General features: G+C 40.0%; 4 protein-coding genes across 4 annotated transcripts in view; 2 read left to right on the top strand and 2 right to left on the bottom strand.

Annotated features, from left to right (window-relative positions):
* The first annotated feature begins 13,423 nt into the window (after window positions 1–13,423).
* On the top strand, window positions 13,424–45,555 carry tmc3 (transmembrane channel like 3). The gene is made up of 22 exons (XM_030047645.1): window positions 13,424–13,545; window positions 14,498–14,644; window positions 17,416–17,491; window positions 19,221–19,302; window positions 22,109–22,215; window positions 23,787–23,885; window positions 24,829–24,971; window positions 26,524–26,671; window positions 26,974–27,017; window positions 28,719–28,866; window positions 29,199–29,308; window positions 31,310–31,388; window positions 32,243–32,497; window positions 33,306–33,434; window positions 34,073–34,140; window positions 34,508–34,636; window positions 40,936–41,046; window positions 41,371–41,496; window positions 41,606–41,684; window positions 43,167–43,209; window positions 43,295–43,568; window positions 44,538–45,555. Exons 1-22 carry the CDS (start codon window positions 13,424–13,426, stop codon window positions 45,553–45,555), a joined length of 3,537 nt encoding a protein of 1,178 aa, XP_029903505.1.
* An 877-nt stretch (window positions 45,556–46,432) lies between these two features.
* stard5 (StAR related lipid transfer domain containing 5) lies at window positions 46,433–54,132 on the top strand. The gene is made up of 6 exons (XM_030048186.1): window positions 46,433–46,956; window positions 47,572–47,621; window positions 48,091–48,223; window positions 48,928–49,045; window positions 49,769–49,862; window positions 50,110–54,132. Exons 1-6 carry the CDS (start codon window positions 46,867–46,869, stop codon window positions 50,258–50,260), a joined length of 636 nt encoding a protein of 211 aa, XP_029904046.1. The 5' UTR covers window positions 46,433–46,866; the 3' UTR covers window positions 50,261–54,132.
* Window positions 54,133–56,839: 2,707 nt separating this feature from the next.
* il16 (interleukin 16) lies at window positions 56,840–97,947 on the bottom strand. The gene is made up of 25 exons (XM_030081644.1): window positions 97,733–97,947; window positions 97,022–97,307; window positions 91,810–91,949; window positions 88,180–88,297; window positions 85,450–85,593; window positions 84,628–84,733; window positions 82,630–82,778; window positions 78,727–78,837; window positions 77,888–78,002; window positions 77,329–77,402; window positions 76,742–76,991; window positions 76,138–76,255; window positions 70,818–70,950; window positions 70,206–70,293; window positions 69,868–70,106; window positions 69,182–69,319; window positions 67,313–67,465; window positions 65,589–65,700; window positions 63,417–64,588; window positions 62,897–63,051; window positions 62,314–62,479; window positions 59,655–59,756; window positions 59,242–59,473; window positions 58,020–58,148; window positions 56,840–57,087 (listed from the first exon to the last, which is right to left on the bottom strand). Exons 1-25 carry the CDS (start codon window positions 97,945–97,947, stop codon window positions 56,921–56,923), a joined length of 4,812 nt encoding a protein of 1,603 aa, XP_029937504.1. The 3' UTR covers window positions 56,840–56,920.
* A 44,683-nt stretch (window positions 97,948–142,630) lies between these two features.
* The window catches only part of tlnrd1 (talin rod domain containing 1), a 3,394-nt gene continuing 1,845 nt past the window's right edge, over window positions 142,631–144,179 (bottom strand). Inside the window, exon 1 of the mRNA XM_030048496.1 lies at window positions 142,631–144,179. This exon is cut by the window's right edge and continues 1,845 nt beyond it. Coding sequence (XP_029904356.1) covers window positions 143,213–144,179 — 967 coding nt within the window. The 3' untranslated portion in view covers window positions 142,631–143,212.

The following is a 144,179-nucleotide window of genomic DNA, read 5'->3' on the forward strand; positions in this document are numbered from 1 at the left end:
AGTTCTACTCACAAAAAGACAAGCAATATCTGCTGAGGTTCGATGATGTTTGATTTTAAATTCAGAAACAAAAATGATCTTAAAAGCTGTAGCTTCAAGATGTCATCCACATTGTAGCAAAGAGGCATCACCCTGTTCCTCCTTTTCCTCCAATATAACATCAACATGCTATAAATGTTCTTGTTCTTAGTGTGTGTGTGTGGAGTGTAGGAGGCAAAGAGGCCCAGCCCTCTGGTGAGTCCAGCTCTCTCCGGATGGAACGCTCACTCACTTAGGAGACAGTTTTGTATTTCACTCTCAAGTTTCAAATTGTCACTTCCTGTGTGAGGACAATTTCCCACAACTGGAATTTGATTTTGGCAAACTGAGCACATCTACAGCATATGTTAGGATTGATGAGACACTTCCAAATTAGGCTGATGAGACAGATGTTTTTTTCCCGTTTTATTTTTTTCATTTATTTTTCCACAAAAATGAATGCAAATTAAAAAATAAAAGAAGCATAAGCCAGGAACAAAGTCCATTCTGCTTTCCACTAAATTCCTACATTTACCCAGGACTCTCCGTCATCTCCAGTTTATTATTAATCTGCAATGGACTGCTGCCATTGGCAAAGATGTAGGTGCTGCCCACAGAGCTTTCACCAACAATGGAAGGCTCTGTCACACACCATCTCTGACACAATCCAAATGTACGAGAATGATTTGCATTGAACTGCAACGTTTTGCACGGACAGCACAAGCAGTAGTTAACACTGTATGCTTTTTTTTTTGTTGTTGTTGTATGGTCAGAATAGTAGAATGGGAAGTACTGAATCACTGGTGAAAGGGAAGATCAGGGTGTGGTGAACAACAGGGATTGGAAGGCAGTTTGGTTATCCACATGGCCAAATCAATATTTTTTTATGAGCAGAGATGTGTCAAATGGGGGGGGGGGGCACCAAGTGAGGGAGTGCTGGAACAGGCCTTCTGTCAATAGAGCTGGAAAACAAATGCCACCATTCCCTTTCATCTGATCAAATCACATGCAGTGTTTAAAGCAAAAAAAAAAAAAAATAACACAACAACAAATCTGCGGGGAATTGATAATATTCAGTGTTTGCTTTGAGGTGTCTAATGAGATTAGGCAGCATTAATCATTGAGCCGATACTTCACTCATCACCCTAATTTAGTAAGATCGTCATTTTAAAAGGATGAACCTTCTGCTTGAACAGATATATTTGGGCTTCGGGGGTTTGACTTTAAGCTTGTCATGTTAGAACAGCAGGGCCTTGGCGGCTGGCACACACTCTTTCAGGGCCTTAATCCGCATTACAGTTGGCTGGCATTCTCCTTCCCACCCCGCATCTTCTGCTACATGATCTGACTGCACTACACAGGGAGAGATAGAAGAGCCGAGAGACAGGAAGAGAGGGATGACAGGAGAGAGAGAGAGGAGGTGAGGAGACCTTCTTTTATCCTTGCATGTCTCTATCTGTTGAGTGGCAGTCTGAGAGGAGAGGTAAAGTGCTGTTTATTAGATTTACAGACAAAACAGAAAAAAAGCAGACACACACACACACACACGCGCTCAGACACACAGATGGAGCTCCAGCCTGGTGTGCGGCGATGAAAGTGAATCAATCAGTCACAAAAGCGGTGTTAAAATGCGCACATTTACCTCAGACCTCTCCTTCTCCTTTCTGTCCTCCTCCTCCTCCTTCTCTTCCCATTCTCTCGCTTCTGTCTCCTTCCTTCAAAAAGCTCGGGGAGGACGAGGAGAAAGGGAGTTCACGGCGAGTTCACTGGCACTCGCCTCTCTCTCCTACAACAGTCTTTCATGTCGTCATGGCGAGGCGGCTGCAGCAAATGCAATCTGTTTGAAGATGCCAGGCTAGTCAGTCTGCATAATGAGCTTTTTTTTTTTTTTTTTTGACTCTGACTTTCTCTCCCTGCTTATCAACTCTCACTCCCTCTCTTGCTGCTCATGATAAATATGCAATTCCAAAATTTCCATCAATGGTCGATTAGCACATCCTATAGTATCTCTTTATCAGTCAGCTATTGCTCATCCATATTTAGGAGGCTTCCTGCTCCTAGACAGTAGAGATGCACTGTATTGTTGCTGGGTTTGCCCTCAATGAATAGAGTTTGCTCAAAGGTGGCAGACCAAGAGGGATGAAACAGAGAAGGGTGAAAGGACTGAATGTGTATGGGAATGTAAGATGAGGCATTCATCAGACACGCCGCTCTGAGGCATACCAAGCTCTCTCCTGTCATCTAGTGATGCTATCGGACATAACACTTGCAAAGAAGAAGTGCTGTGCACAGGGAGGTGGTGGAGGGACTAATGACGGGCGAATTGTTCAATCACACCATCAAAGGAGGGAAGAAACCCCCCTTTGATGGTGTGTTTGATTTTTTTTTCAATCTCGCACAGAGAAAAAAGTGTTGAAAAAGTGACAGCAAAGAAGAGCGAGGCAAACATTTCAGCATGTCAAGATATCATTAATGATAATTAAGACTGTAATTAAAACTAGACAGGGGATAAACACAGCATGGGGCCTGATTTTTTTTTTTTTTTTTTTTTTTTTTTTCTTTTTTCAGAAGATGAAGTCATGGATATCAGCCAGGCATGGCAAGGTGTGGTGCTGTCCATATCTTTGCCCATGTGAGTCCAGATTTAATCTTGTAGTTTTTATTATTATAAAGGACACGATGTCTAGGGCCAGGGGTTCTCAACCTTTTTGGCTCTTGACATACTCAGTATGTCACAAGAAAATAGGAGAAAATGTCTGAAATAAGTCTGAAATAAAATAACCATGATAATTATGGGTGCTAATTTTGTTTTCAATGTATCTGATGTCTTAATAATCTTGTGACCAGGCCTCTTTGATGTTACCCTTTGAAACCTCAACAAATTCACTTGATTTCATCCAAAAACATTGGGGAAAAGGTGATGAGCAAATTAACTAGAAATAACCTGAAATTAGAAAAAAAAAAAAAAAAAACAACAACAACAACAAAGAAAAAAACAAAGAAAAAAAAAAGAAAAAGAAAAAGAAAAAAGGAAAAAAGAAACAGTGAAAAGTTATAAGAATATAGCCTTAAAATGTAAATTCACATCTGGACAATTTTGATAGGTGGAGGAATGCAAGCCTGATCATCCCTTATTTTATTAATTAATTAATTAATTAATTTATTTATTTATTTAGAGAAAATGTTAAATTTTACTCTGAGCTCACTTTCTAGTACATATGACCAAAGTTGAAACTTTTGTATTAAATGACAGAAATGACAGAAGTGTTACACTATTGCACTTTTCATACATTTTGAAATAGCTTTTTAAAACACAATAAGAAGAGTTTTACCACAGACCACAAAGATCTAAGGGCATTTCCATGATGTTGGGTCTGCGGGCCACTGTGAGGGCTGCTGCCCAGTCTACACAACATGAGTGTCTGACATATGGATCAACATGCAAATAACGGCCTGGAAGTAGTCTCAAGACGAAATATTAGATTGCATTTAAAGAAATGGGGAATGCATTGTTTTTGTTTAAACATAATGGTGCAGTGGTTAGCACTGTTACCTCACAGCAAGAAGGCCCTGGGTCTAATCCTGGCCGACTGGTCAGGGTCCTTTCTGCAAGACAGGTGAACTGGACATACTGTTCAGTTGCCCCTAGATGTGAATTGTTTGTCTGTCTGCCCTGTGATGGACTGGCCACCTGTCCAGCGTGTCCCCCTGCCTTCCACCCAATGAGAGCTGGGACAGGAAAAGAGGTATGGAAAATGAAGGAATAAATGGAATCTGTGCTCAAAGTCGGTTACATGCTGAGAGTAAAAGTGAGCAAACATGCACATGTGAATGGAAGAAGCAGTATGGGTTCACTGTGTTAAAGTTTTGCTAGTTTACTGGTCCAGGCTCACAGACTAACTGTAGTATAGGTGATATATTACATTAGATGAAACTTTAATGATCCCCATGAAGAAACAGGGTAATTAGTAGGCTAATTAGTGGGCTGCATCATTTCATACAGGAAACCACAGTGACCAACTGGAGTGTTTATTTTTTATTAAAAAAATTGTACCCACTTGGTTTAAAGGATGTGTGTGTGCGAGCTGGCAGATACAAATGCAGACCACAGCAAAGCAGTCATAGAAAAATGCAAATAGACAGACAGGCTAATTAAAGCCTCATCAGTCATCAGTCATGTTAGCAGTGGAGCAGCGTGTCTCTTGCATAGAAATATGGGACAGCAGCGCTCCGCTCACAGAGAGCAGGAGCAAGTCTAGACTACGTTGCACTTCCCCGCTGTTCTGTCTCTACTGTGTTTGGTTAAATCTTTTACAACCAATTTGTCTTCATTTCAGCTGGCTTTCAGCGGAGGCCCCTTGCCTGAGGCCAAGCCTAATTGGACTACAGTCTGTATAATGAAGCCTTCCCAACAGGATGCCAGCAGAGAGCCTGCAGACTGGGACGGAGATTTGTTCCTGTTCCTCCACAGCAGTTACACAAGAGGCCGGCTCCACTTACGACAGGTCCCACTGTCACCATCTGCTGTTAGAGGACCAGTGAAATATAAAACATACACACACACACACACTTGAACACACCCCAAACCAGCTGGGAAAATGTACAGTGTGTAGAAAAGGTGAATGGGCAACACTTCACCATCCCTCAGCAATTATTGCTGCAGTGCCCTTGAGCAAGGCTTTGAAGCCGCTGCTGCTCAGTGGCCAACAGCAGTAGACTGAATGCTCCCAGTGCAGATGGTTTTAAATGACCTACTGATGATTCTGCATGTTTAGCGTAATATCTACAAAATGTATTTTCTTCATGTTTCTGCTAATCTTTTCCCAAAGCAAGCAGTCATAATTTGGAACTCTGATATAATTTTTTCCTCCCTTTTACCCAGCCATTGGTTTCCATTCATTCCACTATGAAAATGATCTTTCAGAAACTGATGGAATACACACCAGTATTCCATCACCATAACAAAGTTTCCTAAAAGCAGCAGCTCTGTTGTGTTTTGATGACTTGAAATTTGTTTGCTTTCCACAGACAATTATCAGTTCCATGATTTATGGATGGTGATAACTTTGTTAGCTGCAGAAGCAGAACATTTGAAGGTGAAGATGATTTTGAATTGGTAAATTGAGGGATTTTGATTAGATCTTGTGAAATCTTTTTGCATGACTTGCAAATTGTTTTGTCACAATGTAAAATATGGGTAATAAATGGGCCATTCAAAATCAGTGGTATGATCCTTTAACAGCAGGAACATGGAGCAGGCTGATGCTGGAACAGAGCATCGTCAGTCAACTTTCCATGGTGAAAATATAACCACTCACACCACTGCCAGCTCCATTAGTCGCTGCTAGGTTTCCTAATCACCTTGTCACAAATGTGCCACTCTCAGAATCTGTGCTGGAAAACACACATCATTACTGTCAGGGCAAAGTCTCATGCTGTGAGCAAATTCGCTTGATTTTTTCCCCAAAGCATGAGTGTAAAGGCAATGAGCAAATTAGTACATAAAAGAACTGAAAAATTGCAGGAACTTAGTCAGAAATGACTGGAAAATCATTCGAAAATTACCAGACTATTACACCCAAAGGTGTTTAAATTTATTTTAAATTTAATGATCACTCTATAGTCCAAAAGTAACTAATCTGAAGTTAAGATGTGTTTTGGAAAGTCGCTTTTAGGCCATGACTAAAGTAATTGAAGTAACTGAGGTAAATTTTGTGATTCAATGGATTCACTGAAAAATTAACGATTAATAATAAGTAAATAAATCAATTCATTTATACATTTAATCTGAGAATTCGGGATTTTTTTTCTCAGCTTTCTGAGATTAGTCTTTTTTTTATTATTATTTTTGTGTGGTCCTAATGGCAAAGGGCCTGAGGTCAGATTTGAACCCAGGATGCTATGATCAGGTCTTCACACATGGTGCGGGCTCTTATCCGGTGAGCCACCAGGGGCCCCCGGTGTAGCAGAGGCACCTCAGCACTCTCTGCTGCTCAGGTGATTTGCAAAAATGAAGTTGAAGATGCAACTGAGCCGCTTAGCAGTGGTCTTCGCAGTGTTCGGGTTGTTACACACACACACAAAAAAGAATGTATTACACATTATTACTCATTACTCTTTTTTAAAAGCACAACACTACTTTACTTAGTTACTCCCTGTGGAAAGTAATTGGTTACACTACTTGTTACATTACTCATGTGTTACTCCACAACATGGCCTGAGATGCATTGTTACATAACTGACAGTTAACAGCAAAACATTAAACATCACATCTGCCCACGTATCAGCACAAATCCCCATCCTAATATGAAGGACATACACAAGATATTGCTCTTTAATAAAGTAATAGCACAGAGCTGGTGAAAAGCAGCCCATATGGTGTTGTGTTCACAGCAGTGGAGAGCTGTTTGTGGCCTGGGCACAGTTTGCACTTTACCAGCACATTCTTGTCCTTCACGCAACAAATTGTCATATGTACAGATCTGTGCCCCTCAAAAGCTGACTGCTCTGCCGTGTTGTCCTCTCTCCCACACAAACTCTATGCATGCATGAAGACATGTTAGACTATTTATTTTTTTCCATCCGCCCCTTATGCAGAGAATTGGAGAACTTATGTAACGCAAGTAATGCCACAATTGCTTGATGTGCATCTGTAATGTGATTACTGAATGTAGGAACAGCAATGCATCACTGTGCTGCACACAAACAAAATGTGATTACAGTTGCACATGACTTTGTAACATGTTACCCCAAACAATGGCTCTTAGAGACTTTATCTTTTATCCAACTAAGTCGAAATAAGCACATTGATGCCTTCAGGAGCAGCTGTTGTCTTCTAGTGGTTCCCAGGAATAAACTCAAATGTGTAAATTAAAGCACTCAGTTCATGTTGTGTGTGTGTGTGTGTGTTCAAACCCTCCAGCTCTGTCTCATGTTGTTATCTGTGCTTGTCATACATCTCATCCCATGCAGTGCTTTTGCGGCGTATTTTCTCATTAAGTGCACTGACGGTGGCTGGAGACCTGCCCTGCTTTCGCTTGTCACCTTTTTCCCCATCTTTTTCAGCAAAATCAAGCTCAGATTTCGACGAGCTGATTGAGCTTTGAAAAATAAATGAAAAAAGAAAACAAATCTGACAGGTTGTTGGGGGCCCTGTATTTTGAGGAAGGTGGGGCCCTGATCTGCCTGGTGGGCCTGTCAGCGACCAGCAGAGGCTGTCGCAGTACCAGTGACTAACCACTAGAGGGCGCCCTACAGCTGCACTACATCCCATTTGCTCCTCATCAGCTGCCTTGCTGGAAGAGGGGTTTTGCTCATTTGTTTACTCAAGGCACACCAGGCAGATGAAATTTAGTGCCATTTATTGCAAACAGGCAACGCTTTAATGCTTTGTTTTAATGCCTCATTGATTTATACTTCCTGCAAAATGACATGCATACATAAGAATGCTCACTAGTGCGTTTTATTGATTTGCTTTTATTACCTGATGTGTTTTCACAAATGCCTCCTCACAGCTAGACGATAATGTGCCCCCAGTAATCCGGCAGCTGGGGTTTATTTAAATGGAGGCCCGTTGCTTAAACGCAGCAAGTTGGGCTTTTACATAAATGATGCATCTGCTGGAAGAGCCTGGCTAATGAATATGGAGATTTGTTCCAATATTTTAGTTTTTTATTTACAGATCTGGGTTTGTTGCTTTGACCATAAAAGTGAACACTCTTGGCAAATTGATTCAAATTGTTCCAAGGCTGATATAAATAAATGTTAAATAAATGTTTGGTGAAACGTGTATGCAGTCAGATCTGTGCGAACGACTCTGTTGTGTCATCAAAACACCGGCTTGGTCTGAGGGAGATGCTGAGTGACGCTGTATTAATAAGACACTTCACTCTTACATGAGTGAAAAGCAGCCAAAGCAGAAAGTGTTTGATGGAGGAATGTTTTCCCTTTTCAAGAATGAGTCAGCCTCCAGTTTTAGCGCCTGTGGTGTCTTCCTGGCTTTCTTCTCAGCTTTAAATATCAGAGACAAAGCTGCTCTTTGAGGTGTGATTCAGAAGGATTCTGAGCAAAATAGTAACACCTCAACCTTCTTTTCCTTTTCTGCAGCTGTTAAAAGAACAGTGTTCAACTAGTGAACTACAAATGAACTAAATCTAAAAATCCCCAGAATAAGAAATAATGGGCACACTCTGGTAGAGATATGAAGAATGTTTAAGAAATATTTTCAAATCTTCAGTGGATGATTGATGTTTTAGCATGTTATTTTAATAGGCTGTGTCTATGTAACTATATGCCTATGCCTATGAAATTTGAAAATATAAATATGAAATGTATGAAGCATAAAAATGCATAAAAATGTACACAAGTATGATATATGCAATATATAAGAAAATGCTAACTACACACACACACACACACACACACACACAGGAGGACTGTGGAAAGCTATGTATATACAGATTCTCTCTCTCTCTCTCTCTCTCTCTCTCTCTCTCTCTATATATATATATATATATATGTGTGTGTGTGTGTGTGTGTGTGTGTGTGTGTGTATTCCACCATTTATTACATTTACACATATCCCTCCACCTCACATAAGAGTTGGCTAAATAAAGAGTGGCACCAGGTACAATCACATTGTAACCAGTCAATATGATGCCATCATTCTATTTCAGAAAGTCAAAGTGGCCTAACAACCTTTGTCCTGGAAGTGGCGCTGTGAGTGATGCTTTCCCGATATCACATTTGCAAGGAAAATGCATTTTGAAATAGATTCTTCTCCTCTGAGTGATAATGGCTTCCACTTGCCCTGATTGAGGTAAGACAATTCAGTGATCTATGGCAAGGCGGTAAATGATCCATTTTTACCTACTGATCATGGATGGCTGATGATCTGTTCTCGACACAGATGGATCCACAGATAGCTCCATCGCTGCAGAAAACATTAGATAATATGGAATAAAGGTGTAAAGGCAAGCTCATCTCATGTTTTTATGTACACTATTGAATCTAGGTTCAATTCAGCTCCTCTCTTTGACCTGACTCTCCATAGAATAGGATGTCACTTTAAAACATGCAGACGATGGTGCTTGAAATGAAAGTACAATAAGCCTGACCAAGGCCCCACATATCCTACAGCGGACATGACTCAAGGGTGTGATTGGCTGGACAACCTCAAACTCTTTGCAAGGTCAGAGATGCGAGTCCCCTCCCTCCATTACCACAGGTCGGTCCTCAAAGCTTCACAAAGTAAGATGCGGTCATCTGTGCCCGAGAGGCTCGGCTTACAGGCTCGGCACTTGGTAAAGGGCAATAACTCTGAGAGACTATCAAGCGAGGCAAAATTGAATCATGAAGTCGTGATCAACGAAGCAGCGGCACCTGAGTGATAGTGCCTCCTTCTGTAAATTCAATACACGGTTTATCTACTTTTCAATAAAGCAGATCCCCAATTACAGGACACTGGGGACATAATGTTACAAGGGAAAGAACAGTGATGTAGGTGTAGGCTGAAAGACTCCGTATAACACCATTACACCATTACTTGAGTGAGATTTTGTCTATCATTGTGGATTAATCTGAAAACCATATGCGCCTATGTGAATGTGCTCAAAGTAGCTTCATAAGTCTTTACAAACTCTGGGGTGAATTCACAAAGAATGGACTGCAGCCACTGATAGCTTCAACTGCGACCGCTATCTGCCCCGTCTCACAAAAGATATTGTGCTAATGATATTACAACGCAAACATGCCCAGAAAGTTTTTACAGTTTAATGCAATAATCCATGTAGAAATATAACTGTTGCCTTTGCACCAAGAACACAGTAGGCAGGCTTAATGCCATCCTTGACCTGGCAGCCTGTATCTATGAACAGTGTCAATCTCAGTTAAATCAAAATGTAATATTCTCCTTCAAAATTAATGCTCTGCACGTCTGGCATGATGATGCTTACTCCTGGCTACAATTACTGCTGCCATGATCACTGGAAAATCTGGGCATGACAACCCCTATAAATGTGTTTCAATTACAACCAACTCTCTGAAGACGCTAATTCAATCTAACTGCATGTGGCTATTAGTGCTGGTCTTTGTTAACTGGTCTGTTTTTGCAGTTAGGTTCATTTGCATAGAAATGGGCCAATTTTGCACCAAATATGTTACCTAATTTAAGTATGCGCAAATATCAAAGGCACACTGTGGCATTATTTGCTTGGCAGTGCAGTTTGAGATGCATTTCACCCTTTACACATTTATTTTTTTTTTTTATCTTATTTGTGCAGGTTTAGCCACCACAAAAGCTGTACAATCCTCTTGTGACTTCACACCTCTGTGCTGCACTAATTGTGTACTATGTCAGGTCCAGGTTTCTGATGTTGAAACCAAGCCTCCTCTAGCAGTTCAAATACAATCCCATGAGCTCCTAAGCACTTTTCACCTAATTATTTTTTTTAAAGATTATTTTTTTTTAGCATTTCTGCTTTATTTGATAGTCAGAGTAGAGCGAGACAGGAAAGGCAGGGGGGAGAGAGGAGATGACATGCAGCAAATTACAATTTGCATGGCCTGAGGTTGAATTTGAACCCAGGATACTGCAGTATGAATAAATGTGTTGAAAAATGTAGAAAGGTTGAGGACCTATGAAAGGTGTTTTTACTAGCAGCGATGCACTCCATGCCTGTCAAAGTCTTCCATGTTGATGACAGCATGAGGCATAAGTAAGAGCAATTGTGCAGTAGGAATCCAGTTTCCTAAGTATGTAGGATGTTAAGTACTTGTACGGATACGGATACAGATACGAACAGAGCCTTCCGTCCGTTTATTTTGTCCATATTTTTGCACTTGCACTGATAATAACAGAGAAAAGAATTGTCCATCTTCCTGTGGTGATGCGTTTAACGACCTTGCAGACCACCACCGTCTACAACACCCCTTCCACTTTTGCCTTTTTGTAGCAGGTCCATTATCATGACCTCCTCCACCGTCACCATGTCTGTTGTAGCCAGAAACTTTGGAAGCTGAGCTGCCCTCTAGTGGATTTGTTGCTTAACATCCATGCCAATGGAAAGGACGCATTGGAGACATGTGGACAGAGACAGTTGTAGCGTCTGAAATGGACATATTTATTTTTGCATGTGTTTAAAATCAGTGGAATAAACATTTCCACAGAAATGAATACACAATTTTAATTTCAACGCATGTGAATATGAGAATATGTGGTCACAGAATATGTGGTCAGCTAACCATTGCTGTCTGGTAACTGATTTGCACTTTATAGCAAACATGTCTAGTCAAAGCCAGATAGCAGTGCTCACATGTTTGACTTTGAATGCTTTGCTAAATGATCCGATTGGCTGTTAGCTTGCTGACAAAAACAAAACACAACTGTAATGAGATAGATTTAAATCTACTTTATTAGAGTTAGATTATATGACTCAAGCTCAGTTGTTCAATATTCAGACTTGATTAGTGCACAGCCAGTTCTCCATGACGACATCAACTGTGGTGGCTCAAGATTCATGATCCAACTGCAAAGCCTTTATTCTGTCAAGGTATTTAAAATGACTAATGACAATTATTCAGAAATGGTGTGATAGGTAGTGATTACTTGACACTCCTTTGTGGATGAGGTCAGTGATCCCAGAACCCAGGTTTGTTGATGATGCTGTATTGTTTTTGCTGAATCGTGTTTTCTATTAATTACATGTAATTGTAATGTGATTAATTTGATGGTCTTAAAGTGCTGGTCCAGACTTTTTCAGAGCAATATAGGACTATTTTCAATCATGGGTGTTCACTGATACAGTTTGATGATAGAAAATAATGTTGCAATGTTGCAATGTGTAAGTTGCTATCACCAGCTGTCGAGACTTGTATCAGCAGTTCAGCTGATACAAGTTCAGCAGTTCAGTTGGTTGAAGAAAGAAAAAAAGAGTTTTGCTTCCAGCACAGTATACAGTCCTATAGTTTTTGTCCAGATTTTCTGATTAAGTATTCAGGGGGGCACTGTCAGAGTTGAATCTCCAGGTTTCCCATTTCAAATGTACTCCATGGAGAGAGTGACACTGGTCAGAAGTGCCCCGCCGAGTCCAATCAAACAGAGACCAATTAAACAAGTGACGTCTGTCAGAGCCTTCAAGGTCTCATTTCAGCTCTATGATCCTTCTGCCCCTCAGCTTAAACGACGGCTGAGTGAAGCCAGGAGCCAAGTGAACATATGGCACATTACACTGTAACAAAAAAAGGTGCTGTTTAGACCCCTGATAGGTTCCTCAACTTGTCTTGATGACAGAATCTTTTTTCTTGAAAAAATCCACATTTGAATTTCCTCTTTCCAAAAAAAATTCAAGTGAAAATGCAGGAAATTACTTATTCGGTTTTAAAAGGTGTTCTAAGCTTGCCTATACAATGCTATATATGATATTATAAATACCAAAATTTAAGAGGCTGACTTTAACTGTTTAATCAATAGCATGATGTAAAAGTGATTATAGTTTTCAGATTTAAAATTTTCTGGTGATTGCATTGCAGGAAAAGTATACATAATCTTCTAAATGCAGCTGCTGGACTTATTCTAAGAGACAAAATCATATCATATCCTTGCCTCTCTACACTGGCTACTAGATATGTATAGGATCATTTGAAGAGTTTAATGATTACATTTGAAGCTTTGCATGGCCTTGCTCCCACCAATATAATAGATACATTAGCTTTATGTAAGTGCCTTTTTACTGAAGGATATTGACATTTGTGGCTGCTGAACTCCCTGCCTTTTATTTCATTTGTTTTAATTATCTAATTTGTTTTATTTATGTTTTATTTTATTTTTTTTATCTTGTATCTTGAGTATGTTGTATTCTTTTATCTTATGTAACTCACTTTGTAACTCTGTTTTGACAAATGCTAGAGTAAATGATTTCAGTTCTAGATTTCAATAAATAAATAAATGAATTCAGTTTTTGGTTTCAATCAAAAACTAAAATCAAAACTTGTCAAAATGAGTGCCTATGCATTCTACATTTACCACAACACATATCCCTCTACTTCTGTGCATGAAGAAGGTAAGGCAGCTTTCAGGACAGGGTGGAAGCTGTTTGGATCTCTTTCATGCTGGCCCTTTAAGTGGTCAGTATGGTTGTGATTGGATTGATGAGGGAGTGTGTCTCAGCCTGTATTGCTGGGGTGTGTGATGCTCCAATAAGGGTCCAGAGGAGCAGGTAGGGCCAACCACAACACATGCAGTCACCCTGGAGCATCACAGTCAGGCCAGTCAGTCCAGCTGCTGGCAGAGGGGAGCACACAGGGGAGTGGATGCACACAAACACACTCCTGCTCACCTGCACACACAGGTTGGACACGTTGATTTGTTGGTGACAGTCACGCACACACATGCTGAGGGACGGTCAGCATGAACGCAGCATCTGAGCCTTTGGTGGCCAGCAGCAGGTCCCTGTCTGCAGCCAAGAGACACAAGAGCATCAGGAAGAACTCCAGGAGGATTTATTCACCCTACCAGGACCACCAGCACGGGTGAGTCTGCTCATATTGCCTGGACTTTAAAGGAATTTCTAAGATGTTTCATTTTCTCCGTTAACTTTGTTGTCTTTGCACCTAAGTCCCACTCTTTCACTCTTTGGCTGCATGCCTGTCCTCTTGCTTGTTGCATCAAGTCCTCAAAGAGAGAAAATTATGTCCTGCAAGCCATTCAGTTAAGCATTCACAAAATTTAATAGTTGGGGAATTGCTATAATTTCTGCTGCATTGCTACGACTAGTGCTCATAGATCACAAATAATATCATAAAAAGATTGAGACTGTGTGAAGCAGCGTAAATGTAAGTATGATCTTTGTATGAATTTTTTTTTAGAAAAAATACATAACATAGCAGTGCTGGAGTACCTCCCTAGCATTTTTTTTTCTGTGGCATTCAGACATGGCAAATGTCTGAATTAATATTAATTAATATGTCTGGTTAAATATTTGAATATGCATAAACTCCATGAGAGAAGTGAAAATATTTTCTTCGACAACTTTGTGACAGTGGGGCTTATTTATTAACAAACTGAATTACAAAATAGTACAAAAAGATTTTTTATTTTTTATTTTTATCATGGACATACATTTCAGCTGTAGAGTGTGCCCAGCATTTCAAACGGAGCCCTTGACAGGAGTACAAACAGCTACAACCTACATGTGACATTTACATTGGTGCAAAGTGAGGCATCAAAGTAGAAATGCAGACTGAACTTATGTAGAATTCAGGAGTAAAAGTTGCAACTGTGACCATTGATTTCATCAGCAAATCTTCTCCATTATGTGAATTTATCAGATGCCTTGGACTGTGCAGCATTTTAAGTCCATTATGTATTTTCAAAAATATTTGTCTTACATAGAAGTCATATGCAGGATTCTTTAAGCAACCTTTCATTATAATGTTGCAAACCAAGGCATTTTTCAGTGCACCATTGTGTCTTGTCCTGTAGCTTCTCAGATGATGAAGATAAAGATGATGAGCGGCTGGACAGCAATGACCCAGAGGAGATGTTTCAAAATATTCAGTACCAGAAGGAGATTATTGCCAACATCCGGACCAGACCCTGGCCCATGAGACGAAAGCTCAAAGTCTTAAAGTACCCACTTCTTTCTTTCTCTGTCTATTTGTGGTTGACAACTCTTTTCTTGTCGCCTCTCGCTTTCCCTCCCACTTGCGCTCTCTTATACACAGACATAAACACACACTCACACTCAATACATTTGAGAAAAGCTGCTTTGCATAATGAAAGTGCTCTGGAAATAAAAGTGTGATTGAATTGAAACAAATGATGCCAACCCCTCACCAGCACGGCCACCAAAAGCCTCAGCTCTCAAGGCTGAGGTGAATACAGCTGCATTGGGCTGTGTTATTGAAATATTTACATTGGCGAATAATGTGATTTAATTGTTGAGGAGGAATACATGAATTAGAATCATGGAGAAACACCACCACTGTTCTCACTATCACAGTTGTACCTGAACGGCAATTGTATGAATAAAATTTAGTTTTTCCTTGTATCCTTTCAACTTCTCGGGTCTTTGAGAGTTTCAGACAGGGAGCAGGGTGTTCCAAACACTACCTCTTCATTAACAGCAGCATTGTTAAATAGCTAGAGAGGGCTAACTATTTGTAGTTAATGTTTGGAGAAACCAGCAGAGTGTGTAATGCATAGAGGTAATAACGATTAAATGTTCTCAACTGCAGGGCTCTTGGCGTTAATGGTCCCTTCCTACTGAAATCAGAGAAAGTTAGCTTGTTAATTATTCCACCGGGGTCAGGCTCAGATCCCAGCCTCCCCCTTTAACAATACTCAACCCTCTCTTCCAGTTAATCAGTCTTAATCAGTTAATCAATTACTCATAAATCACTGATGAATGAGTAATTCACAGTGCAACACCAGTGATCCCACCAATAGTTGCTGTGCAGTTAATCTTGTAACAATTGCTGGTGCCATCATGAGGACCATCAGAGAAGTGACAGTGAAGTGCCAGCTCAGTTAACCGCAGCTACCCAGCTAATGCCGGGTGCCTCCCACACAGGTCAGAAAGTCACAGTTTACAACTTCCTTTCCTCTTCCAGGCTCTTCAAGTCAGAATTCCAAGTAGGAAACTCAGGCAAGAAGGCATCCTCACGTTCTCTGAGGAGCACTTACCTGATGCCACATCAACATGGCGTAACGACACTAAGCTACACTGCATTAATTGTGGTATACTTATAAAATTCCCTTAAGTTGGATTTTAAGCATTTCTCAATCTTAAAATTGATCCAAATCTGTGGTGTAAATGGTTAAACATAAATTTGAAATAATGTCATAAATTTTGCACCTAGCCCACAGATGTTTAATGTGTAGCAGCAAAGAAAACCTTCAGATGTATATGAAGTATCTTTACAAATGTTCGTATTACACAGCCTTATCATATGAACAAGTGGTGCATGTGAAAGCCGAATTCCTAGCTTAGCAACAAGCTTGTTGCTTGTTGCTAAGTGTATTATGATGAGCCAACCACTACTCTCATCTGTGATGGTGAGAAATCGTGTGGCTATGTGGCCTGAGATGTCTGGGTAAAGGCAAGTGGGCCGCTAGCGAGAGACAGTCTAGATCGAGTAAGAGAGAGGAAGATAGGGCGCTTGTAAGATGTGCTGAGTACGTCTAACAGGTTTTATATGGGTGGCTTGTTATTGCCGCAGAGGCTTTATTGCTATCATCGGAATGGGAAGCAAGTCTGCGTTTTTACACTCTCTGTAATCCCTGGCTGAACGCCTGTGATTACTCCGACCGCAATAACAGCTCATATTTCACACCACAAATCAGAGACCCCCACTCTCCCCACCCCCATTTTAAATGAAATGTTATCGTAAACATTTTATTTTTTTATTTTTTTATTTATTTTTTTGCTTTTCTGAAAGTTGGCTCGATCACTAACTAGCAACGTGGCCTTACAAAAATAGTCACCCACCTAGAACTCCAGGATTATAAAAATGATAGAAAAGCGTTTTTTCCAGGGATATTGATTGTTTAGAGTCCTTATTGATGAATATATGCAGGCTCATAGCTCCCTTGGCTCCAGTACCGGAATGACATGAGCTGGTTTCGCTATATTTTGCACCCTAAAGCTAACAGTCACTATATCAAATTTGTTTTAATGGCTCCAGTCTTCATCTGAATTATGGTGATGAAATCCAGTTTGCACTATGACTTAAAAATACTGAAACCAAGATACAATGAAGAGCATACACAGGTGAATTACACCCATATTTTTCCACTGGATTTAACAGAACCACCCACCTACCTGCTGTATCAACATTAATGCCATAAGTATTGGATGGTGGAGTAAAATTGAATTCATCCTCTGCTCACACTATGCTATGCAAATTGTCCTAAAATAGAAAATAGCTTTTCACATTATTTACCCAGATTCCTACATCAGTGAGTTTTATTTAAGACAGAGGGCTAGTGACTGTAAAATCTGGCATTTACATTAATCATCACACATCACATCTTTGACCACAACACTACTGAATTATCTATAGAATAGGTTTTTCATAATAATAATGAAAGTAATTATAAGAAAAAATGCCAAAGAAGCACATAATGATCATTTATAGAGCACATCAAAACAGTCAAAGTGCTTTACAAGATTAATAAAAATGCAAACAAAAAAAGAAAAATGTACAAAATAATCAATAAGAGACAGATAACAATACAAATGTAAAAGCAGACAATACCAGCCAAAACCGAATGCAGACCATAGTTCAGGTAAGTGTGTGCGTTAAAAGTGTTAAAGGAGGACACTAAGTCGGCTAGGCTGTTTAACTTTTAAATACTACGTGGTCGTGAATATGTTGTGCTGCTTCTGTGTTCCCCAGGCAGGCCAGAGAGATTGTCTTGAAGTACGAAGGCCGGCTGACCAGGACCAGAGGTTACCAGGCTGCAGGAGCTGATGTATGTACACAAACACCCCCTGTACCGCCACAGCAGCTGTCCTCACTCCAACACATAGTGCCGCAGAGGCCAGCTGCTTTCAGACACAGCATTGGAGAGAACGAAAATCCCAGCTAGAAACCCTCAGTGTACTTTTTTGATCTTCAAGAGTTCTTTGGTTAGGGTAGTCGTTCTCTGTGGAACCAAAGTGACCCCAGGAACGCTCTGATTTACTAAATAAAGAGCAGTGATATGTTGGAATGCTGCTGATTTTGAGCAATTCATGAGTCCTTGAGGGTAGTTTATTCCTTATAAGACAAATGTATGTTACACAACCACAAATCCTATTATATTACTTAAAACTGATAATATTTCTAGATATTTGTGTCGCCCCACAGTGGTGCTGGCTGACCACCACGCAAACAAGAAATCGCATTTGTGAACATTCACGATTCAGCAATTCACAGATCCAGAACCAGGCAACTGTTCTCCAGTTAATCTAGAATGGGGCAACTTCAGTGAAAAACTGTCTCATTGCAGTCATTCTATCAGACTATATGCTGAGAAGAGCTTCTTCTGCCGCACTGCAGCAACCTGATGCCTGGTGGTTGAATTATAAACATGCTTGATTTCTCTGTTGTCCAGGCTGTAGATTCTGCTTTTAGCAATGTTTTCTCCTCCTGTGAGTTTATTAGGCAGCCAGGTCACCTTGTGTATGTTTTTATTCTATCTTTGTCTTTTTACATCTCTTGCACTTCCCTATACACCACAGAGAGGGAGGGAGAGAGAGAGAGAGAGAGAGAGAGAGAGAGAGAGAGAGAGAGAGAGAGAGCTCTATGCAGTGATAGCACAGCACCATGACCAAATTTATAGCCTGTTGTTATGGCCCAGTTTAATTAAAATGTTCCGGAGACATTGGGCAAGACTGTTGAAGCTCCATTAGAATTAATTGACTTTTAGCAAGCGGTCCGATGATGAATTATTAATCCTAAAGATTGGCCCCCAGTTAATTGAAATTAGAAATCACTGGCCCAGCCGAGCTCATCCTGATTGATAATTATCATGAATCTTGAATGATGTAGTAATGCGCTGGTACACACTGAGTGAAATTCTGTAATCACAAACATTTTTCATAGCAACTCCGTGGTTTCCAAGTTGGAAAAACCAATCTCTGCTACACAGGCTTGATGTTCAGAGTGAAGTTTTAAAAATACAAACATACCTCAGAGGCAGAGCTGCTCTGCAAGCAGAAATAATACTATTGGTTGAATTAAATCTTAATGGACAGAGCCAAAGAGCCACATTTTTTTCTAGCTAAGTAAAAATTAGACGGAAGCAAGGTAAAAAATGCAAGAGGTAAAGAATGGATGAGTTTTATGAAGCCTATTGTTCTTGCTACTTCTGGGTACATTAATACTAATTTGTGATGACTCTCAATACTTTGAGAGGGACATGATATACAAGATACATTAAGATATACTGAATATGTGATATATTGCTTGAAATTTGTGAGATGTGTGAAACAAACGTAATCCACAAGAATGTATGGGAGTTTAATTTTTTGGAGATAGGATTGCCTTAAAAATAAAGGTGCTGGCAGAGAGGTCTGAAATGTTGCTACCATGAAGTTGTTTATCACTTGTATTGTAAATCAACCAACATGATTTCTGCAGCAAAAAGCCATTTCATAAAAGCAGCTCATCAGTCATCTCATAATGTGATTCTCCAAATCCTGCATCTCCTCCCACAGCTGCTGAAGAAACTTTCCCGGCTCCTCTACAACATTGTGGTCCTGTTCATTCCCTGGGAGATGAGGATCAAGAAAATTGAAAGTGAGACTACCATCCATTTGCTTTAGAGAATGAGTATAGTTATTGTTATTGTGGCTATTGCGTCTGTTATATGATACACGTCTGATTCTCTCAGTAAGTTGGCCAGAATTTTTAATGTGTGGAATAACTTATTCACCTTTTTATAGCTGACATAAAACTTTATGACCAAAATCCATAGTATTCTAAACAGGTGGTGGTATCCAATAGATGGAAAGCAATCATTATAACTTAGGGGGAAAAATCCTAAATGAATGCTTATCTTAAGAGGCAATACTATTGATTTTGCATATTTAGTGTAATATCTACAAATTTATATACTTCACATTTCTCCTAATGTTTTTCGGGTAAATTGTATCAAATGGGCCAAACATTCAAAAAAACTGAAATGATCCTTTACAATATAATTGATTTCGGGACTATGGATGCTGCAAAGCTGAGAAGACGTGAATGAACCAAGCTCTCTAATACGTCCTCTTATCTTATTTAAAACAACACTAAATTAAACTTTCAAGCTGGGCCAATCTGAGTGTTTAGCCACCTGATGAGTGTCGACTGAAAACTAGAGACAAAAAAGATGGTCAAAGTGACAAGGAATCTCTAGCTAATGATGCTACAGCTGACATTAGCCTCTGGGAGGCCACTGACATCATGGACAATACTAATGCAACACTCTCCGAACCAGAGAATTCCACTGACATGTTTACTGTTTTTATCAAAGAAATTCAAGAAGGAGACAAGACTCTCTCACAAAAAATTGATGTGAACTCTAAACTTCAATTGATGGAGTGAAATCTACCCTGGAGAGCTTGCTAGCAAGAGTAACGGAGGCTGAGCAACGCATCAGCAGCACAGAAGACACTGTTAATGGGTTTGATTACTTCAAAAAGACAATGAATTTCTCAAAAACAAAGTTGATCAACTGCAGAAACACAGCAAGCGGAGCAATATACGGGTGCTGGGACTGAAGGAAGACAGTGAGGGATGGGACCTCTTACTGAATGGATACCCAATGACCTTGGCGCAGACCTCACTGGATCAGAGGAAACCGAATGAGCCCACCAAACCCTGAATCCCAAGCCCAAACCAGCCACGCCTCCCAGACTTGTCTTGACTCATCTGCTTCAATTTAAGGACCAAGAAAAAATCCTGGGACTTGCAATCGCAAAAAGACACATCTCCAGTGATGGCAGGAGAGTCAGCTTCTTCGCCGATATGAGCCCAGAGCTAGCCAGGCGCCGCCAACAGCTCATCCCAGCCTTGACAGCCATGAAGGAACAGGACATCACCCGTTACCTCATTTATCCTGCATGACTGAAGGTCCAGTGTGAAGACGGACAAATGCGCCAATTTGACACAGCGGGAGAAACGTTTAAGTTCCTTAACGACATGGACCGGGCTTGAATGAAGAAGGACCATTCATGGGAATGTTACATCAGCTCAAGTTACTGGACTGGTGTGTAAAGATACTAAGAGAACTAAACGTATGTGCTTAGCCTACCTGTTACCTATATCTGAAACAGGAGTATTCTATACCCTGGCACCTAGAGTGAACTGGACTTCCACATCTTTTATTCTCCAACAGTGGGTCAGTGAGTGTGCCAATCTGTTTTACCCCCTTCTGAGCATGACTGATTTGCGGGAGAGTGATTGACTGATGACTCAGAGTGATAGAAACAGACTAGACTAGTCTAGAGTAGACTCGACTAGTAGTCTACCAGTCTAGACTACAAGTCTAGTCTAGTGAACAGCATGAACTGATGAAGCCACTTGGATAGGGGGTGAAATGTCTTCTAGACATATAACTAAGTCCAGCTGACTTGATTCAGTTTCCTTGAGATCAACATTTTTGCTGTGTAAATGGGATGAAAAGTCAATTAAAACTGTAACAGATTATTTAATCATTCAGTCAGTTCAAATGGGTTCAAACTGTGTGAACTGTTCAAACAAGAAGGATTCCTCTCCCTTGAAACCCCTCGATGGAGAAATAGAGTGCTACCAATGATCTGTCAGAATAGTAACTTCAGATGATGGTGTGAGAAAGGCATTAGCCACCTAAAGCATTGCTATGATGAAGGAATATTTATGTCCTTTGAACAGTATAAACAGAAATACTGCTTGACAAATAAAGATTTCCTCAGTGATCTGCAGTTACATGACTTTGTTAGAGTCAACAACAAAGGCCGGTGGAATTTGCTTACCATAACACCCATGGAACAATTGTGTCATGCTGACCAACCATTACTGAAAACTATCTCTAGAGTGTATGAAGCTCTTATGTCGAGTTTATTAATACCTCTCTCACTGTCTCTCAACGTTTTGCTTGGTTACATTGTTTTGTTATTGTGGATGGTGTCTCTTTGATTTTAATCTTGATTTGTTTATTGTTTTGCTGCAAAATAAAAAAAATTCCAAAAAACCCCCCCAAAACAATACAATTGATTTTTCCTGATTACCATCATAGTAGATTGTATATGGGACTTTATGTCACCCAGGCGGCATCTGTCGGTCTGCAGATACATTTTTGTGAACACAATAGCCAAGATCAGTAGATCAGTTTTTTTATTCTTTTTTTCAGCTGCTATAAATCCATATAGCTTCAAGATATACAGTTAATATTAATACCACCCAAGTGTTATGTGAAGCATGTTAACATGGAAACGTGCTGTGTAATGTATAATGGGCATCATGGCATGACATAAGGCAGGACATGTGCCTCTTGTTCATACTGGAGGTTCTTTTTCTTACGATGACCACATCATAGTTCATGTATCACTGTATCGCTGTAACTTTTCTCTGTCTTTTTGAGGTCACTTTGGATCGGGTGTAGCTTCCTACTTCATTTTCCTCCGCTGGCTTTTTGGGATCAACATCGTCCTCACTATCATGACTGGAGCCTTCATCGTCCTACCAGAGGTCAGTAGGCAAAAGTGTTCCAATGTATTTTTAACAGTTCTCTTTCTTATATGTGGATAATATGGATAATAATCACAAATGAGTCTCACTTTTTCAATTGGTGAATTAATCTATATACTATTTTTTTAATGCTCTTAAGACAATATATTTTAAACCATTTGCATACTACTACTATAACTACTATTAACAACAGCAACAAAAACAAAAACAGTAAAATATAAATCTAAATGTTTCTCCCCCATTTTGTAATACATTATTTCATACGTGTACTCTGGGAAAGTTGTAAAGCTTGGTGATGGTGACACAGTCACCTCTGGCTGAAGCAGCACAAATAATATATAGAGGACCAGAGAGGACAGCAGAAAAAGGCCATTGTATTTATGCCAGTCTCTGACATGCAGACACAGGCAATTTTCCCAGCCATGAGTTGTCCCATCACTCATCCCCAATCCTCTCATCTTATTGCTCCTTTTATTTATTCTCCACTGCTCCCTCCCTTGATTTCTTGTAGCTAAAATTACACCTTGTGTTTCACCCTTTTCGCACCTCTTCTTATTGAGAAATACCATCATCAAACATTGTGTCGCTTTTGTCAGATTTGATATCCTTGTTTCCGTGCACTTCCTTTTAAAGCTAACTTAATCTTCACAAGGTAAATCCGTTGTATAAATAATATTAGGTGGTACCAAAGTGATCTATGTTATGTGAACTGACTCGTAATACCGTTCAGAAGGACAATGTTGAGCAGCGGTGTTGTTTCAAGGACCTACTATGCTTTATTGAAAACATGAATATGCGCTAACTTCAAGCAGGTAACCAAGGCTGTTCCGAATGCAGTAAAAAAAAAAAAAAAAACACAAATTTGGCCAGGCAAATTTATTGTAGCTTCAAAGCACTGAGGTCCAACCATGCAGGCTGATTTCAGTCATCAAGAAGCTTTATGAATTATGAATTATTTTGTTAGATGCACAGCAAAAAACACCTACAATTACAGTTGTCATTTTTACAGGATGTTGGGCAATTACCTAAAGAAAGATGGGAAGGGAAGGGAAGGGAAAGATACAGTGGTCCCTCGTTTATCGCGGGGGTTACGTTCTAAAAATAACCCGCAATAGGCAAAATCCGCGAAGTAGTCAGCTTTATTTTTTACAATTATTCTAGATGTTTTAAGGCTGTAAAACCCCTCACTACACACTTTATACACTTTTCTCAGACAGGCATTAACATTTTCTCACTTTTCTTTCTTGTTTAAACACTCTCAAAGTTCAAACCTTCGTAGAAAAATAATCCGCGAAACTGCGCGGCCGCGAAAGGTGAACCGCGTTATAGTGAGGGACCACTGTACTTCCATAACACAAAAATCATGGAGAAACAAAAAAGTTCCCTCACTCATATTCACTGACGGGCATTTTATGGGCCAATCAGAAGTTTATTTTCCTGTCTTAGACAAGTAAGCCTGAATGATTCAAAGATAAGGGGGCTGCCACACCGTACCATACCTAACTGACACCTCTGATGTTGAGCAACAGTGAATGGATGAGTTGATTATTCCTCTGTGTTTGCTGTGCTAGCTGCTGGCTGGAGCTCCTTTTGGGACAACGAGGAGTAAAACCATCCCCAAGGAGCATCTGGCTTCGGCCCAGGACCTGGACACCATCTGGTCTCTCGGGGCAAGCCTCTCTCCTTTTTTACTGCTCTATCAATAGCACATTACACACAAACAGATACAATGGACCATTATTTAATCATTACTTTACTGCCTCCCTGACCTCTCCTACAGGGCCAATTTCATTCCCAGTCCTCCTCCTCCTCCCCAAGTTACATAAGCAATATGCCAGGGCAAATACATCACTTTGTCAATACTGGTCTTTTATTAAATATCAGATATCAACCAGTCAGTGTTGCCCACCTCTGGTGTATGACGGAGGTTCCTCCTTGACCACAGCTATATGAAAACACCTCTTTTAAACCTCTGATGTATTTAAATTGAATTTTCATTTTGCATTTTTAAAAGAAATTTCATTGTGCAGTTTTATTTCCTGTCATTTAATTCTTCATTTAAAGGTGTACTGCATCCCAGAGTTTACCCTGCCATTTAGGAGGAGGGTGTCATTGGACCGCTTTAATGTCTCATGATGTCCAGATGTTTCACAGCTGACAAGAATAGAATTATGTAGGAAACTCTTGATAATTAAAATAAGTCAGCAAAAAATGAAATTGAAATGAAATGATATTCAAATGTACTGATTTTCAGCACGCAGTATTAGCTAACAGTAGGTAGCAATGGTATTAGCCTGTAAAAACAAAACCAAACCCTGCAATATGCAGTGTAACAGATGAGTGAAATAGATTTAACATTAATGGGGATTTGTAATGCGTTTCCATTTCGTTTACTGCGTGCTTCACTGCTGTGCCTGATCTGCTTAGATGCTGCAGACTGAGGAGCCTTAAAGATGCTAGAGTTAGTTTTCTTGTCATGTCAGTTTCTGTGCCCGTGTGCAAGTTCATGCATGCACCCATGTTGCATGTTCATCCACGTTTGTATGTGAACCTGTATCCATGCATGGATGTGTGTGTGTGTGTGTGTGTGTGTGTGTGTTTGACTCTCCACAGGGCTATCTCCAGTACTCAGTGTTATTCTACGGTTACTACGGCAGGGTGAGGAAAATCGGCAGTGCTGGCTATCGGTTGCCCCTGGCCTACTTTCTGGTTGGGATGGCTGTTTTTGCCTACAGTTTCATCATTCTGTTAAGAAAGTAATCCTTTGACTCTTTATAACTCCTACTGATGTGATAATAGTGTGACGTGATTTAGAGTTATAGCCTGATTCTGGTCTTACTCTTGTTAGTCCAGTAATTTTAAGCCAAATAAGGGGTCAACGTCAAACAAATTGCAACAGAAGCAAACTCAACTGATTTTGTATCCTCAACATGTCCTGAGTGAGGGAAAAAAAGCCCCGAAGAATCCCACTGGGGGAAAGTTTCAAAAAAGACCAAAATATAGCCCACTCAAACGCCTATTAACTTTTTTTTATCATGTGAATAGGATAAAAATTTTAACCTTTAGGTATCACCATGAAAATTGCTGAGTTGATTACTTACATATAGACAAATAAAAAATGTACTGCAAGTTTTTTGAAATTGTTTAGTAACATGAGCTAATTTGCATAAACTCCACAGTTTTACTACAGAGGGCATATAAAGTGGTCTTCTTATGATACTAGCATGAAAATTGGGATGAGCTGTCTCCATGGGTCACCTGACAAGTAACCACTTAGAAATTTCAAAATGGCTGCCATTTTTTAAGATTGCTACCGCCTTAGTGGAGCAGTTATGACATGCTCCTTTCTTCAGGAAGTGACTGCTGCTGAGATCAGGGAGCGCCACAATATACCTTTTTTGATCAAACAGTCATTTTGCTGTGGGTAGCACTTGGTCGAACAATGCTAATGCTGTACTGTGGCTGCACCACTAGAGTCTAGAGACACTAGAGACTTATCTCCCAGAAACAGCCTCACGGACCCAACTCCAAACCTCATCTCTACAATGATAATCACTAAAGACTGGTTTGAAGTTCCTTCTTCCTTAATGTTCCTTGGCAGCCTAAATGGGTTCCATTCAGACCTTAATGTTTAGTATTTGACTGTTATATGTCAACAGGATTGATTATGAGATTTTCACCTGGCTATACCCAAGGTTTATATCTGTTGTAGCATTTATGCAAATTAGTGTGTACAGAATTCAAATATGCACCATTTGCTCATGTCAATAAACAATTTCAAAAACCTTGCAATACATTTTTTTATTTGTCTATATGTAAGTAATCAACTCAGCAATTTTCATGGTGATACCTGAAGGTTAAAATTTTTACCCTATTCACATGAGAAAAAAAGGTAATAGGCGTTTGAATGGGATATATTTTGGTATTTTATGAAACTTTCCCCCAGTGGGATTCTTCGGGGCTTTTTTCCCCTCACTCAGGACATACTGAGGATACAAAATCAGTTGAGTTTGTTTCTGTTGCAATTTGTTTGACCTTGAGTCATAAAATGACTTTGAGCCCCAAAATCTAATTAGCTGCAATTTAACTCTGTTTGCTGTAAGATACAATGCATTTCATTGTCGTTCAAATTCATCCACACATCATTCTACCACACAATGATCCACTAGTGTAAAATGAATCACATAGACTTTATATTGAAAGACGGCAGTCATAGTCGATCATCAGTGATTCATAAAATAATAAACGTGTTGCTATGAAAGATAACGTGTGTGTCTCATGTGATAATACGTAAAAATACTCCTCCAGAATGGCCAAGAACTCTCGTCTGAGTCTGGCCAGCGCCTCCGATGAGAACTTCACGTTCTGCTGGCGGGTTTTCTGTGCCTGGGATTACCTGATAGGAAACCCAGAGGCTGCGGAGAGCAAAGGAGCTGCCATCGTCAACAACATCAGGGTCAGATGTGCACACACACACACACACACACACACACACACACACACACACACACAGACTTAAGTCAAAAGAAATTTTCCGGACATGAAAATTACATCCTACCACCTTGAAAGAATGAAAGCACAAATTACAAAAGTCACTCCCAAGTATTCACTGCAGGAAAAGTAATAATATGTATGTGTCACCCAATTTCACAAGCTCAGAATACATTAAAACTTTACATAAACTTTACATAACTTTACATTAAAGCTTTATATGTTTGTTTGTTTTTGTTTTCTTTTTTTTTTTTTCTTTTTTTATAGGAAGCCATTGTTGAAGAGCAGGAGAAGAAGAAGGACACAAGTCTGTAAGTATTTTGTTTGTGAGTCTGGCTTTCTGCTGATGGTACCTGGTTAGCGCTCTCCAATGTAAAAACCCCAAAAGTGGCTCCGTCAGCTTGTGCTCTGTTACACTGTACCTCTTTGCTTGTTCCCTGATGTGCAGCATCCGGCATGTGGAATCCCAGTAGCTCATCCCCACCAGTGATCCTCTTCCTGGTATAACTCATACAAATGGCCCTTTACTGCCTTTAAATCACTAACAGGACAACATTGGAGCTGCGGAGGATATTAAAATTGGATTAGTCCATCAGTGACTGCTCTGACACAGCAGCCCAAAGCCTCTTCATCATCCTCCACACCTCAGGCATCAAGGCTAAATGGCGCTGAGCCACAGATGAATGCATATTCGCACATGGGAGTATGAAAGGAGACACAATTTCAGATGCAAATATATGGCACTTATAGGAGTTAAAACCATATATTTGTCATCCAGTGCTGTAGGAGAATATTTTACTTTTATTAAAAATCAGATGTTGTCCAGTCAGTGTCGTCCACCCCTGACATGATGGACATGATGCAGTCGGTTTGCTTTAATATTTACTGCAGATTTCAATAATATTACACTGTTTCAGTGTCTCTCCAGAAAGCTTAGATTTGGTCATCTTTTTATTTTTAGTTGTTTTGCTATTATACTTTTGTATGTTCATAGAATCATTCTAGCTATATTTTTAATATTGTAATTATTCTGTGATTTTTCTATCACTATTTGGTGGATGGGGAAATGACTACATTTAATAATTGAATAATTAAATAATTGAAGCACCTCCCCTTCCTTCACTTCTGGTTCTATCAAGAAGAGGTTATACATATTGAAGCCATTTCCTTGTAGTTCAGATATCGATGATGCCAAAACATTAGTCTTTGGCATATTTGCGCTAAATAAAATATATTGTAGATGATCCTTGCATTTCAGTCTCTTCCTACTGCACAAAATATCAGATATTGGCAACTTCGGTTCATATTGTTAACAGTTTTTAAGAATTTTGGGGCAAACCCTACATTATACGTACACCTGTTTTCCCTACACACTCCAATAGGGTTGTAACTGGACTAATGAATGTGTTCATTGTCAATTAATCTGTTGATTACTTTTTGATTATTTTATTAATCATTTCCACTATAAATTGTTTAAAAAATAATGGCAAATGCTGATCACAAGTTCCCAGAACCCAAAGTGATGTCTGCAAATAGCATCCAAGCAACAACTAGGAAATCTTTGGTACGTTTACTTGATAAATGACTAAAGCGATTGATGGATTATCAAAATCATAATTAATTAATTTTCTGTCAATCAACTAATCAGTTCATTGACTAACTGTTTTAGCCCTATACTTTAGCCAGATATACAATAAAACGGTAGGAATAGGAAATAAAATAGGGATAGGAATAGGACACGAAAGAGCTACATACATGTGCAGTGTCTGTGTGAATATAGTGTATTCACACATACATGTGCAAGAGCCATGTATGTACTGTATGTATACGCCCAACAAGCTGTGATACAGCCATTGCATACTCCAGAAATATTGCCATCAGGCCTGAAAGTATCCATATCCCTCTCTACTCAAAAACTCTGCAGGAAACGCTGTGCATTTGCAGATGAAATTCAGCACGCTCTAAACAGATGCATGGATTCCTGTGTTCCTGTCCTGTTCCTCTCTCTTCAGGGCAGTTTTAATCAGCCTTCGTATCTTAGCCAACATCCTGGTGCTGCTGTCACTGGCTGGCAGCATCTACATCATTTACTTTGTGGTGGATCGTTCTCAGAAACTGGAGCAGGAGAAGCCCGAGCTGACTCTGTGGGAGAAGAACGAGGTAGCCAGAACATCATCGTCATTACACTCATTCGATTATTCACCGTACAATACAATTACAAGGAATCGCTGAAACTGGAGACTTGAGACTAATTCAGTGAAGGGAGTCTGTTTATTGTAGGCTTCGTTTATGTCCATCTGTCAATGACAGCTGCTAATTCAATTCACCTCCTAGCAGACTATGGTGCTTCATAAGTCAAACATTGCTGTTACTGGTTACTGGCTAAGCCCTATCCTTTTTTTTTTTTTTTTTTTTTTTGGAATGTATATTTTATACATGTATAAAAACCCTCAACAGTTTGGAATGCAAATTCATGTCATTTCTCCCTCCAGGTGAGCGTGGTGGTTTCTCTGATCACCATGATCGCCCCATCTGCCTTTGAGCTGGTGGCTCAGCTGGAGATGTACCATCCACGAACCTCCCTCCGATTTCAGCTCGGCAGGTAAACCCTCATACGCAAACACTGCATATAACCAAATATAACTGAAGTAAACTTGTTTAAAGTGGGGGTGGGTCGTATTTAAAGGTTCACCAAGATATATTTTAATGTAAAAATATGTGAAAATATCTTTGTACCCTAAATCATTGAGAATGGCTGCAACGGCAGGATCCTCAATTGACACCCTATCAATTTACCCACATCAAATTATGTTTTTGGTTAAAAAACGTCTTGCTAACTAGGCAGATATCGGCTCTGTGAGATAACGAGTCAGTATTTGCTCCTGTTCTGAACATTGTTTTTGATGCAACAAGTCCAATTACCATTCGCTAATAATTTGGGTGGCTGAAAACAAAATCCCTCAACACTACACCACAGTGTCATTATTTACAGCACCACTAGAGGTCACTTAACTCTAAAACTTTAAAAGGGAACTGTAGGCCATAAAAAGTTGCTGTAGCGTGGGGTAACAGCCCCTCATCAGACAACTTGATCAAAAGAGCCTTTGTAGAATCTAGAGTTGACATCTAGAGTCTAGAGGACTCAGATGTTCACTGTCAAGAAACAATCAATTTGATGACTTTTGAAGGAGGCTATCTGAGCTACAGATAAAACAATAATGATCATGATTTTTTTCTTGTCAACACAGCAGCAACAGTGTTGTCCCAGTCACCCAGAGATATTTTAGCTTGTTTAGCCTTTCAAATTGAACCTGGGGTAGTCAATAGCAAGCAAATATGAGCAAATATGAATGTAACTCAGGTTAGGTAGCTGGCTGTTGTTAAAGGTGCCCTATAAGTAAAAAATGTAAATCACTGAAGAGATGCACAAAGTGGATTTATTCATGATAAAACAAGTTCAGTGTTTATTTTATACATGGAAGTCTGTCACACAACACTGTTTGCATTTGTCCTTAACATTTCCAACAAAAGTGCAATATTTTGTAGAATAATGCTACTGTTCTGGGTGATTTTTTTCTGGGACGGAAAAGCAGAACACTGAGGCGAGCTAGTAGGTTTGCTGTTGATAATTTATTGTAGAGCCGTGGAGTGATGGTTGGAGATAATTAGAGTCAATGCCGCAGCCATGACAACTACACACCACGTGTGTGTACTACCATTGTAGGGTCATATTTGTGTAACTGTATAATGTAGAACATGCATATATCATGTCAATATATCTCTGTGCAATTACCTGAATTTACAGTGCAATTTAAAATGCTACTGTCATGCAATATTTGTGCAGTGTAATGCTTCAGCATGCTGTATTAACATTGTAAGGTCATATTTGATCATTCTGGCATATTTGTATAATATGAAAGGTACATATGATGCATAACATATATAGCATACATAGGTGTTTTATGTTATCTTCTATCATTTATCAATCTTTTTCCTCTATTCTCTATTTCTTGTGAGCTGCTGTCACCCCAGTGGTTGGTTGGGTGGGTGAGGGGCCTGGGGGTGTTGGGTTGAAATTTGCATTGTATATTGTGATGGATATCACAATGGAAAATGGATATTTCGATTTAGTTTAGATTTGTCTTGCTCATGTGTCATATAGAGGGTCTCACTCCACTCCAGCCCCTACTCTACTGGAACCCTGCTTCTCTTCCTAAAGGAAGTGATGATTTGAAACATAAAGTAAGAGCAAAATCCAACCTATCTTCCTAAACAACAGCAAGCGAGGCTCCCCCCAGAGAAAATTACATTTATTGGTGTTGGATCTTTTGCCTTTCATGTCTCTTTTGGGACAAAAGATGCAAAAGATCAAAAGAGGCTTTGTTATGAAGTATCCCAGGGTGTCCCAGTTGGTGAACATGAAAAAGCTGTGTGCATTTTACTGGTATCACATTATTTCTAATGAATGAAGTCCTCCAATTTCAAACAATGGATTTGTCATTGTCATTTGGGACCATGAACGTGCCACATTTGCCATGACAGCTTCAGTTACAAATGATGTTTGCTCCAATGTAGTATTGCTTATATGGGCTTTGCCTTGCAGGGTGCTTGTTTTGTACCTGGGGAATCTCTACAGCCTCATTATTGCTCTTCTTGATAAGGTCAACAGTATGAGCTCTGCTGTGAGTATAGACGTTCTCACACTTTTTTCTTACATCAACTCTGTTTGGCTGTTTGCTTGAATAACTACTCATGCTGTCTGTCACAAAGTATTGGTTTCTCACGCCATCGCCATAAAAAGCTGTTTGTCATATAATTCATAGTATAGAATCTTCGCAGTTTGCAGTGATTCTGCTTTCCCCCCATGCAGTCTGCCTACACCTCACTGTATACTCCTGCCATTTATTCAGTGTAGTTTCTCACATAGTCATAAACTGCTGTAAAAGTCCATTTTATGATCTGACGGTTTACAATATGTGTCCCCAGCTCCTGGTAATGCAGTAACTGCTAAATAATGTCATAACATGTAAAAATGTAATAAAATGTTCCTTGAAATGGGTTTGGCAAAAAACTCACAACACCTCCAAGGTGCATGAATGGGAAAAAAAGGAATGAAATAGTTCAGCACCTCTGGGAGCACCTCTGTATCTATTGGACTATATCTATTTAGACGATGCGACTGAATTAATTTTGAATATTAGCACTTTGTCATCTATTCTCCAAGAGCTAGCTGTTTTTTTCCTCTCTTAATGGGATGAAAATCAAAGAAACCTGTAATTCTCCAGGGTAAACTGATAGTGTATTAAGATGTTTGGACTCCTAATGTTCAAAGTTATACGCCCATACACCCTCAAATGTATTAATTTCTGGTTGATGCGATGTATTGCATTAATCACATCAGCTTTTCTTGCATTTGTGACTCATTTAGGACATTTTGGTACATTTTAGCAAACTCTTATGTCATCCAACATTCATTGCTTTAGTCCCATATCACAGTACAGTGTTCACTTGGAAATGGTTACAATTTTTTTTTCAGATCCCTGTGAGTCCAGGGAACTGGTCTGACAGCTCCTTCCTGGCCACCATCTCCCAGCCAGAGGAGGAGAGCCTCTCCACCTTGGTGTCCGACGTCTCCGAACATCGCAACAGCACCATAGCGACCATCGCCATGGTGCTAGATGTTAGTAACAGCACCAAGAGCAGCACAGTGACCATCTCTAACCAGACAGCACTGTTTGAGAAGAACACTCGCTCTCAGCAGGACCAGTGCTGGGAGACCTACGTTGGACAGGTTCTCTGCCTTACAGCTGATTCCTTTATATTTTATGTTCACATGCCAGAAAACGTAGTATGGGAGGATTTTACAGCATCACAAGTGTGTAAAACCTCCAATGAAACCTCCTTCACTCTGCCCCTAGGAGCTACAAACATACCTAATTTTTATGAATCAGTCTTGCAATAGAGTGTTTTTGTGTCCCATTATGATATGAGTGCTGTTTCAGAAACTTTTCCACCCTGACAAGGATATTATTTGAGAGAGTGAAAGACAGTCTACTGCTATCCTGCTTATTAATGCATGTTTCTATCAGGAAAGAGGAGAGCCTAGCTGAATTCATATTTCTCCCAACAGATATTTTTTGCTGATTGTGATTGAAAAGAACAATTTTCTTTTACATTCTCAAAATTAAGATATGATGGTTACACAGCATTGGAAATGTACCAAACACGTGGCTCGGGAAATCATTTTAAAGGGTAAATGACCTAACTGCCTCCTTTCCATGTTCACACCACTAAGCATTATTGTTCCCTGCACCATTCTCTCTTTACAGACTGGATGATCACTGAAGACATTACTCACATCCTTATCTTTAATAGTCTCTATCCACAATACACTGACAAGAAAAATGAAAATGTCCCTGTGAAATTGTTTTCCTCATGTGAGACCCTGAGCTACAGATTGAGCATAGAATAAAACGTGCAGCTAGAGACGTTTCAGTAACTTAATGAGACTGGCACCACCAAGGCATACAGGCACCAGTCCAGGGTTTCATGGTGAAGAATAAAATGTATGTGTGTATGTGTGTGTACTATGTATTCAGGAGATGCTGAAGCTGTCGATCATTGACATGATCTTCACTGTGGCCAGCATTCTGCTTATTGACTTCATCAGAGGTTTGGTGGTGCGCTACCTGAGCGACTGCTGCTGCTGGGATCTGGAGAGCAAGTTTGTAAGTTCATTTTACCATTTTCTGCCCCAATACCCCTACTTTGCTAAGGTTATAACAAAGCCTACAGAGAGAGAAAGCTGAACCACCACGACTGGCTGCTGTGTGACAAAAAAAAGAAAACAGTGCAGTACAGACTTTTGTCCATCAGGGGCAGTGCTGAGCACCTGCTAAAAAGAGAATATAATGGGGGTCAGTGGGGCTAAATGCTATAAAATGATCTCTACATTTGATTCAAAATATTCAGAAGTAACTGGACTGACTGCTATACTAGATAACTGTCATTATTTCACAGCGCCAATATTTATAATGCAGTCATAACTATAATCTGGGAGTTTTAGAGTCCTATAATGGTCAAAATGCAGCTGCAGAGTTTTTTTTTTTTTTTTTTTTTTTTTTTGAAGAAATATGGGAGAACTCTGAATACATGTACATTTTTGGAATGAAAATAATTATATTTAACGACACTGAATATTGGCTCAAAATAGCTGCTATTGCCGACTTTATTCAAAAAATAAAAAGTATCAGTTTCAGTCTTCTTGATTTTCCTAATATATGAAAAACTGATTTTCTTTTCTTTTCCTTTTTCAAGGGACAATGCAACAGCTTAACAATCACCATGCTTTCTCTCTTTCCCTCAGCCTGAATATGGAGAATTCAAAATAGCTGAGAACGTCCTGCACCTGATATATAACCAAGGGATGATCTGGTAAGTGGGATAAATGATCTAAAACACTTGACAAGAAAATTCAATCCTGAAGACACTGTAATTGCACTGTATCACCTCTGTACAGGATCCCATTCAGCTGTAATAGGCTGGTTGGTCCCTGTGACCCTGGCTAAAAGACTTGAGCCTGCTATCATCTCTCCATTACATCTCTATGGCTGGTTGGACTGTATTTCCCCAACTCATTTCAGAAATGTCATCTTGTGGCAATGAACATAATGAAGCGAAACCATGAGCTGCTGAATGTAATGTCTTTTATATGGGGTGTGAGCTGACCCCACTGTGTGTGTGTGTGTGTGTGTGTGTGTGTGTGTGTGTGTGTGTGTGTGCATGTGTATTGTCCCTCCAGGATGGGGGCGTTTTTCTCTCCCTGTCTTCCTGCCTTCAATGTGTTGAAGCTGATTGGTCTGATGTATCTGAGGAGCTGGGCAGTCCTCACCTGTAATGTTCCTCATCAGCAGGTGTTTAGGGCCTCCAGGTGACACACACACACACAAACACATGCACACACACTCACACACACACACACACACACACACACAAGTCCTTTTCACACAACACTTCGCTCTGGGCTGAGTCCCCTGTTATCTCTGGGCTGTCTTTTCACACTTGTAACTTCTAATAAGCCCATTTCAACCACAGGAACCTTTCCCACACTGCAAAAACTCAAAATCTTACCAAGATTATTTGTCTTATTTCAAGTCAAAAATGTCTTATTACTAGTCAAAATATCTCATTACACTTAAAATAAGACATGATCACCTCAGAAGTAACTTGTTTTTAGACAATTGTCTCTTGTTTCAAGTGAAAATTTGCTTGAAACAAGTGAAAATTTGCTTGATTCATTGGCAAAATTTGTTTCTTGTTTCAAGCTAATTTTACTTTATTTCAAGTGAATTTTCACTTTTTCCACTGGCAAATTCTGCCAATGAAACAAGCAAATTTTCACTTGAAACAAGTGAATTTTCACTTGAAACAAGTGAAAATTGTCTAAAAACAAGTTTCTTCTGAGGTGATCATGTCTTATTTTAAGTGTAATGAGATATTTTGACTAGAAATAAGACATTTTTGACTTGAAATAAGACAAATAATCTTGGTAAGATTTTGCGTTTTTGCAGTGCAGGGACTAGAAACCTTTTGAGGAACTGCGTTTTGACCGCAGGGATCAAGATCAAAATGTTGTTCTGATATTATGGGATATCTTTTAAACCAAGAAAAAGTCTCTACTCAGGGTTAGGGAATTTCAGATCGGCCAGGAACCCTTGGGGGAGGGATTGCGGGGCAACATTTCTGATTGGTCAACCACACACAGTACAACTACATCAACTTGTGTATCATTCATTCATAAAACAAGGAAGTACTCTAGCATCACTGTAACCAATTGTAACAACTGTAACCCTGGGCTACAGTTAGCCTTGGGCTTAGTTAGCACAGAGCTAAGGAATGCAAGTGTTAAAATGGCTATAGAGTCAGAAAGTACACAAATGTCTCCCACGCTAGATTTGCCATTACATCACAGCGCTTCCAGACTCTCTCTCTTCAGCGCTGCCTCGGTGTCTGGACAGGATTCTCTCTCTGGTACAACTGAAACAGTGCCCACAGTCCCGGTGCTCCCCGTCCTGAGGGCTACTGGTGTTCCCCCTGGACGGGGAGAGAGTTTCATTACATATCATACATTATCAGCCATGTTTTCTAGCTAGATTTCTCATTTCATTTTCCAGCTCCCTGGTGATGGCGACAAATCAGCGAGCAGTCTCTCTACACAGACACACAAGTGCACACACAAGGGCACACACACACACTCGCACATACAAAGGCACACACACACACACACTCACACACACACACACAGTCTCTCTCGCCCTCAGCCCACTCTGATTTATATAACGAGGCTGTCGGTGCCTCTTTTAGGCCTTATCAGTCATTCCCAGATGTGGTGGAAAATACAGCATCCATCCACACATTCTTTCCCTCTCTACCTCTCTTTCTCTCTCTCTCACTCACACACACACACATACACACACACACACTCACACTCACACACACAAACACAGTGCATGGTACTACTGCGAGACCCTTCATGGAAGCCATTAAATCCAGCTCAGCTGAAGGGGAAAGAGATTGATACTGACACTTTGCTGATAATTAAAAAGCCATTTTAACATCCCCTACTTGCGATTATGGAGTGTTCAAGCACTTCAAAGTGTTTAACACCAGCAATATTGTATTTCTACTGGTGATGATATGGATTTTGTTTCAGCACTGTAGCAGTCATCACAGGCCCGCAACACAAAATGCAGCAGCTAAAACTCTAGGCATGTGTTCAAAACATTTAGTCAGTACTGCGTGGTGGAGGGCGGATAATCTTAGATGACAGTTATGGCAGCTGCTGTGCTATGTGTGAATGACAAATCAACTTAATGTCAACTAACGTGATGACTAAATACATTTTCATAGGTGCTTTAAACATGGTTTCATCATAGCTTCTTGTTCGCCAAACTGCCAAATCCCTCCTATAAATGTAGGCTGCAAGTCACCCTTTCTGTCTAATCAGGCTTTATGCTCAGTTGAATGGGCCAGAGCATGTGTAATAACAGTGATGTAAATGCAGCCAAACAACTGGCAGTGTTAGACCCATTTAAAGTTACAAATGGCATTTTGATGATGTCTTGTTTCAATAATTTTTGAGGAAGTTAGGAGGAGCCGTAACTAGGGAACCACTCTGAGGTGTGTCAGTTGGACCATAAAAAACACAGAAAATTAGCTAGAAAATCCGTAACACAGCTCAACAACACAAAGGGTTTGATCAGTATTTATCTCTATAAGCCTACAAATGTTGCTGCAACTGCACTGTTGTGTGAAAGATTGTCCTCAGATTGATGACATCAAGTTTAAACCATCTCCTGAAACGTGAAGTCACCCGAAAAAGTGAAAAAGAAAATACTGGTAGACAAACTATGTGTGCAGTAGGCTATAAATCCATGTTTGGGTGCTATGGATGTATAGTGATATAGGCCTATTCTGCATGGACAGCCCATTCTCATTCCCAGATCGTACCACAGCTTGGTCACGCCCTTCGGTGTCTGATACCGACGCAGAAGGGGGATGGTGACACAGGTGCTGGGATGGGTGGCGGGCATGTAAACCACGGACCTTCACACATGAGATGCAAGCCTGATTTCCATTTTCAATGAGACTTCTTGTATATAACCAAAATCATGTCCAGTTTCCATTTTTATGCCTAAACCTAACCTTTCCCTAACCTAAACCAGTGCTTTTTATGCCTAAACCTAACCTAACCCTAACCTAACCAAGTGGTTTTTATGCCTAAACCTAACCTAACCCTAACCTAACCAAGTTGTTTTATGCCTAAACCTAACCTTTCCCTAACCTTAACCAAGTGGTTTTATGCCTAAACCTAACCTTTCCCTAACCTTAACCAAGTGGTTTTATGCCTAAACCTAACCTAACCAAGTGGTTTTATGCCTAAACCTAACCTTTCCCTAACCTTAACCAAGTGGTTTTATGCCTAAACCTAACCTAACCCTAACCTAACCAAGTGGTTTTATGCCTAAACCTTACCTTTCCCTGAGCTTAACCATGTGGTTTCGTTGCTTAACCCTAACCATCTGACACTGGCACGCAAAAGAGGTGTGACCAATCAGTATTGCAGTATTTGACAACCTGGGAAAGTAATGTGTTAGCATGGACTGTGCATGCAGAGAAAAACAGAGGACCAGAGAAGCCAGTCTAATCTTTTCCATTAGAAAATGTCAGTGTGCAGGGAGGCAGGGAGTGCACTGTTTTTCAACAGAATAAGAGAAGCTGATTTGAGTTACCCCTCCCTATAACCTCTGCATGCTGGTGAAATACCCTCATTAGTTGCTCCGTGTTCCCCTGGCCGGGTTTTAACATCTAACCCCTCGCCATGAAAATAGAGGCCAAAATCTTGAGCTGTCATAAATTGCATATTCTACATAATGAATCAGCTCCAGCCAATGTTACACAATCTGGAGGTCATAGGGAAAAGGAACACAGTTATGGGGCAAAGATTCAAGACCAACATACAGTCCACTGTACAATCTTGCCACTTTTGTAACTTTGAAAATTGTCAGCTTTTACAATATATGATGAGATGAGTTGAGAGGGGATTTTTCAAAAATGGGTTAGTGGTTGGAAGGTTTATGTTGGCATACTGTTGTAGCAACAATGAAAAAAGCATTTTCCAGGAAGTAATTTTGATATAGAAATGCATGCCAGGTATTTAGTCATTTTTCATTATTTTTCATTTCATGGTGACTCATGAGGTCAGTCACCACATGAAATTTGAAACAACATGGATGGCAACTCAGTTATGTAGACACACCTCTGCCCAGGACCGGTTGAACAAAGGTCTTTAGTTCCACATTTGCAGTGTGTGTGTGTGTGTGTGTGTGTGTGTGTGTGTGTGTGTGTGTGTGTGTGTGTGTGGAAACAAAATGGAAAATTTTGCTAAAGACTATCAGAGGAGGTCAGAAAATAGTCATCCTCTCTTAGCTCTTTAGCTCTTCCTCAAAGAACTCTGAAGTCACCCAAAATGGTAATGAAAGGCGTGGTGAAAGGAAAATGACATTTCTCAAAAGAGAATGTGTTGCATCAGCCTTCACACATTAACCTGAGCATTCAGTGCTGGAGTTGTCAAGTGTGTTTTCATCATGAAAGTGCCAGAGGCACAAAAGCCAAGGCAGACTGTAGTTCATATGGAGTTTGTGTGTGTCAAGGCTCACAAAAAGAAAGATGACGGCATTAGCTGGCACTCAAATTCACCCGGCATTTGGCAGTTGTGACTATTACTGTACCCAATTTAGGCCAAATAGACAATCAGAAATAGACAACAGTGATATTGTCTTATTGCTGCACATGAAGGCTTTGAGCATGGAAAGGGATAGACAAAAAGCCAAACATTTTGTATGGAAACAGACTTAAGAGTTTTTAGTACTAGAGCCATAACATGATTAGTTTTGTTGTCATCCTAAAGTGAAGTTCATGTTCTAGAATCTCCAACAGATATGAGCCATAATGTAAACCTCATTTGGGTGCACACAAAAATCCCTTGATCCAACAAAGTCACGGCCTCATTCATTGTCTATGTGACTGTGCCAGATTTTACATCCCAGTTACATCACAAATTGCATGGCCCAGGGGACATTTCAGTGATTCCCGAGCCAAACGTCCCACCTGTAAGGCTCAGATAAAACAGGAATTTCCAGTGTCTTAAAGTAACTACAGAAGCCCTCCTAAGCTGGCTTTCCACTGTCTCCGCAAATGCAGGCGTGCTAGTGCTTGCCTAGGCCAGTTGCATTTCTTTTTCACTTCTCCATGGGCCAGGAGAGGTCCATAACTGAGGTCTGAGGTGGAGTTAAGGGCTTACATGGCTGTGGGGGTAGAGGCGAGAGCAGCTGGTAGGTACTAGAGTACGGATTGGGCCACATATTTTTGTCCAAACCTGACCCGAGCCTGAGAGCATAGTAACCGAGCCTGACACAGACCCAACAGGCATTATTGTGTTGCCCAAAACAGACAAGCGGCTCTCGATTTCTATAGAAATCAACCAGCTGTAGATTTCTACTAAATTAAGAAAGTCAAATCTAGCCAAGCCTTTGAGTTAAAATGGCTGTAAAAACTATTCATCAGCTCTGTATTTCTTATCAAACTTGTTCTTATTGATATTGTCTGGCTAAGAAGTCTTCACCTGGTAACATGTGGGGTTGTGTAGGTACTGGGCGTGATACGAGCACACATGGTGGTGAAATATCCTCATTAGCCGTCTTTCCACTGCCATGCCACTGGGGGCCAGGGCTATCTTCAAACCTGGCAGGGTTATTGGTATGACAGTGGGAAGGCAGCTATTAGCTCCCCTAGACTGCTAACCCACAATAGTGTATTTGTATCTCTCCATTCACTTCAACAGAGCAGCAAATCAAGTCCCATAATAACAGAGTGTGTCATGCCAAATAAAAAACAATGAGTCCCTGTACCCATTTTGGGAGGAAAGTGAACAGCTCTTTTCTTGTTATTTTCCGATTTGAACTGGAAACTGGATCCGGTAGGTAATGTCTATAGGTAACATCTGCATAGTAACCGTGCACCAGGAAGAAACAACCTGATAGTACTTCCAAAAATTAATTGCAATTACATGGAAAAACATGGGTACAGGGAATTGCTTTCTATTTTGGCATAATCCGCTTTGTTAGTGTTTTTGTGAGATTTTTTTTTCTATGGAAGTGGATGGAGAGATGCAAACACAGTATTCTGGATTAGCAGCCCAGGGAAGCATGGAGAAACTACTAAGAATGTTTCTTTTTTTATTATTTGATTTTTTGATCAAAGGTGAAGAATGAATAATTATTTTTATGTGATTTTGCTCGAAACAATAAAACCCAAGTGGATTTTTTATTACTGTGCTTTTATATTTTTGCAAAATTTTCTTGACCTTCCTCTCCACCCTGATTGTTGATGTTTAAGACCAAATATACCAAAAAAAAAAAAAAAAAAAAAAAATAATAATAATAATTTTGAACAAAGTTTTCTGCTTGGGAAATGAGAAAAATGTCAAGGTTGTAGAAGGTTGTTGGAATGTAGAAAAAATGTGATTAAAAAACAACACAGCAAATTTGTGAAAGTGAATTAATTAGTTATTTTTTTCATACCTAGTTACATTTAGAAAATTTTGTTCCACTCTACAAAATAAAATATGTCAGCAATCTCTGCATTATAATATTTTTTTTCTTCTTTCAGATCAAACAATTTCTACCTGGCTATGCTGCTGTTCATGCTGTTTCTGTGTATGCTGCCCACCATCTTTGCCATAGTAAGATACAGGCCGTCCCAGCACTGTGGCCCCTTCAGGTGACAGTTGATTCAGGTTTTTTTTTGTTTGAAAAGAGATACTTGTTTAAGGTTATCTGATGTAAGCTACACTTTTAATACACAGATTACATTAGTGAGTGATGACACCAGGAAGAGGAAATAACAAGCTATTATTCATCATAAATAATATTTGGCAAAGGGAAACAGTAAAATGTTGTAATGGAATAGGATGTGTGGATTTCATTATATGCAACAGTGCATTTTGCACCTTTGGTTCCACCTCCTTTGTACTGCAGTTGTCAGAGGATTTATTTGTGCTTGTGTGCCCATGTGTGTGTGTGTGTGTGTGTGTGTGTGTTACAGTGGTCAGGAGAAGATTTATGATATCATCTCTGAGACAATCACCAGTGACTTCCCCCTGTGGTTCAGTAAAGTGATGAGTTACGTCACCAGCCCTGTTGTTGTGCTGCCAGCACTGCTGCTGCTGTTGTAAGGCTACACACACACACACACACACACATTGTATGCAGAGACACTAACTGGAAACTTTAATATAAGCAGCTCTGATGTAGTGTTAAAGCACTCATGTCTTTTTCAGCATGCTGATATACTACCTGCAGGCCATTGCCAGATCTCTCAAATTCACCAACAACCAGCTGAGGATGCAACTGCAGACTGTGAGTCTCAAAATGGATCAAGCAATATTATGTATTGTTATGCATTGAATTACTAGGCTGGAGTTAAGTAATGGTTTTCACTGACGCTTCACTACACATCTCTAGTGGTGGCCCCAAATGGCAGTGAGAGGTAAATATTTGAATTTTGAGGACTTCATTACCCAATAATAAGGTGATGTCAGTAGTCAGTAGTGTGCGGTGGAATGGAGGTGGTTTGTTGGCCTTGTTTTATTCTGGATTGGATGCTCCCTTGCTGCTATTTTTTGTAATTCACTCGTACGTTTTGATTCATCAGTTCCTGATTGAAGATTTCCTGCCAGCAACAGTCCTGACACTCTGAATTAATCAGGGCAAACAGGCTGGTTCTACAAGATCTCAGTCAGAGGGGACTGGACTCTCTTATCAAGTTTCATAAGAGAGATGTATAGTAGTTTCATATGTTCAGGCAACATAAAAAGGAAGAGCATATATATATATATATATATATATAATTACTGTGGTTGAAGCAGAGATACAGCTGGAAACAAGGAGAAAGAAATGAAAATGAAGCAAAAACAAAAGCACAACAAACAAAATATCAGTATCAGGCTGTTGTTTCAGACACTGATGGAACTGGATTGTACCTCTTAATAAAGTCTTTTTTCTGGCTTTTTTTTTTTTTTTTGTTTTGTTTTGTTTTTTTGTTTGTTTTGTTTTGTTTTGGCACCGCTCAGGGGGTACTTGGCTGAAAAAATATTTCAAACCACTGCTCTAGTTGGATGGCAAAGTGATGCCACTATGATGAATACATTATAGCATTTAATATTACAATTACTTTAATCATTTTCTGCTTGATTAGGCGTAATGCAGATGGATTTTATAGTTTTGTAGCTTTGGATGCGATGGTAATCAATCTCAAACACAAAACCCTTAATATGTCAGTTTCCCCTGAACACACACTACACTCCCTAATGAGATCCTCATGTCAAGTTCTGATCTCTTAATTCTACTTAAAATTAAGTCGATGCGCCTCAAAATTTCTTCAATTAATGTACAAGTCCTCTTACATTTTTCAGTAGCTGACCCTTTTAAAACTCAAATGCATGTATCCTAACCTTAGGGTTAAGAAAAGGTGATGGCTAAAGTTAACATTTCCAAACTCAAATTGAGGAGTATTGAAAGAGAACAAATTCAGGTACTAATTTTGATAATTAAGTTGAAAATAGTGTTCAGCACCTCATATATATTTTTTAATTCATACACAGAGCACCTTCATTTTTTCAGGGTCCAGTTAAGTTAAGGGATTCTAGTGAGTGGGGATGACCTTAAACGGATGTGTTAAAACGTAAATAAGTATAATATTTAAGTCAAAACATATTTGAGTCAAAGTCAAAGAAACGATTTTAAAAAAAAATCTGAATCACAAAATAAATCGTGGAATGTATTCCACATTATATCACTGACTCATGACATCTAACAGAAGTTTTCCTGAAATCCCCTCAGGAGCGGACAGAGGATAAGAAGAAAGTCTTCCAGATGGCTGCAGGTAACCGTCTTTGCTGCTTTTTCCCTCTAATGTGTTCCATTACTTCTCATCATGCCGTGACCCCTGACCTTTAACCCCCTCTCAGCACGACTCCAGGCTCCAGACACAGCAGCCGATAAGAAGTCGGATCAACAGGAGAGCGACATCACTAGCCACGAGTCCTCCATCCACACGCCATCTCCACGACGCAACGGCAGCGTCACCAACTTTCAGTCCCCTGTTCACCGTGGCAACAGCATCCGCACCATCACCCAATCAGCATCAAGGGCCGACCTAAACAGAGGAAGTGTTGCTGGATCCTCCAGAAGTCCAACAGTGTCGATACTGCACAAACACAGGTTGCAGCACATCTCCAACAGGTCTTCTACACAGCACTGGTTTGTTAGTTGGGTAGAAACCGGCCTTTTGTTGAAAATCAGGTATCAGACAGAAAGTGCGGTCCATCTCTGACATGATGCTTTTATTAATCACTTATTTATTATAGGACTGATTTACTGTAGAATTGATCAGAATGAAACTGATTGTCTAAGGGAAGCCCATAACCTAAATTGATTCCCAGATAGCAACATGTGATTGAAAGAGTGATGAAATGTGGTCAGGCAGAAATACTGAATTCATGTTGAAACCCGACATTGAAATTATACAGAGTGTCCCCTAGGTTTTATGTTGAATCAATGTCAACTGACTCTGAATCAATGTTGCATCAACCATCATCTAAATGGGAATTGACATTTAAATTTTAGTTGATTATACATTGAAACAATGTTACTGAATAAATAGGATTCGACCGTTTGACTAAAATGTACATTTTAGCTGATCAAAATGTAAATGGACTGCATTTCTATCACGCTTTTCTAGTCTACTGACCACTCAAAGCGTTTTACAGCGTTTGCCTCAAATCAACCCATTCACACACTGATGGCAGAGGCTGCCATGCAAGGAGCCTAGCTGTCCATCAGGAGTGGTGAGGGGTTCAGTATCTTGCTCAAGGACACTTCAACACACTCTGGAGGAGCCGGGGATCGAACCGTGAACCCTCCAGTTACCAGACGACTGCTCCACCTCCTGAGCCACGCCTCACCCAGCGTCAAATTTAAATACTGAATATCAGCCATCAAGCATACTTGAATTTTTACTCGAATACCACATACACATGTGGAAAATTGTAATACTCTTGTAGAATTACATTGTCATTTTCAAGTTTAAATTTTCATTTTAGTAGACTCCCATGATCGCTTCCAGACATATCTGTGCTTGAAACTCTTAAGTCTCTGGCTGTCCGCCTTCAATACATGTTAATTATTTTGTGTTCTCTTTGCTCATAACAGGCACCCACCATTTCTTGGTGGCCCCAGTGGCACCAGCAGGTCCAAGTCCTACCACCACGTGGCGTACAATCCCCCAGGTCGCTACTCTGACAGCATCCACTCTGACCCCCTGTACAGGAAGACCATCCGGCCCATGCACGCTGCTGAGGCTGCCGGGATCATCACTGCACAGAGCTACATGGGGCGGCGCGCTCACGCCACCCGCTACGTCATCCTCAACGAGCACGACGCCAGGAAGAAGCTGCTGCGCTCGGCCACGCGCATCCCACGCCACTACTGTGTGGAGGAGCCCGGAGAGATCCTGGAGCTGTACCCGCGCAACATCAAGCGCTATGCACCTCGCACCCCCCACCCTCACCGCGCCCACCCATCACAGCCACATCTGAGCGAAGAGGAAGAGGAGGAGGAAGAGGGGAAGGGGAAGGGAAAGGGGAAGGGGAAGGGAAAGGGTATGAGGAGGGGGTCATTCGGGCAGGCTCATCGGCCTCGCTCTCTCTCTGACCTCCACCAGCCGGCACGCTTTTACATTGGTGAGCGTGTAGAGAGCCAGCTGTCCATGGCAAAAGACGCTCCCTCTGCTCGGGGAAGGTATGGCGCCCAAGAGGAGGATGAAGAGGAGGATGCTGAAGGAGAAATGGACTGGGAAGATTTAGAAGCCCACTCACAGACCAATGCAAGAGGAGCAGAGCCTCTCCTGGTCCAAACCAGACGTCACACACATTCCCCAGGACGGCACAGTCAGTCCCCGGCCAGGACCAGGAACATGGAGCCACAGGTGAAGCCCAAGACCAGGCGGAAGCAGCTGGAGCCCTCTCTGACCGAGTCGGACTCGGCCTCGCTGGCCTCCAGCAGTGACCAGCAGAACAGCAGCACCGACCAGTACATTCAGGTCATCCACAACAAGGAGCGTTACCTTAAGTCTGACACCAGGCAAGGAAAGCTGACCAAGAAGAAGTCCAAAGCCAGCTTTGATCTCAATGTCTCAGGGTCAAATGACCTAGTTTGCTCCAACGTCTGACAGCCTTGCTATAACGGTGTCTTTTGCTAATGTGTTTATCAAAGGATCATAGATATAGCCCATCTATCAGCGGCAAATAACCTGCATCAAAAGCACAGATATGTTGTTATAATATACCATTGTGATTTTTTTCCCTCCTCTGTGTAGTATTGTGTCATTTGTCAAAGACCTATGTAGAGCAATTATTTGTTGCATTTTCATAACACTGTGTATCAATAAAATGAAGCATTAAGACTATTTCAGTGCACAAGTGTAATAAAACAAACATATAAAAACACTTAAAATATCACCAACAATATCAGACTTACGATCGCTTCCCCATAAAATACCACAAAGTAGTCTACCACCTGAAAGGTAGAGTTAGATGTATTTTCAAAGGGCAGGGCACACCACTGTGTTATGATATGTTTAAAAAAAATGAATGCCAATTTATTCTTGACAAATCTCATGTTTAGCACATCTCTTACGCCCTACCATAACCTAAAATATAAGGGGATTAGTCCCCAATTTTATGTTTTTGTGGGTCGTGATATTAAAACATTAGGTTAAAGTGGCATTTAAAAGTGTTCCATCAGTGCTATGGGTTATCAGAACCTGAGGGCTTTTATTCTTCCTAAACTCATCTGTTACATTAAACAAAGTGCCCTTGCCTTTCAAACTGCATAGTCTACCTTTAAATGAAACCATATATATACACACACATCCCCTCAGACTGTATGTAATAATACGACGATCACTTAGTGGACAGATAAATATACAGTAATACAATCACGTTATGTATTGTATTATAGTGAGTAGTATTTCCTGATGACAGGTCACACGTTTGACTTTATTTTAAAAGGGGACCGGAAGTTATTTGATTCTGGCTGATTTGACACCTGTGCCAGCATCATCATCATCATCATCCACATCATCATCCTTTTTTCAAGGGACTTCAGGTTTGGGTGACTCAGGGAGATGGATTATAAGACAGACGCCAAGGCTAAATCTGATTTGCTCAGAGTTGTGATTAATGTAAACTAGCTTGCTCGGTGAATAGTCGAGGATGCAGCGATTGCATTTCACAAGTCATTCATTTTGGCTAACGCTAGCGGTGTTAGCTAGCTAGTGGGGGGTGACCTCACCTCAGCTGGGTTTAGCTGACTTGCTAGGTACTCTAAGCTGCTACCCCTTTGCTGCTGGGCAGTTCGGCTAAATTTCAGCTGAGATTTCGCGATAAATTAATCGACAGGCACCAGCATCAGCCACTTAGGCCCTTTGGCTAGTGTGCAAAGTGAGACGGAAACAGCTGCGGCCAACAGCAGGCACACTATGGATTATGAACATAAAGCGAAGGCAGTGGCTGACTGTCTGCAGAGCTACAGGAAGGACGAGAGCGGCTGGAAAGTCTGCAAGAAATCGGTAAATGTTTCCCTTTTTAACACCTTAACAGTTTCAATATCTTAACAGTTATACATGTTAACCACTTGCCCTGATACGCGCGTGCTGTTCTCCGTAAGCAGAGACTGTGTCGCCAAACTCCATTGAAAAAAACATTTTATTGTGGCCTTTTCTACCTGCAGAGGTATTTACCGTGTAGAATACGATGTAAGACCCAGAATTGAAAACGTTAGGATCCTGTTTTCAATTCGGCGTCCATCAAAAGTCTCAAGCCATACATTTTTAATACGTTTTGAACTTTGAATAGGCCCTCCCACGGTCGTGTAACGTTAGAGTGGCAATGCACTGGTGGGCCGCAGTGAGCAGTGGGAAGCCCGGGCTGGAATGGAGACGTTATTGACATGATGTGCTTCTTGGTGATTTATTTATATGCCGAATTCACCAGAAGATTCACACATTTTTAACAATGTCTTTAGTCATATTCTACCAGTGTGTATTTTTATTTGTACGAGAGGCAGCATGGAATTGCAGGAGTTTTGACAATGAAGTTTGGCGTGACTGAAATAGAAAGGATGTCTATTTCTTAACCAAAAGACAAAGTTGCTCACTGTAAATCTCTGCTGGTTTCATTGACAGAACGACGTGGTTGTGTCTTGGCGTCCCTCCACTGAGTTCCCAGGGAATGTGTGAGAAGCTTAAATTTCTGTCTCTTTTCTCCCTTGTTTTCATTTCAGCAGCAAGTAGGAATAGTGCAGAATGAAGGCTGGTAGTTGCAAAATAAAAACTTCAGAATAATCTTTTGATGCCATAATGTGAGTGTAATAGGTTGGACAAAGATAACACCCGTCTGGTCTATTGATATAGATATTTTTAATCAATAAATTTTTTAAATTATAAATTTGTAATAGATTTGCAGTGTTGCATAGTACTGTAAAATTAATATATAGCATTCGTATGCTCATATTTGTAAGGGACCCACTTTACTGATTTGGTGTAAATGGGACCTTTTAAGAAAAATGTTGAATATTATTTGAGGGCACGTGTTCCGTGTCATTTAACATCAAGTGCATGTTTTAGGATTTACAAGAATGTCACCTGCAACAGATGATTACCAATCTACTGTATCTTCCTGACAGTGTTATCTCTCTTGTGCAGTTACAAAGGTGAGGGGATTGTCAGTGGCAGCCCAGAGAAAGTGTGGGAGTGTCTGAAGCCAGTGCCCAGTGGGCTGAGAGTCAAATGGGACAACAACGTCAAAAAGTTTGAGCTTCTGGAACAAATCACAGAGGTTCGTTCCAGCCTTCTCTTTTCTAACGGGAAGTTGTTTCAGTTGGGTTATCATTATATGTGTTAGGTTTCACAGCAGTTGCTAGCTCAGTTTTCTTCCACATACAATAGTCATATTTCCTTTACTTTCCTTCATGTACAGTGTGTAAATTATATTTAAAGTTGGCCTAGGCAGCAGCACATACCAGTGGTGAGGTAACTATTGCAAAACTGAAATTTCTACTAAAATTCCCAGAAATCCTGTTAATTGACAAACGCAAACTACACACAGTACACACATATTTTCCAAATCCAGCCAATCATTGGTGTTTTATACCAAAGAATAGCAAAGGGATATAAGGCTGGTGAGTCCAGCTTTCTTTGGATGGAACCTCACTCACTGCTGTTTAGCTTCAGATCTTCACATCCTGTATAAAGTATAATAAAGTTAATTGTGAATCTTGTATGTGGAGACAAGTTTCCTGCCAGTGGGGTCATTATGACACTCATTTCATGATTTGGGCCAAAATGAGGGGAGTGTGTTTCTATTTTAAAAAAAAAAAAAAAAAAAAAAAAAAAAAAAAAGTTGTCTAGCACAGCTTTAAATGCCCTCAGCTTTGCAGTGCAAACACATGACACCATGTAGTGCAAAGGTGACATCTATCTTTTGTGATTTCTGTTAACTGTGACTTCAAGTGCATTGCCTTGTTTGCCCCTTTTTCACAGGACATCTCTGTCTGCCGAACAGTCACGCCTTCAGCGGCCATGGGCATCATAGCTCCACGAGACTTTGTAGATGTTATTTTAATTAAGCAATACGAAGATGGCACCATTACGTCAAATGGTGCGTAATCACTCATTCTTGTCCCTTCTTTTTTTTTTCCTTTTCTGTTTTTTATTTTCCTTTTGTACTACTGAGGTTCTTAGAGTGTGGCCTGTGACCTCTGCCTTCACACAGCAGGGGGGCAGGGCTATTTTTTCTTGCAGGAAACTTTCAGTGCATGGTTGTTTTAGATCTCACAAGCCTGGAGACACAGTGTTGTGTCTATTCAGATTTGAGTGATTTACCAGCTCATGTCAGTGGAGGACATCAAACCATGTCCAAATTTGACTCAGAAAAATCCAAAAGGTTTTGGAAAAATTGTCATGGATGTCCAGAACCCACACAAGCAGCCAGATGATCAGTACAACTGCCACAGACTAGCATCAGTTTCCTTCCATCTTGACAATCAGCCATGATGCCAAATCATAGTTGTAATCAGCCAGTACACTACATATGTATGTAGCGTGTTTTCAGTCCAGGTTGAAGAGCTGGTTGTCCTCCTCCTGGTTTGGGTTATCAAGGTTGACGTGGCAGCTGGAAATCTCTGCTTTTGTTTGCTGAGTGAAAAGTAGCCTCTGGTGCTTCTCTCTTGCTTGCCTTTTCCCAGCTTCACTGAATCTGATTTCACTAATTAGCATACCTTTAGTCAGAGAGGAGAAAAGAATCAGTGGATTCAGTGTTGCAGTTTATAGAATAAAGGCATAGCCCTTCACAAGTACAAAGAACGTGTGTTGTGTTCCACAGCCACCCATGTGGGTCACCCTGGCTGTCCTCCCCAGTCAGGCTACGTCAGGGGATTCAACCATCCATGTGGCTGCATCTGTGTCCCCATCTCAGGGTGAGTACAGTGGAAATGTACTGGCTGTTCTGAGAAAGTGTGTGTTTGTATGATACAGTCTGGCCAGAGTTCAAGCCGTGATGTGGAGTAGGAACATGTAAGGTTTTGCAACGGGGATGTATGTTGGGATGTGTAGAGGCAGCGTTCAGTCACAGCGGGGCAGCATTGAGTTAAGCATGACCGCAGCAGCTCTGATGTGTGGCTTCTCTCTCTACCCCCACCCCCCTTTCTTCCCTCCCACTTTCAGAGAGCCCAACAAAACGCAGGTTTTCAGTTTCTTCCAGACAGACTTGGGTGGTTTCCTCCCTCGCTCTGTGGTCGACTCCTTCTTCCCCTCCAGCATGGCCGAGTTCTACAGCAACCTGGCCAAAGCTGTCAAGTCCCTCAAGGACCATTGATGCCATGAGTGTCGGAGCTGCATGGTGAGACCTAACGTCTAGTCATCGGCTCATCTCATTTTGATCAATCTGAACTGCACACAAATCAGCAGAGATTTTGGGAAAGTAGAGGGTTAAAATTATAATCAAAATGGAAGAGCCCTACGATTGATGTCATAGGTGCATTCTGTAAGTTTTTAAGTTTAATAACAGGTGTCGGTATACTTTAACTAACGAGATATCCTCCGAAATTAAATGACACTTGTAGATTTTCCTGTATTCCTCTGCCATTGCAGGCAGATCCATCAGTAAATCAGTCAGTCCCCTAAGTGGAAAGCAAGCTTACAGATTGCCCCTAAGAAGAATGAGGACTAGCACTTGCCAAAACTCAATTCAAAGGAGAAAAATCCCTTTACATTCCCTTCAGCACTTCCCGCCGAAGGGAATGTAAATGGATCTTTTAAAAATTTCCTCCCAATGTAAAAAATGAAATAGCTGTAAAATCTATATTTTGTACATGTGCTAAAGGTACAGAACATCTGGAGATCTTTCCTTTTGTACCATAAATATGACTCCAGACCATTCCTCTTCTACTGACTGCATACTCATGTGTGTACAGTAAACATGCATGTTGCATGGACCTTACCTACCCTACCATGGAATCACATTCCTGGGCCAGGGCAGTGACGGATACCTCATATTGTCATTTGTGTCGTACTTGAAATGCCACAGTTTTGCTCGTCTCAACTCACCTTTAACCATAGATACCTGCCTCATATCTAGCACACTAAAACACAAAAGCACAGGAACTAGCACAGTAGTTTGCAGTAAGGGAAAATTGCAGTATTACGCACATACCGCTATATCACTGATAAGGGAAACGTCATGATAAGGGGTCTTTGTAAACGGAAGCAGATTTCTGTTTTAAACATGTCAGCCTTTTTTAATGGCACTAGTTCCCAGAGTAATTTGCCCATTCATTTTCAAAGACATTTCAGGAAATCTGTTTTCACTTTTAAGAGTTTTAAGATTTGACTTAAACCAGCCAGATTCCTGATGAATCATGAGTAGATAGATAGGAAGATAGAGTCGCAATTGCTAATTTGTAGTAGTTTTCTTCTCTTTGTCCCTAAACAGACATTATGTCCAACTATAAAATCTTGTAGTAGCACAAGTCACTAACTGATAGCTAGCTGTAATAAAGGTATAGTAATAAGCCTCTGATTGTTGGGAAATCACTTAAAGGACAGTTCCACCCAAATTCAACCTTGGCCTCATTTTACCGTATTTTCCAACTGTAGCGATCACTTGTGACCAAAATGTAATCAAATGCGTCATTGTACTGTAGAATGCTGACAATCTGTAGTCCACAATGTATGACTGTCAGTAACGTCAAGGCTGCTAATCACACTTGTTTTGGGAAAAATGAATGGGAACCTTAATATGAGCTGTCTTCTCGTCACGGTAGTCTGTCCATGTTTTCTTAACACCTTAGGACACATTTAACAACTGGACCGCAATTTATCCTCTCAGCTGTATTTTATACATCACAACCCAAATTCAGGAATCACGACATTCAGTCAGGTTGAGACGTATCACTCATCTATACTTGCACACTACCAAACTACATTACAGTTTACAGCACTGGAAAAAATGACTTCTAAATCTAAAAATTATCTGTTTGTTGAGCAGTACTCAATAAAATTCAGTGTTCAGTTGTTGCAAAATTGCAACCTCAAGAATGAATATTCACCTCTTTTAACTGTCAATTTCCACACAGCTTACACAGTCGTCTTCAGGTACTCAAAAAGAACTTGACCTCAGCACGAGCGTACTGTGGAACTGTACAGAATCTGTACTTCCTTTAATACTGTAACTTAAGACACTATGGCACGTCGTGGTTGAAAAGAAACAATGCTGTATCTTGGTGGTTTAGACACTTTGTAAGCCTTCGTTTGCCTCCCCCATCACCTGTCAGGACACTAAAATTTCATTATATGGAATGCATAGATTTCTAACAATCACAACCAGACAGGGTTCCCATGCAACCTGGGAAAATTAGAAAACTGACTTAAAACTGATTTTAAAAATGTCCTGGAAGTATTCATAAAATGCTGGAAAATTGTAAAGTTTGGCTGAAATGATATTTAATTGTTTTCTTTAGCTCACATTGTATATTTTTAGTGGCAGATACCCACATTTTAGCGACCATTCACACCCACTTTGGTGTAGTGCAGTGTCATCAGTTGATGGAAGACCAAACAGGTGATGCTGTGATCAGCACAGTGTTTGTGTAGAAGCAACACGTTATTTGCATGTTGTCAACATGCTTGTGCGTTGTTAGCCTGTTGCTAACAAGTCAACACGTGCATTGTTAGCATGATGTTAACATGTTATTTTTTTTTAACATGTAGACAAGACATATAAGACACAAAGTATTGACTGTCTAATTTGAGATTTCAGTTTGATACGGTTTTCAGCTTTTTGACCATTTTGAATCATGTGAGCAACTGCTAACATGTATGTGAGTCATTGAATATGTCCTTGAAAAATTATGGAAAATGATTTGTGTAGATGAGTGGGAACCCTGACCGATAAATGTCAAGATTGACATTTATACCCAGATTCAATCATGCCTAACTGAATTTCTCTCTGAATCCACTAAGTTCGGTATATTGTTTGAAAAATTCTGTTACTAGCACTTTATTATTGGAAAATTCTTTCAGCATTTGTGAGGTTTGGTCTTAAAAAGTACCTCTCAACCCAGGTCAGTTTTTGAAGTGCGATGAAGCCAGTATGCCAGAGGATGAGGATGAGTATATAGTTAAGGGAATGCACTGTATGGTATGTGATTTGTTGCGGTGAGACGCTGCTGGTATTGTAATCTGCATGCCCAGTTTCTTCAGAGCCTTTCCATGTAAGATGAGCCATATGAGGGTGACACATTTTTAACTGATCTTCTCAGTAGTACCAGGATTCCTTTCCAAACGTTTTGTTGCCAGATGTTTAACCTTTTTAATAACCTTTATAAGAGCATTCCACCAGTTACAAGTCATGTGTGCTTGTTTTTATTATTGCTTACAAGCCGATTTAAAGGCATCTCTTGTGTGTATTGTTCAGTATGTGGAGCCTGCAACTCTTGCGATATTGTCTTAAACCGAGCACATGCAGGTAGCTGCTAAAATCAAAGAAACATGGTGTATTAAGGACAGAATGCATTGAAAACCACAGGGGCAAGATTCTCCTGGCTTTGTTTAAAAGGGCATTAAGTAATCTATGACCTTTAGCAGCCTCCTATGCAACCAGTAGAGATTGCATCATCATTAGTGGGAGGTATCTCCTCTTATGCAAGCCTCTGGTATTTGACATGGTGGTCTAATGAACATGAAAGCCATGTAAACTCTGGCTTTCTCCATGCCAAAACCCGGTACAGTTAAACCATTATATTACAGAAAGCACTTGATTGTTTCCCCATCAGAGGGTTTTTAACAAGTGTCAGTCAAATACTTGACTAAGTTCTCTGTGTGCTTCAGTATGGATTCAAATATCTATAAACTCTCTGTCATGGTGCATTGAATCTGTCAGTTCACAGCCCATCAGCCGCCTCCGACACTTTCTGGCTGTGTTTCTTACGTTTTGGCAGTTAGCTGCATGTTGTCATGGATACACTGTTTCTGATAAATTGATAATAATTTGTCCAACATAGATTATATGTAAAATGGCACTTGTTAAATGTTTGTAATGTTTGCCTCCTACTGAAAGCAACTGCTGCTAATGACAATGATCTAAATGTTTTAAAATGTCACCATAAGAAATAGACTGTTTACCTTGTACTGTACTGTACCCAGTACGTTTTGTATTTCACCAGCATTAAAATTATTGATACCCACCCACACAGCGTTGTCCAACAGTGCTCTTATTGAAACTACCAGGAGTGTGACAGAAAACTGAGTGACACTTCATCCACTTGGACAGGCTTTTATTTTAATTTTGTAAAATGCAACCCCCCATCCCCATACCTCCTAATATATGGTAGTTTTCTTGCAATAGAATTAAAGTGATTACAAATATAGTTCTATTATAGCTAAACATTTTTTTTTTTTTTTGTGGTTGTGTGCTTTTTCTTTTTTACTTTTCTTTTGCCCATTGTTTTTTTACATTTCACTTTTTTTTTTTTTTTTTTTTTTTTTTTTTGTATTTTTTGGTGTTTTTTATGTTTGCATTTAATTAATTTTTGTGTGTTTTAGGTATTTCAGTAATTTAATTGGGTAGTTCAGTGTCATTTTTAATGTGGCATTTTTAATGTAAATTTCTTTTAAAAAAAAAAAAAAATTCTTTTAATTATTTCAAGCCAGGTGAATTTGCTCAGGCTTCGAAGCCATCAGCACAGTCTACAAACTTAGCTCTCGGTATGTGAATGAAACTACACAGAGACAGATATCTAAAGGCTCAAATTTGGATAGTTTATTATATAAGTTATTTTGATATCTTACAGCAGATAACTTGTTGACATCAACAGTTTTGTAAATTTATATTTTAATTGTACCTCATAGAAAACATATGTTGGCTTTATGGGTTGCATACAAAGAGGTTCCAGTTGTTGGCTTTGGTCTGACTGGTACACGGTACAAGGGCAGGGATCAAAGTCAAAGCTATCGAACAACAAAAGTGCTTAACAGTGTTTGGTCTTTCTCAACATATACAGTACCACTGCTGACAAAAAATATATTCTAACATCATTTTTTTCCTACTTTACAGGTAACTACACATTTGTTTTCATACTAACAATTGCGTAAACAACCTCTGTTGTATTACAGCTTGGTGCAAATGCCAGTATCAACCTGAGCAATGACCTGTACTTAACAACTGGTCCATAAGGCAGCTCTTGACAGGGCACAGCAAAACTGAAACCAAGTGCTTCACAGTTGTTACAATTTGTCATTCATTAATACTTTTTTTTTTTTTTTTTTTTTTTCAAGGAATAGAGAGACAATGGCGCATTAGAACCACTGTAGGGGAAAAATTATGGATTCAGTGATGCTGATGAGAATATTGTGATTCTGGGCTCAAATCACCAGGATTTCCTTCTGGCTAAATCCCGAGGATGGATAGATAGATAGATAGATAGATATACTTTATTGATCCCAAACTGGGAATTTTAGTTTTTTTTTCTCATAAATTTACCACTTAATAATCTCAGTTTTTCTCATCAGTTTTTTGTCTTAAATTGACCACTTTAATTTAAGAGAATGTCTGAGTTTTTTTGTTTTTTTGTTTTTGTTTTTCCCCCTCAGAATGTTACCCCTCTTCCCCTGGCTCCATGATGTTTTTTTTTCTCCCTACAATGGCCCTGACACGCCATCATAGCCAAATGGTACAAATGGTTTGACTTTTTGGTTTGCTGTGTCATGCAGGGATGTATAATGCAGAGAAAAAAGTGCCAAAAAAAGTCTTTCCACATATTGCTGGTGTCTCTGATCAATGTTTGAAGAAGGGTTACACCCATACAGCTTTTTGAAGGCCAATGCCAACATGGTTCATGGATCCCACAGACCTTGAATGTTTGTGCATTTGAAATGAATAAAATAATCCCTCACAGGTTTTGGAAAAAGGAAGGACTAATGAGTGACTTTGAAAGTAGTTAGTTATCATTATTTTGTTCATTCAAATTCACTAATGTGTATCAGCTCTCACCAGCCTAAGATCAACATCCTGAGGGAGATCCTTGTGAGACTGTGGTGATTATAGCAGCAATGTTCACTTTTAAACTGAATGATTTCACCAGCATTTTTTGACAATGGGCGACTAAAGTGCCTGATTTTGACTAATGTAAAGTGGGGCTGGACAATATATTGATTTTATATCTATCGTGATATAACTCTAGACGGGCTATTGTCTGGGATTTTGGATATCATTATACTGTGATATGGTATGAGTCTTGTCTTTTCCTGGTTTTTAAGGCTGCGTTACAGTGAAGAGATGCAGTTTTCAGAAGCTGTAGCTGTTCTAGTATTTGCCTCTACTTGCTTGGTCATCATATCCACATTACTAATGATCAAAATCTCAAGTATTTTGTGAAAGCACCAATAGTCATCTCTACGATTTTGAGAAAGGTTTTCAGTCAAAAATATTGTGATGTTTGATTTTGCCCTTATCTGCCTGCCTTAATGTAAAGCATGCTGATTTTCTGTCCTTGAGTTCCACCAAACAACTCTGTGCCTGTCACTGAGAAAAATGGTGTCTATTCTGTGCAAGTACATGTGGGAATCCGGATTTTTTTTGATTGAAGCTTTTTGATTTTACTTGTCATTACTACAGATTTAGACTATTTTCACGGGAAAGATGATGCCCAAAAAAGTGTATTCAGTGTTTCAGAGTGGAAGAAAGAAATATAACTAGAAAGATTCCTCTGTCAGACAGCTGATATGAAATAATAATTGAAACATTTACTAGTTGTGGCAAATAACACTGAATTGCTCCCATCTGATTTTTTATTTTATTAAAAAAAAAAAAAAAAACAGTATTGGTGTAACCCCAGTCTGAAATGTGAAAACATTTTTTTTTTTTAATTTCCAGCAGTTGCGGAGGTTTTAATTTTTTTTTTTTTTTTTTTTTTTAATTTGTATTTATTTTTTGTAATTCTCTTCGGCCTGAGCTTGTTTAGCGATGTTGGCTGTGCTGTCATTCTGTGTCCTCCCTCCTCCTCCTGATGACCACTGTGACGGCTCCTTCAGGCAAGGCCTTGATGATGTTCCAGGCTTCAAAGCGGGTCATCTCCTGTAAGCTGATGTCCTGAACCTGCAGCAGCTCGTCTCCGGGCTGCAGACCGCCCTGCTCCCCCGCACCACCTAACACACACAAATCATCAGTATTGGACTTGCTGCTCAAAAAAGGAAAGTATCCTCTCTTCCCTTTGATAATCAAAAGAAGTCTCCTGGGATCGTGGATGACAAAACACTACTAATGTCCTTTGCTTTTATCATTTGGCTCAGTGAAATCAACTGCTGCACATTAGCAACCACTAACTAACACTAAGCAACTAAACACTAACTTGTGTGTTTGCATGAGCTGAGAGGATGATGGCTAATAATAATCAAAATAAGTCAGGGGATTAGGGTGGAATGTAATTCAGCCTCAGTCTGGTTTTTGCAGGGGGTGATCACAATTAACTTTTTGAAAAGGATATTCAGGGGTGCAAACACCTTCTGACAAAAGTTGCTGTTTTGAATCCAGAATAGGTCATTTGTGTGATTTGTGGTGTGTGAGGACAGAGTCATACGGAGTGGAATGACAACCATGCCAGGAAAAAGAACCGTTATTGAATTCTTCTGTGGTTGTCGACACAATAGCAAACCTTTTGACTGCATGGATGGTCCGGATCAAGATCATTACTGTGAAATGATTTATCTTTTATTGTTTGAATTACATTATTCTTGAACCTCTTTCATTGCAATTTAAAAAAAAACACAGTTTCTAGTCAAACCACATCTAAAAATGAAGAACCATGGAAGAAGATTAGGGCCACACAAAAAAAAAAAATTCTGAGATTAAAATCTGAATTTTGACTTTAATCTCAGAATTCTGAGATTAAAGTTCTAAAGTAAAAGTTCTAAAGTAATTCTGAAATTTCAAGGATTCAGTTTTTTCCTCAGAATTCCAAAAAAAAAAAAAAAAAATCTAATGATTCTCAGTAAAAATGTCAGAATCTCAGAATTGGATTCCTTATGACACTATAATCATATCATATGCTATATCAACCATGTCAAGATTATGGGATTACCTGCAAAGAGCCTGTTGATGACCAGTGGTCTGTCTCCGTGGATTGATCCTTTTCCCCCGTCCAGACTGAAGCCGATGCCTGCTGCTCCTTTCTCCATCGTCACAGTGAGCGGGGCTCCCAGCTCCTCCACTGAAAACACACACACACACAGCTTCCAGACAAACTCCCAATCTCCCAGTTTCCCTGAAAAAGTTTCCATTTTCCACATGGAGATCATTTAACTTTCACATCTATTCTGTTGGAGCTGCACAGGAATAGTCACTCTTTATTTCCAATTACATTGAGCCTTATCCAGGGTTACGAGGTAACTAAAATGACTTAAAATTACAGACCCTTTTAAAAGAGTCCTTTTGTGAATTACTTAAAAAAATACTTGTCAGATTACTTAAATAAATGTGACATTGCATTTAAGTGAGGACTTACACTAAACTGCCATAAAAAAAAAAAAAAAAATGTGCAATTTGATGGCTGCATGTCTGCATGGCTCTCATTGTCAGCTAGACTCGCTCATAAATTGGGTTTTTATTTCACGTTTTCTGTCAGAGGAGCCTGAACAATCCTTATTTCAATCAATGCTTAATTTTGCATTGCACAACTTTAAAAAAAAAAAAAAAACCCTTTGAAGAAGCACAGTAGAGCTCAAACTGTATGGCTTTTTGCAGGCCTGTGCACTGCAAAAACTCAACTTGTTTTTAGACAATTGTCTCTTGTTTCAAGTGAAAATTTGCTTGAAACAAGTGAAAATTTGCTTGTTTCATTGGCAAAATTTGTTTCTTGTTTCTAGCTAATTTTCACTTATTTTAAGTGAATTTTCACTTTTTCCACTGGCAAATTTTGCCGATGAAACAAGCAAATTTTCACTTGTTTCAAGTGAATTTTCACTTAAAACAAGTGAAAATTGTCTAAAAAAAATTTACTTCTGAGGTGATCATGTCTTATTTTAAGTGTAATGAGATATTTTGACTAGAAATAAGACATTTTTGACTTGAAATAAGACAAATAATCTTGGTAAGATTTTGCGTTTTTGCAGTGTGTACAATATGTTTTCATTTCATTGAGCCAAAAAGCCAGTTCTTCCCCCAGATTTGTATTCCTGTGAGGAAACTTCAGTTATAATTAGACCATGGGGCACAGGCGATCAATAATCCCCTGAAATAATCTATTCTGAAAGCTGCTTTTCCCACTGGTTATGTCCAACAGCCCACTGTCAGCATTCACCCACTTGTTGTGTTGGCGTCATCGGTCCTGGTGCCTCCCCCCTCTCGTCCTTCATCATCTGGTCTCTTGCAGATCACCACCACAGCCAGCTTCAGGCTGCGGGCCTGGCGCAGAGCAGCGGTGGCATCTGCGTGTGTAACTCCGCCAAGTGTTTGTCCATTGATAGACAAGACCTCATCTCCTTTCTGGATGGTGCCCTCCTGAGCCGCCAGGCCACTGGGAAACACTCTGTGGACCTGGACACAGGCCGGGGCACAGGAAGACAAGTGTCTTACATTTCATGGAATGTGAACGTGTGATATGTGGGCTTTACCAATCCGGCGGCGCAAAATGTAAAAGCTGTGCAGTAACTGTAAATTCTAACATTTCTACCAGATTCCATACAAGTATGAATGAATATTGTCAGCTGATGCTCACTGTTGGTGCTTTGTTCTCCAGGTCAGCCCCTCCAGCGATGGTGAAGCCCAGGCCAGCTCCCTCCTCCTTGTGCAGAATGACAACATGGATGTCCACTAGTTGCTGTGGAGAAGATGACAGCTTCTTAATTGGGCATTTTTTGATGTGTAGTTTTAATCTGATAAGCTCTGTATGCCACTTAATCAGCTCCCTACGCTGGCTGTGATAGGATATATTTTTTTATTTTCTCAAAACACTCTGAGAAAGTCAAAGTGAAAGCTTGTTCTACGTTGAAATTTTTAACTGAGGCATTTTCAGTTTTTGAATCATCTGTATTCACAGGAGAATCCCAGTATGCTGGCTTAATAAACAGCAGATGTCGAGCACATTATGGCTCCCAGATGTTTGAATGTTTCACTTGCAGTAGAGATCCCTCGTTGACCAGGAGACATAAGCAGCTTGCTTTTTCCTTCAGGACACACACACATGCACACACACACACACACACACACACTCTCTCTTTCTCTCTCTCTCTCCCTCTCTCACTGAACAGACGCAACCAGAGCTGCTAACCAGCTAACGTCTTGCCTATCTGACAGAAAGGCCAGCTGGCAGAGTTTTCGGTAAGCTTCACGTCTGTCTGTGTGTTTAAGATGCCCACATTCTGCCCTTCAGGTCACTGAGGAGTCATCAGTGACGACCTCTATCCACACAACACAGAGCAAGAAAATGAATGTTGTGAACAGGCATCTGTAGATTGCTTTTGTACACCAGTGTTTTGCTAGTAAAGGAATAGGTCACCCTTTTTAAAAAATGTGATATTAGTCTAGTTCAATGGCAGAAGGCTAACAGTTAGCATGTGGAGCATCCAGCCAGTATCCAGCACTCAGTAACAATGAGAGGAAGATAGCACCACTACTGTCCTAGAGAACAGCTGGGGAGAAGGGAAATAATATCACATTTTTAAAATGGGTGAGCTATCCCTTTAAAGCTACCCAAGCCAACATTGCACTTGTGGCAGCGACTGCAATGTTGTTTTGAGTCAGCAAGTGGCATCAAGAAATAACTGATTGCTTGAAAGACTTCATTACGCAGAATGAAGCCGTTAGCTTTCATTCATTCTTGTTCAGTATGAAAAACAACTTCCACAAAGCAAGAATCCATCCTGGTGAACATGAAGCCCAGGGCAGCGGTAACAGATGTGAGCTGGGAGCCAGCATCATGGTGTAATGAGGGACTGACTCCAGTCAGTCATGCTTTCAGCGCACGATAAAATAGTGAAACATGGAATCTCTCTTGTGAAAAATGGAAGAAAACAAATATTAAAACTCAAACTCAGACATGACCAAGCCTATGAGCAAGTACAATATGCGTGCACCTGTACAGTGGTGGAAAAAAGTTTTCAGACACCCCATGAATTTGTGAAATATTGCATTAACAAATCATTCTTAGGTCTTCAAGTGCAATTTCTTTTAGTACAGTCACAGCCAATATACTAAACAAATCCTAAAAAAGACCTCAAAATGATTGGTTCCATAAAAATACATAAGAAATTTTGAGTATTGGGTCATTTTGGTACCAGTGATGAACAATTTTTGTTGCCAAGCTTTGTGTCTATATAAAGCCAGCACATTTGAAAGTTCTTCAGACACAAAAATGGCTAAAATAATGAACCTAACGCAGGAAACATGCCTGAAGATAAAGATTAAACTGTCAAGAATTTAGTTTTGTTAGTTTTTCTTGTAAACAGTAAACAAAAAAATAGAATTTGTATTTGTTTGTATCTGTCTAATGCAGCCACACCTTTTTTTTCCCACAAATATTTCATGATAATATTTGAGATTGTGTAAAATTTTAAGGGTGTCCGAAAACTTTTTCCCACCACTGTATGTGCATGTTAGTGCATGTATAAGTGTGTGTGTGTGTGTGCGTGCTTGTTTATATTTTTAGAAGCTGAGTACCCTGACTTCATTATTAATGGTCTCAGCTTCTGTAATGTTGTTTGTCGAAAGCCATAAAAAAACCCTTAATGGGTTTCAGAACCTGCACCGATGTTTTCTCTGAATTTCCTCTCAACCTTTTATGAGAGAAACACAATCTGTCTTAGTGAGTATTTAGCGATGTGAGTAAGCCACTGCAGTCAGCCTGTTTTTTCAGGCTAGCAGCCTGTTTTGGTGTGTTGTGTAAGTGATGCATCACACTTGGAGAACGATGATAGCTCTTGAAACAGCGGTACTGATGTTTTATCTCGATTCCTGGCTTTTCCTCTGCAGTGAACATGGCACTAAACAAGGCCCTCTTAAGTTCTTACAAGGCAAAATAAGTATCTTATGTATGCTGAGGTTACCAATTAACATTGTGAAATATGAAATACAATATGCAAAAGTTTAGGGGGGTTATCATTCAAGAGCATTGTTTATGACAAAGTGTTATCTGATTGTTTCTCTGATGGTTTTATCATGAGAAAAGTCTATCTATGCTTGTAATTTGCTTGTATTGCATCGCAATTCACTTAAAGATGCAGTTCCAGGATTTGTTTAAATGATCTAAGACAAAATGCTGTTTCTTCAAGTATGCATCCCTTCCTTAATCCACCCAGACAAATGCCTTGCATGATCTCTGCCACATTCCATCGACAACAAGTCATTTCTTGGTCTTTTTTTTTTTTTTTCTGCACTACCTTCAGAGTCTCCTCATCCAGAGCTTTAACTTCCTGGATCATCCTGTGTATTTCCTGTGAGGGGATGGCTGATATGACAGAGTGAGCACAGTCAGAAGTGACGGGTGCTTCTTCATCTGCCCCCCCCTCACCTCGCTCGATGGTACACTCCCTTAGTTTGGCCAAGCTGTGTCAGAAAGAGGAAAACACAGTGGTTCAGCAACACATAAATCACATAAATATTATGTGATTTTTTTTTTTTGTTTTGTTTTGTGTTTTGGAGGTTCGTTCAGTACAATATAATTTCACTTCAAACATGTTTAAAAATTGTGCATACGAATACTTGGATTTGTGTGCCATCCTTCAGTACTTTTGTGCTTGAAAATAAAATACTCTTTTACAGGAAGTGAACAAATCTTTCACAACCAGAACCCACTTCCTGATGAATATAAAATAGATACATTACTCAGAACTCTTTGGTGTGTTTCCACACCTCGTTGCCTTCTCTGATGGTTACACCTGCTCAACTTAACCCTCTAAATAATAACAGACCAAGTCTTTTCTCCCCAAAACACAGACCTCTATATATATGTGGGAGTCTTACCTGACGGAGAATCCTTTGTCAAGGCTATCCAGGGCTGGGACTGACTCCTGTGAGCTGAGCTCAGTGTTTGAGTTATGGGAATCTGACAGCGCAGAGTGGCCTTCATTTAAAGAGCTGGAGCCCATGGGCAGGGAGCGCATCAAAGCTTGGGATACCTGGGGAATAAGAGAATAAGCCATAAATACGATGAGATTTGGAGCATGAATGTCTAAGCTGCAAATATGAAAAATATAAAGGAAGGAAATGAAAATGTTAAAACATGTCAAGATATATGCAATATGCATGAAAAAAGAGTATGGGAGTGTGAAAATAACAAATATGAGAATGTTAAACAGTACATGATGTGCAGGAGGCAATGTACAGAAATATATTTGATTTGGATGTGTTTATACTATGAGCTGGCATCACAAAGGTTTTTGTTAGCCTGGGTAAACTTCAAACAAATAGCTGTGTAAGCCACTACATCTCCAACATGTCAAAATGAAAATAAAATACCATTTCAGATAGAATTAAAGAGTACCTGGTTACTGAAGGCAAGGATTTTCTCCAAGCTCTCCCCCTCCAGGCCTTTGAGGGAAGAAAATTCTGGGGATTGTGAGTCATTCTGGGTCAGGCTCAGTTGTTTCCCATGGCTCTGCTCTCCATTCCCTTCAGGTGGAGGACTTTCTTCTTTGGCACTGCTCGGCCTCCTGGGGGTGGCATCACCAGGGGGGCAGATATTTGGTTCTGCAGATCTACTGAGAGCAATTGTTTCCAGGTCTGCCTCTGGGCAGGCTGCATCCTGGCTGGTTGATGAGGTGTGCATGTCATTTTTGACTGGAACCAAATGGGAATCAGTCATCCCTGAGCCTGGCTCTGTGTCGATGGTCTCGGAGTATGGGGGAGCAGTGGATGAGTCGGTGGAAGGAGATTCGGTACAAATAATAGATGATGAAGGCAGCAAGCTTGTGTTCTCTCTCTCCTCAGCAGATACCAAACAGTTTGCACTGATCTCGTTAGAAGTTTCAGTTTTGCAAGTCCCATGATCTTCCAGTGGGGTAAGGTGACTCCTGGGACTATCCTTCTCCTTCAGGGGAAGAGAGGCGGACGGGGTCAGGATCCTCCTGTTGCCCCCCTTCTCTTGACCTTCTGGACAAGAAAAGGTTTCAAATGAATGGATCTTCTGTTTGATTGACAAGTTGCTGGAAGAAGAGGCAGACCTGGTGCTCCCTCCAAAGCTCCTGCTGAATCCCACAACAGGCTTTGGATCCACTGGTTTAGCTAGCTCCGTCTGGTCCCGCCCATTCCGAATATTTCTCAGGCTCTGGCGGAACCAGAGGGGCTTGGGTGCCACCGGAGGCCCCTTCTTCACTCCTTGGAGGTTCTCAGATATGGGTGGGGGAGTTGGGTCAGAAGCAGGCTCTGAAGACGAATCTGTGACCGTCCCATTGAGTTCTTGGGTGTTTTCTTCATCATTCATGGTGGCAGGGTGACTGTTGGTGTTGTGTTGTTGCGGGCTGTACTGATGGGCTTTCTCAGGCTGTGCACCGTCTGCAGTGTGGTGATGTGGGATCTCTAGGGGATTTCCAGGGGAACTGTCTGAAAGGCGAACCCAGGGATCCTGCAGTTGCTCTTGGGTATGTTGTTCAACACGAGCCTGCCTCCTCAGAGCTCCTCTCTTAGCCGGGGAGCAGAGCTGAAGCGATGAATGACCTGTCCACAAAACAGAGAGTAAATATAGCAGAAAAGCTGCAAGAGAAGTCTTGTGTTTCAATATTAAACTCAAAGGATCTCAAATGTTTCCATGACACAGGCCCCCTAAACTAACACTACCATGTGCCACATAATCAACAAATGTCCAGAGGTCCATTCATTTCCTAAAGATAGTTTTTTATGTTTTTTATGTTTTTCATTGTCTTTCTTACCCTACTGTTGCTGGACTCCTCACTACAGAGCTGAGCAACAGGAAACTTTGCTGATGTATGAATAGTCAGCAAGTTTATCGCTCAGGAAAGTTGGCCTCGACTGAACTTTTTGCAGTCGCTAGCCATCAACAGCCATTCAAATGTAACATCCATAGTGAATTACAAAGTGACAGGTGACCCTAAACAACATTTGAGCCACAAAATAATTTGACTGTAGGTCATGCAGATTTAACCACCAAGGTCCATGTAGAAAGCCTGGAATCCATGGAGTCAGAATTTACAGCAAATTCCAGGAGGTGTTTTTGTGTCTATTACTTTTTTTCTGGCAGAACTCATGCCAGTTCATCGGTTGGCCTTCAGCAGGGCAGAGGGTCGGTCAGAACAGAGATGAAAATTAAATGTGTTTTAAGGTTACAAAGCCATATAGTTGCTGTGCACCTCACATATTTTTCTGGGGACCCTCTACTGTACAAGACCCTTTGCTGACCCCTTATAGTCCACTGAAATGAAACAACTGATCATGACGTTTGAAGCTGCAGCTGTATTGAAGCTCCATCAGCAAACAGTTGCTTGACTGATTTATACTTTTTGGATTGAATTATATTTTCTGCATCATAGGAATACTCCTTGAAAGAGTATAGGGAACTTTGCCACAGCAACACAGTTCAGATTCGTATCAGTTTGTTAGGATAACTATAAAGTCACAACTAACCAAGCAGCTTTGAAAGCACCCTTGGAGATGAGTGTACAGTATAACACAACATTTGATAAAACCACTTGTCCCCTACCTCTTTGCAGTTGGTTGTCTGTGCAGGCTGAGGGCTGAGGGCACTCTGCAGAGTCTGTTTGGCTGAAAACTTCTCTACTTCCCTCTGAGTGTTCTCTCATTTGCGCTCCTTCCTGGTACACAAACAGGAAATGTTGAGGATGATCACTGCTCTCACACTTGACCACAGAGAGGTGCAATAATGTACCCTGCTTCCGCTCAAACTCACATCCACATGCATCAGCGCTGCAGCAATTGCACAATGTAATTCAGTCACTAAAAGCTGATTGCCATAACCCAGCAGCAACAAGGCCGATGCATAAAACACAAGAAAAGCACTCTGCACACACACATGCACATGTATGTACATGTGCACACACTGGCATGCACACACATGCACCCATGCATTTACATTAAGCATTAAGGGGAAACCACAGGATAGCCATAGAGTTAGTAATGCAAGCAGGACGTCACATACTGTGCTCATTCTAATGCCTGCATGGCCTAAGATGGGTTTAAAGAGCAAATTTATATAGAAAAGTATAGAAATTAGGCTTTGTAATGTCAAGATATTGTAATTCATTCTCTGTAGTTTCTATAACTGACCTGACATGCTTTTTACTAGCAAAACATGTAAAGCAACCACACTTCACATACATTTCTAAAGAGTAACCTCAGGATCTTGCGCAAGGCCTTGTATATACTGCTGAAAAACTGAGGGCATTGGAAGGACAGTAGCTTTATTAGATGCTGGTGTGTCTCACATCATAAGCAGCATGATTAGTACATTGAGAAAAACAGAGCACTGGTCAGTTAGCAGTCCCACTTTTAATACATTAGCAGAAGAGGAACTCAAAGTGAAAGGGCAGAAAATAGACTGAGATGCAGACAGCAGCTTTGGTCCCGCCCCTAGTTTCAACACCCTTTTATGGGCATCGGCAATAGTCTGATATTGAACACTGATTACCAAACTACATTTGCTATATTTGAGCAGCAGTGCCCAGACAAAAAAAATAAATAAAAATAAAAAATGAAATCCTTCAATCCATCATTTCACTTTTCCTATGGAGGCCAGTGACAACTTGAACAGGAAAAACCCTTCAACCTTTAGATAGTGACGGAACAACATTTTTTTTTTTTTTTTTTTTTTTTTGAATTTCCTTTGAAACCACAGGCACTGGAATTACCTTAAACACCATCCATACGTGACAAAGCTATTTCACACCTTGGATGTTAGCAAAGACACATAAGCCTACTCTCTAACAACAGTGTTCCAGGTTTGTGTCAAACCTGCAGTGTTTGTCATATCTTCTGCTTTTTTTTCTCTTTCCGCGTAATTCGTCTTGTGTCTCTCTCTACCGTAACTGAGTAAGGGTGTGGGGGGGTGGGGAGGGGTGATATACAGACCTAATTTATTTGAATTTATACTTTGACTGAAAAAAAATCACAGACGGAAAAAAATTTTGAGAGTAGATACTAGATTGTGCCCTTGCTTTGCAAAAAAAAAAAAAAAGGTGGTCATCGTAAGTGAAGTGTAAAAGAACACTTATCAAGGCGCTCCTTCATGTGCATGCTGAATCATGTAGGCTGACCACAGGCCTTAATACTTGCACACAAAAGAAGAGTGCCAGTGGCTTCCTGTTTCAAGTGCAAATAACTATTTTAGAATGATTTGGTTCACGATGCTCACAATGTTACATATAAAAGTTCCACTTCTTTACCCGAGTTGTTAAAAATGTTGCTTACCTGGCATCCGTTGTATGCTGAGGGACCCAATGCATCATCTCTCACGGGGGACCCTCTGCTGGAGCCACTGGAGTCTCCAGCGTAACCCTCCTCGCTTGTCACATCCTGAGGCCGGCAGTATCTCCGTGGAATAACACACACCCTGGACTTGGACTACACACACAGCAGTATAGGGGTATTATGTATAGCTGTACAGCTAGTCTTCTAGCTAGCCTGGTATCAGTGGTTGAGGCTGCTGGTAGTGTGATGGTATGGGGAAAGTGATCTTGGCTCAAACTGTGTCCATTAGATTCAATGGAGCATTAACACTAGAGATGTCAAGATATGAACCCAACAGAGCACCTCTGAGGTGAGGTGGAGATAGATGTTCATAGTGTGACCACACTGCAGAAAAGACTGAAGGACCTGAGTGAAGCATTGGCATCAGCAGGGATCCTTGTAGAAGGTTTCCAGCACTTTGTTGTATCCACGCCTTGAAGAATTCACGTTGTTGTGAAGAAATAAAGGGGCACTGAGGACGTGTGTTAAAGTGCCCACTGAATATGTGAACATACTCTCACTGACCAGGAGTGTGTGCTATGCTGCATTCATCCATTCCCACAGAAGTTATAGTACCATGTTTCCAGTGGCTGACTGGGTGCAGGCTTCAGTCTGTGGTGTGACCATCGCCAGCCGAGTCTTACTGGCTGGAAGCTGTTTCTTTTTTTATCACAGGCTGTCTGGCTTCATTATGAGTCCCGTTAGAGGTCTGGGCAAAAGACACCCATATGGTTAACTTCAGGCTTGTGGTTGGGTGAGAACTGCTACTGTTTTAGCCAGCAGGCAATAGAAACAACTTTTTTTTTTTGACCAGTCACAGAAGCATCTAACTGTGAACTATATTGGGATTCAGAATGATACCAAAGTCACTTTTAGGATGATGATAATAATAATAATAATAATAATAATAATAATAATAATACTGATAATCTATATTATACTCTGATAACATGATTACATGATTTGTTCCCATAATTACTTTAAAGTCAAAGAGAGCAGAGCATTGAATAGAAAAAAGACAATAAATCTCAACAATCTCTGTGTCTCTAAGACTCATCCTATTTCAGAAGCAGAGGTTCAACCTTTGTGACCTTTGGGAAAACCTTTTGTGTTTTAAGATTTTTTTTGTGTCTTGTCTAGGTTTTACTGTCCTGCCCATCCTGGAAGGTCATCCAGCTGCAGACGAGAAGGCTGGATGCTGCGTGTCACTTCCATCTAGATTACCTGTTCAGGATACTCTGCTGTTTCTGCTGTTGTCTGCTGTCCCAGTGTGTCCCTATCCCCCTGTCTCTGTCTCTTTGTCTCTCTCTCTCCCCTCCCACCCAACTGGTAGAGGTAGATGACCGCCCGCCCTGAGTCTGGTTCTACGTAGGGGTTCATCCTGTTAAAGGGGAGTTTTACCTTGCCACTGTCGCCAAGAGCATGCTCAGGAGGGAATCTGTTGGTTTTTTTTTGGTTTTTTTTGCCCTACCTGTAAAGCATCATGAGATAACTTCTGTTGTGATTTGACGCTATATAAATAAAGATTGATTGATTGATTTAAGATGGGACCATATAGGAACAAACTTCAAATAGATGAATAAATGAATACATGAAAAAATGAAAGAAAAGAATAGCCTAATGCTACTTGGTTGCTGGTTTTCACAGATAAACTGTGTCAAACCTCACCCCCGCCCAACCTCTTGGAAAAAACAAAACAAAACATAGATTAGAAAAGTTTTGAGCGACTTTTGAATGGCTTTTGAAAATGAATGAAGCCTTATGAGCCGGTTCCTGTCAGGGGACTTGTAATTCCCGTCACTATGCTTTGCACACATGTGGATTAACTACCTTGTTGGCCCTGAAGGCCAGGTCCAGGGCCTGCTGGCTGCTCAGGTTGGCGGCAGGAGAGTTGTACGGGACGTTGTAGTCATCATCAGGATACAGTGGCACCGACAGTCTGTTGTCAGACCATGGCTCTGTCGTAGACTACAGGAGGTGAGGGTCAAATAATACACACTGTGTTATCTTCAGAAAGAGGATTATGCATGCAACATTTCACATTTCACTCAAACACAGGCATAGAGATCTGAGTCAGTCAGCTTGGTCCACCTCTGATATTGATTACATCTTTGGAAAAAAAAATAATCAACACTACATCATTTGTTTATGGGAAACCATTTTGATTGGCTTCCACCTATGCATGTATGAATATATTATTATTATAAGAACATGATTATTATTATTATTAGTAGCACTAGCAGAGAGAGAGTTTTAGAGAATTTTTAAGTCTCATGGTCTAAATGCTGTTTCAAAGGCCTTTCCAATATTATGGTGGAGTTGAGGATACTGAATGTTGGTACAAAATATCATTTTCAGCCACTTCAACCCAATAATATCAGTGAAATGTCATCTTTAACACCCTAATGCTGAGTTATCTCAGTTCCGTTCATGATGGGATGTTAAGCTCCTGATTACATTTGTTATCAGCAGCCCTATCTGAGCCTATTGCACAGGCCTGTGCAGTATTTGGTTACCATGGTCGTGTCCAGGCTGTGGACACGGGCCGGTGGGTTGTGGTTTGTGTTATGCAGGCTGTGGATGGTGATGGTGGGGCTGAGGCAGCGGCCGTGGTGGTGGTGGTTGTTGGTGCTGTCGCTGCAGGAGCGGGTCATGGCCCTCTGAGCCCGTCGCACAGTCAGCTGGCTGAAACTCCTCTCCAGGCAGCGCTCACACTTCTGCCGGCTGTGAGAGCAAGACTCTAGTCTTCGTAGCCCTGGGACAGTGGCACAAAGAAGGAAATGCATCAACACCAAGTTTTTTTTGTTGTTGTTGTACCGTTTTTGTCATTTTGGATGGATAAAGACGCTGTTACCATCAATACTCCACTGGCTCTTGTCCTTCCTCAGTTTGCTGTTTTCTACTGCTTGGGCTATAGCATCATTCAGCTGCTGCTCTGATACCTAGAAGCACATAGATATAATCGATAAACCTTAAAGGTCCCCTATTATTGAGTTAGTTAAACTGACCTAAGTCCTCACAATACTGAACTCTGTTTGGCCAGCAACAGCACCTGCTCCGATTCAAATAAGGTAAACCTGCTGAGTGGAAGATTTCCACTTTGGATTTTTGAAAATGAAATTTAAATGTAAACGCTAACAAAATCAAATTTTAACATTAGAACTGCTAGGTTTAACTTTACGTATTCAAATGATTTACCAGTCAAATTTAGCATCCCATACAACCACAGTCTGCTATTATTTTTAGTCACAAGTCTGCTTCTCGAACCTCTAAGCCTCTGCCACCCATATTACTTCCTGTTGCTAGGAGGCATTACCCATTTATGGCCAAAATGTGTCCTTGTGCACAACCATTGTAACACACACACACGTCCACACACACACACACAGCTGTCACAACAGGAAAGCCGCATGTTGAAGGTGGTGTTCATCCCAGCTAAAGCAGACAAAGTGGAGGAGTTGTGTACTTTGGGGTCAGGGTGTCGACTGATGATGATCTGGACCGGACCGGGAGTGCACTGGCTCAGAACTGTGTAGACGTCGTTCAGCGCCATGTTGTAAACCACCGTGTCGTTGATCTCCATGAGCTCATCCCCACACCTGAGGGCAGGCAAGAGAAGGCCGTATGAGGAGTTAGGAGAGAAGGAAAAGTGAGGGGGGAAAATAAGGAGAGGCATAACAATGTATATGGCAGTGAACCAAGCTTGTTTTAATTAAAAAAAAATAATAATTTCACATATTGAGTCACAAAGCAATACAAAACAATGCAAATAAGTTGAGGTTAAATAAATTATCTATTATTTTGCACAAACATGAGATCAAATGACACATTTTATGATCTATAAATTCTAACTAACAAAAAACTAAACTGAACTAAACTAACAAAAAAAAAAAAATGAATTATGCAAGCTGGTGTTGGCAAGATTTTTTTTTTGTGTGTGTGTGAAGCAACACAAATCAGGTGATACAGGCAATAATAATATTTTAAGGATGTGGAAAGGAGTGGGGCAGTCTGTTAGGGAATTTTTGTGTGTGTGTGTGTGTGTGTGTGTGTGTGTGTGTGTGTGTGTGTGTGTGTGTTTGTGTTTGTGTGTGTGTGTGTGTGTGTGTGTGTGTGTGTATGTGTGTGAACAACAAAGAGCTATGGTGGAGAAAAGAAACAACCTTTGACTAAATGGGGGTGGTGGAAAAAAGGGAACAGATAGGGAGAAGAAGAAGCAAGGAGGAAGAAGAGGCGAAAAAAGGGAGGCGGCCAGTGACCACTGACATCCTGTATCCTGCCATTTTGTTATTATTTATTTATTATTTTCTTCTTTCTCCACCTTTTTTATCTATCTATACATATACATGTACATATACATAAACACACTCTCTCTGGTCTGGTCTTCTGGTGAGAGTAGGGACAATATTTATTCATTTATTTATTTATTTTCCCCCTTTTTTATTTAGCTACTCACCCTAGCCAGGGAAAAAATAAATAAAAGATTTAGGAGGAGAGAGAGAGACACAAAAATGAAATGAGATAAGTGGAAACAAACAAACAAACAAACAAACAAAAAACATAAATAAGTAAATAAATGAATTGTTTGAGTTGTCTGATAGTAATCCTACTACCAGTCTGATAGTAATACTAGGATGACTGATAAAACCATAACCCATCCTTAGGATGGATGGTGTGTGTGTATCTATCTATCTATCTATCTATCTATCTATCTATGTATATATAAAGAGGTGATATTGTATATGTGAGTCTGTTAAAGGGAGGAGGAAAGAAGGGCAAAAAGGAAAAAGAAAGGAGGAAGTGGGTATGAGGAGTGAAGGTGTGTGTTATGCAGTGTGTGTCACTCAGAGAGAAGTGCAGAGAGGGTTGGCTCCCAAGCTTTCTCAGACTGTTGCATTTTGTGATGAATAGATGCTGTCAGTTTTTCCATTGTTATATGTTCTATAAAGAGGTCTATCCGTACTGAGATGTTTAACTTTTTTTCTGCCTTTCCAGTGTTGGAGGACGGTTTTCTTGGCAACAGTTAGGGCGATGAGTGCTATTGTTCTGCTGTGGTTGGGGATTGTGACAGAAAATGAGTCTCCTTGCAAGCAGAGTGATGGGGAGAGTGGAATCCAGCAGCCCAAAATGACGGATAGTTTTTCACTGATTTCTTTCCAGAGGTGCTGAACACATAGTGAGCAGTTATCTGTGTCTGACAGGCCCATTTGGTGTATTATTTTGCCCTTAATATGTGTTCTGTGGTTAATTTTGTACTGAGTTGTAGGTTGGGTATGTTTGTCATTGATAATGTGTTTGTGCAGATTTTGGTCCAAGAGTTGTTATCTAGTGATATGGAGAGATCGTTTGGAGAGGGTTACTTTAGGTGTTGTAAGCCTGGTTATTCCCTCTGCTAGCATGGAAGCTTAAATGTTGCATTGTTTTAAGTTTTTATGTGTTATGACTGTTTTAAGTTGTGCATATTGGAAAAAAAAGATTTGTGATCTATTTTTTACTTGTGGGTCAGTTCTTTGAAAAGAATGAAAGTTGAGTTTTGGATTATATGTGATACCTTTATCTTTCCAAGTGGTGAAGTTAAGTGGGTTTTTGTCCTGGAGAAAATCTGGGTTGTTCCATAATGATGTATATTTGCGAAGTGTGGGTGTTAGGTGCATGATTTTGTGAGCTTTTCACCAAGGTGTCAGAGCTGTAGCAATTGTGGTGTTTTTAAAGCAGTTATGGCATATTATGTAGGTGCTGATGAGTGACAGGGTTGCAATGTCTAGTTCTTTGCATTGTTGTTGTTCGATGTCTAGCCATGGATAGTGTTGTTCAGTGGGATGGGTCCATTTGGTAATAATATTTAACTGATTTGATCTTTGACTATTTGATGTTTGACTAATTTGATCCCAGGTTTCTTATTTTTCCAGAAAAAAACAATAGTTATTGTTCAGTCTAGAGAGTTAAACCATGTGAGGGGTAGCTGTACTGGGATCACTGAGAAAAGGTAGTTAATTTTGGGCAGTATTGTCATTTTGGTGATTGCGATTCTTCCAGTTAATGAGACAGGTAGGTTCATCCATCTGTTTGTGTCATCTTCTATTCCAGCTCTTTTTAGAAAGTTGTAATAATGTTGATTTTGACCAGTTTATTGAGTAATGTGAAACTGCTGAGAATCTACTGACTAGGTGCATGGTTTCTTGTAATAAGACTTGTGAGTTCTGTAGATAGAGTAAAATGTCATCTGCATACAAGCATATTCTATGGTTTACCATGGTAGGTTGAACACCTTTGATAAGATTATTCTGGTGGACTGCTGTGGCAAGTGGTTCAATATATGTGGCAAAGAGGGGAGGAGAGAGTGGACATCCTTGTCTTGTCCACCTGTGTAGTGTGAAAATGGATGTTGTTATTCTCTTGATCATGACTACTGTTTTTGGTGAGTTATTTAGTGTTCTGACCAACCTGATAAACGATTTTCCAAATCCAAATTTGTGTAGTGTAGCAAATAGAAATGACCAGCTGACTTGATCGATCCTTGTCTTGTGTGACCTGATGGATTATGTTGAATAGTCTGCATGAGGTATCACTTCCATGTCCTCCTTTTATAAAACCTGTTTGATCAATGTGGATTATAGATAGGGTGACGGTTTCGATTCTGGTGAATAATGCTTTGCTGATTATTTTTATGTCTGTACTGATAACGGATAGAGGATGGCAGCTGGATGGGAGGGTGGCATCTTTATCTGGTTTTAAAATTACTGTTACACTGGCAGCGTGTGGGGGGATTTTACAGGTTTTTATTAATTCTTGTGTCATTCGGTCAAAAACGGGGGTGAGATGGTTTGTCAGAAATGTTGAAAAATCTTAGCGGGGAAGCCAGCTAGACCTGGGGCTTTATTGGAGGGTATCAGCATAAGTGCTTTATAATATTCTTCCACTGTGAAGGCTTTGTCTAATGATTGAGTTTGGTCTTCTGTTAATATGGGTAGGTCTATGTTATGAAGGAATTTATTTATGTCATTGGGGTCTGGCTCAATTTCTGATGAGTATAAGCCACAGTAAAATGTCTGAAATGTGTTCTTGATGTCCTCGGGTAAGATACAGGTTGTCCTCGCTGAGTTTTTTTTAGAGCTGAAATGAATTTTCTTTCCCTTTTCTGTTGTAGCTGATTTGTGAGAAATTGTCCAGATTTATCATTATATTCAAAGCGCTCATGTTTTACTGTTTTTTTTTTTTTTTTTTTTTTTTTTTGGTTATATCAGCTAAGTCTAATTTATATTTTCTTAATGTATTAAGATTTCCTTCTGTTGGAGTTTTTGCACATGTATTTTCTAGCTCTTTAATGTTTAATTCTATATTTTTTCATTGCTCTTTTTTTTTCTTCTTGTGTGATGAGTGAGATTATTTTTCCTCACAGTTTTTGCTGTTTCCTAGATAAATGTCGGTGTGATGTTTGGTGTGTTGTTTGTGTCCATGAAGGATGTTCACTCTCTCCTAAAGAAACTTTGGGTCATTCAGCAATGAAAAGTTAAAGCGCCATCTGGTGTGTTGTTTGTGAGGTTTCTTGCTATGAAGATTCAGGGAAATTGGAGCCTGATCAATTATTATTGTTGAATGGATTGAGGTGTGTGTTATGTTTTGTATGACTGATTTGCTGGTAAGGGAAAAAATTATACAGGAGAGTGAGTGATGTAGTGGTGAAAAATATGAGAATTCTTTTGTCATGGGATTATTTAGGTGCCAAAAAGCAAGATTATATGAATTACGATGGTCAGTTACCATGGTAACATACGCAAGGTAGCAACTAACCTCTAGTTTTTTTGTCAGAAAACCTGTCAGGCCTGCAGGATTTTACCTAGGAGATGTCAGAGAGTTGTCAGACATGGTGCGAGCTTTGTGGGCAATCCCGCCCACACTGAAGCTCATATTATTTTTGCAGCAGGCTAAGCAGCTTCTTAGTTTGCAACTGTCTGCTTTTCTTGCTTTGTGAGAAAGTGCACTTTGCTGCTCAAAAATAAAAATAACTCACTAGCTTTTCCAATGAGTTAGAAAATAATTTAAGATTTGCCTTGGTGTTAAAATAGATAATATTGTATTATATGGCAATATTATATCAGTTCTTTGGACGATGATGCAATATTTGCTGATATCACACAGTGAGGGGCCTATGCAAACAATATGAGACAATATCATACGCCTATTTAAAACAATGATGCTTGGCCAGCTTCGTCATGTTTCCTGAGTATTTTCTCTCATTCTGACCTTGTTTGAATATGATATGTGATTTGTCAGTCAACCCGCCTTTTCTCTGAAATCCAAAATAGTTCCACACTGCTGATTTTTTCCCGAGAGGGGAGTAGATGTACATATTGTCCTTTTCTTGGTTGCTGGCCGGGGCTGCTGTTATATCACTGTTACAACATTTAGGCTGGTGGTGTGCTTGGACAGAAATGGTGACACAGATGCGCCATGGGAATTTCAAAATAAAGTATATTACTATGACAATCAAGATCGAAATTTTCACTTAGTAATGAGTATATTGAATGATTGATTTTGAGATCGATATATCAATCCAGATCAATGCTTGTTACACCCCTATTGATTAATTTCACCTGTTAATTTATTTGTTCCTCTTGCATATTAAATTAGGCATGCATATTAATTCTCACACTGTGCCATTTTCTGCACTCTGTGTCTCTCTTTATTGAGAAAAAGGAGAGTTGAGGCAGTCCTCTGATACTTAAAGCGTCAGTGGCCAGTTGAACTAATTCCTCAGCACCGTATTGTGTTTAGCTCCTCCTTACCTGAGTCTGCCATCCATGTGCGCTACAGACCCAGGGGACAGAGTGTGGATGTAGATGCCAGGACAGCCATCAGCAGAGGGAACACAGCACAACCCAATACCCAGACCAACACCAGCTTCTGCAAAATCCAAAATGCACACAGAGTTTGGGTAAACTCACCTATTCAATTGTATTCAATCAAATATTTTGAACTGACTTACTGAGTGTCATAGCAAATATACCACCAAATTGCTCAATTAATTTGAAGTTGATTCTGAATATTTAAACAGTATTTTGTGCTTATAATCAAAATCTTGAAATCTTGCAAACATAATCATGTATTCATGCATAACTGTGTGGAATCTGATCCTTATGTCTCATTAAAATCAACTCAGGTTCTGGTTTTCCTCCAGACAACTGGTCAACATTAAACTGACCAGTTCTCCAACAAATATGTCATCAAGTAAACTGCATCCTATCTGTCAAATCCAAGGTGGACAACACTGACCAGATCATTAAAGTCATGTCCACCCTATTTATTAGCATACTGATTTATTGGTCAAATCCCATTTAAGTCTTTGGTATCCACTATGCTGTTTTTACTATTTTGTCACCTGAGGCTGACCTTTCTGCAGGACAATCTCCATCATGATGCGGTCCCTGGGTTTGGCCAGCTGACCCGGGACGGTCAGTGTGTTGTTGCTGCCGTTGGTCAGGTAGTTGTAGTCTCCCATGTCGACACTGACCCTGGCCATACCTGTAGTGGAGCTGAGGGAGCGTGACCTGCACAGCTGAGCCACCTGGGCTTGGCCGCACAGCGCCCCCACACGAAGGCTGGTCCTCACCGCCAGAGTCAGCAAGCCCTTCTTGATTTGCTGCAGAGAGAGAAAAATTATCCCACATCCACCCTGTTACTGCTTGACTCTAACCAGGGCTTGTGTCCAACCCTGACCTCATGGCCAGTGATGCAGTGAGAAATAAAATAACAGGTAAACTATGCAGCTGGAGGTTTTAATACAGAAAACAGCAACCAGTGTAAAACTAAATTCAGGTATATAGGTTTAGGCCATCTTCCTAAAGACCGAACTCTTTAAAACACAGCTTGCTTTAAAACTCTGGGATGACAGGGAAGATGATACAAGGGACTCATTTTATATTCATATGTAGCAGCTGCAGTGGTAAAAGATCAGAGTACAGTTGATTTAGTCTTACTTTGAATCTCTGCAGGGCGTCCTCATGAGTCAAGCCATGTAGAGGCTCTCCGTTCAGTTCCAGTATCTCATCTCCTGCACAGACACAGATGTAGAGGGTGTGTGAGCACACATTACACAAACACATATCTCTTAAATTCTAATTACATCTAAAAAGTGGATGGATTACACACTTTTATCCATATAGTTTATCTAGTATGACAGCAGTGTGAGATACTATGTGTACAGGTCATTTGACAACTAGATATAATGCTTATAATACACATATACTCAAAAATGTCTTTGTAATGTCTTATTCTGTATTGCCTGAAAGTGGTAATAACCAAAATCCCTTGTGGCAATATTGTTTGTGTTTACCGCCCTCTTCTTTGTCTATTTACTGAAATCTAAAATACATCACTTCCTGTGCACCAGAGGATTTTTCCTCAGGACTACCAGACACAGACACAGTGTTTGAAGCAGCAAATGTTAAAGCTTTCATGAAGTGGATATAGGCTGACTCACTATTATTGTGCATCAATCCAGTCTACTTCATGCAAATTGTTTGCCCTGTCACTCACCCTCCTGCAGCCTTCCATCAGCAGCCGCCGCCCCTCCAGGGAAGATGGTCTTCACATAAATCCCCATTGGTCCATACATGCTGTCCCTTCCTCCAACTATACTGAAGCCAAGACCCTGGAGACAACAGCACTATCATCACTCATACACCAGTACTCACTGTTAATGGTTAGCAATAATATTAATATTACCATTAATACAAGTAGCCACAGCTATTGTGTAATCATCAAGAACAGGGCACAAATAAATATATTGGGACACGACTCCTTACAGAAATTCACTGTTTTTTTTACAATGGTCCTTTATGGTATTAAGGTAGCTATGATTACTATACTCTCACTATACTTACTATACTACCATGGTTTTTACCAGTTTTTTAAGGTATTTTATGGTAACTATGATCAGTTAGTAGCACTGGAGTTAAACCATGACTCAGAAACCATGGTTGTACTTTATGCCAAAAAAGAAGAATAAGGAAAAATAAAAAAAGTTACCATAGTTTTCTTGCCATAGTAAACCATTTTCATAATTCAGTGAAACTCAGGAGTAAAATAATTAGAATCATAATCAAACATATTCATGTATACTTAAAATGTGCCATTGTAATCAATTCAGGTACAGACATCCAGTGCAGTTTTGATCAATTCTGCAATAAATATGTAGTCAAACATCCATAATATCAGAGGTGAATAACACTGACTAGTTGATGATCAGTTTTTTAATAAAATACCAGTGTTATGACTGTAGCCTGCCAAAAGCATCAAGCTAGTGCTTACTAAATGACTCTCAGGGTGACACCATGTTGGTTGTCGTAGACTGTATGCTGCTGTGTCATACATACCTTGCCATGACCCTTCATCAGAACAATATTACAGATTATGAAGGCTTGGATGTTACTGCTGGAGTGGACCAGCTGGGCGGAGCTGAGAGAACGGGAAGGGCGGTGCACAGGCTGGGGAGGAGCAGCACACACACACACACACACACACACACACACACACACACACACACCACACACACACACACACACACACACACAGAGTGAAAGGCTTTATTTCATGATTTGTTTCTTCCAATTTTTTTTCTTCTGTCTGTTAGCAGCAGATGTTTGCACTCTTGTTGCTGCTGTCTCTAATGGAGATTTGTCCAACATCATGAGCACATCTGTAATTCATCTCAACCTTTCACTGTTTGAAGTGAGACATGAATTACATAAAAATGACATGGCACAATGACTGGAAATAATTTGGTGGGCTCAGTCTGTGAAAAGGGACTTGCTCCAAAAGATCCTGTTCTATTGCTCACATCCTGGATCCATTGTGGGTGAATCCCAGCCAATCTGTCATCAACAATAACAGCACTATGCGTCTTTGTTTGCTTGCTTTTGTACTTTTACCACTATTAAAGTATTTGTTACTATTTGACAGTCTTATTTTAGGTATTTGTTACTTTGTAACCAGTGGGAGCTGGTCAGTACAACCACTGGAGCAACTGGGGGTTAAAGGAAGATTACCCCCTAAAACCATAAGCCACTGTAACCACTGAGCAAAATTCACTTCATTTCTTTCATTTACTTATATTTAAAAATAATTTCCTTGTAATTTTTGTCATTATTTTTCTGATAAGGTTTACTAATACCTGGTAATTTTTTTTTTTTTTTTTTTTCAAATTTTCTCATCATTTTTGGGTAATTTAACGGATGCCTTTCACATGCATTTACACAAAATCTGGCATCAATCCAGCACCACTCATCTGACTTTAAATATACAATTTTAATTATTATAAATACAGTTTTCTTGTAATTTTTTAGAACATATTTTTTGACATTTTTTATTTTCTTGTAAATTTCTCATTATTATCATTATTATTATTATTATTAGTAGTAGTAGTAGTAGTATGTCCCTGGTGGCTTTCTTCAGCTGTTTGGGCTCCAGCCCAACCCTCTGGAGAAAGTAGTGTACTGATTTTGCTGGGAACCCGCGGCATCCGACTTCGATGGGGAAGATGGTTGCGTGCCACCCTTTTAAGACAGCTTCGTCGATCAAGTCTTGGTACTTGGCTTTTTTCTGTTGGTGAGACGTGGCTAGCCTCTCTTCCCAGGGCACTGTGAGTTCGGCAACTATGATGGTTTTAGTGCTCCTGGATAGCAGGACCATGTCCGGCCGGAGGGAGGTCACTGCCACATCCTGGGGGAAGACAAGCTTCCTCTTTAGGTCCACACTCAGCTCCCAGTCAGGGGCACGTTGTAAGATGGAAGGTGGGTTCTTGGGCGCCATGCTGCTCTTAGGAGCCTTGTCCCCTTCCCTCACAAAGTTTATGGCTTCCAGTGGCCTGCTTCTGGTTGGCTTTGGCTCTCTGCTGTTCCACCCATTTGGCGATTTCAGTGAGGACCTTATCGTGCCTCCACCTGTACCACCCTTCTGCCAACACTTTTGGGCAGCCGGTCAAGATGTGGTTCAGTGTACAAGAGGCCGCTCCACATTGCTTGCAAGATGGGTCTTCCTCTCCACCCCAGAACTTCAGGTTGCTTGGGGTTGGCAACAGGTCAGCCACGGAGCACAGGAGAAAGGTCAACTTCCCTTGGTTGGTCCAAGACAGCAGTCGCTCCTGTGCCTGGTCCCACTGCGTCCATCGACCCTGCGAGGCAAGCCTGATCGCTTTCACCTGGCGGTCCTCCTCTGCTGCCTCACAAACCTCTTTTGGCTCTGGCATCAGCTTTGCTCCACCTCTTCTCACTGTAGTGTCCAAGGCCCAAGGGACCCTGGCATACCACGGCCACAATTTCCTGATGTTTCCAGTGGGATTCTGCTTCTGTCACTGCTTCCACTTTCTGCCGCTTTTGATGGTTTTGCTTGACTGTCTTACTTTCCCATCTTCAGACAAAAGGAGTGTACTGACTGCCCTTGCCTTGGTGGCTTTAAACTCCTAAACCACCGATGAAACTGGCAAGGGAAGCTTGGAGGTCTTGCTGTACAAGTTGATGGTGCTAAAGGATGGGGGGACTCCAAGCAATTTCCACCAGAAGTCTCTCCATTCCTTCCACTTGGGACATGGGAAGGAATGGAGTGTAGTAGTAGTAGTGGTAGTAGTAGTAGTAGTAGTAGTAGTAGTAGTATTGTTATTGTCTCTCCATTCCTTCCACTTGGGACATGGGAAGGAATGGAGTGTAGTAGTAGTAGTAGTAGTAGTATTGTTATTGCTCATCACTGTTTAATACCATATAATTTCCCTCAGAAATTAAAGATTAAAAATAAAATAAAATGAATTTTGCCCAAGGTGAATTAAAACAACCTACCAAATAAACCAAATAAAGCCTCGCCAATGGGCTTCTGGGGTTCTCTTGGGTTTGTGATGTAGTTGCATTTCTGAGTCCATTTCTGGGTTTTGTTGTATGGCTGTTGTTCTTTCTTATTCCCATAGATAATTATATACCAAGTATGTACAACATTATCACACTAACATAATTTCCCTGAATGCACAATGCTCACAGAAAGCTCACAGACAGGCCCCAGTGTTCACAAACTAGTTGGTTTGGTTATATATTTATATATATTTATATCCATTCACCCTACCTTTGCTTGAAAGCAACATGCCAATTCTCCCGGCACTGTCAAAAGACATTCTGGCAGTAATTCTAATAATTTCGACTATCAACTAGCCTACACAAAGCTACACCAAAGTCTCAGTGTAGTTATTTATTATTTGTCAGTGGAGGGAGCCCCACTCCATCTCTGAAGACAGCTTGCTATCCACCTCAACACTCATTCACATTTACAGCCGCAAGAATTCACCAAGCTGACGTATCAAACCTTGAAGCAGTACTTTGTGTCATAGAAAAAACTCAAAGCCTATCATGTTGCAAGATTAGCAATTATTGAATCTTGGCACTGCCATTGGAGTCAGGTTTTTTGTTTGTTTTTTCCTTCTTTAGGGTTATAGGAATGGGTTTTTCATTTTTTACTTTATGTATTTGTTTATTTTCCCAAATTTTTTGCATCTCTTTCTGTCTCTCCTTTTTCCTCTGCTTTTGTCTCACAGCTTTTATCTGTCCCCTCATTTTCCGCTCTTCTTTTTCTCTCCGTCTTGCCGCTTCTCTCCTAATCTGCCTTTCTTTCATTCTCTCATTCTTTCCCTCTTCCTTGCACTCAAAGATAACAACTGAGAATGTTTTACTTGGTCAGAACATTTTGCTCTCTATTGCATCTGCAGCTGTAAAAGATTCAAGATGCTTATGACTTATCCTGATATATTTGCAAATGTTTTTTTCTGGGTGTAAGAGTTCCATTTCTTACATTTATAATAAAAAATAATTGGTCACAAAAAAAAAAAACAGATTTGTCATATATCAGACAGATTAGGGGAAAGTGGGTACCACAAAAAATAATTACATCAAAGTGACTCATAAAATGCATTCAGCACCACAGGCTGATGATGTCTACACTGGGGTATAGACTTTTATTCCAGAGCAGATTGACGGTAGCTGTTGAGAGAGGGGAAAACATTACTCATTCACCTTCCCCGCCCACACTTACCCAGCCAGTACAGGAGTTCAAACTGGCGACCATCCAGTCACCGCCCTGCTGTGCTAACCCTCAGGCTGCTGACCCCACCACGTGTGTGTGTGTGTTTATGGTGTACCTAAACCTTTTACACTTGCTCTCTTTATTATAAGAGCCCCAAGATTATTCCTGTGCCACATAACCTATACCCAACTAAACATACCCAAGAGTTATATTATCTTCACCTGCATGACAGTGTGAGGAAACTCCAGCTGCTGGGACAAAGACTTCCTGTTTCCATACAATCCACCATTGCCAGGAAGATGACTGCTGTACAGCTCTGGAGTCTTCATGATGATGTTCTCCAGATCCCCAATCCAGTAGGGATGGACGCCTAGATATACACAGTATCACATCACAAAATAAAAGTTCACATTCTGCTGATATGTTTTTTTTTTTTTTTTAAAGCTGATCCCAATACTTGTTGAAGTTACCAGTAGCTGATATTTGAAGTCAGTATTCAAGCTTTAAATTTAAGAAGCTTCATGACAAAAAATTCCAAGTATTCAGCGTTGCCCTAGAATTGTTTTAATAACAAGGTGGAAAAGCCTCTGAAACAGCATTTAGACAATCACAGGACCATACCAGTGATTATGAGTGTTTGGCTCATTTACTACAATTTAAACACATTTTTATGTGGCAACAATTCATTTTACAAATCATGCTGGGCAACTAAAGATTTCATAACATATAATCAAAATCCTCGATCTTCATATTTTAATTTTTGGTTGAAACAGCCACATTATAATGTTCTGCTTCTGCAGTTAACAAAGTTGTCAACATTCATAAACCAACGAACTGATAATTAGCTGTGGAAAGCAAGTGTTTCACTGGGGATAATGTTCCAGTGGAAAATTAATGTGAACAACTTTATTATGGTGATGGAATACTGGTGTGAAGAAAGTCTGAAGTCTCTGAAAGTTCATTTTCATATCATAGTGGAATGAATGGAAACCAGTGGCTGGATAAAATGTAGGAAATGATATGGCAGTTCTAAAATATGACTGCTTGCTTTGGGAAGAGATTAGCAGAAACATGAAGTTTATACATTTTGGAGATATTACACCAAACATGCAGAATCACTGGTATGGTCCTTTAAGGCTAATGCCAATACGTGCTGTAGTTACCAGTAGCTGATATTTTAATCTGGTATTCTGTCTTTAAATTGCCAATCTTTATGCCAGTAAAACACTATTCAGTTTTTTTTTTTTTTTTTTAATCCTTGTTAAGGTGGAAAAGCAGCATTTGGACCATGACAGGAAACTGATACTTCAAAGGTGCTACATGTAGCATTACATCATTTTCAGTTGACTGTGTGTGTTGCCATGATACAGTAACTGTAACTGAAACCAGTGTCCAGCTGATTGGTTGTGGTTATGTCATGCCAGTGGTGTTGTTAGTGTTTGTGTTTATGAAATTAAAACCACCTTTCCCATAAACCCTGTTACTTCCTGTCACCTCCTCCTCCTTCCTCGTGTCTTTGTTTATATTATAGAGAATAAATGTGTTGTAATTTTTCCATTGGCCTCTCTCATAACCATCTGTCAGACTGTCAAAGCTTTAGCTCTGTTTGCGTTAGGAAAACAGCACTTACCCCTTTGTGCTGTAAAGCAATGCAGCAGTCCTGCCCAAACCAGGCTGGTATAACGGAGAGACGAATGCCGCATAATAATTGTTTGTTTATCCTAACTATTTTAATGTCTCAAAATTATTGTGCAAATGATATTTTTAGTGGGTGCATTTCAGGTTTTTCAGAGGTTTACAGTGAGGTTTGTGACAGGGAGGAACTTCCACCATAACAGAGCTGGATCACACTGACATGATCTTATTTTGACTAGAACTGGCCCCATAGATTAGCTCACACTGAAACCTCAGGACTGAGAGTGCTTTATACAACTACTTTTTAAATCCTCATGAATGAAGTACTGGCATCATCGCAAGATCAGTATAATTAAATAAAGTACATTGAGAGGCTGCAGAAAGCAGAGCCAGTGTCCACTTCCACATCATCAGCGCTGAGCTGCTTCCGACAACAGGAAGGAAATCTAATGAAGTCTCATCCAACAGTTAGCTCATGAGAACAGACATCAGGTTACAGAGGTGGAGGGAGGCCTTTGCTAGTGAGTTAATGAGTTGTATGTGTGTGTGTGTGTGTGTGTGTGTGTTGTGGGGTAGATACACACTAGTTGAATTGGAGCGTGTCCTATTGCTGGCCATCTGTCCCTGTGAGCTCTGCTCTGTTTTATCCGTGTCCCAGCATCTCTCCTCATTCACTTCTGGGATGGGTAACTAAACACACATGCACACACACACACACACACACACACACACACACACACACACACACACACACACACACAGGACAGGACACAGATATAGCTGTGTGGATTGATAAAGGCTGCACATAGCAAGACATTTGCTTTATATTTGTGTGTCAAAATTAGGATTGGACTTATATGGAGTTTGGGGGCCAATACCAATATTTTTGAACTGGTGTTGCTGATCTTTTGTGCTGATGTACAGTATTACCAAATTTGATCTTCTTCAAGTAAAAATTAAAGATAATACACAGTTTCACTTTCCATCTCAGGATTTTATTCCTGGGAGGATGGTAATTCTAATAAAAATTCATTGTTATCAATCCTAACATTCTTTAATTTATTCAAGTTTAGAGTTGAGTTTAGAGCCCCAAATCACCATTCACAGTCTCAAAGGGCTTTACAGGCCCACAAGTCTAAAACAAGCAAAACAGGATGACATTCCCAACTTCAGCCCTCAGAACGGGCAAGACAAACCTCCTCCAGAAACCCACAGACAACAGGGAAAAGGGAAGAAATCTTGAGACAGACCACAGAGAGAGAGGGGGGCCCATCATGGCCAGTTAGAGGAGCAATAGGTGCCGACCAGGTGGGAAAATTCTCAAATTAAATTAGCCACTGCACACTATCTAATAAAGCAGAGTTGGTAAGACTACAGTCTTGGAGAGCGATTATTTGGATTGTTACCTTAAGGTGGTTGTTGTTGGCCAGAAGATCTTTGTCTGTGTAGCCGGACACTGATTGAGGATCAGATGGGGAAATGAGGGCCGGATGCTGTGGGCTTGTGGTCAAACTGTGGGGATGGAGACTGTCTTCACATGTGGAAATGTCCTACACAGCACGCAAGGGATGAGAGAATGTTAATGCACTGAGAGTGTATTGAATTTACCCCAACTACTTTGAAACTTCATAATCAATATGTACTTCAGTTTCATATTTACCTAAGATGCTACAAAACAGTAGCAAGGTATATGCAGGAATACCCAATACTTTTTCCTGCAGTTTTCAGTACCCACATATCAGCCTAATACCACTGAAATACATAGGAGAGTATGCCCAGTTATACTATACCCTCCTATTTGTATTTGTATAGTCACCTCATCATATGTAACTACTACACAATAGTTCAAACTGAGTGATTTCCCCTGTCTAGGCAGTCTACTTCCTCCAAACAATGCATCTGTCTCAGCTTAGCCGTTTTATTTTTTATTTCTCTTTTCTTCCTTTTCTTCTCCCAACACATAGTCTTACCAAGGGCACCAACATCCTGACATCTGCAGTACAACAGGATGGTATGGCAGGGCATAGTATAGAATATATCATGGAGCTACATGGTATGGTATAGTGCAGTATAGTATAGTATAGAAAAAGTTCAGTATAGTATAGTATTGTATAGTATATTATATTGCAGTATAGCATAGCATAGTACAGCAGAGTAAAGTATACTATAGCATAGTGTAGTATAATGTAGCATAGAATAAAATAGAGTAGCATAGCATAGTATAGCACAATATAGTATATGGCATGGCAGAATGGTGTGGTGAGTTTGCATGGTATGGTGTGGTATGGTATTGGATAACATAGTAGAGTATCATATTTTTAGATTCTGTGTATCCATGGTAACTGTCTGTTTATCCTCTGTATATTATGATTGGTATTGGGATCCAAGTGAAAGAAGACATTTGCTGCCAGGGAACCTTTGAGATGAAAGAAAAACAGAGACGGTGCTGAAAACTGAATCAGCTGAGCCTAGCCGTCACATGGCAGACATTCTTTCCTACTGCTCTGCTCCTCCAGCTTTCTCCCTCATTCTGCTATTCAGGTTTCCATTTCCTCTTAACAGTGACTTAAATGGACTTGGCTGGATGACAAGGTGTTATGTCACTTAGCAGGAGAGCTCTCACAGCAGCAAGGATACTCAAAGAAACCACCTCTTGCACTGCCACCGCGGCTGCTCAGGAACAATGAAAACACACTGTGCACGTTTAATATGAAGATTTAAACTGAGAAATTCACTCATTTAAGGATGCAATCCTCATTCTTGCAAATGTAGTTTCTGGCATGAAAGTGATAGCTTACAGTTTTGTTCAAATATCAATGAAAATTATATAAATACTATATCTTTATATCACTACTGCTGTAGTCAGTTTGACTGAAATGATCTCTATAGACAGGTGAAAGTAAGCCCTCTCACTTTACACCTACCCAGACAGGTCAGATCTGTTTCTATTGAATTATAGAGAGGAAGAAGGGATGACTGACTTCATCATGGACTCAGTATTTTACACTGCAATGATGGATAAGCTCTGAACCTGTGATAAGCCCGCTCATAATTACAATATTCTGTAATGATGTGTTTCTATTCACCTTTAACTCCTTTAAAGTGGTTTAAAGTTGTTTTTTTTTTTTTGTTTTGTTTCAGTTAAACGATGTCTATATTCTCTGCCTGCACTATTTCTGGCTGGATTCCATGGAGACCAATGTGCGGTGGGTGTGGGACAACTAGGAATGTGGTTACAGCATGAGAAGTATGCCATGCCCACGCAGATTCAATTACTGCAGGGAAGGGAAGTACAGTAACTACATTGTTGTTTAAAAACACACCAGCATGTGCAATTTTGGTTAAACATTGTATGCTACTCAACTCAACATCCAAATGTCAGCATATTTGGTGTCACAGTGTGATTACATAAAGACATCATGGCACATGTTGGGTTGTGAAGAAACATAAAAGACCACACCTAATGTGCTGAAAATTACACAACAGTCCAAATGGTGTATAATAGTGTCTAATTTGATAGGAAATGTTAACGGTCTCTATTTTGAAGTGGGTCGCAATGGATTTGGCAAAGCAAAGAAAAGTAGAAAATGAAGAACAGAAATAAGAACAGATAAATGAGAGGAATTAAACATAATGAGGCCAACAATTTCAACTTTAGAACATGTGAACAAGTAGAAATCATTATGAAGGTGTAGGGTAGTAGACCATACTCAGGCAAGAGAACGTTAAGGAAAAATATGTATATGATAATATACCAAAGACTGCAGTATGAGATAAGTGAATCATTTTAACAATATAAAGGTATATGCAACATTTAACATATTTGCAGAACAACTGAATATGAGGAACAAATATGTGAATCTACAGTATATGTAGAACAACTGAATATGAAGAACAAATATGTGAATCTACAGTATATGTATACATTGAACACAGGGTGCATCTGATTTGCATTAACAGGATTACAGGAAGCCATATGTACTCAAAGTGCCTTGAAAATGTCAAAAAATGAAGATGTAAAGGTGTATTGTTTTTGTTTTTTATTTTTTTCCATTGAACTGAGCGAAGCAGGATGTCATTTTTCCTTCTCACATGCCAGAAGCTTCTGTGAGCAGGACTCTGCCAGCTGGTTTTACCTTACTATAGGCTTTAATGTGGATGTTCCTCATTCCCTCCCCCTCCATCCTTGCAATGCCATTTAGACACTGTCCGTTAAAGGGTGCCAGCTTGTCTGGGCTCAAGAAGTTACAGCTCCTGCAGAGGAAACGCATAGACAGCTGAAAAAGAAACACATCCAAGGCACTTTTCAAGCCACTTTTTTAAATAATTTTTTTTATTTTAATTTATCATTATTATTATTATTATTATTATATTTTTTAATCCAATATCAAAACTGGTATTTATGTTTGAAACTGCCTATAGCTTATGTTTTGTGCCGCTATTCAATATATTTAAATTTGACCATTTTAATTGTGCCAAATGATTTCAGTGTTTCAAATTGAATTTTATTTTTATTTATATTTATTTTATTCAGGGAGGGGAAAGTTTTCAAAAACCATGGGATACACAAAACTCTCCATTGAGAGTTAAAATTTATTTTAAATAGTTGAAGGCAGTTCAAGGCAGGGTGTGGCAAGTTTCATTTTTTTCATGTGGGATTTCATCAATCATATTGGAGTTGAACAGCTCATTCTCATTCCCAGGATGCCAAATACCGCAGCTTCATCATGCTCTTCAGCATCGAACATCGAGGCACGCATTAGAAGCCAAAGACACCCTTTTGCATCAGTATGAGACGTGGAGGAAGGTGACGTCAAATAAAGAGTGAGAACATCCTCAAAGCCGGCTGGTTGGATGGATGATGGGCAAGTTTGATTCAGTGAGACCTTTGTGTGACTGAGACCATGTGGAGTTTCTGTTTTGTTGCCTGAACCTGACCTTCCCCTTACATTAACAGTGTTTTTATGCCTAAACATGACTTTTCCCTAACATTAATGAAGTGTTTTTATGCATAAACGTTAGCTTTTCCTAACGTTAACCAAGTGCCTAACCCTTACCTTTCCCTAATTTTGACCAAGTAGCTTTGTTGCCTAAACCTAACTTCATGAACTGAGACAACAAAAGTGAGAAAGCTCGATGCGTCTAATCCTGATGATACAGGGCACCTTTGGCATTGGTATCAGATTAGAAAAAAGGTGTGACCAAGCTGCGGCTTTGGAATTAGAATGTGTTAGTACTAGTGTTGCAAAATTCCCAGAATTTTCAAAGTTGGAAAATTTCCATGGGAATTTTTGGAAATTAACAGGAATTAATGGGAATAAACAGGAATTTTGGGGAAATTTTTGGGAATTTATATTCACTGCATTCACCCGGTCATATACATGTATACATAATAAACATTTTGGTTTGTTATAAGCAGATATGCATGCAAACATGTTACATTATAATGAATTTCCAGGGAATTTTCGGGAATTTTCCCTAGCTGAGTCAAACTGTGTTAATTCAGGCATAGGACTGTGTGCAGTACTATTGTTAAGGTGTGCATATGAAGTGGTTCAAACTACCCATTAAAATGCATAGAAATGCAGGAAATTGAATCGTGATGCTGATGTGATGATCGTCTGTCTCAGTGGAAGTGCTGTAGCCTGGTGGAGTATAGGCTACTGATTGATGAGGATCAAATGTGCTCGGAATTATTTGCATATGTGAATCATGGTGCACAGTTGAATTTGCATTGAATCATGCAACATATTTGTTTCCACCAAAATGCAAAGATGACTGTTTATATTTAAGTTTTATATTTAAGTTTTATTTCACACACTTGGGTATGGGGATGATGATTTTACAGTATGCTGGCATTGTGGCCTTTGGGTTAGAGGTGAGTCCTGAGTTCAGGACATTAGGGTTTCCATTTCCAAAATGGTGATATTGATGTTGACATTCATTTTATTGATTATTGTTTATTTTTGTCCCATTCACCTTAAGTTAACAACAACAAAAACGAAAATGTCCAAAATTCCAAAGCTTAAATTTCCATGGAAACTTTTTAAAAACCTCATTCAAATTGATGACAAGAAAAAAAATGAAAATTCCCCAAATTTCGGGAAATTTACCGGAAACTTTCCACCCCTTTGCAACACTAGTTAGTACTGGACAAAATATTAGCCTAAGCCTAAGCAGCACCTGAGGACTTAAGGAGCTTTACACATTCTTTATAATGTTTGATGGATAAAGTAATGGTGTCATTGCAAGAAGATAATGGTAATGTAATAGAATATAGTAAGAGAAGCTGCATGAACAGACTCAGTGAACTGTGCTACAATATCAATGCTGAAGCATCGGTCGAACCCTAATTAAAACCAGTGCGCTTGGCCATGTAGTGGCCTTCCTCAAGGAAAGGCACACCAAACTGCACAGAGATCAAAACATTCTTTCTCACTGAATGCAACAACCCCAGACCAAAATTTACCCCCAAGAAATACCTCCACATGCACAATCCAACAGAGACCCTCTCTATCCTGTGTTCTTCCTCTGACACAGCAGGAACTATTTTTGGTGTGAGAAGTTACAACATTACAGGCAGTTACTAATGACAGCGAGCTCAGATGATGAATGCGCTTTTGTTTACAGGATCGCTACAAGGGGCATATAATTTTGAAGCTGCACCGGGCGGTTTCATGAACTGATAGCTCCAAAAGGTTAGACGTGACTGAAAAATTTGAACTTTAATATCCAGATATCACACAAAAGATCTAAGTTTGCTGAGTGCAGCTTTTTCTGGACAGAACCTCATTCCCTGCCGTTTTTCATGCCATCAGTTAATGATGGTGGCACATACATCTCTGTTGCAGTCACACAGCTTTAAAAGACCATACCAATTATTTTGCATGTTTAGTGTAATATCTGAAAAATGTATATACTTCTTGTTTCTGGTAATCTTTCCCCAAAGCAAGCAGGCATATTTTTGAACTCTTACATCATTTTTTTCCACCCTCTTATTCAGCCATTGATTTCCATTCATTCTACTGCGATATGAAAATGAACTTTCAGAAACTTCAGACTGTCTTCACATCAGTATCCCAACACCATAATAAAGTCATCTACATAAGTTTTCCAGTAACACTTTACAATAAGAGAACAACAATTAACGTTAGTTAATGCCGTAGTAAACATTAAGTAACACATAATAAACATTAAGTAACAGTTAACTAACCAATAACTAATGTGTCTAAGAATCATGTACTAATGCTGTTCATGCTAAGGTATTAATTTATATGTTATTTAAGGGTTATTGTAGATATTATTAACATTAGTAAATGCCATAATAATCATTAACTAACAGTTAATTAACCATTAAGGCATTAACTAACGTTAATTGTTGTACTCTTATTGTAAAGTGTTACCAGTTTTCCTAAAAGTAGCAGCACTGTTGTATTTTGATGACTTGAAACTGGGAAGAGTGGAACGGTCTCTCCACCTGAAAATAGTCCTTTGGGAAACATTCTGTGGTTATGAATGTTGATGACTTTGTTAGCTGCAGAAGCAGAACATTATTCAGTGGGTGCTTCAGCCAAACATTCAGATTAGAAAATTGAGGATTTTGATAATATATTGTGAAATATTTAGTACCCGTGGATGATTTGCAGAATGGTTAGTTACAATGTACAATGAGGGGAAATTATAGTAAATGGGCAAAACATTTAAATTTTCCACCACATTCCTCTGAATTAAAAAACACTTAGAGTTGTGGTATTGTGTGTTATTACCTGTATAGCTCCCCTCCATTCCTCCCTGGCTCCACACTAGTGTCTTTGTCCTCGGTCTGGACACTGTTATCAGCCATTTGTGGTCCACGCACCTCCTCACCCGGCCCCGTGGCTACACACATCCTCCAGATACTGCTCTCCTATACCAGCACACACACACACACACATAGAGTGAGCAAGTATAAGGGGACCTCTATATTAGGAGGTAAAAAGTCTGATTTATGACCAAATCAGCCATCTGGGTTTGCAAGTTGACAGCTGAGGAAAAAGAAAACAGAGTAGTAAGGTTTTATAGGTCCATGAACTGGGCCACAGTGTTTGGAGGTTACCTTTACAGGGCAACCTAGCGCGTGCTTAGATGACTCTCAAGAGGATGCTATCTCACCAGATTTTAATATATGGCACAAAGAGTGTGTTCTTAAATTGGTTTGTGAGGCATTTCCCTGAGACCAATGACCTTTAAAATTAGGTACTAAAAAAAGCACAAAACTGTATGCATGGACTGGATGGAAATCAAGAACATTCTACTGGCTTTGAATCAAACTATTTTGGTATTAATAGGACACTATCTCACCAGACCATAATATAACACCAGGGGTGTGAAGGGTTTCTGAGGTATCTCCTTCACACCAGTTACTTTAAACATGCAAGTACACCTCTGTTTGGAACAACATAACCTGAGTGAACAATTAATTTCATAGTATAAACAGTATGCCATGCCACCATAATTAAAATACAGCACAAGAGGTGTGCTCTATTATAACAAGACATACTGAATTATTTCCTTCAAGCCAATGATGTTTAACGTGAAGCATTCAAGTGCCAACAAAGGGTACAAAAATATATGCATGGACACCTATAAATCAAATAAATCAAGCACTTTTAAAAGAGCTATGCCATTGTATCATGAGGGCAATGTCTTACCAGGGTCACTGGGGTATAGCACCATAACACCGGACTTTTGTGTATGCACAAAGTGTAAAAGCTGGGTTACTTGTATGCAGACTGAAGAGACTAGGCTGATCATAGAGCTGAGGTACTCTCTTCAAACCGGTGACATTAAACCCTCCTATTATGTTTGGGGTCAATTTGACCCAAGCCAATCTTTAACGTCTCTAAATAAATGATTAACCTCTTTTTTTTTTTTTTTTTTTGCTTCATATTTAATGGGTGTTCCTAATGTAATAGTACTACCGGGTAAAGATGAAATTGACATGATGATATGTTTTCAATGTCCTGTACACACTTTGTAATGCATTGGTTATAAATAACAAAAATCTGTACTTAGAAATAATATAAAGCCATTAAAACACCAAAAATTAATATTTCTTTCCAATTTTAGATCAATCAGAGAGATTTTATGGTGATTTGCATATTTTTCCATTGTCGCCTAATAGGAATACTGGATGTATAAGTGGGGGTGGGAGGGAGTTATGTTTTATTCAAAGGGCTATTTAGGTAATCAACAAAGAAATATAAAGTACTTGACACATAAACTTTGATAACAATTTTAGTTATAATAATTTTGTGGAAGTTTAAACTGCAGGGGTCAAATTGACCCCAAACATAAAGGATGTTCAAAAATGTGAACATAACAGGAGGGTTAAATGTGAAGCACTCCAGTATGAGCATAGAGTACAAAAACACATGTAGAGACACCTCAGCTGGGTGTAAACCACAGGCATTACCTACTAAAAAAAACTATTCTATAATATCAAGAGGATGCTAGCTCGTGACATTATAGCACAAGGGCTGCATTCTCAGAAATTTACTCGGGCATTTCCCTCAAGCTAATGGAACCTGAATGCGACTATTCAAAGGAAAACAGGTTTAGTACGAACAGAAAAGACAAAAGGATATGGCTATGATTATGGCTTTTGTCTAGTGGATGATTTAAAGGTGACTGATGGCCTACCTGACATGAGTTAGCCCCGCCGGAAAATGACTGGCCGACTAAATTACAGTTGACTCAACTTCGGTCAGAGTTGTTTAGCCATCTGGGCTTTGGTCCATGAGGTGGTTCATTATGACAGCTATACTCATGATTTATGATTTCCACTATAGGCTGCCAAAGTACAGGTGAATCGCAGTGATCACTTGTATTGAGGATACCACAGTAAACCACATGAGAAACAGTGGCAAAAAATGCACTTCGCAACTGATGGAAATCCAAAATTACTTATTAATATAGTAGCTGCATCACTAATCCACTTTATTGTGTCATGTTTGTTTTGTGCTGCTGATGTTGTGTGTTGAAATCTTTAAATTTGATCATTTTCATGACTTAAACAACAAAAAGAAAGACAAATATTTTTTGTTTCCCCACAGAGTTGTATTCATGTGAGGGTGGAGACCATCATGAAATGCTTAAATGCTCCACTGAAACCAAGGAAAATATTGATTTTAATACTAATCTCCATGCATATCAAAATGTCAGTTCAGATTAAAGACCGTCCCATACATGACCAGTACAGTACTAATCAAGTCTTCAATAAATATGTACTCAGTCAAGTCATATCAGAGGTGGGCAGCTCTGAATGGCTAGTGCCAGCCCTATACATGGGCAAACCAATACCTAATGAAACTCTTATTTCAGTGCAACCGGAAACAACAGCAGTCCTAAAAGCATTGCATCTATCGTTCATATACTGTATGTACCATGCATGTGCTTTTCATATGATGAGTGATTACATACAGTGTATCAGGCTAGCCCCATTTGACATCAGAGGAATGTGCTGTGAGGCCTGCAGGAGTTAGCGTGGCTGTAGTAACAGCAGGACACAACAAGCCCTGTCTTTGTCTGAACGCCCAACATCCAGGCCAGCAACATCCCTCATTCAACCACCAACACACAACACAGGGCATGTGATTATCATTACATTCAGAGAGGAAACACTCGCCAAAACACACTGTTAGCAAGATGATATCATGTGGCATTCGAGATGTTTGGTACTTGATGTTTGAACTTCCATAGTGATTTTATACCACTGAATGTTTGCATCAGGCTCAGATGTCCAGGCAAGGTTCCCTGCTAACATGCATGATGTTACAGTGGGAACTAGTTGCCCTACTTGAAGGCGATCAATCTAATTACATGGCGTTTATTTACAAATTAGCCCAACTGAGTGCAGCGAGTCATCCCAAATGAATCCCTTTGGACTGAGAGACACTCATGTCAAACAAACAAACAAGAAATGCTCATTTTGTACAGGATATTGAACAATGTGCAAGTTGTATGGATGAGAAACTGCTGAAAATACTGTTGCTATAGGCCCTCGTATATAAGGTATATGGATAAAATAATATATCTGAAAGTTCTTAAGGGGCAGAATTCCTGCTGAAGCCATGTGAGCCATGTGTAGTGATGAAGCATGTGCTGCATATGTTGCTGCTGCTGTATTTATAGTAGGACAGTTCAACTCCGTGTCAGCCTTTCAACCTTTAAACTAAGTGACCATGGCCTGAGGCTTTGATGGGCAATTACAGCAGGTTAATGACTTCTGACTGTGAAATTTTCAACCAGTTCCAGATTTTATTAGTTCAAAAGAAAATGATTGAGCTTTCATCTGTCACTTGCCATGGAAAATAACACATCAGTTTTTTTCTCAAAGCATGTATCTATTGCTGATGGAAACGCCAAGTTAAAGGTGCAGAGAGTAAAAATATAGGGTTACTGACTGAGGCCAGGACCAATGGACAGTACAAGTGAGCGGCTGTTATCACAAGATATTTCATCCAAAGGGGGTAAACAGCAAATGACAGAACAGTAGTATTATTACCCGAGTATTTAGCTTGGTGAATTGTTAGCTCTTCATGAGACTTGCTGTTCTATCTCTACTCTAAATGGTGAGCTTACATGTCTCTGCCCCCTGCAAAGGTGCCAATTATTACACTGCAAAAACGCAAAATCTTACCAAGATTATTTGTCTTATTTCAAGTCAAAAATGTCTTATTTCTAGTCAAAATATCTCATTACACTTAAAATAAGACATGATCACCTCAGAAGTAACTTGTTTTTAGACAATTTTCACTTGTTTCAACTGAAAATTCACTTTAAACAAGTGAAAATTTGCTTGTTTCATTGGCAAAATTTGCCAGTGGAAAAAGTGAAAATTCACTTGAAATAAGTGAAAATTAGCTAGAAACAAGAAACAAATTTTGCCAATGAAACAAGCAAATTTTTACTTGAAACAAGCAAATTTTCACTTGAAACACGAGACAATTGTCTAAAAATAAGTTACTTCTGAGGTGATCATGTCTTATTTTAAGTGTAATGAGATATTTTGACTAGTAGTAAGACATTTTTGACTTGAAATAAGACAAATAATCTTGGTAAGATTTTGACTTTTTGCAGTTAATCAGTTTGCAAATTATCCGGGTAAAGTATTCCTAGGAGAACTTCTCAAGGAACAACAAGGTTGCCTGTTAGCTGAAGGACCACTTTTCCTCCATGAATCCAGTGACTTATGAAACAGCCACAGCAACTGTTTTACCTGTAATTTTTTTTTTTTTTTAAAACAATCGTGGCGCATCAAGCAATATTTTAACCCACTTTCTGACAGATTACTGACAGTTTTGACAGTGTTTTCCTGCTTTCTCAAGTCTATATGGGAGAAAAGCAGATGAGTCGAAGTGTTGCACTGCAAGCCCCGTTCCACTAAGTTCCTGGATGATTCTGAAAGACCCTAACCCTGAGCTTGGTCTTTTTCTGGGGTAAAAAAAAAAATTTCCCCCTGAAACTACATTTTGACCCAAGTCCTTACAGCCGTAATGGACCTGTTGTTGCAACTCTAACCCTGTCCCTTTAACCCTGGGTGACCAGTAACGGTGCACAGAAATCACAGATCACTTATTGCCCCTTTAATGTCCCCTTAGTGCCCCTTTATTTTTAATTATTTTGTAATAATCTGATATGAATATGACCATTTAAACTCTGATATCATCGAAGGGGGAAATTCATCTGGTTATCTGCTTCAGCTATACTGAAAAAATTATAACATAAGGAATAGTGGAAATAATAAGTACCATAAGAAAACAAAATATGGCCTATTCTGTTCTGTTTATCTGTTGTGACTCTGGTTATGAAGTCTTGTTAATCTTGTTCCTGCTCAGTTTAGGTTGTGAGTGCAGGTGGGGGGAATGGTTGTCCATATGTGGCCAGTTTCTTTTTGTAGTCAATTATGCTCTACAGTGCAAAGTCCAGTGGCCTTACCTTGATGCTGAAGGACCTTCTGATGCTCCTCTTGTTCTCTCTGAGTGTGTTGGCATGATGGAGCTGGTTTGCTGCCTCATCGCCTCCTCTTTTCTCCATAACTGTTTGTTGGCTCTTCCTCCAGTGCCCATTCTCTGCGTCTCTATAGCCCTTTCCGTCATTAGTTGTCAGGTCTGTCCTCCAGCCTGGCCCCCACACCCTGCCCCCATCCAAGCCATCTCCAGCATGCCTGTCTTCTGTACCTGGGCAGTCATCGCTGGTCTTAGAGTGGCACAGGATCAGGGACCTGGACAGGGTCACGACAAGAGGCAAACCACCCAATATAAGGCATTAAATTAGTTGAGATCAACAATTGTGCAGCCTGTGTGACCCTGTGAACGTTCTCACAGTACAAGCATTGAGTGGAGCAGTGTGAATGACAACAGAGTACAAGCATGTAAGAGTTGCAAACAGTGATGTAATGGTTAATGAAAAGATCGCCAAACAGTGGCCTCCAGTCAGTGATCATCATAAGGCAAACAACCACCAATTTTAACAAGAATTAACCCTTTTTTTAACACCGGTTTAACATTTTACTAAACTGTGAATTTATGTCATAAAGATCTATATGTACCTAAAAAGTGAATAAAATCTATTTCTGGAGCGGAAAAGGTGGATAAACTGACTTGAAGTCAGTCCATAGTTCCATGTCTGTCTGTGTGCTGCTGGTACCTGGAGAGCATGGCCAGCTTCTTGGACCGCTGGTTTGGGCTGCTGCTGTTGTTGCTGCCTTTCCCCTGGTCCCTGCGTCTCCGCTCCATCCTCCTAGCAGCTGCTGTGCTGGCTTTCCTCCTCTGGTGGGAGTATCTCTGGGGCATGGCCATCAGTGTGTGTGCGTGTGTGTGCGCCGGGAGCTGAGAAATGAACACACCCCTCTCAGCCTGCATGAGGCCTAATGGAGAGGGACGCTCTGGAGGGCAATTAGAAAATTCAGTTAGGATAGCGTGGCTGTATCCGCATGAGTGTGTGTGTGTGTGTGTTTGTGTGTGTGTGTGTGTGTGTGTGTGTGTGTGTGTGCGTCATTAATGTTCAGAGAAACTGCTGAGGCAATGGTGGAGACTAGTAGAGATAAGAGAGCATTTCTTTCCTTGCTTTGAAAAAAAAAAGGAAATGTTTTGCTCGGTCCTCCTGACTGGAACTTAATCAGCCTACTGACGCTGAGACTGTGTTCACACATACACGTTTATCTTACCAACAGGGGACTATCAGCCCAGACTGACCAAGAGGGGACCTCTATTTCTGGTCATTTTAATAAAACAAAAATAGAATAGAAAATTTTCTTTTAAGGTCTTTTACCATAATGTTACTTCAAATGTGACTTTTAATTTTTTTTAAAGAAATTGCCAAGAGGGGACCTGGATCCTTGAGTGAGGTGTACCTATCTAACAGGGGACCTCCATATAAGGCAGTGGAGCTGTCTGTACCCATTCACACTCCTAATGAGAGCTCGTTTACCACAAAGACTTCTTGGTTTCTTTCAAGAATGGGTGATTTAACTTAAATGTTATCATTATTTAAACATTTCTCTGTGAGAAAAATCTAACAAAAATAACCAGCAAGGGAGCAAGGGAGTAATAAGTACTTAAAAAGAAAGAAAGAAAGAAAAAGAAAGAAAGAAAGAAAGAAAGAAAGAAAGAAAGAAAAACAACCAGAATGAAATTAAATTAAAATTTAAATGATTTCATTTTTGACTAATGGCTAAAAAAACAATTTATTATCAGACTTTGACTAGACTTCTAAAACTGTGATGACAGAAGTTCCCTGTTGGCTGGTAAATACTGACAGGAGTCCCCTCTTAGATAGCATGCAGCGACCTTCACACTCCAGCATGGATGAAAAGAAAAAATAAGCAAAATGAATAAGTAAAATTACAATCTTAACTAGATAATTGTTGTTCAAATATGATGTGTTATGTTTTTTGAGGCACATTACAGAAAAAAAAGGTACTTCTACTGTTTGGAATGACAGAGGTCCCCTGTTGGCTGGGAAACACTGACAGGAGTTCCCTCTTGGATAGCATGGAGCGACAGCCACACTCCAACATGAGTTAGGAAAAAATAAATAAGTAACATGGGTAATTCTTAAGACAAAATAATCTAAACTAAACATAATCCAATCTGTGGTGTTATTTTTCAGCAAAGTTGCACCAGTAATGTCGTCATTGTTGCTTTTCTGAAATGTGGGATGTATTGTGAAAACCACCTATTATGACTTACAGTATTTAAGTATAAAGAAACTAAAATCCTTTAGTACCTAATTTGGATATCGATATTAAGGGTTTGACAGAGAACAACAATTTTACATGGAATGAGAAGGGTTGCCTGTTAGGGAAATAAACTGTTTGGCCCTTTAACTTACTACCTAATAGAGACACACAATACATAAACACTATTTTGCCACAGAGCGTTTAGAGGATATGCCATTGTTTGAAAATAGAAATACAGGTAAATCTGTTTTTGCATATGATAATCACAGTTTTCTCAACTTGAGAAAACTGTGATTGGGTTTAAGTCAGAACTCAGGATTTCCAACTTCCAGTAAATTCCCAGTAAATAATTACTGAGTCCCCTCTTTGCCTGAACAAATTGACACAGGTGCCCTGTTGGATGGTATGGAGCGACGCTCACACTCCTGCATGTATGTGATTAGGACAGAAAAAGATGTGATCATTGGCAGTAAGCTGTCACAAAGTTGAACAGAAAGGTAATAGAGGATTTTAAAGATTTTGCCAGAGCCTTTAGTATCACAGAGTATCAGTATCAGTAACACAGAGCTCCAATATTTTCATTTCTATCAGCTCCTCAGATTAAAACTCTAAGCAAGTGGTACATCTGTTATAAAATCAGAGTATGCGTGATATTACATTATCTGCTAATTCAAAGTCAAACATTTTAGTGTAATAAATTCAGTAGTGTTTAACTCAGGATTTCCAACTTCCTAGTAGTAAAAAGCATGGAGAAGTTCCTTAAATTGCAGTAGTCTTAAGGTAAGGCAACTTTTCTCATCCTCTTGGTCATGATAATTTTACTATGCACTTTTAAACACTTTGATTTTCACCATTATACAGTAGTTCTTTGTTTTAAACTTTGTGATAAACTGTAAATAATTACTGAGTCCCCTCTTTGCCTGAACAAAATGACACAGGTGCCCTGTTGGATGGTATGGAGCGACGCTCACACTCCTGCATGTATGTAATTAGGGCAGAAAAAGATATTATCATTGGCAGTAAGCTGTCACAAAGTTGAACAAAAAACAGCATTGTTACTGTTTGATATGTTTTTGGTTTTCTAAAGATAGTTTTCCCTGCTCTGTAGAGGGTGATAAATATTTTGCCACAGAGCTTTTAGAGGATATGCCATTGTTTGCAAATAGAAATACAAGTAAATCTGTTTTTGCATATGATTAAAAAAAAAAAAGTCAAAGTCAAACATTTTAGTGTAATAAATTCAGTAGTTTTTAACAACAGTTAAGTATTCAGTACTGATACATTTTCAAACCATAAACATTAAACTGATATTGTCATGCCTGCCTGTTAGGGAAATAAACTGTTTGGCCCTTTAGCTTACTACCTAATACAGACACCGAATACATAAACACTGCAACACTGCTAAGAGAAGCACACTAAAACATTGAACATTTGGTTTTAAGTCAGAACTCAGGATTTCCAACTTCCAGTAAATTCCCAGTAAATAATTACTGAGTCCCCTCTTTGCCTGAACAAATTGACACAGGTGCCCTGTTGGATGGTATGGAGCGACGCTCACACTCCTGCATGTATGTGATTAGGACAGAAAAAGATGTGATCATTGGCAGTAAGCTGTCACAAAGTTGAACAGAAAGGTAATAGAGGATTTTAAAGATTTTGCCAGAGCCTTTAGTATCACAGAGTATCAGTATCAGTAACACAGAGCTCCAATATTTTCATTTCTATCAGCTCCTCAGATTAAAACTCTAAGCAAGTGGTACATCTGTTATAAAATCAGAGTATGCGTGATATTACATTATCTGCTAATTCAAAGTCAAACATTTTAGTGTAATAAATTCAGTAGTGTTTAACAACAGTTAAGTATTCAGTACTGATACATTTTCAAACCATAAACATTAAACTAATATTGTCATGCCTGCCTGTTAGGGAAATAAACAGTTTGGCCCTTTAACTTACTACCTAATACAGACACAGAATACATAAACACTGCAACACCGCTAAGAGAAGCAAGATTAGTGGGTTAACAGTTGTTAACAGTTGTCAATATTATATTATCAAAACATGTCAGTAACCCTTACTGACTACTAGACTAAAGTACTAGGCTATAAGGGACCATACCCACACTTATTTTGAGCCTTAGTCTTATTTTTAATGTTTGGATTTTTAAAAAATATCTATCTATCGATATATATATATATATACATACAGTACAGGCCAAAAGTACAGGCCAAAAGTTTGGACACACCTTCTCATTCAATGCGTTTTCTTTATTTTCATGAATATTTACATCGTAGATTCTCACTGAAGGCATCAAAACTATGAATGAACACATGTGGAGTTATGTACTTAACAAAAAAAGGTGAAATAACTGAAAACATGTTTTATATTCTAGTTTCTTCAAAATAGCCACCCTTTGCTCTGATTACTGCTTTGCACACTCTTGGCATTCTCTCGATGAGCTTCAAGTTCCCAGAGGTGTTTAGCACTTGTTGGCCCCTTTGCCTTCACTCTGCGGTCCAGCTCACCCCAAACCATCTGGATTGGGTTCAGGTCCGGTGACTGTGGAGGCCAGGTCATCTGCCGCAGCACTCCATCACTCTCCTTCTTGGTCAAATAGCCCTTACACAGCCTGGAGGTGTGTTTGGGATATTGTCCTGTTGAAAAATAAATGATGGTCCAACTAAACGCAAACCGGATGGGATGGCATGTCGCTGCAGGATGCTGTGGTAGCCATGCTGGTTCAGTGTGCCTTCAATTTTGAATAAATCCCCAACAGTGTCACCAGCAAAACACCCCCACACCATCACACCTCCTCCTCCATGCTTCACAGTGGGAACCAGGCATGTGGAATCCATCTGTTCACCTTTTCTGCGTCTCACAAAGACACGGCGGTTGGAACCAAAGATCTCAAATTTGGACTCATCAGACCAAAGCACAGATTTCCACTGGTCTAATGTCCATTCCTTGTGTTTCTTGGCCCAAACAAATCCCTTCTGCTTGTTGCCTCTCCTTAGCAGTGGTTTCCTAGCAGCTATTTGACCATGAAGGCCTGATTGGCGCAGTCTCCTCTTAACAGTTGTTCTAGAGATGGGTCTGCTGCTAGAACTCTGTGTGGCATTTATCTGGTCTCTGATCTGAGCTGCTGTTAACTTGCAATTTCTGAGGCTGGTGACTCCGATGAACTTGTCCTCAGAAGCAGAGGTGACTCTTGGTCTTCCTTTCCTGGGTCGGTCCTCATGTGTGCCAGTTTCGTTGTAGCGCTTGATGGTTTTTGCGACTCCACTTGGGGACACATTTAAAGTTTTTGCAATTTTCCGGACTGACTGACCTTCATTTCTTAAAGTAATGATGGCCACTTGTTTTTCTTTAGTTAGCTGATTGGTTCTTGCCATAATATGAATTTTAACAGTTGTCCAATAGGGCTGTCAGCTTTGTAGTAACCTGACTTCTGCACAACACAACTGATGGTCCCAACCCCATTGATAAAGCAAGAAATTCCACTAATTAACCCTGATAAGGCACACCTGTGAAGTGAAAACCATTTGAGGTGACTACCTCTTGAAGCTCATCGAGAGAATGCCAAGAGTGTGCAAAGCAGTAATCAGAGCAAAGGGTGGCTATTTTGAAGAAACTAGAATATAAAACATGTTTTCAGTTATTTCACCTTTTTTTGTTAAGTACATAACTCCACATGTGTTCATTCATAGTTTTGATGCCTTCAGTGAGAATCTACGATGTAAATAGTCATGAAAATAAAGAAAATGCATTGAATGAGAAGGTGTGTCCAAACTTTTGGCCTGTACTATATATATATATATATTTTATATATATATATATATATATATATATATATATATATATATATATATACATATATATATGTACAAACATTTTAGTCAAATAAAAGTAAAAAACTACCTTTAAATTAAGAAAACTGAAATAATATTGTGTGCTTACAAAATAATCTGAACGAACAAACCAAAAAAGAAAAAAACAAAATGTCTTTAGTTCTATATTTTGCCAGTTTGGTCAAATTTGTCCACACAAAAACCATGAGGAGGAATTGGTATTTGTGTTTATTGAGACTAGGATGTCAACATGACTGTGAGGCAGTTGCCTTCACAAAGTGTTATTTGTACTGTAATACCTATTCTAAACTTCCTCAATCTTGCCCCTGACAAATACCCCTATATTACAGTATAATAAAAAGTAAATAAATAAAACTAATACTTAAACTACTAAAAAGTAAATTGAAACTTAAGGGCTTTTAGAGCTTGAAATATTGAGGAGGTAGGGACAATCCAAGGGGAAATAAAAGTAAAGATCAGTGATATTGTTTATTGATCTCCCTACTAAACAGCAGCAGTGACCCTGGGACACACCAACAAAAAGTAGATAGAGTGATGAAATGGTGTGACAACAATGCTCTCCTGATTAATACAAAAAAGACTAAAGAGATTGTGTTTGGTAAAGCACCAGAAAACCACAACTCCCCTGTTAACATTCATGGTGAAAACATCGAGCAAGTAAGCTCATATCCATACCTTGGTGTAGTTATTGACCACCTGCTGTCTTGGAAGGATCAGGTTGAAACCATTTGTAAGAAAACAAAACAAAGAATATACTTTCTCCGTCGCTTGAGATCCTTCGGGGCAAGTAGAGAGATCCTTCTTTTGTTTTTTACATCTGTCATTATGAGTGTCCTCCAGTACTGTAGTACTACCTGGTATGGATGTTTGTCTGTGGCCTTAAAATCACAATTGATGCAGCAACTGAACATCTGCTCTAAGATTGTTGGCCAACCACTTGAGAAACTCTATGAATCCTCCTATAACAACAGTGTGTTGAGGCTAGCAAGGAATATTACCTCTAACTGTAGACATCCGTTAAATGGGGAATATGAGCTTATGCCCTCACGAAGAAGATATAGAGTAGGCCTACCGGGCTTCAGCAAGGTCAGACTGAAGAAGTCATTTGTACATCAGTCAGTCCTACAACTAAATCAAACTCTAAACCACTGATCAAGAGAAAATGTTGATTATGCCTCTGTCTTGTATGTGTCTGTTATGAATTGTATGTACAGTACATGTGTGTCTGCTCTATGTGCTGCATGTGCTTGGCACTTTTTTGTGCTCTATGTTGTTTTCTGTCTGCTATATGTGCTGCATGTGCTTGGCACTTTTTTGTGCTCTATGTTGTTTTCTGTCTGCTATATGTGCTGCATGTGCTCGGCACTTTTTTGTGCTCTATGTTGTTTTCTGTCTGCTATATGTGCTGCATGTGCTCGGCACTTTTTTGTGCTCTATGTTGCTTTCTGTCTGCTCTATGTGCTGCATGTGCTTGGCACTTTTTTGTGCTCTATGTTGCTCTCTGTTGCTTTATGTGATTATGTCTGCATACAGGTGCTGTGTCGTACAACCAATTTCAGTATTACTGACAATAAAGTTGTATCGTATCGTATCGTATCGTTTTTGGGGGGTTTTACACACTGAATGTAGCTGTTGACTGACGAACAATATTTGTGGCAGTGGAGATAGTGGAAACCTACAAATAGTTGGACAGTGTGATTGATAACAAGCTGAAATTTAATTTGAACGCAGAAATAATTTGCAAAAAAGGCCAGCAATGTCTCTACTGCCTCCGCAAGATGGCAAAATTCAATGTAGATAAGACTCTTGTTAGCTCCCGATTCTTTTGTTGAAAGCCCAAGAACAGACCGGAGTCAGTCTTCAATTTTCTGATGCAATATTTATTATGGTCACATATAAAGCAAGGCAGCGCTGGTCTCAGTGTGACAGAGCTCCCGCAGGATCTCAGTCAGAATGAGCCCCGATATCAGGAAATGATACACATTTATGTTCTTGGGCTGGGCCTGCCCCGTACATAGGTTGGACTTAAACGCAACCGAGAATAATTGGCCAGTTACCCGGACATGGACAGGCCAACCACTGTCCATGCCTTGTTTCTGGAATGTGTGATGCTATGAGTGTGAATGTTGACTGGGCGAGTATCTAATGCAACAGACCTAACTAACAAGATAGAGAAAGTACATCTAGCTTTTGCTTTGTCTTTCCTCTGCTTAGCAGTCAAGCTGTCCTGAACTATGTAATACATTGGATAATGCATGAAACATTGAACTATAAGGCCAATTGTAACACTCTGATGCATATATTTTATAAATTCTATATCAAGTCTATCATGACATTCTCTATGATCTGCTGGTATGGCAATCTTAGTGCTGATGACAAAACTGCACTTTCCAAAATTGTGAAAGCCAGTGGCAAAATCATAGTTGCTCCACAAAGCAGCTGATCCGACTTGTACGACAGACACATTTTGAAAAAAGCTAACTCCATAGTACACACCCCCTCCATTCTGAGTTTCAGTTACTGTCTTCTGGTTCACATTTAAGGTTTCCCTCAGCGAGGAGCAACAGATATAATTACTCATTTGTCCCCAGTGCTATCTATCTCCTTAACTCAGGCCAGGGGAAGTGATAAGTAGGCAGTTGGGCTCATGGTAGTGATGTTGCTTTTTTATGCTGTTTTACGGTGGCAGTGCTCTTCTGTGAACCCATGAAGTGAAATTTTACTGATTGTGATGTTTTTAGTGGTGTATTTTTTTATCCTACTGGAGAAAAAAATTTACTTAATTTATTTGTTTATTTATTTATTAGTTATTGTTGCCTCAGTATTTTCATTTGTTGACAAGGCGCTGTTACAGTTGAGGGTCTGTTCGCCTGTTTGCAGCTGCTACATTCAGTGCCCTATCACCTTCATAACCGCTTGTATTATGTATTATGTCGTTTGTTCTTATGACCTGTCTTTTGTTTTGTCTTTATGACTTGCTGCAATACCAATTGCCTACTAGGGACAATAATAAAGATCTATCTATCTATCTATCTATCTATCTATCTATCTAAATTGACCTGTAGGTACAATTGCGTTACTATAGGTTTTAGTTTGTGTTGTAAAATGTGTGTGCAGCACAGAAACTAAAAGCAATTTTACAAAATTTTGTTTACATTTGGAACTTGGAAAATTAGCCAATAAATAGTAAAACATGTAAGTTGCCATTAAGACCTTTAATAATTAAATAGAAACCAATGTTTGGCATATTGTTAGAAATGGCCTCCCAAGCTTTTCATTCAAGATGTTTGTTCATTTGTTCATTTGAGAGTAAAATAACTGCCACCAGTGCTATATCTTAGGGCAGAGTGATACTAAATCTAGTTAGGTACAGTGGTGGAAAAAAGTTTTCAGACACCCCATGCATCTGTCAAATATTGCATTAAGAATCACTCTTAGGTCTTCAAGTGCAATTTCTTTTAGTACAGTCACAGCCAAAATACTAAATACATCCTAAAAAAGCCATTAAAAACTTCAAATTGATTGGTTCCATAAAAATACATAGGATTTTGAGTATTGGGTCATTTTGGTACCAGTGATGAAGGTCCTTCTTTTTATTAAAAGACACAAGCTTTGTGTCTATATAAAGCCAGCACATTTGAAAGTTCTTCAGACACAAAAATGGCTAAAACAAGGAACCTAACGCAGGAAACACGCCTGAAGATAAAGATTCTCAGCCAGGAAAGGTACAGCTGCCGCCAGATAGCCAGGAAGTGCAGATGCAGTCCTTCAGCAGTTGGATCCACTCTGCAGAAATACAGATGAACCAACAGCTTGGAAGACAAACCAACATCTGGCCGTCCAAGGGTTTCTTCAGCAAGAAATGACCACATCCTGATCCGCATGTGCAGGCAAAACCACTGAATGACATCACAGGAGCTTCAGCAGCAGTGGTCAAACCAAACTGGTGTCCAGTGTTCCACCAGCACTGTACGTGGCCGACTTTTAGATCATGGCTTAAGGTCCTACAAGGCTATCAAGAAGCCCCTGATCAATGAGAGACAGAGGCTAGCCCGGCGTCGTCGAGGCCAGGAGCACAAGAACTGGACAGCCAGGAACTGGAAGAAGATTCTGTGGTCAGAAGAATTTGTCAAGAATTTAGTTTTGTTAGTTTCTCTTGTAAACAATAAACAAAAAAATATAATTTGTATTTGTTTGTATCTGTCTAATGCAGCCACACCTTTTGAAACACCAAAAAGATTTTTCCACAAATATTTCATTATAATATTTGAGATTGTGTAAAATTTTAAGGGTGTCCGAAAACTTTTTTCCACCACTGTATGTCTATGTCACTATTATTCAAATCAAACAGGAAGGCTTTTTTGTTTGTTTGTTTTATTTTTTCATATGCAAGCCATTGTTCACAATATCTCTGCCTCTAGAAAACAGCATATATCTTGTTTGCACTTTTTTAGGTACATAATTTTTAGTTTCAAATTTCTGCCCCCAACCACTAACAATTCCAATGCTCCCCTCCCCCTCGTTACAGCCCCCATTCTCCAGTGAGACTCATTTTCACACTTCCTCTGGCTCTCAGACAAACCCTCTCCAACCTGACGACTTCAGCCCTCCCCCGCCCCTACCTGTAACCTGTACGGCAGGGTTTGTGAACCTTTACAACCTGATGGCTGCTTTCTTTCCTCAGACATAACCCATCGCCTTTAAGTTGACCTTTAAGTACAATTGTGTTACTATAGGTTTTAGTTTGTGTTGTAAAATGTTCCAAGTGTGTGCAGCATGGACACGAAAAGCAGTTTTCCAAAACTGAGTGTTTACATTTAGAACTTAGCATTACCCAGTTACTAGCAACACATGTAAGTTGCCATTAAGGGCTTTAATAAATAAATAGAAACCAATGTTTGCCACATCTTACTGTTAGAAATGGCCTCCCAAGGTTTTCATTCAAGATGTTTGTTCATTTGTTCATTTGAGAGTAAAATAACTGTCACTGGTGGTATATCTTAGGGCAGAGTGATACTGAATCTAGTTAGGTATGTCTATGTCACTATTATTCAAAACAGACAGGAAGGCTTTTTTGTTTATTTTTTTTAATATGCAAGCCATTGTCCACAATATCTCTGCCTCTAGAAAACAGCATATATCTTGTTCGCATTTTTTAGCTGTAAAATTTTTAGTTTCAAATAAAAATAGGCATTGTGCAATTTGTCAAAAGCTTGTTGTAGGCCTTCAGTGGCTGAATGTACAGTATTAGCAAAGCAGTACAAGCCAGGGCCCAATCTTTAACCTTGTGGAACCCCCTTTGACAGTGTTAAAAATACAGAACAATCATTTCCTAAAGTTACACTTTGCTGTCTATGAGAAAGATCATCCCGAAAAATTTTTAGGACTTATAATCAAAAGCAATATCACATAGCCTCTCTAGGAGCATAGCATGATCAACGTAATCAAATGCTTTGTCAAACTGACAAACAGGGCAGCACAATATTTCCCTTTGTCAGCAGCAGATGCGGTAGCATTTATAACCAAAGTGTTAGCAAAGACAGTACTATGTTTAGTTCTAAAACCAGATTGGTGTGGGCTTAAACACAGACTTTCTTGAGAGGAATGATTTGAGTTGATTGTTAATGTATATAGCCACTGTTATAATTGGCCTTATAGTTCATGTCTCTTGCAGTATTCAATGCATGTTAAAGTTCAATGCTTCTTGTATTATTCAGAACAGCTTGACTGTTAGCAGAAGGTAAACAAAGCTGGAACCAGACATATTTTCTCTATCTTATTTGTTAGGTCTATTGCATTAGATACACGCCCAATCAACATACATACACATAGCATCACACATTCCGAGATCAAGGCATGGACAGTGGTTGGCCTGTCCATGTCCGGTAACTGGCCAATTATTCTCGGTTGCGTTTAAAGTCCAACCTCTGTACGGGGCAGGCCCAAGCCCAAGAACATAAATGTGTATCATTTCCTGATATCGGGGCTCATTCTGACTGAGATACTGCGAAAGCTCTGTCACACTGAGACCAGCGCTGCTTTGCTTTACATGTGACCAAATAAATATTATATCTGAGAGCTGAAGATTGACTCCGGTCTGTCCTTGGGCATTCAACAAAAGAATCGGGTCCTAACACCACACCACCTCCTCTTCTGACTCTTTCTGTTCTGTACAAGTTATAGTTATGTAAAGAAACTTCAGAAATATGTATGCTCTGTTTAAGACAAGTTTCTGTCAGAATATGGCGATAGATTGCTGCAGTTCTGTCTATTGTTTATAATTATTAGAATTGTGTTTGCAGGTGTTGGATTTTTATGACAGGGCAAATTATGAATAGAATATGGATTCACTGACAAATAGATAGTGGTGTCAGATAGTGTTGATTAATATGTTCTTTAAAAAAAAAAATGACAAGATGCCTATCAGCCCCTTGACTCATCTGTTTTCTGCCCCCAACCACTAACAACTCCAATGGCCCCTCCCCTTCATTACAGCCCCCATTCCCCAGTGAGACTCATTTTCATACTTCCTCTGGCTCTCAAACAAACCCTCTCCAACCTGACGACTTTACCCCTCCCCCTCCCCCGCCCCTACCTGTAACCTGTACCGCAGAGTTTCTCAACCTTTACAACCTGAGGGCTGACCTTTAAGTACAATTGGGTTACTATAGGTTTTAGTTTGTGTTGTAAAATGTGTGCAGCATGGACACAAAAAGCAGTTTTCCAAAATTTTGTGTTTACATTTAGAACTTTAAGCATTACCCAGTTACTAGCAACACATGTAAGTTGCCGTTAAGGGCTTTAATAAATAAATAGAAACCAATGTTTGCCACATCTTACTGTTAGAAATGGCCTCCCAAGGTTAATATGTTCTTTTAAAAAAATGAAGATGGCCCCTGCCCATCAGCCCTTTGACTCATCTGTTTTCTACCCCCAACCACTAACAACTCCAATACTCCCATCCCCCTCATTACAGCTCCTATTCTGGCTCCTAAACAAACCTTCTCCCCGTCCTCTTACCCTACGCAAATTATGTCTAGTTTAGACTTCCTGAGACATGGGTAAGAAAGTGCCCAATCCACAACAATAGCTTTATGCATCATGTCTGACATGTTCTGATGCACTATTTCAAGAAAATTCACTTTCAAAAACCCCAAAGGCAATGGATCAGATAGCCCATGGTGGTAACCCTCAACAAGAAGTTTCAATCAAAGTGAAAATGTCCTCAAACACTGCACATCAGCGAATATATGACAAGAAGAATTACTGCCTCTACTGCGAGAAGCCTTTTGTGAAAATTACGAGACACCTCAAGCAAAAGCATTCTAACATAGCTGAAGTGGCTCAGGCACTTGCACACAAACAAGGATCAGCCGTGCGCAATCTTTTTTTGAGCAAAGTAAGGAACAAGGGAAATTACTACCATAATTGTTCAGTACTGTCCTCTGGGAAAGGACAAATCATCCCCAAAAGGCAAGCAACCTACCCGTCAACAGCAACAGACTATCTGCCTTGCAAGTTTTGCTTTGCCGTGTACATCAAAACAGACCGCTGGAGATATCATAAGCGCTGCAAGCTGCAGGTAAAAGAGGATGGGCCACTGAAAAGGAAAATTCAGGCCAGACCCTCTCTCTCTCTCAACCCAACCAGTCAAGGCAGATGGCCGCCCACCCAGAGCCTGGTTCTGCTCGAGGTTTCTCCTTGTTAAAATGGAGTTTTTCTTCGCCACTGTCACCAAGTGCTTGCTCATGGGGGAATGCTGGGTCCCTGTAAATAACATTGTAAAATTATTAATACTGGGAGCTCGCATTATGGAGCATCGGTGTAAGGGTCACAACGTTGGTAGTTCATGTAAACGGAGCATCAAGGCTGGGGTTGTGCGAAGCTTACAGGGGTTGTGCGAAAATTGTAACTATGCGGACCCCACGTAGCCCCCAACTCAGGCCCCCCACTGAGAACAAGAGCTATGATTGGTCCGCCAAACTACATCATTTCCAGAGTCACGTCCTGTTGTTGTGCCGGCAGTGTCATTTTTAAAAGAACTGCTGCTGTGATCGCAGAAGAAGTCTTCTTCTTCTTCTTCTTCTTCTTCTTCTTCTGTTGCTATTTCTGCGTTTTCTCCAATCGATATACTCCATGATATTTAAGTCTTTCATTAGCTGAAGGCAGACTGCAGACTCCTGGCTCTTGCTGGAATTCACCATGTCGTTTTCCCCGCTTACAGTAACCAAAGCAACAAAGACGACCCAGGATTCATTGTGAATCGAGCATGCACAGATGTAACTGAATATTCCGGTACGGGGCATTTTCAGATTAAGGTGTTTACATGGCACAATATTCCGGTTGGAACAGGCACATGCCAGGGGTCTTATTCGAATAATACAGGAATATGGTGTGCATGTACACGTATTCAGTGTAAAGGTCGCAGCAGTGGCTGTTCATGTAACGGCACATCACTGTGCCATAAAATTGAAACAATTTTGATAACTTGATTATAACTTGCTAGAGCCAGTGATATATTTATTAGTTCTATATGTTTGTTATTTTTTTGTACTGCTTTCTATTTGTTAACAATATAGCTATACAAAACAAAGCTCTTATCTTGTGCATAAAGATAAATATATTAATTAATTAATTCCTGTCTCCATGTCTTTGGCTGCACTTGATTTTTTCCTGTAATGTGCATCAAAAAACATAACAAATCATATTTGAACAACAATTATCTAGTTAAGATTGTAATTTTCTTATTCATTTTGCTTATTTTTTCTTTTCATCCATGCTAGAGTGTGAATATTTGTAGGTTTCCACTATCTCCACTGCCACAAATATTGTTCGTCAGTCAACAGCTACATTCAGTGTGTAAAACCCCCCAAAAACAATAAACAGTCCCCCAAAACAGAACAATAAACAGGACAGACATGGCTTGCTGCCGGTCGCTGCACGAGCATGCGCCAATTTAAAACCATGATTACAAACTACTCCACTCCCAAATGCAGCTGATTTTAAATGTGTTCTGTTATTTGTTTGTTTGGTTTCTCAACAGTTATTTTGTGTGCGTGTGTTTAATATCACTGATCTTTACTTTTATGTCCCCTTGGATTGTCCCCGCCTCCTCAATATTTCAAGCTCTAAAAGCCCTTAAGTTTCAATTTACTTTTTAGTAGTTTCAGTATTAGTTTTATTTACTTTTTATTATACTGCAATATAGGGGTATTTGTCAGGGGCAAGATTGAGGAAGTTTAGAATAGGTATTACAGTACAAATAACACTTTGTGAAGGCAACTGCCTCACAGTCATGTTGACATCCTAGTCTCAATAAACACAAATACCAATTCCTTCTCATGGTTTTTGTGTGGACAAATTTGACCAAATTGGCAAAATATAGAACTAAAGACATTTTGTTTTTTTCTTTTTTGGTTTGTTCATTCATTTGTTTTGTTCAGTTTATTTTGTAAGCACACAATATTATTGCAGTTTTCTTAATTTAAAGGTAGGTTTTTATTTTCATTTAACTAAAATGTTTCTTTCAAACCCAGCTTTAGTTTTTACTTTAGTTTTAGTTAACTGTTAAGTCCAATGTGAAATGTAAACATTATTATCGCATAACTTGGACATCGCTTAATAAGCTAGATAGATAGATAGATAGATAGATTTTTTTTTTTTTTAAAAATCCAAACATTAAAAATAAGGCTGAGGCTCAAAATAAGTGTGGGTATGGTCCCTTATAGCCTAGTACTTTTGTCTAGTAGTCAGTAAGGGTTACTGACATGTTTTGATACTATAATATTCTGAAGTTAACCTGCTCCAGACCAGGCCATACAGCACAAGTTACCACAGTGATCTACTCAGGTTAAAACTGAGCAGCTTCATGATGGTGCAAAACCTGAGTTAAGCCAAGACAACTGTTAACCCACTAATCCTAATTCTCTTAGCAGTGTTGCAGTGTTTATGTATTTTGTGTCTGTATTAGGTAGTAAGTTAAAGGGCCAAACAGTTTATTTCCCTAACAGGCAGGCATGACAATATCAGTTTAATGTTTACGGTTTGAAAATGTATCAGTACTGAATACTTAACTGTTGTTAAATACTGCTGAATTTATTACACCAAAATGTTTGACTTTGACTTTTTTTTTTTTTTTATCATATGCAAAAACAGATTTACTTGTATTTCTATTTGCAAACAATGGCATATCCTCTAAAAGCTCTGTGGCAAAATATTTATCACCCTCTACAGAGCAGGGAAAACTATCTTTAGAAAACCAAAAACATATCAAACAGTAACAATGCTGTTTTTTGTTCAACTTTGTGACAGCTTACTGCCAATGATAATATCTTTTTCTGTCCTAATTACATACATGCAGGAGTGTGAGCGTCGCTCCATACCATTCAACAGGGCACCTGTGTCATTTTGTTCAGGCAAAGAGGGGACTCAGTAATTATTTACAGTTTATCACAAAGTTTAAAACAAAGAACTACTGTATAATGGTGAAAATCAAAGTGTTTAAAAGTGCATAGTAAAATTATCATGACCAAGAGGATGAGAAAAGTTGCCTTACCTTAAGAGTACTGCAATTTAAGGAACTTCTGCATGCTTTTTACTACTAGGAAGTTGGAAATCCTGAGTTAAACACTACTGAATTTATTACACTAAAATGTTTGACTTTGAATTAGCAGATAATGTAATATCATGCATACTCTGATTTTATAACAGATGTACCACTTGCTTAGAGTTTTAATCTGAGGAGCTGATAGAAATGAAAATATTGGAGCTCTGTGTTACTGATACTGATACTCTGTGATACTAAAGGCTCTGGCAAAATCTTTAAAATCCTCTATTACCTTTCTGTTCAACTTTGTGACAGCTTACTGCCAATGATAATATCTTTTTCTGTCCTAATCACATACATGCAGGAGTGTGAGCGTCGCTCCATACCATCCAACAGGGCACCTGTGTCATTTTGTTCAGGCAAAGAGGGGACTCAGTAATTATTTACTGGGAATTTACTGGAAGTTGGAAATCCTGAGTTCTGACTTAAACCCAATCACAGTTTTCTCAAGTTGAGAAAACTGTGATTATCATATGCAAAAACAGTTTTACCTGTATTTCTATTTTCAAACAATGGCATATCCTCTAAACGCTCTGTGGCAAAATAGTGTTTATGTATTGTGTGTCTCTATTAGGTAGTAAGTTAAAGGGCCAAACAGTTTATTTCCCTAACAGGCAACCCTTCTCATTCCATGTAAAATTGTTGTTCTCTGTCAAACCCTTAATATCGATATCCAAATTAGGTACTAAAGGATTTTAGTTTCTTTATACTTACATACTGTAAGTCATAATAGGTGGTTTTCACAATACATCCCACATTTCAAAAAAGCAACAATGACAACATTACTGGTGCAACTTTGCTGAAAAATAACACCACAGATTGGATTATGTTTAGTTTAGATTATTTTGTCTTAAGAATTACCCATGTTACTTATTTATTTTTTCCTAACTCATGTTGGAGTGTGGCTGTCGCTCCATGCTATCCAAGAGGGAACTCCTGTCAGTGTTTCCCAGCCAACAGGGGACCTCTGTCATTCCAAACAGTAGAAGTACCTTTTTTTTCTGTAATGTGCCTCAAAAAACATAACAAATCATATTTGAACAACAATTATCTAGTTAAGATTGTAATTTTACTTACTCATTTTGCTTATTTTTTCTTGTCATCCATGCTGGAGTGTGAAGGTCGCTGCATGCTATCTAAGAGGGGACTCCTGTCAGTATTTACCAGCCAACAGGGAACTTCTGTCATCACAGTTTTAGAAGTCTAGTCAAAGTCTGATAATAAATTGTTTTTTTAGCAGTTAGTCAAAAATGAAATAATTTAAATTTTAATCTAATTTCATTCTGGTTGTTTTTCTTTCTTTCTTTCTTTCTTTCTTTCTTTCTTTCTTTCTTTCTTTCTTTCTTTCTTTCTTTCTTTCTAAGTACTTATTACTTCCTTGCTCCCTAACCCCCTTAGACCTTTATTTTAATAGTGTTGAGCTTGAAACCTAAGACATCCACTAAAGCTGAGACTTTATATTTTGTTACAAAAACAAAGACAAGTCGTGTTTAAAGAGACAGGTTTCCTGTTTAACAGCCCCCCTACAGTCTGAAAGGCTGCTTTACCTGCAAGCCATTCACACCTTGAAGGAGTGTGTGTAAAACGATGTGTGTTTATGAGACGTTGTAATCCCTGCTCCAGCCTACAGGGGCAGAGCTGAGCATGGACTTAAACACTCACACACCTTCAGGTCCCCACTTGGCTAAAATTAAAAAAACTTCACCAGAGGGTGTTACACTTGATTTTAGCATGATTTAAAGCATGACCAAGAGGGGACCTAAAAAATGTCCCCACTTGGCTATGAGGTCCCCACTTGGTGAATGTGTGACGACGCCGAAGTCCCCTCTTGGATAGGTAGGTAAGTGCACACAGACACGAGCACACACACACACACACACACACACACACACACACACACACACACACACACACACACACACACACACACACAAACTTCTGTTTGAAGTGACAGGAGTAATCTCTGGTCACAGAGACTGCAAGCAGCAACTATGCTGTCACTGATCAAGTAGTAGAGGCACACTCTATGGTACAATGCATGTTTTTATACAATATACATACATTATACAATATGCACACATTCAGACAAATGGTGACTGGTACTAGCCATGGCCTATACATGCCCTATTAATGGTCTGGAGTGAGTGATGGTCTACAAACTCCAACGTCTCATACCCCAGAGAGCACTCTAGCATGACCTTCATATGCATTATACATGTTACTCTAGATGGCCTCTGGTCTCTCTCACATTCACCACCAGCAAACACTTAGTGCAACATACAACATGGGGCGGCTCTTTAACTGAAACCCATGAGCCCTGACATCATTATCTTGCAACATTCTCTCCATTCTCCATTTCCTCTGTACGTAGGCTTACACTGTGTACTGTGGATGCCTTTGTTGCATTAGACCACTTTTCCCCAACAGAAAATTAACATCCTCCATACTTCTGGTTGGTTTCCTTCTGGTTGTTGTAAACACACCTGGCTGTTTTTTTTTTTTTCTCTTCCTACCCCAAGAGACAAATTCAAAGCCTTGTTTTGGAATGTTTGAAAATTGCATTATTAAAATTGCATGTGCAATATGTTTCCCCCATACTCATGGAATGTTAGAGGAACATGTTATGTGCAAAAAATAGGGAACTGTTTTTCCTGGTGTACACCATAGCGCCACTAGTGGTCACAAATTATATTGGGTGCCTTTAACATGAATATACAAGGATACAAGGATACAAGGAAGTTTATTGGTCATTATAAAACAGGTTGTATAATGAAATTAATGGTTAATATGCATCAATAAATACTAATAATATTAATATAGTTATCGGTTAACAAATGAGTCTATTTCTGAGGCGCCTGTCAGTCTGTTCCAGCATCTACACTGCATTTTACACGGTGTGACACTGGGTTGGGACTGGCGAGAAATCTGCTTGGTTGCTTCATGGTGCGAAACAGAAAGAGGGTGCTGTTTTTCCCGTGCAAATACAGCTTGAAGAGTCTCTGGCAATAACAGTTGGTGGAAGGAGTGAATGACCAAAGGGAACATGCTTACCCTTAAGCCGAAGAGTCCAGGAAGGGGGAGGGGGAGAGGAAGCAGCAAGGATTATGGGATGTGTGGTTTAAATTTTGAGAAGCCCTAGCACTCACAATACCACTGGTGCAGGATAGCGGTTACCAGTCATCTCCATAATGGTATCATTTGTTTAACAGCTATTATCCCAGTGTAGCACATTTAATTTGACAGTGATATATTTGTGTGCATGGTATAGTTTTTTTGTGCATTTCAAATGTTTGTGTATTTCATTTCCAGCTCACATCCTGTCTGGTTATGAAGAAGTTAGAGAGCTGCTGTGAAGGCCACAGTGAGCCTGGCCAGTGCTGCTGCGCTGCAGTGATGTGGTGAGCCACAGCGCACAAGCGCCTCTCTGTACTGTGCATATTGCAGCATGCAGGTGTAATATAACAGACCTCTTCAAACAGTAAATATTGCATGAAATGTGCTGACCACAAGGCAGCCTGCAAAATCTCCACTCTTACATTTATCTCAACTACACTGAAACATACTAGAAATCATTGCACCAGACAGGTTGTGTGGCAGTAGAGCATATACAGCAACAATGAAACTATTAGTAATGACAACTACTAACATTAATACTACCACATGTGTTACTACCAATACTAGAATTAATGCTTCTAATATAACAAGTCCTCCAACCCACATAAACACATTGGTCATTTGCTCCAATCCTATAGTACAACCCTGAGCTCGCTAGCCACTAAAGATACTTGGTAAAGTTAGGAAAAGGTTTATCATAATGGTTAACGTCAGGAAAAGGTCAGGGTTGAGGTTATGAAACATCAGCTGACGTTCAGTAGGCTAATATTAGCTAGCAAATTATAGCTATCCACCATCCAGATCCAGCTACCTGGAGAACGTTCCCACACAGGTTACATAGCTGTGATTCCCCACCAGACGGTCTGAACCGAGGACGTTTCTTGGATGAGAAGTGAAAGATCTTCAGGAATCTACAGTTGAACTGACAGCTGAACAATTTCCAAAGCAAGTTTCTGCTGGAAAAAAAAACTGAATTTGACATGGCAGTGGCACCATAATAAAACTAGTCATGGGAAAGGTAGAGCTGCCATGGCTTACACCCAGATGACACTACCTTCAGTAGAAGGGGCTGAAGAGTTAGGTGTGTGATACGTTTATGGTCGGTCAAAAGCAGAGCTGTGAAAGGTGAAAAGGGGCTTAGGTTTGGGTTGGTAGGTGGTAACAAAAGCCGTTTTTATCATCGTTGAAAGTAAGCAGCGGTTTGTTTCACAATTTACATCACTAGAAGCAGGAGAATACAGTGAACACTTAAGTGTGTAATATGTGTATGTGTGGTTCAAATGAATGGATGGAACACAGAAATAAAGAGTATGCATGTTACTGCTGAGAAAAAAAAAAAAAAAAAAAAAAAAAAAAACAGGATAAGAGCCTGAACCGCTTCAGGTATAATAAGTGTATGCTTGGTTCAAATAAAGGGATGGAACACAGAAATAAAGAGCATTTCAAAGGTGGTGTGAGCCTGCTGTCACGGGATTATGCAGAAGAAGCTGAAGTAGATGTACAGCATGTGCATGATTTTTCAAACATGTGTGAAGGCACACAGATATAAAGACCTGTTTAGCAGGCTGTTTGGGGGCCTAGATGTATAGATGTGTAGATAGATGTATGATAAGTGTATTGTTTGTTAGAAATTACAGCCACAAGAAGCCAAAAACCAGCAGCTGTTTAGGTCAGAAGGCAAAGCAAAATCCGTTTTAAACATGATGTCGCCATCTTCTGATGGCTATAACATGCAAAGTAGGTGTCAGTTTCCTTCACACTTTAGATGGCTGGATCGAACAGAAGACGTTGAACAATTTGATAGGTATGTTATGTTTGGTCAGATTAGATGAAAAACAACCCTAATCTGTCCCAGTGAGTGTGTAGTGTGCAGCTACAGTGGGGGATGACATCACCAGCTCCAGACGGCTCCCATAGACACCCATGATATTCTCTGAAAGGTCCTGCAAACTTAAACTGGCTTTCCTACCAAAGTTAAACACACATCAACATACTGGACATTTTACACACATAAAATGCTACTTGTGTTGACCAGTTTAAACTGCAAAATGGAGTTTTCAGGCCAAAGACTGAGGGACTGTGGGGGTTTGAAAATGCATGGTTTTTGGCTGTTTTCCCATTTGTGTGTGTCGCGTCCAAAAAGCACAATTTTAGTCTGTTATTGGGGAAAACTGGTAAGTCAGATCGCTTTGAAAAATGGACACACCACTTCTCCACAACAACACACAGCAACACACATATTTCATATTTTGCACATGGACATAACAAAAAAAGCTATGCAATGGAGAGCTTAGCAAAAAAAATTCCCATTCATAGGAAAGCACATAATATAAATAAGCATGGCAGATTGTCATATGTGCAGCGTGTGTGTGTGTGTGTGTGTGTGTGTGTGTGTGCGTGTGTGTGAATCAGTGAATTTCTCCCAGTTTCCAGTGGATGGGTACAGAATAAAAGCTTTGTTTTGTGATGAATCAGTAGCTCTGATCCTGGAAGTGTGTTAGCAATTATGGAGCATTAGTGTGTTTGTTGTGCTGGCGAGATAGACAGGAAACAGAGACATGGATCTCTATGCTGGAGGCCTATAGGCTCCATAGACTCCCCCCTCCACCTCTCTCTCTCTCTCTCTCTCTCTCTCTCTCTCTCTCTCTCTCTCTCTCTCTCTCTCTCTGTGTAGGCTTGCACCGTCTTCCAGCTTAAAGCGGGTGCACTTGGTTGCACAAATCTCAAACTCAGTGACCAACTCTTCAAACATCACATGCAAACAAAGCGCTGGGTAAACATATAGCGCAAACAGCCTACGTGTGTGCTGGCTTGAGCCACACCTGAGACAAACCTCCTAAATTACAACTATAGGACGTTCTTCATGGTGCAGACACCTCTCCCTTGCTGTAAAGCCAGTCCACGCCAGGCTGTGTGTGTGTATTTAAAGGCTTCATAAAGATGTGAAGGAGACTGCCTCACATGATGACAGCAGCACCACAGAGTGACTCTGACTTTCCTCTGCACTCTATTCTCTTGATGTCATGGCACACAACAGCAACACTGTTTAATATGAAAAGTTTGGCTGAGGGAAAGAGTGGAAAAATGGAGGGAGGGGGAGAGAGCATGGAGTGGGTCAAGTGGGTCAACACTATTAAAAGGTACGTCTGTGGTATGAATGAACCGTGTGTGTGTGCATGTGTGTGTGTTTGCACCCACACCTACATATATAATTATATGTGTGTGTGTGTGTGTGCCCTCACAGAAACCATATTTTTGCCTTTAGCATCAGCTGGGCGGGCATTACAGCTGAACAGAACCTGATTGAGGGAGAGCAGAGGGCGGGGCAGCTGTGCAGCCAAACAACGTGTGTGTTGTTCCGAGTTTTCACCAGGGATTTTTCCAGTCTGAGAGACGGAGTGGGACCTGCGCTAAGAGTTTCCCACCCACGCCACCTGACCAAACCAGAGAGGGAAAACCTATCAGTCAGGCTGCAAACGAACAGTCGACTATCTTTGCTTGTAATGCTGATGGTGACTGATCTTGAACTCTTGCTGCGTAAATGATCTTGAATACGCCCTAGAGCAAGGCGTTTTATTTATTTTTTTTAATTTATTTTTCATGTTCTGGACCCTCAGTTTGGCTCTCATTATGCCCCTGGACTCCCACTTGAATTTGATTTTGCCCTCAGGACTCCAATAAGATATTTTGGATAAAGATATTTTGGTTTGTGTTCCTTATGGAAGCTACTATGTGTCATTCTTGTCACACAAATTCAAAGTGGTGAGATTAAAACATAACATTAAAAAAAACGCTTGTAGATATTTTATGCCATGGTGGTGTCTCGTGAGCCGACCATGAAAACCTGAGCAAATTCACTTCATTTCTTCCAAAAGCATGGGGGAAACGCTATTAGCAAATTAGCAGAGCAAAAAATTACTGGGATGTAGGTTTTAAAAAGTGCAGAAATTTACTGTTATGTAAGTAAAAAAAAATGCAAAAAAATGCAAAAAAAAAAAAAAAAAATACTGGGATGCAAGAAAAAAAATAGAAGGAAAAAAGAAATTACTAGAAAATTAGCAAAAAAAAAAAAAAAAAAACGCTATTAGCAAATTAGCAGAGCAAAAAATGACTGGGATGTAGGTTTTAAAAATTGCAGAAACTTACTGTTATGTAAGTTAAAAAATGCAAAAAAAAAAAAAAAAAAAATACTGGGATGCAAGAAAAAATATAGAAGGAAAAAAAGAAATTACTAGAAAATTAGCAAAAAAAAAAAAAAAAAAAAAAACGCTATTAGCAAATTAGCAGAGCGAAAAATGACTGGGATGTAGGTTTTAAAAATTGCAGAAACTGTTATGTAAGTTAAAAAATGCAAAAAAAAAAAAAAAAAAATACTGGGATGCAAGAAAAAATATAGAAGGAAAAAGGAAATTACTAGAAAATTAGCAAAAAAAAAAAAAAACAAACAAACAAAAAAAAAAAAAAAACACAAAAGTTAAATTACAAGAAAACAATATATACTACATATGTACTGCTATATGGGCTGGTTCGGCTGAGGCCTCTGTTGTGTTCTTGTGGAATGACAGCTCCACTATGTATGGCCATGTGGCTGCATGTGTCCAGTCCTGTGGCCGGCATGGCCCAGGATTTTATGGTGTACAGCGTCATGTGTGGCTGTGGGGAGACCAGAGAGGAAGCCTTGCCCATCCACCGCTGGCTTCACGGGGCTATTTGTGCTCCAAAGGTTGTCTTGGAATGGACATACACAATGTTATGCAATTGGTGTTTTCCTGAAGGACTTCTGTATGTGCCTCTGTGCGTGTGCACGTGTGCATGTGTGTGTGTATGTGTGAATCCATGTGCATGCACGCACACTTTAGTCATTACACACATCCGTGCCCCAAGCCAACAAGTGCATCATTTAACCTCCCTGCTCTGCAACCAATTTTGACAGTTATGCAATACTCACTGCAATATCTGAGTGCAGAACTCCCTAAAAAAGACACAAACGGGCACCTATAAAACTGCACTGGAAGAACAACAAGTTTCTTATTGCACAGGCGCAAAATCCCTCTCACTGTGACAGCAAGGCTGAATAATGTCTAATCATCTTCGTAGTTTAACATATCAAGTGAGAGTGCACCCAGTTAGAACGTGAGAGCCGTAACATCATGTGCACATCTGACAGGCAAAGTTGACCTTTGACTTGCACCAAGAAGCAGTGAGTTACCTAACATCCCTGTTAAAGCTCTGCAGCCCCGGGAGCGGCAGTCCTACTCACCGAAGTCGATCATGTTGTCTCTAAGCCAGCATCAACTGGGTCTGCAGGCGGGAGGAAGCCACGATATGAAGGACTAGTCCAGAGAGCACATCCGAGCTGATGGTTCCCTCACAGCATGGCTCCCTCGCTGTGATTCATCTGGGGTGTATGCCTCTACCTCTTCTCCTCCTCCTCCTCCTCCTCCTCCTCCTCGCCTCTCCTCATTCCCTCCCCCACCTTGCCCTCCCTTCCCTCCTCCTTGTCTGGAGAGCGTAACAGTGTGTCTCAGTGAGGCAAGGCTCCCCAAAATCACTGCCCCTTTCCTGTCAGCCAGCCCCGGAGAGAGGAAAACACTGCACTTAGTTTAGCCTGACCTCACACCTACTTCACATCACACACTGCTAGTAGTCTTTTATGGGCTCTGCTGAGTGTGTGTATGTGTGTGTGTGTGTGCCCCAGTGGTCTACATGGGCACATATGCTACAGAGGATGAATGGGTTCTCTGTGGCCCACACTGTTGCACTCCCGCTGCAGTTCACACACGCTCCTCATTTGAATGTGTTTGTAGGCATGGGCATTAATGCAGCTATCTGTGTGTTTGTCAGTCTTGGTCAGAAGTCCTGTTTGGTAGTACATTTTCAGCCCACGGTGATTCTGGAAAAGGTTTGGGATGCTTAGAACAACCGTGGGTTAGCACAGTTTGTTTTAGAGGCACTCTGATGGGATGAGAGGCCTTTATGGGGTTTTGGTATGTGGTTAAGGATGTGCAGGAACATGAGATGCACGTTCTTTTCAAACGCTGTGGGGGAACCAACACTCTCAACAAAAAGGGTTCTGTGCAGCAGGCAGGGGTTGCCACAGAGCCCCAGATACAAACACATAAGCCCATAGACCTTCATTTAATGAGATTTAATTCCAGGTACTCATATAGGAGGGTTTCTGCACTAAATCTTAAGTGGGATTATTTCTATTGAATTGAATTATTGTGAAATTAACTATTCCTCACCTTCTCAAGGACCTCACTGCTAAAAAAATAAAAAAATCCAGGAAATTGTTTGGGCATCTAGCTGAGTACCATATCTCTACAGAGGCATGGAGCAAGGCTAAAAAGCTATTTCCTTGCATTAGCTGGCAAGAAAATGGTCCTCACCACAAGAAACTGGTTCACCACCAGGGTGGCAAATTCACTGCCAGAGATTCTGGTGGACACCCAAATTAACAGCCACTGAGATGCATTTATTTTGTGCCTGTTTGGTGACTTATGGTCCTTATATGCTTGTGAAGACATCTAATCACAGCCTCTGACATCGATCCAGCATCACTGATCTGACTTTTAAATATGTTATTTCAATAATTGTAAATATAACTTTCTTTTGTGGCCTATTTTTTGCCTTAATGTTTGGGTTATGCTTTGTTAATTTGTTGATGACCGTTTTTTCCCCGCATGTTTTGAAAAAATCAAGTGAATTTGCTGAGTTTCAAAGGCTGAATTGCTTTTAGTTTTAAGGTTTTAATTCCCATGACAAATGAATTTAAGTGGCCCTTATCTGAGACATGAATTTGGCAAAGTAGAAGGCACATCATCATGTTTTGTTCTTTTCCTCGCTTATCCTTTTACCACTTTTCATTAAATAATCTTCTTTTCTTAGATGGGTCTACTTTGTTTTCACTGCTGTTCTGTTTTTGTAGCCTCACTGTCTTTTCACGCCACGGCTGTGTTGCCACAAAACTGCAGGATTTAATTTAACCCGCCATCGTGTCCGGTGAAGAAAAATCTTTTTCAGTGCTGTAACAACACACAAAAGGTTCCAAAGCAGTGGTATTATATACACTTATTTAAAAGGTACACAGGGCTCTTTATTCCTATTAAGATCAGGTAATTTAAGTCATAACAGTAAAGCTATAATACATACACTCACAAATAAGATGCCATTCATCATTTTCATGCTGTTGGTTAATCCATCTTTTGTATGTTCCATTTCAAAGATTAAAAACTGCAATTTTCTAAACACGCCTGTCAAAATTGTGCAAAGACTCACTGCTGTTTCTTTTTTTAACCTTTATTGATCTAGCAACATTGACAGTAGTTGGGGAGTGATTCATGTCTCTGCTCTCACTGTTCAAGCCATGGTCAACATCTTTTCTTTCAGAATGTGTTGTGTTGTGCTGCCCTCTAGTGGCTGTGATGTGTCACTGTGGCTGGAGTGTGAACTGCGGTGTGGGCTCCTCTGCAGCCTCAGTGTCAGCTCGAGGTGTGGTCAGTTGTGAGGAGTCACATTTCATGAGGATGTGGTAATTACAGGAAAAGGACAGATGTGCCAGTGTATGTGCAAGCATGCAATAAAAACTCAAGCGACAGCAGGATTTGCCCAAACTGTGAGCTAAATATGACATCATCAATATTGGATAAATATGATATCTTAGTGTTGCATAATAGTGTGGAGGATGTCAGTATGGTAAAACACATATCAAACAGAATTTTAATGTTATTTGCCTCAGAGTTGCAATGTAAAACAGCAACATACTGACTTTTGAAAATATCCTGTAAAGGAATAAATTTTAAAAAATTACATTATTTGTCTTCCCCCCAGCTGTTGTGTAGGACAGTAATGTTTCCCTCTCATTGTTAGTGCTGGATACTGGCTGGAAATGCTAACTGTTAGCCTCCTGCCATTGAGCTGGACTTCCCCCCAGCTAACATCTAACGTCTTAAAAATAAACAACTTAATCCAAGGGGGAAATGACATAATATCAACATTTTGAAAATGGGTGAATTGTCCCTTAGAGAAAATATTTTACATTACTGTAATACTCCACTGACTGATACATGTTCAGTTGTTAGTAGTTATAGCAGTAGTAGTTGCAGTAGTAACCAAAGTGATTGTAGTAGCAGTACCACAGATTTAACCAAATTTAACCAAATAAATATGGACACAGGGACATACAACAAACAACCTAGTACTACAACAACTCCCAGATTCCCCTATCTTATGTATCACTGATTCTTGAGAATTTGGATAAATCATGTCCCAGTAAGAAAAATGCTATTTCTGCTGGAAATTTACAACATTTTAATGAATAAAAAGAATCAAGGGCATAATCAGGGGGTCCTTTGCACATTTGTAAGGTTCTTTTATAGGTTTATTTTTAATTTGTATTAATTTAATGATTATATGTTGGCCCATGCCCTACAAAACCAGTTGTCCTCGGATAGGAGATAATCATTTCAACTTGATTAAAACAACAAAAAGTAATAATTTCATTGAATAATATCTTTACCACATGAAAGAGTACATCATAATATGTATTAAAAACTACAAACGATGGGTTTTGAACAATATTTACTATTATTTTGTGGTTACTCAAAATGTGTCCCACATATTGGTCACCACCGTCAGATATTTATTTAAAAAATAATAATAAAAAAACTACAAGGTCAATTCCATTCCTGAGGAGCCCTTTTCAAACCTTCAGCTCTACTGCATGCTTCAAGACCACTCAGGCTCCTGGAAGTTTGCTATTTTCTCTTAAATCTCTTCATATTTTTGGACACTGCTACTGTCACAACCATAACATGTCAACACCGTCACTTCTGTATAAAAAATATTAAATTAGATTATGGAATAAATGTATACTTTTTAAGAAGAGGTCTGATGCAGGTAGCAACAGGAGGGAAACAAGATGGCTAATGTGAACAACTCATGCTTATCATGTGAAAGAGCAGGTTTTTGTCTCCACCGTCAGACGTCACCACCGTCAGGTTTTCTGTGTGACGGTGATGACTGAAGTCTGAAAAATGCTTATAACAGAGCTCAGGATTGTTATTTTTTGTACCAAATAGTTAAATAAAGTTGTTAAGCAAGAAGCCATTGACTTGAGTGGTATAAATTTTAATGAGGCAACTGTCACCACTGTCAGATTAGTGTCACCACCGTCAGAGGCAGTTATATTGGTTTTAAATGAATATGCTTACAATATGTTTCTTTGGTGCTGTTGAGTTATTAAAGTAATAGTCTCTTTAATACAAAAATATGTTTTTCAAATTAAAGTTGACAAAAACAAAGTAGCCTAATAACTGGAAAAACCTATTTTATGAAAAAAATGCAAAATGAGGAGGTTGCACTGGTACATTGCTGAACAGCCAAGACCTTGGCCTATAATGATATACCTTCAGATTTTGTAATTTAACACACTTTTTTTTTTTTTTTTTTTTCCAAATTAAAACCTGTTTTATCCAAATTCCCAAGAATCAGTGGTATACAATTAAATGAGAAAAAAAACATTGGAAAGTACATCATATTGTATAGTTTGTGTTACCTTTTTGCTGAAACATCTAAGGGCTGGTGCATGTGGCTATTATTGATGCCAAGTGTATTTTTGTAAAGATGTGGAGAAGAGCTTCGCTTGGCAGTTTGGTCAGTTTACACAGCCATACTGCCTGACATAGTGGCATGCAGAGCCTGTGGAGGGGCAGGCCTAAAATCCCCTAAAAGGCCACCTGATCATTTGTCACTTGTTATTCAATAAAAAATCCTGCAGGATAAATGCTCTTCAGAGTGCTTCTAGGCACTTCATTTACAGTTCTTTAGATGATCTGTGTTAGTGGAGTTTCAATTGGAAAAAGCCACCAAGAACACACCACTGCCTCTGTGTGCTCAGCATTTAGTGTCAGTGGTGCTTCTGAGGTTATGGCAGGCCACATCATACCATCCAATGAACATACACCAGGCCTAAGACTCAATAAGCAATGGATACACATAAAATAAAAGTCAAACTAATTTTCTTATTAATTCAACCAAGAGTTTTAGTTACCTAGAAGCATCCTTTAACACAATGTTTAGATTTTGTGCAACCAATCACCTTGTAAGCCTAGATGTCTCTTGTTTTGACACAGTTGATGCCTCTTTATGGAAATAAACTCAGCCACAGTGATCTAATACTGTGGAGTGGACAGGCTTTGCTCCTGTGCTGTGCTGTGCTGTGCCGTGCCGTGCTGTGCCGTGCCGTGCTGTGCCGTGCCGTGCTGTGCTGGGTGGAGGAAATGGACCACACCTCAGAGGGAAGAGAGGGTAAAAAACATCCTCAGTAAACAGCCTGCGAGCAGGAAACGCTCTCTCTGATCTCTCTGGCCCTGACCTGAGTGGATTTCACTTCCATCTCCGGGCGAGCCAACAGATGCTGAAGGGCAGGGCTGAGCCGGGTTTATATTTAAAGAATAATACTCTCTTCTGCCTTTCTCTGATCTGAGATAGCACAGCGCCGCAGGACAGCTTTGTACATTTGTCCAGGGCTCAGAAATGCAGCTTTCTCTCATTTGCTCTCTCTCTCTCTCTCTTTCATACAAAGTCTTTTCATCTACTGCCTTCCAGACAACTGGATCAAAAAGGTGCAGATCAGAATTTTCGATAGAGACACAGAGATGCTCTGAGGGCAGAAATAATCTAATTGGTTGAGTTGTACCTCATTGAGCAGAGCCAAAGAAGAAAGGCATTCATAACACTGGAAGGTCAGCGGCCTTGCAAATTTACTTGCCCAGACAGCTGTGGGTTAGTCGAGAGACTTTGAACATGGAGTGCCTGCTAGGCTGAGCAGCTAATCTGCATAACTTTGTATGGATTGACTGCATTGTATCATTGAGTAGCAACAGCAAGATTCATAAAAGAGGCAGCCCTCTTAACTTTTGCCTTTGTCCCTGGATTGCAGTCTTAAAGACACAATGAGTAGGATTTGTCGGTTGCAGTTTGTAAACACAGCAGTCAAAGTTGGCTCCTCCTTCCTGGCTAGGTTAACCGTCGGCAGCGAGTTTTCCTTTCCTCGAATGGTGACAGAACGAAATGACCGCCCAAAATGTAACACTGCGATCCAAGGAACCACACCTGGCTCTCCAGCACCTTCCTGTTCAACAGGAGACAGGCCAACAGCACGTCATTCTTCATCCTCATCCTCTTCCTCTTCCTCAGTGCTCACAAGTGGGTGAAAGCCAGCCCCAGATTCACTCTTGTTGTGGAACAGGCTTTGTCCACTTGGGGCCTGTACCATGCAGCTGGATTAACATACCCAGGGTTTCTCTTAGTTATCTGGCTTCACTTAACCAGACATCCGCACTCCGGATTTTCGGTACCATAAAGCTGGTTATCAACTTGCTAATTCAACCCAGGCTTTTCCAATCTAGATCTGTGCACACTCACATAAAAAGGGCGGTGTTTGCTGCATACGACCAATCGCAGACAAGGAAAAATCCACCTGAGCCGCATACTTTATGACGGAGGAGCAGACAATAATCTGAAATAAATACGAGGAATATAAATCAATAATCCAGGCAAAAAGCAACACAGTTGCAGCTGCCAAGAGCTGCAAGGAATGGTGGCAAAAAATCGCCGACTGTGTCAATGCGTAAGTTGGTGATATTATAATATTACTTCTCCACCATGACGGCACGAGTAGATCTGACTATAGTAACATTTGTGTGTTCCATAAATTTGTGTGTTTATGAAATTTGTCATTATGGCATGTGCTTTTAGCCTTATTATTTAAGATGTAACCCCAGTGGAGCAAAAAGAACGTGGGAGCAAATAAAAAATAAGTATAAAAACATACTTCAGTACGCGTACTATATCTTACACATGTAGCATATGTATATGTACATGTTGGAGGCTATATAGCCTCCAACATGTACAAGGCTTCACTTCTTCACACTGTCTCATCCAATGGGCAGGCCGTTTTCCAAGAGAGCTGATTGGTCAGTAGGTGGGGCTTTTCTACCTGCTGAGCTCTTATCCTGAACTTCACCTGCTCCGGAGCAGGTTAGGTGTTCAGCGTATGTTACCACGGCAACATACCCCGATGAAAAGTAAACCACCTTCATGGTACAGAAAACCCAGGGTTAACCCTGAAGTGACCTCGCTAAGCCCAAATCCAGCTGCATGGTACAGGCCCTTGGTGTTTCGCCTCATGAGATTTCATTTTTTCCAAATCCACGATTTTTGTAGCTTCCTATTGGATGTGGTGCTATCGATCGATCTGGCTCTGTGCACTGTCATTGGCTGGGAGCTACACACCCACTGCCCAAAGGCTGACGCCCAGAAGAGTCCCGAGCTCAGCAAAACAAGAAAATCCAGGCAGAGGGCAGGGTCTCCGCAGACACACACACCAACACACACCTCTAGTGGCTGGAAGTCATAACTGAGAGGGATTCTTTTTGTATGAGTCAACACATTGTTGTTGTTGTTTTTTTTTTTTTTTAGGAAAATCCTACTCATTGTGCCTTTAAATGACTTAACTGGTCTTATTTTGACTTGTGTGTACAAAATATGCCTTTGTAGGCTCAAACTCAAACTTACCCCCAGTTCACTCCCATCTATGTTCAAAGACAGAGCCCGGGCCCTGCTATTGCTCATGCTCGCTGCAAAGACCCTTAATTAATGTCATAAGTAACACCTGTGTTTAGTTTATTTCAAAATGTCAGAATGGCTGCTATGAAAAAGGCCGATAGGACCAGCATGGTCTTTTAACTTTTTCTTTTTCTTTCTTTGTTTCTTTTAAGGTTGAGCACAGCCAATGAGGTCCTCTGTTCCTCCAGAGGAGCTTGGCTGTGCTGGAGGGTAGCTGGGCCTAGCTGACCTTCCACTTCTGAAATGGCACTATTAAGCTAGTTTGTTAGCCTGGTAGAACTTCCAGGTTGAATTCCATGGTCAGGAATGAATGAAAAGAATCATTTCATTTGAATTTTTTATTTATCGTTCGACCAAGGTTCCTTCTATGGAATTCAGTTTACCAGCTACAACTTTTTCCCAGCAGCCATTTTGACATGAAAAAGCAGGTAAACACAGGTGTTACTAATGATATTAATTAGGTTGTGATCCACTGAAGGTTTGCAGAGTCTTTGTAGTGAAGCAGCATGCACAGTGCCAGGACCCTGGCTCTGGTTAGACCTGGTTCAGACGCCGTACCTTTTCCAAAAATAAGTCTGGCAGCAGCACATCAGATGAACTCAGATGACTGAGTTGACCTGACTGATGTCAGAACAGGTCCTGCTGTCGCACTGCAAGTTTTACCTGCAGAGCTCGTTCATTTCATACACCGCTCCACAGCAGCCTCCCACAGCTGGACTAATTTATGTTAATGATATGCTAAACAGCCCTGATGGTATTTAACATAGACTACAGTTCAGTTATGAACACTGATGGTGAGCACTGATGGTGTTCCATCATAAGAAAGGCCCTAAAGACTTCATTAAATCTTTGCTTGATGAAAAATGGCAAATTGCATTTTAATTTGTCTATGGTTCATCTGTTAATAAAGAAGAGTAACTGGGGGACATCCGCCTATTTCTCGTTAACAATTGTTGTCTTGGCTGATCTCGTACTTTTGAACACATCATTCCTATTGTCAAAATGAATTCTGCAGTTTGTATTTTTCTCTGAAGTCACTGGTGTGTCATGCAGAACATTTGGAATTGCAACAGCTCTCCAGTAAAACCTGACTGGCACTGTGAATAGAAAACTACAAAGGCCAGTTAATTAGTCACGCGCTTGAGTTAGTATATTATCACACGATCCTGATCTACCGGAATAGCACAATCATTGCAATATGAGCATGCAAATAATAAAACCATATGAAAATAATGAGTTCATCTGGTGCCACTACAGTCACACTTTGCCGTACCAAATTGCAATTTAGTTCAGCAGGGCTCAACTCAGCATCGGAACTCAATGGAGTGGAACCTTCATTCATGTCATCAGTAAGCCCTGTGTTTACCTGCTACCTCATGTCAAAATGGCTTCTGGGAAAAGGGTCCATCATGCTCTGAGAAAAGTGCGCTTCATTGGCTCTGCCCATTCAGGTTTAACTCAACCATTAAGATGACTTCTGCCCACAGAGGAGCTTACCTCCATAAAATATTTGCATAACTAAATCCAATCTGCCCACACCATTGCAATGTACATTATAGTTTGAATCCACAAAGACGGAGTTATACACATTTCCAATCTCTTTCTCCATGTAGCATGAGTCTCCACATGGCAAATAGGTGTGAATAACAACCAGTGTGAATGTAGAGTTTTCTTTTAGCCACTGAAGTAGTTTTAATGCATGGAAGTGACAGTTTCCTATTAGCAAAATCAATATCCAGTTTCAACAATGCAACAGGCAAAGCAGACTGTGTCCGGTGAATGTCTTACACTTAGTGGACAGTATACGGGTCACATGAAGGAGAAAAAAATGAGTTGAGAGGCAGCAGGGAAGCATGACATCACACCCTGTGAATGTTCCCAGAAGAGAGGCTCACTGCTGGTTCACATTAGCCTACACACACACACACACACACACACACATACATGCACACATACCGCGGGCCTTTTTCATTGAGTCTTTTGTTGAATCAAATTTTTCAAACGTTTGTAATCAATAATGGTTAAGATGCTGTAAATTATTATCAGAAATGACGCTTGGCTACACACAGTTGTGTTTTTTTTTTTTTTTTTTCCCTTACAAATCGAAAACAGCAGCTGGAATGGGATTTGGGGTGGGGTCTCTGGACAACAATGTGATGAAATGAAAGTGAAACAAAGAACTATGTTAAAAAAATGTAAGCAGTTTTGTGTTTATTTCATGGCTCTTTAGTTCAAGATATCACCCTAAACCTGTCTCACCTGTATAACTAAGATTAAAAATGCACAAGAAATAATGTAGAAGACATAAATCTCAGTGAATACATGACTTTGAAATGTCAGTAGTATGACTTCATGTTGAATTAAAGTGGTCATCAGTGCTTTTGGACTGTGACAGATTTGGTTTCAAAGTTTAAGTGTAAATATATGTTATTTAAGAATAAAGTAAAAGTTGCAAGGTTGATAACTTTGTCTAGGAGGAGCTGAAAAAAGGGCTGCTCATTTATTATGCTAGGAATTACTCCACACAGGACTTGATGGGTACAACTGAAAGTGCAGAAAACAAAATTAAACACAAAATTACAATGTGTTGAAAATCTGAAAATAAAGCTGGATGTTCTAAATGCCATCATAGTCAGAGCACCACTCCATGTTCACATCTGTGATACCATTCATCAGATGTCAGAGCTCCAATTTTACACTCAAAATACATACAAAATACACATTTAATCAAGTGCAAATCAAATCAGAATAATGCAAGATGGACAAACCGGGACGTTGCAGAACAAATATTCACCATGAGAACATTACAAGTATGCAGATACCTTTCTTTTTAGCGGGACTGTGCCTTTAATCAGTATGTTTCATCAGTTTGCAAGTCGGATACACCTGTTGGGATTTTTTTTTTCTTTTTCACAAAAAAGGTAATTATGGTAATATATTTTTTATTGTTCCCGGAGAGCATTGCAATTCATTACAGTATTTTGCTTGATTAATTTCCTGTTACACCCTCAAAATCGGCAACAGCATCTGTCTTCCCTTCATAAATGGGGAGTCTTCTCCTGTGAATGATCAGGAAACCAAACGGTATTAATCTTTCACGTTTGAGTCAGACTTTTAATGGAGAACATGAACTTTTCGGCCATTTCTCATCTGAGTAATGAAGTATTTCCACCCAGAGAAAGCAAAGTTTCCTGTCATTTGTCATCTGCGCTAGTTTCGTGTGAGAAGGCAACAACTGATGGGGCCACTAGCCAGGTAGTCCTGTGTACAGTACTGGCACGGCTCTGGTTTCCACCGGGGCCACCAGTGCTATAACAATACACACTCATGGTTCTGTAAGCTGCTCTGCGTCAGTGTAGCCCAGCACAGTGATTTTCAAAGTGGAGTCCAAGGATCCACAGGGGTCCTTGAGGAGCTTCCAGGGGAGCCTCGGCAAAATTTCACTGTAGTTCACTAGAAATTATTACAATGTAGAAAATAAATGAGGGGTCATGATACCATTTTCTCTCTGTCGGGTTTAATCTCACCATGATTTGTCAGGGTTCAAAACTGACATCTAAAATTAGCAATAAATAAATAAATAAATAAATAAATAAGCAAACAAACAACTGCGAGCAATAGTAAAAAAAAAAAAAAAAAAAAATGCACAAAGAAGAGAAAAAAGAAACTTGGCTCACACAAAAATGCCAGAAAATTAAATTACAAGCATAAATTAAATTACAAGAAAACTATATTTCTAACTATTAAAATGATATATTTAAAGGTCAGATCAGTGATACTGGATTGATGTTAGAATTCTTGTGGTTAAGTGCTTGCAAGCCTGAATATGCATCAGAAGCTTTCAATACTGACAAGCCAAATATCTTTTGGATATGAGATTCCCTACAGAGCAAAATCACTTCAAACGGGGGTTTGTGGTTTCGGAGTGTACACTTGGGGTTCCAGACCATGAAAAAGTTTGAAAAGCCCCGGCCCGGAAGTCAGAAACAAAACAGCTCAGGTTCAACCTGCTCAGCCAGTGTGCCCTGTTGAAGTGCCCTTGAGCAAGGCCCTAAACACTCCTGTCTACTGAAAGAGCTTCAGGTAAGTGGCTAAAATGTAATTGTTCCCAAATCAAGTTTCTGGATAATTCAATGATATTTTAGAAAGAGTAATGAACAAAAGCAACAGCACAACTGGAGTCTGACTGGAAACTAATATTAACCCTTTATAGGGCACTCATTGAAATACTTTGAAATTCAAAAAAAAAAAAAAAAAAACAACCCTAGACTGTTATTAGAGAACATGACAGGACTTTATTACTTCTATAAAAAAAAAATTCTAAAATTTTCATTTTGTAATAGAAAATCAAAGCCAGTGAGATTGGTCAAATGCCACAATCATGTGACCTGGGATGTAGAGCGATCTTTGCTGATTGGCTGGGTGAAGACCAAATGATTATTGAACTAACTGAGACAGGGGATGGGCCTGATATGTAAAATTTCTGAAATTACCAGAAATAGTCACTTGCCCTATAAAGGATTAATACCGTAAGTAAAATAATACTACTTGGTTATACTACTAATCACTGGGAAAAGCTATTTATATTACTACAAGGAATTACTTCCCAACACTGCTGCCATAGCAATGACACACAAACTCAACACATAACATGTATCATGAGGGCCGTCAGTTCAATTTCCTTGCCCCGTGCTGCATTAAAGGCCTTATAAGAGCATCCAGTAAAAGCAGTAAGAGCAGCAGAGCTTCAATGAGCCGTAAGAGCTGCAATGAGAGCCGCTGCTATCTAGTTTCCACGCTCGGATGGCTGTAATATCACCCACCCTTCACCTAGAGGACTGGCCTGAAGACAAGAGGAAGTTCGCATGAGAGAAAAACGTCTGCTGCTACCCTCCTGCTAGAAACAGGATATATGTATGGTGCTCACATCAGTGGGAAATCACACACATTTGTCTCTCTCGGTATCTCACACCCACACACACACACACACACACACACACACACACATTCCCACAGTAGTGAGGGATGAGGTTTGTCCTGTATTGTCAAACCAGCAGGTGCTTCTGGGACTTTGATAATGTTAAAACAATGACTGCAGAGGTGGGAGGAGGCCCTGCCCCTGCAATGTGTGTGTGTGTGTGTGTGTGTGTGTGTGTGTGTGTGTGTGTGAAAGAGTGTGTGTTGGTGGGGAGGAGAGAGGAGGGGGCTGACAATAGCAGGCAGGGTGGGGTAGCCTCAGTCAGGGACAGGACATGGACACGGGAAGGGTGGGAAAGGTCCTGCAGGATCTGTGCGTGTGTGTGTGTGTGTGTGTGTGTGTGTGTGTGTGTTATGGGAGGGGAGCAGGGCTGTATTAAGAATGTGTATACTGTGTGTTCAACAGAAGGAAGCTCTCCAAGTATTCCAACTCCAAAAAAAGATCATGAAACAAGTGAAGTCACAGTGGCTGGAGGGCGGGCTGTGTGGGTGTTGAACCGTGTCGCCTGCCGTCTCTCCTGCGGGCTGGGGAAACAACAAGGTCCCAACACGGGGGCTTAAGGTCAAAGTTCAGGCTTGTACCACAGACTCTCACCCTCGGTGTGAGCCAAGGAGGGGCGGGCCTGGAATTAAAAATGGACTTGAGCGACGGCCAAGTTTCCACATTCTGCGGCTGAAGTTGAACGGAGGGTGTTTTCAGTAAAACGGAGCAGATGTCAAGGCCGGAGAACAACGGCTCTGCCTCATCACCTGCAATAACAGAGCCGGGTCACCTCCCATTACTCAGCAGTGACTTTTGGAATCATATCTACTATAAAGTGGCATCTGAACGTCTCAGCTTAGCACAATATAACACAAAGGAAGGCTTGAATGCACCTCTACTTCCTAATCCTTATTGAGTATGCAAGAATCTATGAATATGCAAATTCGCAACACCCCTCAGCAGATAGCCCTGACTCCATGCCGTGGTAAACTAGCGACCAAACACTGTGCCTCATTCTGTGGACCTCGGTACAATGCAGCATGTCATGTTTCAGCCTCAGGCACACTCTGATTCAGCATTCAAGCCTGCTGTGCATTTGTTGATGTATCTGAATGGTCAGTTTATTTCTCATTTCTCATTTGTCGATATTGCTGTCAGCTTGAAACTGTCATTGTAACATCAGCTAGTGCTTTGCAGCGTAACAGTGTTTTACATCACCAAAATACTCAACTGCGCTAATTTCAGCAGCGTTGGATATAATTTACCTATCAGTGCATTGACGTTGATAGGTTCCACTTACTTGTGATGGCAACTGTTCTTGTATGTGCACAGACCAATAGGGGAGAGTGGGGTAAATAGTGCCAATTTTTACTTAAAGTGCCTTTAAAGCGAGGGGATTACAGTAATGCCTCCAACTAAAATATGCACATATAGTTTAGGATGTTGTGCATCCCTGGGAACAATCACTTTGGATCTTATATAAACTGTTTGAGAAATATAGCTCTTGAAAAAAAAGTGGTTTTGTGGCACAACTTGCCCCCGGTGCGGGGTAAATTGTGCCATTAGAGAGAATACACCGGGGTAAATTGTGCCATTGATAACTGAAGTAAAACAGATCATTTTAATCTCACAAATGATAATGCTATATAAAAGCAAAACAAATTCAATACAAAATTATTTATTTAACATTTATTTATTATTTTAACAAGATCACAGGCCACTTTTCTATAACGAGGCCTAGCGCCACATGAACACATACCCAGAACAAAATAAAACTTCCAAAATGAGCACCTGCAAATAATCTTCATCTGAATCTGAATAGTTTTAGTGATCAAAGGTAAGAAGACAATGTCCAATAACAGTAAAATACAATAAAGTAATATATAGTATGTAATCACAAGTTGTGCTACTGGCACAGATTACCCCAAGCCCACCATTTTGAAAAAAATGCACCCCCCAGTTGTTTTGAGCTAACATCATGCTAACTGTATAGACTCATGGTGTAGCTCACTAAAGTACTAAAACCTGTGTGAACTGTTTTCAAAGTTTTCTATAATTGTTCAAACACAGCAATCAAAAAACCTTGATCATAGAAATTTTACTTTGGAGGGCAAAAAAATGTTTTTTGAACTGAAATGTGCTTACCTCTCAAGCCATGTGTCTCCCTTCTTTGCAGGATGAGTGAAATGGATGCTTCTTCAAAAATATGCGGTCACATGACCAACTTCTTATATGGTTTTCTAGATAACAGGGGTGGCACTACTTGCCCCTTGGCACAAATTACCCCACTCTCCCCTATGACTTTATGGACGTAAGGACAAGCTTCATCTCTTCTGTGGACGAATATGGACGAACAGCGCTGCAGTGGCAGATTTGTCATTTGTAATTGGTAACATTAAACATGAATCTATCCTCAGAGGAAAACGGGGTCCCTGCGATGCTGAAGTTACCATTTGTTGTTTACATTTGCAGTGAGCACCGTTTTGTTCAGCAATATGTTTCCTATTAAAAGCAGCTCCTCTAGGCTTCTGTATGAGTTACAGTGCTTCAAAATGATTTTGCCCTGCTGGGAAGCGGGGGCTACACATTTACATGTCCACAAATTTGGTACCAACATTCATGCCAGCTAGAGGATGGGACCAATATGAATGGTGACCTTCCCACTAGCACCACCAGCAGGCCCAGCAGGGCATCTGCTTTTGAAATCACACGCTACTTTTCTGTTAATTTATGATAAAATGAGATTAAAATGAGAGTATTTCAAAGAGTAACATTAGGAGCAGGCTCAGCCAATGTAAACAGTTATCTCTGTTAAAACTTGTTAATGCACCTTTAAGTGTTCTGACACAGTGTTTTACAATGATGGCACCAAGGGACCATAAGGGACACTCATTAAGTTCACTGATGAGGTGAGTCCAGAGAGAAGCTTTTATTCCTTGTTGAGTTCCCTTTTGTAAATCTACACCAACCACTAAAGGGAGCAGTGCTGAGCGGCTTACTGTTTTTATAAATTGCCAGTAGTGTCAAAAAAGATGTTTCAATTTTAATTCCTTTGTAATACTTAAATGGTTTTTCTTGTGCCAAGCAGTTTAGCTCTTGAACAAAACCTGGAGAAAGTTGTTGCTAAGTGACACTTGTATGTAGTGTGAATATGTATGGTGTATGCTGTATGCGATTAATATGTAAATGACAAAAAAACAAAAAACAAAAAAAAACAACAATCATTTTATTAGAACTTCAAATGTGACTCATGCAGTCAGTGCTTAGGAGCTTGTGTTATACAGCTATTCTCTCTCCAGATTCACAGCAGAAGCTCTTAATATACTGAGAGTGACCAAGGAAGTCAGATCTGGGAGCTTAGGAGTTTCTAAGGATGTTTCCAACCGAGTGTGTGTGAGTGTGGTATCAGGTTTCTGGGCTGTCTCTCCCACAATGAGCCTGGCTGCCACAGGAATATCAGCTGGCCCAGTCATCAGCCTTTGTTATCAGTGTGTCCACAGCTAATGTAAGCACTTTAAAAGTCACTTCATTTCCTCCTGACAACAAAGTGAGCATACAGTTAGGGGAGAGAATTTCCCTGAATTACCGAATGAAGTAATGTGCCGCCTTCTTCCTTGTTTGGGAGTCGGGGTTTTATTCACAGCACTTCCTCAACCAGGGGTTTTGATCAGGGCCTGGATACTGCAGGTTTGAATACATACAGTAATACACACAGGCGTGTCCACTTATAGGGTCATGACCCATTTTGCTGAAACCTCCCAGAATAAGAGCGATAATCTAAAAATAATTCAATACATATGGCTGTGTTGTCTCAACAAATGTATGTGTGATGCAGTGATAGTAATGTTGTATGAAAGCTGATCTGTTCCTCTTGAGGTAGCTCAGTAGTTTGGGTAATGTTACCTGTCAGAGCCATGGCAATACTGTCATTTGAGCATTCAAATTCATCACTAATGCATATGGGATCCTTGAGCTCTTCTCTGGTTACTAGAGCACACCTGTAAGCTGGCTGTGGCAGCCTGCCTCGCAAAGAAAATGATGAAAGCCCATCAGCGTCGTGCTGTTGTGAGCATGGCAGTGACAACACATGCAGCGTCTCCTCTGCAAGCAGTAATGCTCTGTGGGGCTCAGCCAGGTGAAAACAACACCCTCGCACACCCTACCACTGCATTCATTCATTTTTTTTTTCAAATGTTCTGCCAAGTTTTTCCTTTATTTTTTCTTTTTCTTTTTTTTCTTTTTCTTTTTTTTTTTTTACTTATGCACTAATGTAATTTTTTCCCTAATTTCCTCATTTCACAAACCTTTTGAAACCTGAGACAAAGGCAATCACAAGATCAGCAAAAATCTAGAAGAAATTACAAAATTATCAGAAAACTAGCCAAACAATTTTTTTTTTTAGAAAATTATCCAAAACCCCCTCCAAAAATAAGAAAAAAATTCCATCACCATCATCATACCATATGTATAACTATTATAATTATTAATTCTAAATTATATTACAAGAAAAATTACCATAAATTACCACATTTACAATTTTTTATTTTATTTTTATTTTTTTTAAATCACCAACATTTTCACTTCAAGAAATGAAAAGCAACAAAAGAGTGAATTTTATTCAGAAGGTGAGATAAAACCTTTCAGGTTGTTCATGTTTTGGACCTACATTGATCTATTTTGGATAAGTGCACTCTCCTTCACTGGGGCTGTCAAAAGGCATTCAGGGAAATGTAGGAAGGGTTGAGGGCAAGGCAGAACAACAGTATCACATAATAACGCGGTGAATGATGATGTCTAATTCGTGGTTTTTTTTTCCCCTTCCAAAAGCTGCTCCTGCACACACACAGAGGTGTAGGAGCAGAAACAACAGGACTTTGTGTGTGTGTGTGTGTGTGTGTGTGTGTGTGTGTGTGTGTGTGTGTGTGTGTGTGTGAGGGCCCTGCCTCCTCTCAGCCAATGGAAGCTTTCCTCTCCTGAGAGAGCCATGTCGTCACCACCACAGGGATGGGAGCTCTCCTGGGGACCGGGATAGGCAAATGTTCCCTCCTGCAGCAGGAAATGGGCGAAACCTTGCTTGAAATTATGACTCCAGCATTTTGTACTGTGAAGGAAGCCACTCCTGATAGCAGAGGCTATAGGTTTCCTGTTGTGGGCCAACAGTTTTGGCTTCACCGAGCGTTGGCAGGAAAGCTGAAGAATGCTGGGTCAAGAAGCACAGCTCTAGTACGTGGTAGAGCCTCACAGCTTCATGTTATGTGTGCTACAAAGACAAAGGACTACAGCAGTTAACCAAGAGACTCTGATGTACAGTCACAGCAAGAAGCAACATTACAGAGTAACTCCTGCTGCTCAAATAGGGACCCAAACAATTCATTTTCTTAGAAAATAAAACAAATCATCTTCTTGGCAAATGACCAGTTTGAGATTGAGGTAGTTGTTTTCCAAAGTGCTACTATATTCTTAATGCACAGTGGTAAGTAAAACAGATCTTAACTGACACAAAATTATTCTTTTGAGGAAAAGTGATTTCATTCTTGCTTGAGAAATGAAATGAAATGAAAATAAATAAATAAATAAAATGATCCCTCATCCATTTTCTGCATTCTAACAATTTCAAGTGAAAAAATCACAGTGACAAAAACTCGTCCTCATTTGCCGAGGACCACTGGAAGTCCCTCAAACACCCCTGGGGGTCCTCGATCCACATCTTGGAAACTACTGACCTTGATCATCTGCACAGGGGCTGCCTGCAAAAGAGCTTTCCTTTTGGTTTCCTGAAAACACCTGCAGTACCTGCACCATGTTAGACGGGGATTGAGCCCTGATCCAACTTCAAATGCAGCATGCAGGACATCCCTGTGTCAAAAAACTTCATTAAAGGAGGATTTGAGTGCTGTGAGATTGTCGAGAGCCAAGGCTTACCGTGGCTTTGCTGTGGAGGAGGGAGCATGGCTCTGGGATGCACCGGGAAGGGCAGGGCTGGGAGAACATGGAGGACGCTGTTGCCTGTGCTGGGATGTGATGACAAGACAGAGCTCTGCAACTGCAGTCACACCTGTACACTGAGCTAAGGCTTTATCAGGGGGCCGTGATAACAAATGGAACAGGTGGAGGACAGACCAGCATCTTCAAAGAAATCTCACCCAACCTATACACACTTTTATTATTAGCTTATTTTATTGCTTTTATGGTGCACTAAATACTGAGCGGTGGATGTGTCAAACATCAGCTTGTTTTTATGTGACGCATAAAAATAACAAAGAATCTATCTATCTAGTGATGATGACCTGACAGCTCAACACTGCATGCTCCCTTACTCAGTGTGACTATGATAGATATCTCAGTAATATGGTTATGTATGATATTATCAGTTACCTTTTATTTAAACAAAGTTAAGAATAACTAGGCTGTATAAATAACAGAAAGATGATTAATGATCAATCATTAACTGATGGAGAAGAGGTGGGCTTCAATAACTTCACACTTCTCCCCACTCCTTTTCAAATATGGATGTTTTGATATTTTCTCTTGCACTGAGCTGTTCATTGTTGGAAATTATTTCATTTTCTTCTTTTCGTTTGTTTGTATGTTCTCTTTCCTTTTAAATGTTCGAAATAAATCAAAATGAAAGAATGAATGAATGAGTGAATGCTCCCCTTCATGATCGCTCACAAACAGCTGGCTTGCACCAACAAGGATTACTACAATCTCAGATTAGTTCTAATCAGTTTAGCAAAACTCGGTTTAAATGAGTAAATCCAGATTTAAATGAACCTCTGTGGCACAATTAAAAACTAATCCTGGTTTAGCAAATCCAAGTTTAGTGGTATTAAGCGAAATGTAATATTTAGGCCTGAGGAAATCTGAAGCTGGCCAAACATCACTGACCTGAACTTCAAATATATTATTTTCATAATTATAATTTCTATTCTTTTTTTAAGGATTTTTTTTGTGCTAATTTTCTCATAATGTTCCTTTTTTGACAGAAATCTAGTGAATTTGTTGAACCTGAACCTGACATTGTTCAGGTCCAGGTTCAAAGGGTTAAAAATTAAACCTCCTCAAATGGTAAGTTTAATATTGACACCACATCACAGTATGAACTGGAGTTTTTGGCACGGCAGGATTAAATTTAAATTTACCAGGTTTCAAAAGAGGTTTAACTTTAATCCATCCTTCATTTTAACCCTGTTCTAACAGAATTTAATGCTGAGCCACTGAGTTAAAACTGTTTAAAAATGAATCCTTGTTTGTTCATCCCAGCCATAATCACAAGGCTGTATTCACTGTCTATGTCCAGGCAGCATACAGGACATAATGATTCACAAATTTCTATGTACTGACTGTTTCAAAGTCTCTTTAACATTGGCACCCTGCTGCTCATTATTACAATTACCCATGCAGTTTTAAGAGCAACATATATAATCTGACTGGCCACAGGAGAAAGTGCAGAGGTCTGGTCCAAGCTGTTGCATGTTTCCAAAACATAAAAAATTCTTGTCACCAAGATCAGCTAGGAAAACATGTTGATACCTCACAATAAATGATGCAACACTGGCATTTCATTTCTTATTAATTATTCCTTGTCCACTGATGTCACAAAGATAGCACATATGCATTTATTATTCTAAAGGTGCTAAAGATGACCATTAAAATGGACCATACCAATGATTTTGAATGTTTGGCCCATTTACAATTGACCCACATTTTACATTTCAACAAACCATTTTACAAATCATGCAGAGGTACTAATGATTTCACATGTGAAAGTGAAAATCCCTTGATTTTAAAATTTGAATTTTTGGTTGACACAACCACCTATTAATGTTCTGCTTTTGCAGCTAACAACATCATTGCCACTCATAAAACATGAAACTGATAATTAGCTGTGGAAAGCAAACAAATTTACAGGAAAGGAAAATGATCTTTTGGAAAATCTCTGGCAACTAATCTTAGGGAAAAGATTAGCAGAAACATGACATGCAAAATCACTGGGATGGTCCTTCAACAAAATGACAGAATAAGTGATATGCCTGTTGCAGTCCCTAATTCAGCATGTTTCTCTCTAGGTGTGCCCACATTCATTCATCACAGCCTGTACCTGTCAGAATGAGACACAGCTCTCAGTCATGTGTCAGTCAATCTGGCTTTGTGAAATACAAGACATGAGCCCCACAGCAGCATATCAGAAACAACATTTTTAATAGTTGAAATAAATACTCCATTACATGCACGATCAAAACACATTAAAATACTATGGTGAGTCTGGTAAATAGTGTAAAACCTATGGCACACACTCACAGCAGCTTTTACCCATTTTAAGAATTCACACATGTTGAAAAACAAGCATTGCGACAACACTCTTTCCAATCTCACAAAGCACATGTACTTCAACAGATCACCCGGCCATAGGTTCACACAGCGAGGCTACATCCATCATCGAGGCTGTTGTTTTCACCGTAGCTGAAAACTGAGGTAAACTTTTCAGGTTGGAAGGCTGCTGTCTATTGGCAAGGATAGGGCTGTCAACAGGCGGTCAGTTTCTAGGAAGGTTTTGGTCACATCCAGCGCGACACAAAACCCTGTAGCTTCAAGACACTTCATCCATATGAACAGGCCTACAGACAGCCTTCTTTTTGATGTTACTCTTTTCTCAAAACCTGACGAGCAGGGCTAACCCAAGTGAGTCTCTTTGGTATGCCAAAGTAAGGAGAGAGGGGACTGATGATCATTCACGTCAGACAGGCTGGTGTTACCTCTTCCTAAACTAATTCACAGAATGGGAGTTGACTGGCGGCAGAGTCCTTGGGGAGGACCGTTCTCTGAGCGCCTGAGTGAGCAAAGTGCAGCCGTCCGATACAGCACAAGCCGAGTTACGTAGACGCTCCCGGTACTCCGCCATCTTGGAGCTGCTCTCAGGATGCTGGGCAACGTCCCTGAGGCCCTGAGTGAGGAGCACACAAGCCGAAACCACGCTCATGGCCCCCCCTAAAACTGCAGTCTGTACCCCCTTCCCCTCAGCGGAGATACTCGCAGCTCTTCCCAGGAACTGAGGCTCCGTGGCGAACCCGACCAGGGCGTTGACGGCCTGGACCAGGGCGGCGCTGAAGAGGACACAGCGGTTCCTGGTCAGCTCGCTGGGCTGGGTCTTCACCTCTTTGACACAGGCCAGGAACGCAGTGCCACTCGTGCTAATGCTCTTGACGCTCAGTTTGAACTGTTCTTTCGCAAAGCGGTCCCTGGACCTCTCGCTGGCCAGCGACGAGGCGTCTGTAAGAGTCTTGAGGTTGGTGGAGATGTTTTGGGACAGCTCTAGGAGCAGCTGGGGGGTGAGGTCCGGCAGGGGCGTGACTCGGAGGATACTGCAACTCTGCTCCACCTCATGCCGGCAGCGGGTCACCTTGTAGCGGTCCACCAACCCCGGGAGGCAGGGCTGAGCATTGGGAGTCTCTATGGCCGCCAGGTAGGCGGCGTGCGCTGAACACTCAGTCAAGGACACCACCAGGTCCCCCATCTCCAACAGGCGGTCGCCCGCCTCTGTGAAGCGGCCCATGTTGAGCTGGCTCTGGATGTCGTGGGTGAGGATGGAGAGCTCTTTAGTCCTGGCAATGACCGTGTCCCGACACTGATCGAAAGTGTCGGCCACCGCCACCCCTTCAGAGGTCATGACTGGCCTGGTCTCACTGGACAACAGGAGGAGGTCGGCCACCAGCTGCATCTTGCTCTTACATGTG

This window comes from Myripristis murdjan, chromosome 3 (assembly GCF_902150065.1).
Source record: "Myripristis murdjan chromosome 3, fMyrMur1.1, whole genome shotgun sequence".
NCBI classification, from domain to species: domain Eukaryota; kingdom Metazoa; phylum Chordata; class Actinopteri; order Holocentriformes; family Holocentridae; genus Myripristis; species Myripristis murdjan.

Coding starts and splice junctions, on each gene's coding strand:
- tmc3 (XM_030047645.1), top strand. CDS start 13,424: ATGAACGCAGCATCTGAGCCTTTGGTGGCCAGCAGCAGGTCCCTGTCT. Junction 23,886..24,828: donor ACACCATCTGGTCTCTCGGG/GCAAGCCTCTCT, acceptor GACTCTCCACAG/GGCTATCTCCAGTACTCAGT. Junction 33,435..34,072: donor GGGATCTGGAGAGCAAGTTT/GTAAGTTCATTT, acceptor TCTTTCCCTCAG/CCTGAATATGGAGAATTCAA.
- stard5 (XM_030048186.1), top strand. CDS start 46,867: ATGGATTATGAACATAAAGCGAAGGCAGTGGCTGACTGTCTGCAGAGC. Junction 46,957..47,571: donor GGAAAGTCTGCAAGAAATCG/GTAAATGTTTCC, acceptor TTTCATTGACAG/AACGACGTGGTTGTGTCTTG. Junction 49,863..50,109: donor ATCTGTGTCCCCATCTCAGG/GTGAGTACAGTG, acceptor TCCCACTTTCAG/AGAGCCCAACAAAACGCAGG.
- il16 (XM_030081644.1), bottom strand. CDS start 97,947: ATGCAGGCTGAGAGGGGTGTGTTCATTTCTCAGCTCCCGGCGCACACA. Junction 88,298..91,809: donor AATGGAGGGGAGCTATACAG/GTAATAACACAC, acceptor TTTCCTCTGCAG/GAGCTGTAACTTCTTGAGCC. Junction 67,466..69,181: donor TGGCCTTCAGGGCCAACAAG/GTAGTTAATCCA, acceptor CTGTGTGTGTAG/TCCAAGTCCAGGGTGTGTGT.